A 144,179-nucleotide genomic window follows, 5' to 3' on the forward strand; every position below is an offset into this window, starting at 1 on the left:
TCCTAAGATGAATAATTAAGCTATTGGATGCAGCACCTCAAAAAACTAAATCTTATTTGGTGCTTGAAGTAACAAGTCCTGAGCCATGAGTTAATCAAGAAAACTATACATAGGTCTTCATTAACATACCAAGAATCAGCCCACCAATAGCAAAATCACTGAACATGCACATTTAATGGTGCAAAATTCAATCATACTTAGCTCAGTCTGAAAATATCAGTATCTTAATAATTCCTGTGTTTATATAGACTAGAGCTTTTCCTGCAGAAAAAGCAAATTTCTTTTGCATATCTTCTTTGATTAACCACATTTAAGAACAGATGCCATTATCCACACTTGGCAAAATATCGAAAAGGCAAAGTAACTCAACTAAGGTCACACTGTCAGAGAGGAGCTCCATCAGCCATAGACATCTTGGCTGCAATTAGCACCTCTCCTGAATTCAGAAAAACACAGGACAAAACATATTTCTGTACTTGGCCACTTCTGAGTTATTGCAAAGTCCCAAATGGCACTGCCACCAACCTTTGCTTCTCTCTTAGTGCTGTATGCAACGAATGAGGACAGGTGGAAAGTGGTGGTGTAGGCACCTGACAGGAGTTTTGAGACCTTGATTCTGAAAGAGGCTACAGATAGAAACCTGAGATTCATCTATGTGTCCAACTGTTGTGGCTGTGAGTTGGTCATAAACATCCCATATTTTGGTTCAAGAGTTGCTGTAAAATGATCATTCTCAGCCATGGAACCAGTCTCAAAGTTTCCAGTAGTGATGCGGGTCTCTTTGGAAATTCTGGTGGGCAAAGGTTGCCATGGATATGGTTCTGGGAAGCACCAGGTGCTGGTTTCAAGGGCTTTTTCTCTTTTCTTTGTCAGTGACTGAACAAGAAGTAGAAGTTTAAGGGTGAGGTGAAATTGATAGAGTTATCCTAGGCTCTTGGTATGACACTAACTCTTCCTCAGAGGCAATTTTGGGGCCTGGCTGATACTGGTATCTAGGGAGAGGGTGTCAGATAATGGGAAAAAAGCTTAGACTTGTTTTTTAGAAGTTAGGGTTGGTACTAGATCTGGATTGGAAGATAAAGGGGCATATCTGCCTACATTCCTCCATCCTGTAGCAATAGAAATGAAACCCATTTGTCATCCTGGACTAGACGTTCTTTACAATTCCTTTTAGTTATAACATTTATTTTATCCTTCTTAAATAAAAGAGCTTTAGAATATTACAGGACAATATGATTTATTTCCGGAACACTATATTTTAGTTCTCCCTCTCTAAATGTATGGAAGTGTGGTTGGCTTTCAGAATAGATAATTTAAGACAAGTGATGTAGTTTAAGATCATCTCAACGGCAATAGGTAAAAGAGCAAGATACCCTCTAATTAGATATGTAAACAACAAAGCTCACAGAGAACATGAACTGACTGATTCAACTCATGTCCAGAAGATGAAGGTATATTAGAGTCCTGAAGAAAATAAGACTGAGGAAACTTTGCCTATAGATCAGCAATTACTGGTAGTTAGTCAATATCATAGGTTTGATAAAGTGCCAGAATCCACTAATGGTATGAGAACATTAAGTCTTTGGTCACAAAGTCATAGCAAGTCCTTGCTCAGATTTACTTTGGAGCTGTCTAGGCTTGGAGCTGTTGCTGTGAATAACAAATTGGATGTTTTTCTTATGCCCTCATTTCAGTGGCATTGTGCTGCACCTGCAGTTGGAGAAAATAAAGACAGATCGGAGCAGAATATCAGCTGGTGATATGACAATGCTGGTTTAGAACTTGGACATATAGAAAGTTAAACTGGTTAAGTGTATGCATTATTGGCACATGCCAAAATTCTATCACCCCAAATTCTTCTAACATTTTTGCTTCTGGGATCCTAAATTACCATGCAAGATGGGCTAGCTATAGTATTTTTTTTTTTTCACGTTCTAAGACATGAGCTTTTTATAGGGCTTACCTACAGGGTGGGGAAGTCAAGCTACGTTGCCCTGAAATCAGGAGCTGCTCTGAATGGTAGCCAGTTCAGAGCACAACATGGAAATAGTCTGCCCTATAGTCTTTTGAGACTGAAGGGATTCCACTTGTACCATCACCTAATAGGTTTTTATCTTGCACATGCCTTTTCACTAAAATGAAAATAGAATATGGATTACCTTCCCCCGTTTCCAAAGAAATCTAAAACTGTCTAAAGGAATCAACACAAACACTTAACAAGAGCCTATCCATTTGTCTTACTTGGGTCTCCAGTTAAAGTTCAGGTATTGCTTTGTAATATTTAATCCTTACAATAACCCTTTGAATTATCTGCCCTATTATGGTAGGTTGAATTCTGTACTCTTGGGGTGGGGGGTCTGTAAGTGTGAACCCACTGTAAATATAACCTTTTAAAGATGTTAATTTTAGTTAAGGCATAGCCCATCTGAATAAGGTCGGGTCTTAATCCTATTACTGGAGGCTTTATGAAGAGAAAGTCACCTGGAGTGACAGAAGCAGGAATCAGCGGAACATGGAAGAGAAAGGAGAGGATATCATCAGGTGATGGAAAAGCCAAGGAACCCAAGGATTGCTGGCTAGCCAGAATGCTACTGACCCCAGGAGAAAGCCAGCCTTCCAGCCCTCAAAACTGTGAGCCAATAAATTCCTGTTGTTAAGCCAACGCATTGCATGGTATTTGTCTCAGCAGCCAGGAAACCAAGACAGTACCTGTTATGGTAAGTCTTCATTGTATAGGTACAATATTCTGCAACTGAAATGGCCTGAAGCTTTCTACTCAAGTGTAGTCTAGGGTTCAGCAGCATTCATATGACCTGCGGGCTTGTTAGCGAGGTCACTCTAGACCTACAGAATCAGAATCTGCATTTTGACCAGATCCCCAAGAGGCTCATATGCATATTAAAATTTGAGAAGTGTTGGCCTTATACTATTTTTATGGTAAATGGTATTTTTCAGTCATTCATGGAAAAGAATGCCTGCTTAGTTTCCTGTCCATAGTTGGAGGCACAGATAAAATTGGAATAGAGAGACCACCAAACACAATTTGTATGAGATCTAACACTCAGTCTAAGTGAACATAAATTCTTTTAGTGGAAGAATAAAATACTGATTTTATACTTACAAAAAGATGACCCCTCAATCATCAAAATACGACCTTCAAAGAAAGTAGCTCAATAATCCATTCTTTTGAATTTCAAATACTTGTATTGGTTGCCTAAAGAGGTACTTTTGAATGATTACATTAATGTTGCATTCTAGCTGCAATAAAGGCTATGCGAAAATATTAGTAGGGAAATAGGGCATGCAAATATGAAATTCACTTAAGACCTCACATCCTATAAAGTAGCCCAATACTTTATGAATGGCAATCTACTTAGTAAATAGTAAATAAAGTGCCCAGTTCCATAACAGATCAATCCCAGCTGACCATTGTTAAATCTTGTCTGGCCTATCTCCAAGCTGTCTGTGCTGCTCTGGCAGGCACGGGCTTCTCAGGGGTCAGGAGACCAGGAGGCAGGCGGAAGGGGGAATGTTGCCAGCCACCCGTACTGGCCTCCCACCCTCCTCTTAGTGGCTTGCTTTGTGAGTCACTTGATGTGGGTGAAAAGACCCCTACACTAAAGCAATCTAATCTCTACCATTAAAGACTGAAATGATAAGCAAGAAAAAAAAAATAGCAAGAAAATAGTGTGTAACAAAGAGTTTTATCCTTGGTAATATTTTGATATGCCCATAAATGAGGCAAAATCAATTCTTCCTCAAAAATCTGGAAACTTTCTACTGATAGATAACCAGAAAAAAAAAAAGAAAGCCTATATTTAAATTTGTTTTCCACATTTCTTTTTAAATGACTTAGAAATGGAGGAGCTTTTCCCAACAAGTCACTAAAGAATCTAACTAAGATAATGCAATCATGACAGGCTCAAAAAGGATGATACTTAAAAATGCACTTTTAGGGAGTTTCTGGCCAGATTACCTTCATTCTTTCACAAACTACCCATGAGAAATACAGATAAAGGATATGCATCATTGATGGGTACTGGGTTTGGGGAAAGCTTTATAATAAAGCTTCATCATTTATTGTGAGGATTTCATTTTGAATTACATTTAATAGATTATTCTTGACTCATTTGTTTTATTATATGTTATATTAGTTATATGAACTAGTTGGTGAACATATTTATGGCTTAATAACAAGAACAGGATGCATTTCCTTATGTTTCATAGGATATGGATAACCCTGAAAATCATATCTTTCAGTTTTTGTTTTAAATACAGAGGTTGTGTTAAAATAGGGAAAAGACATTCACAGCTGGCCAAGGATACAGATAAATGGGTACATACTTAGAGTTAATCTTGCTAATCCAGCCTCTCAAATTTTCCATTAAGGACAAAATAATTGTGGGGGGGGGGTTGAAGACCTTGAATTATATGGAATATAGAAACCTTCAGATACTCACTTATCACTTTGCTTTATCTGTACGGATAAAAATCTTTGCCTTTTCTATCAATTACCACATCACTTTGTGAATAGACCTCAAGGGCCTGCCTACTGTAAACACATAGGAACTCTTTAAAAATCATCTCAGGGTGGAAGAAGATGGTGGCATACAGGGGAGTGGAAACCAGTAAGTCCACCTGGGACAACTAATAAACAACCAGGAACAACTAGTAAATAATCTTGAATAACTGTGGGGGACAAACATGACTGTCCACTCATCATACACCAACCTGAAATTGGAAGGAATGCCTGAGATTGCAGCATAAAATTTGTAAGTAAAAACTGCAGATCCAAGCTGAGAGCCCCCTCCCCTCACTGGCAGCCCAAAGTGCAAAGCCTCACTGTGCTAGAGAGCAGCACTCTCCCAGCAAGCGAATATAGCTCAGCCCAGCTCCGGCTGAGTTTTTAATTAACAAATGTTGACTGCTCAATACAAACTATGAATCCCCAACAAGCAGACAGAGGCTATTGGTGACAACTGACCTTGGAGAGTCAGAGGACCTCTCTGGGAGGAAGGGTGTGCTGGTTTGTATATATTATGTCCCCCTGAAAAAGCCATATTCTTTAATGCAATTTTATGGGGGCAGACATATTAGGGCAACCTATTGGTTCAGTATTTCCATGGAGGTGTGGCCATGCCCATTCAGTGTGGGCCTTGATTAGTTTACTAGAGCCTTATATAAGCTCAGACAGAAGGAGCAAGCTTGCTACAGCCAAGAGGGACACTTTGAAGAGTACACAGGAGCTGAGAGAGGGATGTCCTGGGAAAAAGCTCTTTTGAAACCAGAACTCAGGAACAGACGCCAGCCACGTGCCTTCCCAGCTAACAGAGGTTTTCCGGACACCATTGGCCATCCTCCAGTGAAGGGACCCGGTTGTTGATGCATTACCTTGGACCCTTTATGGCCTTAAGACTGTAACTGTGTAACCAAATAAACCCACTTTTATAAAAGCTAATCCATTTCTGGTGTTTTGCAAAAAGGCAGCATCAGCAAACCAGAACAGATTTTGGTACCAGAGAAGTGGGGTACTGCTGAGAATGCAAATACCAAACATGTTGGAATGGCTTTTCAAATGGATAAGAGGAAGATTCTGGAAGAATTGTGAGAAGTTTGACAGAAAAGGCCTAGATTGATTTGTAGAGACTGTTAGTAGAAATGTGGACTCTAAAGATACTTCTGACAAGTCTTGAACAGAAGTGATGAATGTGTTGTTGCAAACTGGAAGAAAGGTGTCCTTGTTTTAAAGTGGCAGAGAATTTGGCAAAATTCAGTCCTGGTGACAGATGAAAGGAAGAATTTGAGAGCGATGAGCTGGGATACTTGGCTGATGAGATTTCAAAACTAAAAGTCATGGATACAGCATGGCTTCTCCTTGCAGCTTATAGTAAAATGCAAGCGGAGAGGGATAAACTTAGAACTGAACTCTTGGGTTCAAAGAAACCAGAAAGTGATGGTTTGGAAATTCTGGGCTTCCAGGGGGTGGAACCCCAGAAGCTACAGCCCAATGTGAGGATTTAACCAAACATGGAACCCAGCCTCCATTTCAGTACAAGCCAGGATTGGAGATGGAGTTATCCACAAAGGATTTGTGGAAAGTCCTACTGTCTGATGACATTGATTCCTGTGTGCTTCATGGAAGCCAACAGAATTTTTGTGACACCTTTACAGAAGGAGCTCACTGCTGTAGCTGAGACAGACATTTTGAAGAAGGCCGTTGGAAGCTGATGCAGACGTTTTGGAGAACGCCATTTTGAAACACAACCTGGGAGCTAGCAGATGCCAGCCACATGCCTTCCTAGCTAAGAGAGGTTTTCTGGATGCCATTGGCCATCCTCCAGTGAAGGTACCCAATTGTCTATGCATTACCTTGGAAGCTTTATGGCCTTAAGACTGTAACTGTGTAACCAAATAAACCCCCTTTTATAAAAGCCAATCCATTTCTGTTTTTTTGAATTCTGGCAGTATTAGCAAACTGGAACAGAGGGGTAGCCCAGAGGACCAGGTGCTATCTCTGGCTGATGGGTGAAACTGAGGGTGGCCATGGACTGGCCCTGAAGGGGGGCTTTCTGTCTCTTTTTTGGCACAGTGGAGAAAGCCTCAGCCATTTTCAGTTCCAAACACTCTGATCCAGACAATGGTGGAGACAGCAGAGTCAGAGAGACTATTCAAATGCAAATGACATCTTCCCAAGGGGTGTTATCTTCCCTAAGAGGAAAGAGATGGGGCCCAGCTCTATTACCCATCTTCCATTCAGAACCAGAACCAAGAGCCTGGGGGAAAACAACCATGGGCTACACCTCCTTATACCAGTCTGGAGTGACAGGCTGACAGGCACCACCTGCTGAGCAGAAAAGCACAGTTACTTGAGGCCTCACAGGGTGTATCAATCTTCTAACACACCCTCAGGGAAACCAGATACTATTGTCTCCTTCCAAGACCTGAGCCCATTCTGGTCTGGGAAAACTTTATTGGGGTAAACAAGGAAACCAGATGCTTAGACAACAGAAAACTACAACCTACACTAAGAAAAACAAACTTACACTTCAACTGAGATACAGGAATTTAAACAACTAATGCTGAACCAATTCAAAAACTTTAGGGAAGATATGGCAAAAGAGATGAATTGTATAATGAAAACACTGGGTGTGCATAAGGTAGAAATTGAAACTTCGAAAAAATAACTGGCAGAATCTATGGAAATGAAAAGCACAACACAAGAGATGAAAGACACAATGGAGACATACGACAGTAGATCTCAAGAGGCAGAAGAAAACACTCAGAACTGGAGAACAAGACATCTGAAAGCCTACACACAGAAGAACAGATAGAGAAAAGAATGGAAAAATATGAGCAACATCTCTGGGAATTGAATGACAACATGAAATATAGGAATGTATGTGTCATGGATGTCCCAGAAGGAGAAAAGAAGGGAAAAGGGCAGAAGCAATAATAGAGGAAATAATCCCTGAAAGTTTCCCATCTCTTATGAAAGACATAAAATTACAGATCCAAGAAGCACAGCATACCCCAAACAGAATAGATATAAATAGGCCTACGCCAAGACACTTAATAATAAAATTATCAAACATCAGAGAAAAAGAGAGAATCCTAAAGCAGCAAGAGAAAAGCAATCCATCACATACAAAGGAAGCTTGATAGGACTATGTGTGGATTTCTCAATAGAAACCATGGAGGCAAGAAGGAAGTGGGGTGATATATTTAAGATACTGAAAGAGAAAAAACACCAACCAAGAATCCTATATCCAGCAAAACTGTCATTCAAACATGAGGGAGAGCTTCAAATATTCTCTGACAAACAGACAATGACAGAGTTTGTGAACAAGATAATTGCTCTACAGGAAACACTAAAGGGAGCCCTGCAGATGGAAAGGAAAAGACAGGAGTGAGAGGTTTGGAACACAATTTTGGGAAATAGTAGCACAGCAAGGTAAGTACACTGAATAAATATGACTGTGAGTACGGTTTTGAAAGAGGAAGGTTAGGACCATGTGGGACACCAGAAGGAAAGAGGAAAGATAAAGACTGGGACTGTATAACCCAATGAAACCTAGGGTGCTCAACGATAGTGATATAAGGTACAAATATGTTTTTCATGAGGTAGAAAAAAATGAATGTCAACATTGCAAGGTGTTAAAAATAGGGTGGGATTGGGGGGAAAAACAATCAATTCAAACTAGAGACTACAATTAACAGAAACATTGTATTACGCTTCCTTTAATATAACAAAGGCAATATACCAAAGCTAAAAGCCTATGGGGGGGGGTGATGGGGGAGGGTATGGGAATCTTGGATTGGTGATGTTGTCTGACTCTTTATTCTACTTTAGTTTAATGCTATCCTTCCTTTTGTTGCTTCCTAGCTGTGATGTTTTATTTTGTTTTGTTTATTTTTTCTCTCTCTCTTTTCTTTTTCTTTTGTTTCTCTACCTTCTTTGACTCTTCCTCCTTCTTTGTGGAAGAAATGGAGATGTCCTTATATAGATACAGGTGATGGTGGTGAATACATAAATACATGACTATACAGGGAACCATCGACTATTTGCTTAGGACACAATATATGGTGTGTGAACAAAACTGTCTTAAAAAAGTGAGTTGATGAAAACTTAGGGCACTATATTGAGTGAAGTAAGGCAGACACATAAGGACAAATATTGCAGGGTCTCACTAGTATGAAATAATTATAATATGTAAACTCAGACATGAAATATAAGTTACCAGGATATAGAACAAGGCTAAAGAATGGGGAGTAGTTGAGTATTATGAGCAGAATGTTCAACTAGGGTGAACTTAAACATTTGGAAATGGACAGAGGTGATGGTAGCACATTGTGAGAATAACTAACAGTGCTGAATGGTGTATGAATGTGGTGGGAAGGGTAAGCTCAGTCATGTATGTTACCAGAAGGAAAGTTGGAGGTTAAAAGATGGGACTGTATAAAACAGTGAATCTTGTGGTGGACAATGTCCATGATTAACTACAAATATTAGAAATCTCACTCATGAACTAGAACAAATGTATGACACTATAACTAGAAGTTAATAATGGAGGAGCATATAGGAAAAAAAATACCTATTGCAAACTATATACTACAGTTAGTAGTAGTTTAACACTCTTTCATCAACAGTAACAAATGTACTATACCAAAACTATCAATCAATAATGGAATGGGTTGTTAGGGGTATGGGAGGATTTTAGTTTCCTTTTCTTTTCTTTATTTCTTTTCTGGAGTAATGAAAATGTTCTAAAAATTGAAAAAAAATTAATTGTGGTGATGGATGCACAGCTGCATGAAGGTACCATGGGCAACTGATTGTACAGTTTGGATCTTTGGATAATTGTATGGTATACGAACAATCTCAATTTAAAAAAAATAAAATCATGTCTACTTTTTAATAAGAGGAGAAATTATAGCCTCAACTGGGCTTCCCTGAGGCCCTGGCCACAGGCTTCCTTTTTTTTTTTTTTTTTTTTTTTCATGACTGTATGTTTCACCCATCATAAAAACACAGGCATGAAGTTACCTCAGGAAGAGATCTAGTTGATCGGCTGTCATCAGGTAGCATTTCTCCTACATTATTCCCCAACCCTGACAATCTTTCATTAATGCTGAGTTGTTAAGTAAATGATCCACGCTATAGAAAAAGGAATAGTACAAGTCAAAACAGCACAGCGGTATGTTAGGTACATTTTTATTTTGAAAATATATTTGTAAAATATTTTGAAAATATATCAAAATATACTTTCTAGGCCTGTGTAAATTCAGTATAAAGTTTTATAAGATTTTTAAAACAATCTTACTGACTTATAATCGGTATTCACTTATTAAAGATATTAAAAGTTGTTCACTAGAAGCTGCCAGTTAGCAGACCTACATTCAAGTCTTGGCTTTGCCAGCAACTGGCCATAAATCTTTGGGTATTCACCCAGACTTCCTAGGCTTTGCTTTCCTTTGGTGAAGGGAAAGGGTTAGACTAGAACGAACATGGAGGTACCATTCTGGCATTTTGTGCTGGAAACGCTCAATTACTGATCTTTAACACCTTTTGATAAATATTAATACGAAAAATATTAATATATTTGCATACTACTTTATCACTCACAAAATGCTTTCACATATGTGATCTCTTTTAAATCTCTTCCATGCTGGTGAGTTAGGCACATTTCACAGAAGTGAGAAAATGTTTAGAGAACTTATAATTTACCCAAGAACCCCAATTAGTTACATGGCAGAGCTAGAGAGACAGATCTTTCAACTCCCAAATTCAATTTTCCTTTTACTATACTCAGCTACTTTAATGTTTAAGGTAACATAGGGCATGATTAATTAAGTTTTTATTGAATCCTAAAGTAATGAAGTATCATTAAAAAAATTCTCTGGATTTAAAGGCAGAGAACTAGGTTTAATTGACAGCTGTGACAATGAAGAAGTCATTTAACCTCTCTTGGCCTCAGTTTCCTCATCTGTAAAGCAAGGAGTTTGGACTACATGAGTTTTGGGCTTCCTTATTGCTTAAAATTCTAGTTTTCTTTTTAGTAGCTGTGACTATTTCTAGATTAACAGTGTGACAAATTAATATTAAAATGAATCATTTTTAAGGACTGTAAGAGGTTAAAAGAGGATAGATCAGAAGATAACTGCAACTGGATATTCATGTTCTTTGGCCACTGGCATATTAAAAACATTGGATTAATATAACTGACTGAACTCCAGATCCACTTTCCAACAAACAAGTTAACTTGAGATTTCGCAGAGGGGGATGCTATTTTGACTGAGTCATGTAGAAAATGTATGAGTGGCATTTTCTGAGCGGTCTTGACTTGAGAGAAGACCTTACTTGAGAACCAATGGCAGAAAACCAAAGGAGCTCATTGTGAAGACATTTTTGACTCTCTCTGCAGTGTCTCTACCTCTCTGATATAGTATCTTATTGTCTTGCATACACATAGTTCTGAAATTTTATAATTGGTAGATATTTCATTTTAAGATTTAAAAAATCACTTGAAAATAGTGGAGGGTATGATAGTGATATTGTTTCAAGAGTCAGGGACAAAGAAGAGTGTTTGAACCTGCTGCTTCTTTGCCTGCCTCCTGTTTGAGTAGAACACTGTAACTTTTGAAGCTAACATAGGAAGGGTCATAATCAGCTTGCTGTGCTGGTGACTTTACGCACAATTAAGCCTTGTTGGGACTTCCTTTATTTGTAGTAGTACTGTTACAGCGTGGGATGCTATTCAGTTCCAAACAACATTCCATTTAATAACTAAGCATTAGTTCACCATTAAATCAGGGCCATCACTAACTGATAAGCATCTCCATTTTCTTTTGTCTCTCTCGATCTCCAGTTCAGCAAGCAAAATGCGTCAGTGGCATGGCCATTTAGACAAGAAGGTTGGAAGGAGGGTAGATTGAACAAGGATGACCAAAATTCAGTCTAGTCACAGAGTTGGAACTTTTCCTTAGTCTTTTCCTTTTCTTAAAAATAAATTTACATACTTGTCAAGAGGCACTTTAAGTGCCATTAAAAACAAAACTAAATAAAACAACTGTTAAGCAAATAACTGCACCAACAACTACACCTCTGAGACGCTGAGGAAATGAAGATGTATGGGGTGGCATACAAAAGATACACATTAAAAGATATGAACAAGAATGTTCGCAGCAGTATTGTTTACAGTAATCAGCACTAAAAATAACTCAATGTCCATCAAGAGTGGAGTAGATAAATTACTGTATATATTTATATAATAGAAATTACCACTCTGCAAAACAGCTTGATTAACTTTCACAAAACTAATGTTGAGAGAAAGAAGCCATACTCAAAAGAAATGCATAATGTAAATAAAGTTTAAAACTCGGCAAAGTCAAACAACGATGTCAGAAATCAGGATAATGGTCACTTTTGGGGAGGAGTAAGGAGTAGCCATTGAGAGCATGAAGAAAGTTTCTGGGTGCTAGTAATGATTTATTTATTTTTTTGTCTAATGTGTTCACTTTTCATCAAACTGTACACTCATATTTTGGGTCCTTTTCTGAATATTTTTTATACTTCAAAGAAGAGTTTATCTTAAAATTGTGTTAGGAATGAGGAACTGTTTCAGACTGGGTCTGAGTACCCTACAGGCATCAAGTCAAGTCTCACCGCGACTACAGGGGTCAGTTTTATTTACTTATTAATAAATAAATTATTTTAAATCCACTTTCTATTTTAGAGTAGATTAAGATTTATAGAAAAATTGCAAAGACAGTAAAGAAAATTCTGGTTTTCCACTCACCCGGTTTCCCCTATTGTTAACATCTAACATTACAATGGTACATTTGTCACAATCAAGAAACTGCCATTGGTATATTTCTATTACAAAAATTCCACACTTTATTCAGATTTCACTGTTTTTTTTCACTAATGGCTTTTTCTGTTCCAAGATGCCATGCAAGATATCACATTGCATTTCGTCATCTTGTCTTCTAAGTCCCCTCTGCTTTGTGACAATTTCTCAATTTTTCCTTGTTGTTCATCACCTTGACAATTTTGTGGGGAACTGATCAGGTATTTTGTAGAATATCTGGGTTTGTCTGATGTATTCATCACACGATAAAGAGCAACTGGCTTATCACAGAGCTGCTAACCTTCACCTGGCCAAGGTAGTGTTTACTGGGTTTTTCCACAGTAAAGCTCTGTCCTCCCCTTTATGTATTCTATTCTTTGGAAGCAAGTCACTACACGCTGCCCATCCTGAGGGGGGAAGAGGGAGTTAAGCTTCAACTCCTATTTTAAATTTCCATTTTTGTCTGTTTTATACTGCACATCATGTACTAGCTCAGTTCACGCATATAATTATAAGTAAATATCCTTGCTATTTTGCCCCTATAGGAGCAATTAGCAAGTAATGTATGGCTCAACATCTGATTATAAAAGGTTTCTCCATCTTAATGGAAACCTTGTTTAACGGGATAATTATGATGCAAACTAAAGAAAGGACGTACCTACTGAAAATAAATATAAATGCCTGAATAAGGGAGACCTGTGAGCATCTTCTTTATCAGAGATAACCACGGGCTTCAGCGTCGGCAAGGAAATGGGCTTGCAGAAAAGGTTTGTATCGGGGGCAGGAAAGGTCTGCAAACTTTATGTGCTATGCAGAATGTCTATAGAACCTATAAATTTTCCTCTTAAGTTTTTTTTTTCTTTTTTTTTTAACCATTCGTAATCCCTATGCATCACTTAAGCAGCAATTCCGGGCTGAAAAAATCCTAACAGGACAAGACCACAGATGCTAGCCTGGTGCGAGGAAGCGAATCTTTCCGGCAGAGGATTTGTAACCACTACCGTAGCGTAGTTCACTGAGCAGTGTGTAGTACCAACTACAGCAGGCAGCAGGCACGAAGCTCCTCCCTCCGGCCCAGGAGTCGGCGGGGCAGACGCACCGAGTGCCTCCAGCTACGGTAGTGCGGGCCTCCCTCCCGGTCCCGTCCAGCCCCGCCCCGCCCCGCCCCGCCCCGTCGGCCCCGCCCCGCCCCGTCGGCCCCGCCCCTTGGCGGACTCCGCGTCTTACTTCCGGGTCGCGCTGGGCCTTCCTTGCCGCGGTCCAGCCGTGGCGCGGGAGTCTGGGGACCGCCCCCGCGCTTCGGCGCGCCGCCTGGTCGCTGGTGAACCTCGCGGCTTGCGCCAGCAGGGTACGGCCCTTCCTTTACTTCTCTCTCCTGTGGGTCCCCGTCTTCCTTCTTCGGCGCTGGGGCGGGGCCGGGGCCGAGGCCGGGCGCCGCGCTGGGGGAGCCTGGGCGCCCGGCCGATCACCCCATCAGCCCTCCGCGCCATGCTTGCGGGGCTTGCTGGGGGCCCTGAAAACAGCTTATGTGTATGGAGGCCTGCTTCTCTGCACCAGTCTCTTCGTGTGCGGGCGGCGCAGGGCTGTTTACACCTCGGGGTCTGCTGGCTGCCCAGACCCGAGCGCGGTGTCGGCCACCTGCCCTGCTGTGTACTTGTTGCTCATGTGCCTGCTGCTTTGATTTACCGTTGACATCGATGGTTTCTGTCTAACCAGGCCCATGTCTTCTTTCCTTAAGATTGCCACACAGTACCCGGCAACAGCCTTGTTTCTCTGATTAGGGGTGTCCTTAGAGTGTGACCATCCACTTGGCCTGCTTGTCCAGTTGTTTGCGGCGGAAGTGGTTTTGCATTTTATTGATAGTTTCCCAAATGCTCATTGCCACCAGGCCTCTAGGTACATTTACTAATTGAAATATACAAATAATTACAAAGTCAGGACGATATAAACCAGGGGTATGAAATTACCTTGGCAGGATCCCTGGCTGGCCTTAAGCTCTGGAAGACTCACTAACGCCAAGAACTGGAATCTCTGCTTGTTCAAGTCAATTGGAGGAAATTAGCTGTTTTTGCTTCCTGGCTTGCACTCCTCAGTTTCTTAAAGGCAGAATATAGGCAGATTTTTTTCCTTCAAGCTCACTTCATGCCTCTATGGTGCTATAATATGTGTTGTACGTGTTGATTGAGTAGAGGAAGATTTTCCAGACACATGAGGCTCCTGTAGTCCTTTTTAGATGCTGCATTCTTGGGGGAAAGAAACAATGTACTTGTCTTTCTAGTCACAATGTTTATTACTCTATAATAGGCAATCTCTAATTGTTTACTGAACTGGATTCTTCTTTTCACACTTTCTTTCTGAGTACTTTGTAATTTTTCTTTTTTTTAATGCTTACCAAATTTTGGCTTAATTCTGCACCCGGACTTTCACACTTTTCCCTTCTGTTATTGATTTGAAAATCAGAGAGGTCAGCTGGATGTGAGGTGACTATTTCTTTTTACTAAAGCCATCATGCAGTAATGCAATTACTGTTCTGTGTATAAAGGCATCTTAAAATGTTGTTGACAGTTACTTCCACATACAGTCAGTTAACAAAAACTGCCCCTTCTTTTTCTGTGTTAGTCTCATTGATTCGTCCTCTTATTTTTCCTGTGGTCAGCATTCTCTATCTTAACTTTATGGATCTAACTTTGGTGTCTTATTAGAAAGGCCTTGGACACAGGAATTATATATAAAAATTCACCTCTCTTTTCTTCTAATACTTTTTTTGGGGGAGAACCTTCTTTGATTAAAAGAACATTTTTAAGAGAAGTAGTAGGTTTACAGAAAAAATGCAGAAAATACCGAGATCCTATTTATAATCAGATTATTCCTCCTCTCCAATTTTCTCTGTTATTAGCGTTTTGCATTAGTGTGATACTTTGTTATAATTGATGAAACAATATTATAATTACACTATTAACTATACTCCATAATTTGCGTAAGGGTTCACTATTTGTTTTGTACAGGCCTATGGTTTTTTGTTTTTTAGTTTTTAGTAACATATATACAACATAAAATGTCCCCTTATAACCACATTCAAATATGTAATTCAGTCAGTGGTATTAATTGCATTAACAGTGTTGTGCTACCATCATCACCATCCTTTACTAAAATTTTTCCATCACCCAAAACAGAACCTCTGTACCAATTAAACATTAACTTCTCATTCCCTACTTCTACTCCGGCTCCTGGTAACCTGTATTCTAGTTTCATATCAGTGAGAGCATATAATAATTATCCTTTTGTGTCTGGCTTATTTCAATCATCATGATGTCTTCGAGGTTCATCCATGTTACATGAATCTGAACTACTCTTTTTACACCTGAATAATATTCCATTGTATGTATATGCCACAGTGTGTTGGTATCTGTTCATCTGTTGATGGGCACTTGAGTTCCTTCCATCTTTTCACAATTGTGAATAGTGCTGCAGTGAACATTAGTGTGAAATTATCTGTTTGAGTTCCTACTTTCATTTTTTAAAGTATATACATAGAAGAGGGATTGCTGGGTTACATGGTAATTCTCTACTTTCTAAGGAACCGCCAAACTTTTTTTTTTTTTTTAATTAGAGAAATTGTGACTTTATGGAACAATCATGCATAAGATACAGGATTCCCATATACCACCCCACCACTAACATTCTGCATTGATGTGGATTATTTATTACAATTGATGATAGCACAGTTTTACAACTCTACTATTAATTAAAGTCCATGTTTAACTTAGGGCTCATTGGTTTTTTTTTTTAAGTTTATTCTGTTACCATATATACAATCTAACATTTCCTCCTTTAATCATATCCAGATATATATTTCAGTGCTGTTAGTTGCATTCACAGTGTGGTGCTACCATCACCACTATGTATTACCAAAACATTTCCATCATTCCAAATGGGAACTCTGTACATTTTAAGCCTTAACTTCCCATTCCCTATCCCCACCCTGTCCCCTGGGACCCTGTGTTCTGTTTTGACTCTCTAAGTTTGCTTATTCTAATGGTTTCAGATACTGAGATCCTACAATATTTGTCCTTTTCTGTCTGGCTTATTTCACTCAACATGATGTCTTCATGGTTCAAGTCACTACTTTCAATTCTTTTGGGTATATACCCAGTAGGATTGTTGGGTCGTATGGTAGTTTATACCTAGCTTTCTGAGGGACTGCCAGACTGTTTTCCAGAGCAGCTGTATCATTTTATAGTGCTACCAGCAATTAATGAATGTTCCCATTTCTTTCTGCACTTGTTATTTTCCATTTTTTTCCAATAACAAATGACATTTTCATATTCAAATTATCTTACATCATACTAATGTGAATAAAAATATGTAATAGGCTGAATGTATAAATGGTATAATCAATTGGAATTCACTTGAAGGTTCCCACCTGTCAAAATAATCATTTCATAGATAAGTGAAAATCCTATATTTTGAGGAATTTTGATCTTTACCTGTTGAAAGCTGGGACAAGGTCATGGCAAAGGCATCTCTACTAGCAGGTACAAGAAAAGCAGACATGGAGCAGGTGGGACACTGTACACATCACATGTACTATGAGCATCTTTCTACTCCTGTACGATTCAAAATTTGGGGCTTCAACATTCTTCGGGATTTAACAAGTCAAAATAAAAGCATGATTAAAATAAGACAGATTAAAAGACTTCAGTTTCCACTTAAAGTTGGTGTTTTTCCTCTTCATAGTATTCACAATTTAAGGAAAGAAATTAATTCTGTCTACTAAGTTTTTTAAATGTTAATATTGTGGGTTCCTTTCATATTGAATTTTAAGCGATACTGCATTGCTCTCTTTATTTCCAGGCTGTTAGGTGCCACAAAGCTTAAACTAAATGAATCCGTACAGGGTGGTATCATGGTTACCCTTTAAAAGCAAAGACATACAAAAAGCATTGTTTTTCAAAGAATATTTTAACAAATAGGGGCTTGCTTTGTATATACATGCCATAGTTAAAGCCACAATTAGTATCTTAAGGGAATAGCTATTTATTTTAATTAGGCTTTTATTTATGTGTAGTTCTGTATGTGTGTGTGTGTGTGTGTGTGTGTGTGTGAGAGAGAGAGAGAGAGAGAGAGATTGATTGAGATTGTTTTTCAGTTTAATTTAGACTATGTAACTTTCTGAGAACTAATTAGCTACAATACTGGTTGAGATATTCAGTCTTTTACCAGGAATTATAAGAAAAGCATACTTTGTACATTCATGAGACACTGAAGTAGATTATTGCTTAATAAACTAATGGGACATCTATTTAAACAGGAGTTTTAGTTGAGAGAAGTGTAAACATAATTCTATATTACAAATATACTGGTTATTCCTTGCCTAGGAGGTTGAGCTAAAGTTTAAGCAGATTAGAGGAAAGTCTTGAGTCTGGAAAAATTCAAAGCATTACATAAATGGAGATAAAGTAATACAGTAAAGTCAATGGGTAATTTTAATAATTATTTACAGAGTCTCCCATTGCTTTACCTCCCTGCTCACATGCTGGTGACATGAGTTATTCCATACTCTTGATCAAACTGTCCATCATCTAATTCCCATAGGATACTGTCACTACTGCTGAAAAGCTGCTGCACTGTGTTGGCCTCCCCTCCTTTGTCCAACATTCTCTCAAAGGAGAGAGGAGGCACTCCTCAGGAGGATGTCTGCTCTCTATAGGTTGTGACGTGGCAGTGTCTAATCCAACGCTTCTGCCGGTCACTTTGTTCTTAACTTCACCTTTTATATGCTAGCTGGCTTTCCTAAATTTACAGTTCTGAGGCTGCGAAATGTCCAAATCAAGGCATCAACAGGCGATGCTTTCTCCCAAAGACTGCCTATCAGCGATCTGGAACTCCTCTGTCACATGGCAAGGCACATGGCTGGCGTCTGCTGGTCTCTCCCTTCTTTCCCAGGTTTCGTTGCTTCCGGTTTCTGGCTTCAGTGATTTCCTCTCTGTTTCTGTGGTTTCTCTCTGTTTTCTGTGTCTCCTCTCTCGGATTCTCTGACTTTCCTTTCTGAGCTTCTTTGGCTTTTTTCTGTTCCATTTGTTTAATAGAAGTTATTCTAATGGGTGTGAAATGGTGTCTCATTGTGACTTTGATTTGCATTTCCCTGGTGGCTAATGATGTTGATGTTTTCATGTGCTTTCTGACAATTTCTGTATCTTCTTTGGAGAATACCTATTCAAGTCTTTTGCCCATTTTTTAAATTGGGTTGCTTATCTTTTTGTTAAGTGGAAGCATTTCTTTATACATCTTGGATATAAATCCTTTTTTGGATATATGGTTTGCAAATATTTTCTCCCATTGTATAGGTTGTTGTTTTACTTTCATGATAAAGTTCTTTGAGGCACAAAAGTTTTAATTTTGGTGAGGTCCCGTTTTTCTGTTTTTTCTCTTGTTGCTTGTCTTTGGGTATGAAGTCTAAGATCCCATTGCCTAATACAGAGTACTGAAGGTGCTTCCCTATGTTTTCTTTTAGGAGTTTCATGGTGCTAGCTCTCTGATATTAAGGTCTTTGATCCATTTTGAGTTGTTTTTTTGTATATGGTGTGAGATATTCAGTTTACCTAGCCCCATTTGTTGAAGAGACTGTTCTTTCCCAGTTGAGTGGTCTTTGTCCCCTTGTCAAAAATCAGTTGGCAGTAAGTTTGAATGTTGATTTCTGAGCTCTCAGTTCTGTTCCACTGGTCTATATGTCATCCTTGTGCCAGTAGCATGGCCGTATTGACTATTGTGGCTTTGTAAGATGTTTATATATATATTTTATTGAGATTGTTCACATACCATACAACTACCCAAAGATCCAAAGTTTACAATCAATTGCCCATGGTACCATCATACAGACGTTCGTCCATCACCACAATTAATTTTTTTTTCAATTTTTAGAACATTTTCATTACTCCAGAAAAGAAATAAAGTCAAAAAAAGGAAACTCAAATCCTCCCATACCCCTAACCAACCCCCCCTCCATTGTTGATTCATAGTTTTGGTATAGTACATTTGTTACTGTTGATGAAAGAATGTTAAAGTAATACTAACTGTAGTATATAGTTTGCAATAGGTATATATATTTTTTCCTATATGCCTCTCTATTATTAACTTCTAGTTCTAGTGTCATACATTTGTTCTAGTTTGTGAGAGAGATTTGTAATATTTGTATAGTTAATCACGGACATTGTCCACCACAAAATTCACTGTTTTATACATTCCCATCTTTTAACCTCCAACTTTCCTTCTGGTGACATATTTGACTTTGAGCTTACCCTTTCCACCACCTTCACACACCCTTCAGCACTGTTAGTTATTCTCACAACGTGCTACCTTCACCCCATCCATTTCTAAAAGTTTAGGTTCACCCTAGTTGAATATTCTGCTTATAATACGCAACCACTCCCCATTCTTTAGCCCTCATTCTATATCCTGGTAACTTATATTTCATGTCTATGAGTTTGCATATTAAAATTAGTTCTTATCTTTGAGATCCTGCAATATTTGTCTTTATGTGTCTGTCTTATTTCACTCAGTATAGTGCCCTCAAGATTTCTTCATCAACCCATTTCTTTTAAGATGGTTTTGTTCACACACCATACATTCTGTCCTAAGTAAACAATCGTTGGTTCCCTGTATAGTCATGTATTTATGTATTCAGCACCATCGCCACTATCTATATAAGGACATCTCTATGTCTTCCACGAAGAAGGAGGAAGAGTCAAAGAATGCAGAGAGGCAAAAGAAAAAGAAGAGAGAAAGAGAGAGAGAGAAAAAAAAACAAACAAAATGTGACAGCTAGAAAGCAACAAAAGGAAAGATAGCATTAACCTAAAGTAGAATAAAGATTCAGACAACATCACCAATGCCAGGAGTCCCATACCCTTCCCCTACCACCCCCCCCATATGCATTTAGCTTTGGTATTGCTTTCCTTATGTTAAAGGAAGCATAATACAATGTGTCTGTTAATTATAAACTCTAGTTTGCATTGATTGTATTTCCCCCCCAATCCCACCTTATTTTCCCACCCTATTTTTAACACCTTTCAGTGTTGACGTTCATTTGTTCTACCTCAAGTAAAAACATATTTGTACCTTTTATTACAATCGTTGCGCACCTTAGGTTTCCCTGAGTTATACGGTCCCAGTCTTTATCCTTCGTCTTTTGTTCTGGTGTCCCACATGGTCCCAGCCTTCCTCTTTCAACCATACTCACAGTCATCTTTGTTCAATGTACTTACATTGCTGTACTACTATCTCCCAAAATTGTTTTCCAAACTTCTCACTCCTGTCTTTTCCTTTCTGTCTGCAGTGCTTCCTTTAGTGTTTCCTGTCAAGCAGGTATCTTATTCATAAACTCTGTCATTGTCTGTTTGTCAAAGAATATTTTAAGCTCTCCCTCGTATGTGAAGGACAGTTTTGCTGAATATTGGATTCTTGGTTGGTGGTTTTTCTCTTTCAGTATCCTAAAAATATCACCCCACTTCCTTCTTGCCTCCATGGTTTCTATTGAGAAATCCTCACAGTCTTATCAAGCTTCCTTTGTATGTGATGAATCACTTTTCTCTTGCTGCTTTCAGGATTCTCTCTTTATCTTTGACATCTGATAATCTCATTATTAAGTGTCTTGGCATAGGCCTATTCACATCTATTCTGTTTGGGGTATGCTGCGCTTCTTGGATCCGTAATTTTATGTCTTTCATGAGAGATGGTAAACTTTCAGTGATTATTTCCTCTATTATTGCTTCTGCCCCCTTTCCCTTCTTTTCTCCTTCTGGGACACCAATGACACGTACATTCCTCCTGCTTTTTGTTTTGTCCTTAAGTTTCTGGAGATGTTGCTCGTATTTTTCCATTCTCTTCTCTATCTGTTCTTTTGTGTTTAGGCTTTCAGGTGTCTTATTCTGCAGTTCCTGAGTGTTTTCTTCTGCCTCTTGAGATCTGCTGTTGTATGTTTCCTTTGGTCTTTCATCTCTTATATTGTGACTTTCATTTCCATAGATTCTGCCAGTTGTTTTTTTTTGAACTTTCAGTTGCTACCTTATGTATGCCCAGTGTTTTCATTAAACGGTTCATCTCTTTTGCCATATCTTCCCTAAACTTTTTGAATTGACTTAGTATTAGTTGTTTAAATTCCTGTATCTCAGTTGAGGTGTGTTTGTTCCTTTGACTGGGCCATAACTTTGTTTTTCTTAGTTAAGGTTGTAGTTCGCTGTTGTCTAGGCATGATTTCCTTGGTTCCCCCAATCAGGTTTTCCCAGACCAAAACAGACTCTGGTCCCGGAAGGAAGAACTACTCAGTGTTCGGTTTCCCTGCGGGTGTCTTGGAAAATTGGTACACCCTGTGAGGCCTCAGATCACTGTGCTTTTCTGCCCAGCAGGTGGTGCCTGTCAGCCTATAACTCCAGAGTGGTGTAAGGTGTGGCCCATGGCTGTTTTCCCCCAGGCTCTGGGTTCTGATTCTGAATGGAAGGTGGTTAGTAGGGCTGGGCCCCACCTCTTTCCTCTTAGGGAAGATAGACCCCCTAGGGAGAGGTCATTAGCATTTGAATGGTCTCTCTCTGCCTATGCTATCTCCATCCTTGTCTGTGTCAGAGCGCTGGGAACTGAAAATGGCTGAGGCTTTCTCTACTGAGCCGAATCAGGGACAGATAGCCCCCTCAGGGCCAATCCGTGGCTGCCGTCCAGCTCTCCAAGATCAGTCGTCACCTAAAGCCTCTGTCTGCTTGTTGCAGATTCGTAGCTTGTATTGAGCAGTCGTTTCTTAACTAAAACCCCAGTTGGAGCTCAGCTGAGCTATATTCACTTGCTTGGAGAGAGCTGCTCTCTAGCACCACGATGCTTTGCAGCTTGGGCTGTGTGTATGTGTGTGTGGGGGGGTGGGGGGAGTGGGGCTCCTACCTTGGATCTGCAGTTTTTACTTACAGATTTTATGCTACAATCTCAGGCATTCCTCCCAACTCAGGTAGATGTGTGATGAGTGGACAATCATGTTTGTCCCTCCATAGTTATTCCAGATTATTTACTAGTTGTTCCTGGTTGTTTATTAGTTGTTCCAGGGGGACCAACTAGCTTCCACTCCTCTCTATGCTACCATCTTAGATCCAATACCTGTAATATGTTTTAAGACTGGGAATTGTGAGCCTTCCAACTTCATTCTTCTTTTTCAAGATGGCTTTAGCTCTTTGGGACCCCTTACCCTTCCATATAAATTTGATGATTGGATTTTCAAGTTCTGCAAAGAAGGTTGTTGAAGTTTTGATTGGGATTGCATTGAGTCTATAAATTGCTTTGGGTAGTATTGATATCTTAACGATAATCTTCCAATGAATGAATGTGGACTATCCTTCCATTTATTTAGGTCTTTTAAAATTTCTTTTAGCAATGTTTTGTAGTTTTCTGTGTACAGGTCCTTTACATCTTTGGTTAGATTTATTCCTAGATATTTGATTCTTTTAGTTGCTTTTGTGAATAGAATTTTTTTCATGATTTCTTCTTCCAGTTGTACATTGCTTGTGTATAGGAAAACTGCTGATTTTGGGATGTTGATTTTGTACCCCACCATTTTGCTGAATTCATTTATTAGCTCTAGGAGCTTTGCTATGGATTTTTCAGGATTTTCTGTATATAGAATCATATCATCTGCAAATAGGGAAAGTTTTACTTCTTTCTTTCCTATTTGGATATCTTTTATTTCTTTTTCTTGCCTGATTGCTTTATCAAGAACTTCTAGTACATTGTTGAATAACAGTGGTGACAGTGGGCATCCTTGTTTTGTTCCTCATCTTAGGGAGAAAGCTTTCAGTCTTTTACCATTAAGTAGGATGTTAGCTGTGAGCTTTTCATATATGCCTTTTTATCATGTTTAGGAAGTTTCCTTCTATTGCTAGTGTTCTAAGTGTTTTTATCAAGAAAGGGTGCTATATTTTGTCAAATGCCTTGTCTGCATTGATTAAGATGGTCGAGTAGTTTTTTCTTTCATTCTGTTAATTTAGCATATTACTTGATTTTCTTATGTTGTGCCAATCTTGCATACCAGGGATGAATCTCACTTGATCATGGTGTATAATTCTTTTTAATATGCTGTTGGATTTACTTTGCTAGTATTTTGTTGAGGGTTTTTGCATCTATATTCATAGGAGATATTGGTCTGCAGTTTTCTTGTGGTACCTTTATCTGGCTTTGCTATGAGGGTGATGTTGGCTTCATAGAATGAGTTAGGGAGTATTCCCTACTCTTCACTTTTTTGGAAGAGTTTGAGCAGAATTGGAGTTGTCTTCTTGGAATGTTTGGTAGAATTCCCCTGTGGAGCTTTCTGGTTCTGGGCTTTTCTTCATTAGGAGATTTTGGATTACAGAGTCAATCTCTTTACTAGTAATAGGTTTGTTGACGTCTTCTATTTCTTCTTGAGTCAAAATAGGTAGTTTTTTTGTGTCTAAGAATTTGTCCATTTCGTCTAGTTTGTCTAACTTATTGGCATACAGTTCTTCATAGTATCCTCTTATAGTCTTTTTTTCAGCGGGGTCTGTAGTAATGTCCCCCTTTTCATTTCTGATTTTTGTTACTTGTATCCTCTCTTTTTCTTTATCAGTCTAACAAAAGGTTTGTTGATTTTATTGATCTTTTCAAAGAACCAACTTTTTATTTTTTGATTCCTTCCATTGTTTTATAATTTTCTATTTCTTTTGTCTCTGCTCTGATCTTTGTTATTTCCTTCCTTCTTCTCACTTTGGGTTCAGTTGTCCCTTCCTTTTCTAGTTCTTCCAGTTTTGAGGTTAGGTCTCTAATCTGAAATCTATCTTTCTTTCTTTCTTTCTTTCTTTCTTTCTTTTTTCCCAATGTAAACCTTTAGAGCTATAAATTTCCCTCTCCATATTGCCTTCATTGTATCCCATAACTTTTGGTATGTTGTATTTTCACTGTTATTCACTTCAGGATATTTCCTAATTTCACTTCTGATTTACTCTTTAACCCATTGGTTGATTAAGAGTATTTTGTTTAATTTCCATATATTTGTGAATTTTCCATTTCTGCGTCTGTTATTGGTTACTAGCTTCATTACATTGTGGTTGGAGAGTATACATTTTATGATTTCAGTATTTTTGAATTTATGAAGGCATGTTTTGTAACCCAAAATATGTTCTATTCTAGAGAATGACCTAGGTGCACTTGAGAAGAATGTGTCTTCTATTTTTGTTGGGCGCAGCCTGTTTCTGTATATGTCTGTTAGGTCTAGTTGGTTTAGTGTATCATTCAAGTCCTGTACTTCCTTGTTGATCTTCGGACTAGATGTTCTATCCATTATTGAAAAAGGTGTGTTAAAATCTTCTATTATTAATGTAGAACCATCAGTTTCTTCCTTCAAGTCTGTCAGTATTTGCTTCATATATTTTGAGGTTCTGCAGTTAGGTGCTTATGTATTTATAATTGTTACATCCTCCTCTTGAATTGTCCCCCTGATAAGTATATAATGACCATCTGTGTCCCTTTTAACAGTTTTTGACCTAAGATCTGTTTTATCTGGTATTAATATAGCCATCTCAGCTCTCTTTTGGTTCCTACTTGCATTGTATATTTTTTTCCATCCTTTCACCCTCAGCCTACTTGCCTCTTTGACTTTAAGGTGAATCTCTTGCAAACAGCATACAGTTGAGTCATGCTTTTTTATCCATTGTCTGCCTTTTGACTGGAGAGGTTAATCTATTTACATTTAAAGTCACTACTGCTAATATAGGACTTTCTTCTGCATTTTGCTATTTAGCCTTTGTAAGTCTTATACCTTTTTTGTCCCTCAGTTCCGTTAAAGCCTAATTTTATATTTATTTGCTTTTTTGTGTTGTACCGTATTGAATGCCTTCTCATTTCTATCTGTATATATTTTTCATGTTTTCCTTGTAGTTACCATGCAGTTAAAATTTAATATCCTTAATATATCACAATCATTATCTGGTTTGATATCAACTTAACTTTAATAGCATGCACGTATACTTTTCCTAAACCCTTCTGTCCCCCCAGAGTTTTTTTTTTGTTACCACTTACATCTTTGTATATTGTATATCCAAAAACCTAGATTTATCATTACTTTTTATGCCTTTGTGTTTTAGCACCTGTAGGAATTAAGAAGCACATGAAAAAGATGCTCCACATTAGTCAGTTGAGAAATGGTAGTGGTTACATGGGTGCATGTCTTTGTCAGAACTCATCGAACTGTACACTTCAAATGGGGTACATTTTTTTGGAATTAAGTTGTATCCCAAGGTTAATTTAACAATAATATAGCATTTTATTTAATTGTTCTTTCAGCCTCAGTAGATAGCAGTAACATACATATCTTAATGTACTTGAATTTATATTAAGAAGGCTAACTATGTATCTTATCTGTTTTTATTAGGTAAACTGTTCCTTGTTTTAATGTACAAAAATATATACTAGTATTTACCTAATGTAAAGTCACATAATTAGTATGGTCTTAGTAGCTAGAGGGATATATATTTTTCTTTCTTCATTTAGTCTACAAAAAATTTTCATATACCAGATAGCCTTAGTTTTTAATATTCCAGGTTTTGGTTAAAATGTACCTTGTATATCTGCTAAAGGTTTAGGGCTATTCTAAATTCATAATTGTTCCCATTTACATGGCTTATTCTTAGCCATCATTAAACAATGAAGAAAATAGGTAAAATATAGATGATACAGCATAATGTCATCTGTATCTGTGGTACCTTATATCACCTTACTTTGTGTAATTAGAAATATGTCCTTCCTTGTCACTTTGTAAGATAGTACCTTGAGCAGGAAGATGATTTCCGACTATATCAGAAAGTCATCATTCAGTCATCCTACAGATTTGTGTTTTTTAACATTGACTCTGATAGTTCCTTTTCCTGCTTATTAAATATTTCAGAAGGTTAGATACATTTGATAAAGATAGTTTAGGAAAGAAAGAGAAGAGAGAAGACATTCTTTATAACTACCCAGTATCAATTCCTAGTTTAAATTGGTTCTAAATCTTAACCCTTTTTCTCTGATAAATTCATTCCAATGACTTTTTTGAAACCTCCTGCTTAGTCCCTGCCATTTGTTTATTAACTAAGTAGAAGTTTTTGAAAAACCTGCTGTGTTCTGGACTTTCTGTATCAATTCCTTTACTTTTGAAGCCTATCTTGATTCCTGGAAGAGACAGAGATGTTACTTACATCTTTGTTTTTCAAGATTGTTCCTCTACCTTTCGGCCAGTGCTTTTTGGCTTTGCTAATCTTTTTCACCCTTTACTGGAGTATCTACCTATATCAATTTTGTTTTTTCTACTTTATTTTTCCCCTGGTCCAGGTATAGTATCCCTGTGCATTTTTGTACTTTGTTCTCTCACTTTTTTAAGGGCAGTTTTTGGTTTTTGAATGAGGTTAGTCTTCTAAGTGCATTGCTCTATTTTAGCGTCCAAGCCTCAGGATCCATACAGCCCATGTCGTTACTGTCTTATAGTCTGTCCTTAACTTCTTCTACTTATATCTGGGTTTTCCTTTCCAGGACACTGGGTTTTCTTCCTGGCTGGCTCCTCTGTTGTCTCCCTTCTGTTTCATTTGCCTAGATTTTCAAGAAGGTTTGAAACTGGACAGGGGCTCTATTCTCCCTGTGACCCACTTGTTCAGTTAAGAACTCTGCCCATTCATTCCACACTGGAGCTTTGTTTATTAAAAAGCGTAACTGTTCTGGTTTCCTAATGCTGCCTTATGCAAAATACCAGAAATGGATTGCTGCAAAGGAGAGGCTAGGCCTCCCTATAATTGTGCCTAAGAGCCTCCTTCCGATTGCCTCTTTGTTGCTCAGATGTGGCCCTCTCTATCTGGCTAAGCCAACTTGGCAGGTGAAATCACTGCCCTCCCTCCTATGTGGGATCTGACACCCAGGGGAGTGAATCTCCCTGGCAACGTGGAATATGACTCCCAGGGAGGAATCCAGACCCGGCATCGTGGGATGGAGAACATATTCTTGACCAAATGGGGGATATGAAAGGAAATGAAATAAGCTTCAGTGGCAGAGAGATTCCAAAAGGATCCGAGAGGTCACTCTGGTGGGCACTCTTATGCACAATATAGACAACCCTTTTTAGGTTCTAATGAATTGGAATAGCTAGCAGTAAATACCTGAAACTATCAAACTACAACCCAGAACCCATGAGTCTTGAAGGCGACTGTATAAAAATGTAGTTTATGAGGGGTGACAATGTGATTGGGAAAGCCATATGGACCATACTCCCCTTTGTTCAGTGTATAGATGGATGAGTAGAAAAATGGGGGCAAAAAAAAAAAGGCACCCAGTGTTCTTTTGTACTTTAATTGTTCTTTTTCACTTTAATTTTTATTCTTATTAATTTTGTGTGTGTGGTAATGAAAATGTTCAAAAATTAATTTTGGTGATGAATGAACAACTATGTAATGGTACCATGAACAATTGAAAGTACGCTTTGTATGACTGCATGGTATGTGAATATATCTCAATAAAAATGAATTAAAAAAAAAAAAGTGCAACTGTTCTGGTTTCCTAATACTACCATTATGCAAAATACCAGAAATGGATTCGCTTTTATAAAGGGGGTTTATTTGGTTACAAAATTATAGTCTTAAGGCCATAAAGTGTCCAAAGTAAGGAATCAACTACAGGGTACCTTCACTGAAGGATGGCCATTGGCGTCCAGAAAACCTGTTAGCTTGGAAGGCACATGGCTGGTGTCTGCTTCCTCCCATGTTGTGTTTCAAAGTGGTGTTCTCTAAAATGTTGCGATTAGGGCCTTTTGTCCTCTCTTAGCTGCAGCTCCTTTTCAAAATGGTCACTTGCAGTTGTTCTCCAAAATGTCACTCTTAGCTGCTCTGAGGTCCTTCTGTCTGTGAATTCCCTTTATACTTCTCCAGTTTCCAATTAACACCCACTCTGAATGGGTGGGGTAACACCTCCATGGAAATTATCCAATCCAGCATTTCACTCACAGTTGATTGAGTCACATCTCCATGGAAACACTCAAAGGATTCTAATCTAATCAACACTAGTATATCTGCCCCCACAAGGTTGCATCAAAGAATATGGCTTTTGGCAGGACATAGTATATCCAAACTAGCACAGTAACCATAATAAAAAATGTTTTAACTGGGGGAGAAGTTACTTAAAGAAAGAGAAAGACACATAAAGTGGTAAGATACTATACCAGTAGTCTCCTTTTAACACTGTTACATTATTACAATGTTAGTTTTAAGCATATAGTACAATTGGAATATAAATAATTATGGGGGGAAAATGGTATGCTTTTGCTAACACTTGGCCTCTGCTCCTCCCCACATATCTGATGCCAGAACTATTAGTCTGCATTTTCACCCTTGCTCTTATATTATCACCCTTATTATTAGTCTCTCTTCTCCCTTGCTCTCTTAGGTTATCCAGTTTTTTAAGGAATTTCTTGCTCTCCTATACTTTTTCCAGTTCTCCATAACCAACCAATGGTTTTAAATAGATTCAAAGTGTTTAAAAAAACCATTTTATTTGAGGAGCTAGCTTTATTTCTCCTCTCTAATCATCTCTTTCATGACTCTTTCTTTAATGTCAATCAGAGTTTCTTTGTGGCCAGAGTCAAGTCTCTTTTATTATTCAGGAACTTCTTTTGTACTGATAGAAGTTACCACATGTTTCCATTCTCTTTGAACAGTAAAATTTCAATATGTATATTATTCCTTTTTGGATGGCTTCAAAGAAGCCATATATTTGATTCTTACCTATTGTGTTTCAGATTTTATTATCCATTTTTTCCTCTTTTTCTATACATCAGAATATGGAACATTTTTTTTTGTTTTATTTTTTTTTGGTCTTCATGTGCCTTTTCTTCAAGAGTCACTGGTTTAATTTGTGTTTATTTTAATTCTCTCATGTTATTAACTGCCAATCTCGATAAAATAAAACAGCTGTTTATTGAGCATATATTGGCAATGTGCTAGACTCTTAAGGGTGTAGTTATGCTTAAGACATTCTCTGAACTTGAGGAATTCATAGGCTACGGGATAGAGAAATAGCTCAGCATATAACTGAAATGATACATAAAATATAAGAACAAGGAAAGTTAGGTGACAGATATGTTGCGAATTAAGGTCTGAACCTCACAGTGAAGGTTGAGTAAGAGTGTCAAGCAGAGAATGAGAGATCCACCCAGCCTTAGACGAAAACTTGCAGATTCTGTGGCATGAAAACCTAAGAGCTGTTGAGAGCAGAGATGTTGTGATGGGGCTACAGCAAGGGTTTGATGGATTTGTGGCGGTGGAAGGGAGAGGGAGAAGATGGTTGTGAAGGTAGGTGATGCTCCTTGTATATCATGTTATCAAAAAGATGCTTTCCTATAATGGTACCGTCTGTCTGTCTGTCTGTCTGTCTGTCTGTCTATCCGGCATGAGAAGGAAGGCAACCCAGGAAAGAGACCGAGAAGTTGTTAGCAGAGAGGTGGAAAGAGTAAGAGTATGTTGTGGTGTAAAAGCCTGGAGAGGGCAGGCCAGGGAAGAGGATTGATTATGACAGTCAAATGATGTTCCAAATTCAGATTCAAAAATGGTTCCATTCTTTTTTCATTCATATTTTCCTCCGTTCCCCCATGTGTTGATTTCTAGATTCAAACAGAAAAGTCCTTTCCTCAAAATATTGTTTTCTAAAAATTTTAGCAAGATTCAGAAGCTGTAAAGTTTAAGGTTTGGCCTTTTCCCCCCTGATTTGCATTTTGTTACTATTTTGCACTATCCTACAAAGCTGCCTAAACCTTCAGTTTTCAGTAACTTTATTTTTGAAAGTCAGTATTATGTCATTACTTGCCTTCAAAATACAACTGTGCTTTACTGCTTGTCATTTTTATCTTTTTCTATGTCTCTTTACTTTGAGAATCTTCTTTCGAGTTTAAAAATTGTTTTCCAGTTTCTTTTATCACACTCTATGAACTTAACCTTTCCCTTGTCCTGGATTTGTTCATTCTGATTACCTCCTTTTGTTTATTTCGTAAAAAGGCCTTTCCTTTCTCCCCTTACCTCTGCCGAAGCACAAGCCGTCTTCTCTGCAGTTCCTGCCATCCTGCTTCTCTCCGCCTCATCGACTCCCCATCTCACTTCAAATCTCAGTAGTAAACATATGTTCTCCCTTGTCTATACCTCTTAATTTCTCTTTTCCACTGTTACTGCTTTCTCTGTAATTGTATTATTTAACTTTGTTAAGCATTTTATAATATGAAGGATGCGGTTGAAAATGAGTTGTATTATAATAAAATCATGTCGTGTAAAGCAAATTGTTTCCCAAGGAGTATGAATATCTCATGATACGAATTAAAATAGCTGTTGTTTTGTATTCCTAGATTGTGCTAGTATAAAAGTTCAGTATATTGTGGAGAATTTCTCACCTCAGAATCATTGTTGAGTGGTGATTGGATTTATAAGTAACTAATAAAATAAAGACCACCCTATTTCTAATTCTGGCTTTTTATTCAGTAGGCAATGTTTGTTTTACATGTTAGAGTTACTTAAATTAAAGAATCTTTTTGTATGAACTGGAAAAGAAAATGTCTTCCAAAAGGTATATTTTATAAAATTACTCTTTTGGACAAATTTAGTGTTTCAGACTAATATTTATTTATTTTTACCAGCTGGCACAAATCATTTTGTCTTTGAATCCTGTTCTTCTCATAAAATAGAGTTATTGTATCTTTTGCATTTGGTTCATCACCCACAGGGATATTCATTGGTTATCACAAATTGCTCCCATGCCTTGGCTAAAGCCCAAACAGTACATGGACAATTTGGACTTCTGCATTGGTAGTTGCTGCCCACATGAGTCCTGAGACAATAGCTCTACTCCCCTTTTCAGCTTCATTTCACAAGGAAAAGTAGAGGGAGCTATCCTTTCTTCTCCATATGTTCTTACCTACCCCCCAAATGCTTTTATGTGTATTCATAGTAGATTAGAAAAGAGTTTTATACTTAGAATCTGTGAAGGATATTCACAATGGGTTTGCATGTTTCCCATTTTTATTTCTATGCCTTATTTATTTTCAAAAACAGATTTTAATTTCTATTGCATTTTCCAAATAGCATGACTGGGAAAAGAATAAATATATTTGCTTGGTCAGTGTACCATACACTGCCCTTCCTTCTTTCAAAAATTTCTTTTGTCATTTTTAGCTTTATCTCAAAGAGAGTTAACACTAAAAGTTATTGTTATCCATGGTTGGAAGAAACAAAACATTCATTTTGCATTTTTCTTCTGTGTTAAAGAAGTTTGAGTGTACAATACATATGTACATTTCTTTAGAGTTTATTTATAACTCATCTTTATATATGTTGCTTCAATGTAAAATTTTACTTAACCATAGCATAGCTTAAAAATGATATTGCCAATATGACAGTCTTGCTGCTTTTGTTATTTTCCTATACTCTTCAGTGGCAGAAACTATTTGGAAAACAGTTTAAAACTTCGTGACGTGGTATGTCAAACAGTATTTAATTTTCACAATTGTCTCAATCTTCTTTTTGCCAAAAATGGTTGTGAAAATTCACATGAATGATGATATCTTATTTTTTAGATTTTGTTTTGTTTTGTTTTATAAAACTGCTTTACTCTCTGATAAATGCAGTTTTATAAAGAAAGTGGAAGGAGTTCAGTTGAAACTATTTATGGACTATGGAGTGAGAATTGATGTCCAAATGCATCCATCCATCTTGACAGATGGTTTTCTGTCCTTTCCTTGAAGATCTCCAGTAATAAAACATGCACAGTTGTCCAGATTTGCTGATCTGTCAGTTAAGTTGGATACTCATTATAAATTGTTTTTTATTACCTAAATATCATTTTTACAGTTTCATGCTTTCATTGCTTCTTTTTCTTTTGAGAAAGAGAAGAACCAAGTAATTCTGGGGGGAAATCAACCCTTCTTAATTTACCTGAGGACCTATTTTTAAATAAATTATATATTGTAAAAGAAAACGCTGTCTCATCTCAAATTTTAGTGTTAAGGATTTGAAGTTTGTGTAGTTGTACATTTTTTTTTTATTTGACACATTCATACTTGTGAAAGGTAAAATGTTTGAATAAAGAAGTGATATAAACTAGATAATTATTCTTTCCCACATTTATAACATGACCTATATACTTCAGCACTTGGTGTTATGTGTCCTGTGGTGAATGTGGTTCATTGATTCGTAATACATCGGCAGTAGGAGCATGTCCTGCAGAAATGCCTTATATATTTTAATGAATGATCTATTGCCCTTCTCCAAAAAAAAAAATTGTTCAGATTGTTCTATTTCTTGTTCTTGGGGTGCAAATTCCTCCACTAGGCGAGTATATTGACTCTCCCTCATTGTGATTCATTTTTTCTATTGGTCTGCAGTTTTTTACTGTGACGCATCTTCAGTGAGGATTTTGTCTATCCTGGATTGTGGAAGCATCCCTTCAAAGAAGTTTCACATTTGCCTCCAACAGTTCTTAAAGTTTTACTAATCTGAGATTAGTTTTTCCTTAAGTTTTTTGCTTTGGGGGGAGGAGGGTTCTCAACCATGAAGGTAGTGTGAATTTAGCCCTGTACCATGCAATGTGCGTGCCTAAAAGGGTTCTGATTTCCCTATGGTGATTTTCCCCACATTGCCTTAGTTGATGTCGTGCCTCCTTGAGCTTCTTGGCCAGTGAATTTTCATAGTCCTGGTTTCATGGATAGGGTGATCCTTCCCAACCCTTAGCTTTATGAAGGTTCTTCTAAAAGTGATCTGTGTTTTGAAAACAACCTCTCTTGGGTGTTAGAAAGCCCACTTATAACCATCAAGGCCTGTAACTGGATCCATGAGTCATGCTAGCTTCAGCTCCTGCTTTCTGCTTTCCTCCTGTTTCTCACAGCTGTGAATTTTCCTCACTTGGGTCAAGCGCAGCTTTTTATTTGTTTCACTTGTTTGTTATATTTTATCAATGTGGATGGGGTTGAGAGGTGGAGAAATATTATGTAATTTAACATGTTTTAGTCTTTTATATATATATATATATTTTTTTTTTTTTTTTTTTTTTTTTTTTTTTTTGCCTTGGCTATTACCTTTTTATCAGTCAGCCAAACATTTTGTGCCTACTATTTACTGAATACTTTGAGAAATAAAGGTGTTTGGCTAGATTCCCTCCTTCAAGAAGCTTATTCCTAATGTGGACCCTTGTGGAGTTAGGACATATCTTGGTAAAAATGAAGTTTCAGTGGATACCTTACAGTAAGCCTTACTGGCCAGAAGAAGTGGTACTTAAGTGTAATAAAGGGTTGGAAAAGGAATGATGGAGGAGGTGAGACTTAAAGTAAAATATGAAGGATGGTTAGAACTTGACTGGATTAACAGGGTTAGACAGAAAAAGGTGGTCCAGCTTGAGGAAAGCCTTGAATGCCAAGCCAAGGAATTTAGGTTGTATTGTGTAGATAAGAAAAGCCATTGGAGATTTTTTTAAGTAAAAGAGACAATACTAGTAATGTTCTGTAATCGTAATGTTTAAAGTTTTGGAAGGCTAACATATGGCTTTATTAAAAAACGTTCATACATTCCCTTCCTATTACTTGGGAGAAGTTGAACTCAACTTTACAGGTGCAAAATAAGTATATTTGATTTCCTTGTTTGTATACACGAAGGTCATCTACTAAATGAGGATGGGACCAGACCGGTACCGTAAGTTAGTGTTGCTAGCTGGGAAAAATGGCAGCCACGGGAACAGCTAAGGTCTCTTCTAGCTGGGGTCAGTCCTCTCCATTGCTGAAGGTTGCAAACAAATCCAAATTTGGAAAAACACCATTTGGCTCCAGTAAAATGTTTGCAGGCATGGTTTGACCCATAAGCTATGGGTTTGCAACTTCTAGAAAGGAAGGATTCATTATTATATTTTATTATATTCTGTCATAATTTTATAAAATGTTACTTATTCAAAATTGTCCACAAAATCAGAAAAATATGACCTGTTCTATTTGAAAGTCTGTGCCTAATTAAATGGCTGTTTATCTATAATAGTAATATTTTAGGGATATTTGAGTGGCTGTTGGAAATAAAAGTATTTTCTAAAACTCTTGTCTTTCAGGTAAAAAAATGTCACATTTCAGCATTTGCACCTGAAATCAGCATGCAAAGTTCAGACCACATGGATGAGTGCCAACTTTTGCATTTCCTCTTTGTATCCTGTGGCCATTTTATCTGGGGTGAGTGATTTCTAAGAGTAGCTGGCAACAAACCAGATGCTAGTCAGCCATTGACTGCCCTAACAAATAATGCTAAGAGTTATAAATTAAACACTGGTGATCTGTGATGTGTAAGGCAGTTAATTTAGTTGGTCTGGATTAACTGTCAGCTCCAGAAAACTATATTCCCATAACATGAAATCTGTACTTAGTATGTTTGGAAGAAAGTAGTAATTAGCAATAGGGAATCATTTGTTAAAATGTGAAATTACAGCAATAGCAAGATTCTTTTGGATTTATTGAAATATTCTAGTGGTTCATCATATAATTTTAATTTTAAAAGTTGAAGAACTTTGTATTTCTTGAATGATAGTTATAATTTTGTATAGAGTATAGCTTTTTGGATCATACATCTTCCGTTGCCTTATAGTATCAGTTTTTGTTTCCCATATAGTATGAAATTGTATACATTTACAGTGTTTGGGTTTCTTAATAATGTATTGCATAAATCACTTATAACAGAGATTCACATTTGCAGTTTAAAAATTGCTTTTGCAAAGTTTCATTCTGGGAAATTACATTGGGGAAAAGCCTGTTTGTTACCTTATCCGTGCATTTTTCTGATTATTTAAATTATTTTACTTCACCAAGCTGTTCATTTTTTAGAACATCCTTCAAAGAGTTCATACATCTTACTGAGGACACCTGACCTTTTGAAGCGTCATAATTCACATCTAGATGTCACCAGTCTTTCCCATGTTAACAGTTTTGACTATGTTTTATTATATATGCCTTCGGCGCCGAGCCAGGACGGCTACAAGAGGAGAGATGATGAACAGCCATAGAACCATAGAATCAAACAGCCGAACTTCCCCTCTTAATGCAGAGGTGGTCCAGTATGCCAAAGAAGTAGTGGATTTCAGTTCCCATTATGGAAGTGAGAATAGTATGTCCTATACCATGTGGAATTTGGCAGGTGTACCAAATGTTTTCCCAAGTTCTGGTGATTTTACTCAGACAGCTGTGTTTCGAACATATGGAACATGGTGGGATCAGTGTCCTAGTGCTTCCTTGCCATTCAAGAGGACGCCGCCTAATTTTCAGAGCCAGGACTATGTAGAACTTACTTTTGAACAACAGGTGTATCCTACAGCTGTTCATGTTCTGGAAACCTATCATCCTGGAGCAGTCATTAGAATTCTGGCTTGTTCTGCAAATCCGTATTCCCCAAGTCCACCAGCTGAAGTAAGGTAAGACTCATTTTTTTAATGACCTAAAGTATAAGATATATAGCTGAAAGACTTTGGTTGTCTTAATATTGTAGGTCTTTTTTTTTTTTTTTAAGCATTCTCTTAAGTAATTTAAATAAAGTTGATTTTTAAAATTTACCCTAGTTTCCTGATATATAATTAGGGGACGAAATATCACACATATGAAGATTTAATACATTCCTCATTCCTATAACATCTCACACAGTAATATTCACATATTGTGAGATTTATATGTTATAGAATGTACCATAACAAAAAGCAGGATTTGAACTAATTAGGATGTGGGTCAGTTTCAGTAGTAAGAAATATAACTTCTAAAATATCTTCAAACAGGCATTTATGCTATTACTTCAAAATATTTTGAGTAAAAGGCCTATACAATGATACTCAGAGGAGGTCGTTAGAGCCTTAGTGCTAATATTAGGTGGATGTTTTGTAACAAGCATATTCATTAAAAAATAAATTTTGCTTTAAGTCATTTATGCATTCTCCCTAAAAGCCTGTTTACATCATTAATTTGATAGCAGGTCCTCCCTCTCTCTCTCTTTGTAGTTCAACCCCCTGATTAAAAAAAATTATTTGAATAGGTAATATATTCACAAGTCAGAAGTCTTAGAAGTACATAATGCAGTCTCTCATGTACCCTATTCCCCATGTACCTAGTACCCATCTCTCTCCCAAAGAAATCACTTTTACCAGTTTCCTTTGTATCTTTCCAGAGTTTCTTTATGCAGATGCAAACAAATACAGATATGTTTTTATTTCCTTTTTACTCAGAAATAAGCATACATTCACAGTGTTCTGGACCTTCATTTCACTTAGTAGTATATATTTACTTTCCATATGAGTACAAAGAGAGTTTCCTCATTCTTTTCTACAGTTGCAAGTAATGCACAGTGTATATTTACCCCAACATATTAACCATTCCCCCATTGATGGGCACTTAGTTGTTTCTAGTCTTTTGCTACTGCTAATATTAATGTAGTGAATAATCTATCATAAGTCATTCTGCATGTGTGCAAGCATGTCTGTGGAATAAATTCCCAAAAGAATTGCTGGTCAAGGGTATATGCATTTGTAATTTTAACATATAGTGCCAACTTTGCCATCTAAAGGGGCTGTACCTATTTATATTCTCACCAGTAATGTAGTACATGTCTGTTTTGCCAAAGCCTTACCCACAGAGTGTGTTAGTGTTTCAATAGTTTTGTCAGTTTGGTAGGTGAAAAAATGAATATCTCATTTTTACTTGAAGTTAAATTTCTTCTATTATCTGTGAGGTTGAACATTTTTTCATGTGTATAAGAACTATTTATATCTCTGTTGCCCATTTTTCTATTATTAATTTTCTTATCAGGTTTTAGAGATGTTTATATATACTCATTCATTAAATACTTGAGTGTCTGCCATATGCTAGGCCTTTTCTAGGTGTTGGGGATACATCAATGAACAATGAACAAAGCCCTTATGAGCTTATTCTAGTGTGAAAAGATAAATAAATGAAGTAAGTATATTATGTGGTGTATCAGTAAGTGGTAGGTACTGTGGTGAAAATAAAGCATGGAAAGGGAGTTACCATTTTAAAAAGGGTGGTCAGTGAAGGGCTTACTGAGGAAGTCATATCTGAATAAAATATGAAGTTTGATGGGAGCCAGGCCCGAGATGGGAATGTACATTGCATGTTCAGGGAACAATAAGAAGGCTGGTGTGTCTGAAGCTGACAGACAGAGAGAAGGGGGTATAAATAAGGGCAGAGAAGTAATGAGAGGGAGGAAGATGGGTTAAGGCTCTGTTGGCCTTTATAAGGACATGAATTTTACGTTGAATGAAAGTGGGAAGCCATTGGAGAATTTTGTGCACATGAGTGACATTGTCTGACTTACATTCTAATAGGATCACTTTGGCTTCAGTGTTGAGAATTGACTGAAGGGAGGCAATAAGGGAAGCAATTGAGAGGTGACAGTGGTTTGAGCCAGGAATATAGCCACAGAAGTGGTGAGGAGTGATTGGATTTTGTATATATGTAATACAGAGGATTGGCTATACAGAGAGTGGGAGAGAGAGAGGAGAGACAGAGAGAAAGGAGTCAAGGATAACTCCCATAATTTGTTCCTGAATAACAAGAGGATTGAATTGCCGGTTAACGAGGTGGGAAGATTATGGCCAGCACAGGGTTTTTCTCGTAGGTGGGGGAAGAGACATTTTTAAGTTTGAGTTTCCTGTTAGAAATATCCATGGAGATATTTAAGAGATAATTAGATATACTAGTTTGGAGTTCAAAGGAGAGGTATGGCCTAGAGATATAAATTTAAGTCTCCAGCATAAAGAAGATATTTACAGCTGAGATTAACAAATGAGAAGAGGTAAAGATGAAGAATAAAGCTCTGGAATACTTCAGGTTATAGAAATTAGGAAGGTGAGGAGGAAATAGCATAAGAGATTGAGAAGGAGAGGTGAATAAGGTAGAAGAAAACCCAGAAGATATGGTGTCCTGGAAGCCAAATGAAGCATATGTTCCCAGGGAGGAGGAGTGATGTTACTGTGTGGTTTAGGAAGATGAGAACTAAGAATTGACCATTGGATTCAGCTATGTGGAAGTGGCTGTGCTATTGACCAAAGTAGTTTTAGAGTAATGGTAGGGGCAAATACCTGATTAGAGCGGATCTAAGAGAATCCGAGGAGAGGAACTGGAAACAAGAATTGGCTCCTCTTTCTAGGGGTTCTGATGTGAATGGGAGCTGAAAAATGAGCTCCTAGCTGGGGAGGGAGGGGCAAGAGAGGGTTTCTTAAGATGGGAGAAAGTATAGCGCATTTATATATTAAATAGGGAGAATGTAGGGAGAAAAATTAGTGATGTGATAAAAATGGGAAAAAAGCACTGGAATGATGCTATTGAATATGTAAAGAAGATGGATTCTCATGCACCAGTGGAGGAAATGACCTTAGCCAGGAGTGTGGACATTAATTAAATTAACAGAAAAGGACAGAAGCTGTTGGATGGGTAGATGTGAAGTAGGTGTATGGACGTTGTCTTCTGATTGCTTCTGTTTTCTCAGCGAGGCCAGGCTCATTAGCTGAAAATGGGAATGGGAAAAGAGATATTCGAAGTTTGAAGGGAAGGTAAAGGTATGAAATAGTCATCTAGGAGAGTGAATGGATTAGGGAAATGGTGTATAATTACCAGAGAGTGTTATGACCCATTTAAAGTTACAGAACTTTGTATAATAAGGAGATTAGCCCTTTGACTGGGATCTGGGATGCAGTTTTAGTTTCCTAGGCTGCTTAAAGCAGATACATGAAATGGTTTGGCTTGAACAATGGGAATTTATTAGCTTACTGTTTTGAGGCTGAGAAAATGTCCAAATTCAAAGGCATCATCAAGGTGATGCTTTCTTCCTGGAGATAGGCTGCTGGCTATCCTTGGTTCCTCTGCCATATGGCAAGGGACATGGCAGCATCTGCTGGTCTCTCCCTTCTCTTCTGAGTTTCAGTGCTTTCAGCTTCTTGCTTCTGTGATGCATGCATGCACTGTCTCTCCTCCCCACACCCCCTTCCTTTGTATTCATTCCATTTAAAAAAGACTCCAGTAAAAGGATTAAGACCCATTCTGAATGAGATGGGTCACACCTCAACTGAAGTAGCCTCATCTAAAGGTGTACTTACAGTGGTTCCACACCCACAGGAATGGATTAGCTTTAAGAACATGATTTTCTGGGGTACATACAGTTCCAAACCACCACTGATGCAAGTATTTTTCTTAGATTGTCATTGTCTTTTGACTTTTTTCTTTTTGTCTTGTACAAGCATTAGATTTCTTTTATGGCTTCTGAATTTTTTTCAAAGTTAGAAAATATTTCCCCATTCCTAGATTATAAGGAATTCTCTATTTTCTTCCTGGGCTTTTATGGATTCATTTTTTTACACTTAAATCTTTGATTTCTTACAATAGGGCTTCACCTGTAAATCTCTTATTATTATACTCTTACTCTGTCGGATAAAATAGTACGGTGCATGCCAGAAACACACGCCACACTCCAGTATGAATGAGTATCTCAAACAAGTGGCCATGGGAGCGTCTTCCCTCTGGGAGTTTCGAATCCTCTTTCCTTGGTACTATAGACACTGCCACTGCTTCCTTGAAGTCCCTTCCTGGCCCTTCACCTCTGAAGGAGCATCTCCCCCAGCCTGTCAGGAAACAAATGCAGAGTACAACATGACTTAAATTGAAGACTGCTGGTGTGATATTTACTTGTTCTTTCAGAACTGTCTTGATAATGCATTTGAACAACATTATTAATGAATTGTTTTTTTTTAAACACAGAAAACCAGCATCCTTTAATGTAAATTTTTTTTTTTCCTGAGAGGTAAAAATAGTACTTTAGGCAGGATCCTTTCATATGTGAGGATTGCTAGGTCTCTCTTCATTCTTTTCCTCTTTCTTACAAAGTTATCCCCCTTTTTTCTGAGAATCTGAACAAATTTGGGAATGTAATCTGTGAAACATGTAATGTCTTTCCTGCAGTCACTTAACCATTAAAACTTAATGGCTGCACAACTGATTTCAAGTACAAATCATACTCTTGGGTTCCTAGTTCAAAGTTACAGTGTGTGTGGTTGTGATTAAAGTTATCACTTGATTTACAAATATATCTCTAATTTACTTTGCTGATTTTTAGCTTTATTCCCAAAATACCGTTACATTTTAAAGGGAAAAAGAATCTCTGACTGATATGTATTATGGCAGTGTAAGAAAGGGCCCTTTTGTTTTTCTGATTATGACATCAATCTGTTTCATTGTAAAAAAAAAAATTGGAAAACACAGAAAAAGAAAATATGCAGGAGAAAATTATTCACAGTTCTTCTATACAGATTCAGTGACTATTAACATTTTGATGAATTTCTTTAGACAGAAATAGTTATTGAACACCCTCTCTGCCATTTCATTACTGGGAACAAAACAGTGGGCCAGACAAATGTGGCTCTTGCTGTTTAAACTTACAGGCTGGAAGAGTACCATGTGATGCCATGGAGATGTGTGGATGGAGGAGAGAACCTAACATATGGGTTCAGAATGCCTCCCTGAGGATGTGATTTAACTGAGACTGAGAGTTGAGTGAAGCCTTAGTTTGGATAGGAAAGGTAGAGAAGAATAGCACATACAAAGGTGAGGTCATGGTGTTTGAAGAAGTGAGAAATGTCCACAGAGTAGAGAGAACAAGCTATTGAAGGATTGTAAGCATAGGAGTTGGCATTCTTATCTAGATTAACGGTCTGTAGACTTCGGGATTTCATAGATATCTTGGATCTGGTTTCCAGAAGCAGACCCTGAATGAATATTCCTGGGCAGATGATTTACTATGGAAGTAATTTATTCCACCAGAAACCAATAAGGGAGTGAGGAAAGCGTGGTAGGGAAGGGGAAGAAGCGAAGCAGGATGCAGTTTCACCTGAAGTCCTGGTCTACTTGGAGGAAAAGAGTTTGAAAGTTAGGCTTTAGCTATGGACTGGGGTGGTAAAGGAGAGGTACTAAAAATCTTCCAGGTTTTTGCCAGTCTCTAGGTGAAGAGGCTCCAGGAGCCCAAAGTAGTTCTCTGAAGATGGTTGCAGACACTAGTGCTTTGATGCAGAGCAAGAAGATGCTGGAGGATGGGTATGCAGAACTGACCTGGGAGTCTGGGTGAGGCACTGACTGGAGAGTATCAGCAACAATGAACTAGCAAAAATAATAATTATAATAAAATTTAGGAAACTGAATAGGGTTATAAGATTATTTATTTTGCTAAGTAAACACATTAATAGACTAGATGAAATACCAACATTGTTTATCATCACCATCATTTCATAAAAGAAATCTCAGTTTATCCTAGAAATTAGGATGGTCAGAATCTCAGAATAAAGAACTGTTAATTTTACAGCATGCTTGTGTATGGTTTTGTATGCACCAATATGCATTTCTTTATTTTTCACATTTAGTCATGGAAAACTCCAGCTCTATTGTTTAGGAACCACTGGACTATATTGCCTGTTATTTTAATTGAGCACATGGTTTTATGCCCATGTGAGGAATTAGCAAACAAAAAAGAGTACAATTGGAGTAGCACAGGAATTTGTTTGTTGAAATGAACTTGTAGCCCTAGAACATTTGAAATTTAAAAGCAATGTTTTCCCATTTCATCTAGCTACATATCCTTTGTTCAGTGAGTATAGTAGAAAAGTTACAGATAGTTCTACAGTTTTGAAAAATCTTTTGGCTTCTTTCCTGTGCCCTATTAAGAGGAAAAGAAAAAAGGCATTAGAATATCCTGGTCCTGAGGTTAAGACTTAAATGGCTGCTTGTGTAAGAGTCAGAAAATAGGCTAACTAGGGGTTACACTTTGTAAAAGAGAGAAGGGAAGAAGAAAATGACAATTTGAGATCAGATTAAAGAAACAGATTGGGGAAAAAGTTATTTGGGGATCATATTTAGTGGTGTGGATTTTTTTGTTTTATATGTTAAAAGCATTTTAACTATAGTGTTGAGGTTAAGAAAGCAGGGAGGAAGAGTAAGGCCGTCACAGAGAGGATTTGCTGCCAAAGGGAGTTGCTTAAGCAACGATTTTGCAAATTTGTCATGGTCTGGTCTCCTTGACTTTGGGGCCAGGAAACATGGTTTTGTCATTTAAGCCAGAATTGACCACCAGGCCCTTGACTGGCTGATTTTTTTTAAAGCAGAATGGCAGTTTATTAATTTCCAATTAAAGATAGGTTGGGAGGTAGAGAGTGAGGAGGTACACCAATCATAGTACTTGTCTATTTTATTCCTTTGTTTTCCTATTCTATCCCTTTGCTTTCAGATGGAACAGAGTCAGCAAGACAACTTCCTTTGTGCTGGTTACTGCATATGCTTGTTAAGCAAGGGAAGTTTTAATAACAGGGAAGCTTTCTGCACCCAAGTGCCTGACTTCAAACCTGATACAAGTCAGAATACTTGCTCTCTGTGATTTCCATGAATTGAAACAGCTCTCTTCCTCTCTTGCCTACCTGCTGCTTTCTGGGAGCCCTTGAGAGCGCTTCCCAGTGGTGTAGCAGCAGGGCAGCAGTCACAGTAGAGAGAGTGGTTTGTTTATTTGTTTCCAGTGCTGGCCATATAGTAGGCATTCAGTACAACGGAAGCACTGGAGGGCGTAGAGCAACAGAAGTGGGCTAGTGAAGTGAGTGCTGTTGGCTACCACCCCAGATCTGAGTGCTCCAGCTGCCGACTGCAGCACAGCCTGAAAGGAATTCCAAGATGAATTTTATACATATGATACTCCACATTTAAAATACTTAAACAGGATGTTAAAGTTTTGTCAGATTGTCCAGATAAATACAAGGTGTGAGAATAAATAGTAAACACATAAATTGTAAACACTACCCAGGCCATGATTTAAAGGAGTTTAATCACGTCAACCCTGCTCTGGATCTAGTTAGAGTTGGGGTATTTCCCAGAGGTGGGGGTATTTCCCAGAAGCATGTGTAAGTATGTGTGTGTGTACATGTGTGCATGTATGTTTGTATTTGCTTGTTTTAACTGACTAGCTTTTAAGATTCTGGGCTTTTTTTAATCTATAAGAAAAATAAATTGGCATATTCTTTTCTTGGATGAAGTAGACACTTTTCTCTTTCTAACTTTGAAATGATATGTTCTAGTTCCATTAGGGAATTTTAAACAAAAATTCACTTTAATACAGATACCACAAAATCAATTTTTATTGGTCTCAAATTACCACAGACCTATCAAATAACTTTTTCTGTCTTTTTATCATTTTTCCTGTTACTTGTTAGGTTATCAAGAAAAATAAAAATAAAATCCAAATAAACCAATGTTTACTTGGAGGTCTTTACTATTTATATATATTTTTAAATCTTTCTAAAAACTGATATCCTGATATTGCTCTACTTTAAATGCACTATCATATTTACAATTTCTGATATATGTATAATCAAATGTTCTTGCTATATGGAAGTCAGAAGTAGAAATTATGCCCAAATTATGCCCAAATAGCATTAAATTTCTTCACTTCAGCACAGTTTGTTTCTGTTTCCTTTATTCCTTGCCATTGTTAAACAGTATTTGCTTAGGTCCCAGTAGGTCAGTGGGCCAGGAAATGAACCAGTAATTTACTGGGTGGATAGACCCTCATATGATTTATGGGTATATGAAAACATATTAAATGTTATTAGTAATCAATAATAAGCAATGAATTATGAATTAAATCATAAGGACATATAGTTCAGTATAAAATGAGAGATTATTTTAAAAAATAAATAATGCTTTCAGTGGTCATTCTTATACACTCTAGGCATAATCTTTTTTGAAAGCAGTTTGTAATATGTATAATGAGACTTAAAATATTCTTATTCTTTGACATAAAAGCTCTATTAAGAAAATTTTGCTGTCAAAGTAAATAATTAGAAATAGAGGAAAGATGTTTATTGACATTTCTGTCTGCTTTTCCATCTTTCTGTGATATATGAGACAATACTAGCAAAATGTTTATGACATACATTTATATGTATATGTGAGAGTATTATATCCCTGATGATACTCTGCTGTGAAGAGTTTTTAAGTAATTTGAGAAAATAAGTTTTGTAAGAAGACTTATATAAAGAGATAGAATGTGAGTTAGGCCTCAAAGGATAGACAGGCAGATAATTGTATGTTGAGCATTTCATTAGGGAAAGACGACATGAGCAAAGATACCAAGGTGGAAATATTGTATGGAAGGTAGTGATTAGTCTAGCCGGAGAGTAGTGTGTTCATTTGCTGGGAGGAATAATAGAAAATGTTATTCACCTATCATGTGTGAGATACTGGCTAGGTTCTAGGAATACAAGGATGACTAAAAGATGACCATAATGAAAATTCAGAAGGAAGGGCATAAGTAAGAGGAAATTTTATGAAAAACTTGACAGAACTTAATGACTAGATAAAAGAAAGGGAAACTCAAGATAAAAATGAAAGGTTTGACTTTGCATGGGGCCAGTAACAGAAATAGAAAAGTTGGGAAAGAGGACCTTTGTGAAACATCATAATCAGTTTAGTTTCCCCAGTGGGTTTAGGACATGCACACAGGAGAGCTTCATCTTATTTCAGAGTTTCTTACTCTGTAAAAGTGAATATTGTTCTTTAGGTACCTCTAACTACCTGTTCCACTTTTAAAACCAAGCAATATGAAATCCGCATAAAAGGACAAGGGAGATAGAAACTTATAAGGCCTATGACATTTAGTTTTTTTTTTTTTATTTAATTTTTCTTATTTTGGAAACAGTACTTGTGTTTTGATTCCAGGTTCCTTATTTAATACCTTTCCTTTACATTGTATTGCATTGGGCATGGAGTCATAACTTTAAGGTAACAGTAGATCTCATTCTATACTTTATTATAGGGAAATTTCTTTCTTTGGCAGATGGGAGATTCTTTGGTCAGAGAGACCTACGAAGGTGAATGCTTCCCAGGCTCGCCAGTTTAAACCTTGTATTAAGCAGATAAATTTTCCCACAAATCTTATACGGCTGGAAATAAATAGTTCTCTTCTGGATTATTACACTGAATTAGATGCAGTTGTGCTACATGGTATGAAGGACAAGCCACTGCTTTCTCTAAAGACTTCACTTATTGATATGGACGATCTAGAAGAAGATGACTATGAAGAAAATGATGACTGTGTAATGGATAATCTTAACAAAAAGTTTAGCAATGCTACCCTCAGAGAAGGGCCAAATAATGGATATTTTGATAAACTACCTTATGAGGTAAGCCAGCAATATTTAGTAGCAATATTGGACATAACATAGAGGTTTCAAAATATTTAAATATTCATGATTATTTTGCTAGATATTAGAGAAATGGAAGCATTAGTAAGGTGCACATAATCTGATGTATTGTATATTTTGATTTTGGGATAACTAGGTAAATTCTTAATTATATAATGTAAATATGGTCAATATGTGCTTAATTTCATACCATTTATGTTAAAGATGCTTTAATAATAAAATCAAGAGTATTAATGAGTTTGTGAGGGGAATGCTTATTACGTTAATAGTCCATAGTTTCTCTTCTCCCTCCAAAAGAATTTATTTATGCATAACTATCTGTTACTTTTGGTGAAGTTGGTTCATAGCGTCTTGACCTGGAAATACTGTTCTTGTGTGCCTAGTTAAAGTCTTGTTTTCTGTAAATATATTTTAGACAGTTTATTGAATTTTATTCAAACCTGAAAAAAGGCTTGACATGTTACATTCAAATGAATATTTGGTAAATGACTGAGGGGAACTTCAGGCAGAGGGAAGAGAATGTATAAAGGCGAGAAGGAGTGAAACCGTGGGATTTGTTTGGGAACTTTGGTATTTCGGTATGGTGGAAACAGGATTTGATAAGGGAAGCTGCGAGAGATGAAATTAGATGGAGGCTTGGGGCTGCCTCAGTGCGTAACTCCATGGGATGCCAGTGACATAGATGACAATGATTGGGTTGCCCTAGCATTGACAGTGCACAGCCTACTCAGCTGAGTCATGGAGGACTCTGAGAATTTTACCAAGAGATTTGCATTTTATCCCTTCAGCCAGTGGTTCTCAGGGTGCTGTGTTCTTCCCCTATACAACAAAATCAGTTGAGGTGAGTCATGAATAATGTAGACTTTTTAAATAATTTACTTTTGTCAAAAAATTAGAGCAGATTCAAGATTATATCCGTAATAATTTTACACTCACTTTCTTGTATTTTCTTCTGTTCTTCATATGTTTAATGATAGCTAATATTACAGGAATAACAATAATATGCAGGCATTTTTGCAAATGTTTTGGCCCACGATTAGAATAATAACACAGGTGTTTGGCCTCTTGTGAATTTTCTTTCCTTTGAACATGGTATTAAAAAAAAGATGATGATCCTTTTCTGTAAGCAGTAGGGGAAACATAGAAGGTTTTATTTAATTTCATTATTTTTTTTTACTTTAAGAAGGAGAATAAAATGAGATTTCTGTCTTAAGACTACTCTGGTGGTAAATGGAGACTAGACCATTGAATGGAGTTCAGGGTGAGAAGCAAGGACATTAGTTAGAGAGCTGCTTCAACAATTTAAGTAAAAAATGATGAAGCCCTAGAAATTGGAAGGTTTGTGGAGGAGATGATGTGGGAAGAACATTCAGAGAAGGAGAAGGTGAAAATCAAAATGAACTAGGAAATGTGGAGATGAAGCAGAATGTTAGAGAGATTTTTATGTTTCTTGTTGGAATGACTTGGTGGATGAACATGCCATTAATCGTAAAACAGGAGTTATGTTTAGGTTGGAAAGGACCCATTGGCTTTGAGGAGCCTGTGATTTATCAAAGCAGACTTGAATGGCTGAGGACAATAGGCAGTTGCTCTTTGAGTTTAAAATTCAGGAGGAAGGTCTAGGTTTACATTTGAGTGAGTCTACTCAAAAGAAGGGGAAGGGAGGACCATGGTAAATGAAATTCACCAGTGAAACTCTGTAAAGTGAGAATAAAGGACCAAAAGCAGAATTCTGGGAACACTTAAGAGTCTCATAGAAGAATATAAATGAGAGAAGGCACTTGGTACAAAAATGGGAGACTCATAAGAGCAAAGCAGTAGGAAGCTGAAGAGATACAAAAAAAAAAAAAAAACATAAAAAGGATGTCGTCAGCAGCATTGCTTGCTGTGGAGAGCTGAGTTAGAGGTGCCCACTGGATTTGGTCATTGAGCGATCTTTGATGACCGTACTTTACCATTATCAATACAGTGAGTGGAACCATGACCACAGGGTGAGGGATGAAAAATCCCAACCATATTTGATTAAGGCATCAAGAGGAGGAAAGGAAGCAGGAACAAATGTTTTTTTCTGTCTGAATAAAGGCAGAAAAATACTTCTATTAATGTACTCCAATTATTGGCTGTAATATGGATAAGACTGTCCACCAGTAATGAATACCATTCTGGCTAAACATTCCATCCCTTTGTGTCATATTCAAAAATGATCATATTAAAATAAGAGAGAGTATGAAATTATTATAGGTATGGTCTGCTCTAATTTACTTTTTAAAGGGAAAGAGACAATGAGTAGTGGAGAATGCATCAGACTAGGGAGGTTTCTGTTTGTGATGCAAGTTGGGAGAGATGGCAGCATGTTTAAAGGGTGAAGGAAAGGAACCAGTAGAGAGAGAAAGCTTGAAATACGTGCAAGGGGTTTAATTAGTACAACGAATCCTGTAGAAGAAACCAGGAGATAAAATCACTAGTCCTAGAGAGACATTAATTAGCCTCTATGAAAGAACAGTACTGTGTAAAGAGTTAATGCTGCAAAACATGTGATCACACAATAAGTAAAAAGAGAAAGTAAAGAAAACAAAACAAAACAAAAACTAACTTGGAAAGTAAACCAAATTATTTAAAGAGGAAAAACACATGTAAATATGTCAAATGATATAGTGTTTCTACAGTTTGTATTATAAGTAGAATAATTTTGAAGGCAGATAGAGCAACTGTTTTGAAAGTCCTTCCTAACATAGCACTTCCTATATTCATTATAGTACCAAATGGTACTTTATGCTATGATATCACTCATATAAAAGCATGTTTTCACAGGCACTACATGCTAAATGAGTAATGATTAATGGGTATTGTCTAGTAGGCTTGAAACCTGTTACCTTTTGTTTAACCAAAATCCAAAAATACTTTTCATATATCAATGTCATAGTCTCAGTGATTTTTCATTATTCTTTTTGTATTTTGATATTTGCTAAAAATGAAATATTAAGTATACTAGAATGTTTTCACATCATATACATCTTTTAATATGGTGACTTTTATTTGGAACCATGCCAGAAATTGCTAGGAGTTATTTAAATTACAAATCATCTGGAAAAAGTGAATTATTTATCCTCTGATATGGGAATACATTTAACTTTCAGTGACTCTTTGCACTGACTGCTTAAAAATTCTACTGAGATAACTTTTACTATTATTGTTTAAACAACATATTTTTAATTCATTCTACAAATATTTAAGGTCCTGTTGTTGCCAAGCCAGATGGTTCATAGGTTCTTTCAAACATTTAAGGAACAAATAATTCCTGTATTATTTAAACTGTCTGATAGCATAAAGAAAAAGGAAGGTTTTCAGATTTTTTTATGAGGCCAATATAACACTGATTAAGATAGCACACAAAAGAAAACTACAGACCAGTTTCACTTATGAATATTAATACAAACATCTTAAATAAAATAACAGCAAATAGAATTATTTTTAAATAGTAATACAACAAAGTAATTCAGGAATTATCCCTGGAATTCAAGAGCGTTTTCATATTAGGGAGTCTATTTATATAATAATACTATATTACTAGGTTGAGGGAGAAAAATTCTATGCATCTCAATAGATGTACAAAATGGATTGATAAATGGCAGCTAGGCAGCTATCCAAATTTTTATCTATTTGTGATAACAAATTAATATGCTATTACCATTTCTGCTAGTTGTCTGCTACCAAGTATCATATACCAAAAGCTAACATCATATTAAATTATCTAACACTAGGACTAACCACATTATCCAATATGGTAACTATTAAGCACTTGCAGCATGGCTAGTCTGAATTGAGATGTTCTATATTTGTAAAATACACACACAGGATTTTGGAGATTTAGAACAAAAAAATAATGTAAGACATCTCATTAATTTTTATATTGATTACATTGAAGATAATTTGTGGATAGGTTGCATTAATAAGATATTACACTTAATTTCACTTTTTTTAACTTTTAATGTAGCTACTAAAATTTTAAATTCCAACTCTAACTTACATTTGTGACTCATATTTTATTTCTGTTGGATAGTGCTGCTGTAGAACACTTGAATTAAACCCAGGAAGAAGACAACAATGTCACTTAACATTGTTCTGGAAATACTAGCCCATGTTTTTAGACATGAGAAAGAAATAAAAGGCATAAGTTTTGGAAAGGAGGGTGCAAAATCATTATCATTTTCAGACAATATGATTATTTAGTAGAACACTCAGGAGAATACTCCAGGAACCATTAGGAACAGTAAGTTGGTTACAGAATTAATATACAAAAATCAATAGCATTAGGAACAAAGAAGATCATTAAATGATAAATCATACCATGCCTTTGAATAAGAAGATACAATAAAGGTATCAATTTTCCTTAAAGAAATCTATGTATTCAATAAAGTCCCAGTTAAAATGCCAACATGTTTTTCTTTTTAACTTGAAAAATTCATCTAAAAATATTTTGAAAATACCCAGGAAAATTCTGGGGCACTCGTCCTGCCAGATATTGAAACATACTATGAAGCTACCGTATTTATATTTGTGGTTGACAGTGAAAATAGATTCTCGTTTGCAACCAGACAATCCAGTATATTCCAACACATAAACTTCTAAAAATTTAGAACAAAACATATTTTTGACCTAGAGGGCTGTTGGTGTTGGAGAAGTAATGGATAGATAAATGTAACAGAACAGAGTCCAGAAAGAAAACAACAGGAAAGACTTAAACATGCTTGCAACTCACTTAGCAAAAGGCTTATTTCTGTACATAAAAAGAAAAAAACAAAGAATGGCAAATAAAAATGACAGTGCCATACTTTTTTTTTTTTTTTTTTTTAACCTTTCAGAATAACAAAATTGAAAGGCTTGATGCCAGTGCTATCTAGGATGTAGGTGAATGGGTACTTTTTACACTGTGGATGTATAAATTGGTGCGAACATTCTGAAGGGCAAATTTGTACTTGTATCAAAAGTCTTAAATGCATTGATACTACAATATCATTTGCAGTAGGTAAAAAAGCAGGAAATGCATCAATGAGAAATTTGTTGAATAAAGTATGTCATGTATATAAAATGGAATTTGGTGGATCTGTATGTGCAGATATAGAATGGTCTACAGGATGTATCATTAAATGAGAAAAACAAGATGCTGAAGAGTGTATATAGTCATTCTTTTAGTGTAAGTCCAAGAATCGTATTTCGTAGAGATGTGTCTAGAAGGGATCAGAAATGCTGTTAAGAGTGGTTATCTCTGGGTTGAGGAATTGGTAGAATTGAGAATAGAGAGGTAGAAACTTATCATTGTGTAACTTTCTTCATGTTTGGGTTTTCTAATTTTTTACCTGCATTTAATCTTTTTTATTTGTATAATATTTTACATGTCAACAGGGTTATCTGGATGATGAGATTATGGGCTAATTTTAAATTTTCTTCCTGATATTTCCCTGTTTGTAAAGTGTGTGCTTACACACACACACACACACACACACACACACACACACAAACACCCTACCATTTTTGAAAAGCCTGCTTCACATATTAAAAATAAAGTGAAAGCACTGCAAACCTTATTGTATTCAAGATACTTTATTAGTCATCTGACGCTCATGTTTTATAAACACTATTTAAATTTATTTTAAAGGTTATATATGTTGTCACTCTGTGTTCTGTAATATTTTGGCCTAAAACAGTGAAATTCTGACCTGAAATTAATACTGAGATTAGATAATCAAATAAATTAAAGAAGTGCCTTTAGGTTACAGGACATATTTACAAAACAGTAAGAGTAGCTGGATAAGTACACTCCATTAAATAAAAACTCAACCTCTTTTCTCATCTAAATTTTTTTTTAACATTTAGCAAGTATTTGATCTTTTTTTTCCTTTGTGTTTCTGGGTTCAGAATGAACTATTTAGCAATAGTTTTTTTTTTTTAATGCAGTTTTTTATTGTGAACTTTAACATATACACATAACAGTGATAACTTTCAAAGTACAATTTAACAAGTATTTAGAGAGCAAATTTCAAAGAATGTCATAGGTCACAGTTCCACAACTTCAGCCATTTCCAATATTATAAAATATACCTACAGAAAGGTGTTACCTTTCGATATACAGCTCAACAAGCAGTTATATAGGTAATTTCAAAAATTGTTATGGGTTGCAGTTCCACAGTCTCAGTTCTTTCCTTATGCAATATAGGATATATACAGAAAAGCGCTAACTTTCAAAGCACAATTCAATGAATATTTATAGAGCAAATTTCAAAGGATGTTATAGGTTACAGTTCTACCATGTCATTTACCTCCTTCCAGCTATTCTAACACCCCACCATCTAAAATATGTATATATATTTATATAAAGTTTCATTATTCATAAGCCTTTGTTAAATCTTATCTTGATTTGTTGCTACCCCTTCCTCTCACTTAATCTCTTTCTCCATCTTCAGGGGTGTCTAGGCAGTGAGCACCCTAACTTGTTCATATTGAAAGGGGGTATTGACAATATAGGGAAGGGGGCTGCATCTGGTTGCTGTTCTTAAAGAGGCTATTGCCTCTGGGTTTTAGAGCTTGTCTGGCATAGGAAAACTGGTGGATTTAAGTTTCTGAGAGATAAAACTTAGTGGGTGAGTCTTTTATAGAATCTCAGGAAGGACCTAGATATTTGGGAACTACTTTTGGTAAGGGCATGGCATACTGTGGCCATTTGGGATGCAGCTGGAGCTTGCATAAGAGAAACCTCCAGGATAGACTCTTAACTCTATTTGGGATCTCTCAGCCACTGTGACCTCAGCTTGTTACCTTTCTTTTTTCTCCCTTTAGGTCAAGTAGGCATTTTTAATCCCTCACTGCCAGGGTCAGACTTATTCCTGGGAACCATGTCCTATGTCACCAAGGAGATTCATTCTCTTGGGAGTAATGTCTCCTGCGGGGGTGGGGTGGGGGAGTTGGTTAATGAATTTATTTGCTGAGTTGGGCTTATAGAGAGAAAGGCCACATCTGAGCAACAAAAGAGGTTCTCCGGAGCCCAGCCTCCCATTTACAACACTAAATTTCACAAAAGCAAGCCTTAAGTCGGGGGCTTGATTTATTAAGTAGTGGGTTCCTAATTTCACTTAATATGTGTTCTATCCCAAGATAAATGGTCAGTTTCTTACATTATCTTCACTTAGTTGTACAATCATCATCACTCTCAACTTTAAACAATTATCATAACATAATACATCCCATAGCTCTTATCGGTTGCTAATTATTCATCCCTAGTATTAGTGTAGCTAAGATATTCCTGTTAAATATAGTCTGTAATATATACTGGGTAGTTTTTCCATACCACTCTGTTGTTGTTAACTCTCTGCATCAGTGTCATACCTCGTAAGTGTATCATGCTAACACTTATTTAGGTTTATTGGGCTGCTGTGTGGGTTCTATGCCTTTAAACAACCATTTATGAATATGTTCACATTTAACACGTCACTGATACTTATAATCCTATTAATAAACCATAGTCACACCTGACCATTCCCATACCATTAAGTTCACCCTCACTATCATATCAGTACAAATTAGATTATCATTCCCCCTTCAGCCTCTGTCTATCTCTAGGTTGCCCTATATTCTATATTGTAAGACATTTATTTTACATTTTTCACGGAGTTCACAATAGTGGTAACATACAGTATCTCTCCTTTTGTGTATGGCTTATTTCACTCAGTATTAAGACTTCAAGGTTCATCCATGTTGTCATATGTTTCACAACCTCAATCCTTACTATTGTGTAGTATTCCTTCATGTGTTATACTACATTTTGTTTATCAACTTGTCTGTTGAAGGGCATTTGGATTGTTTCCATCTCTTGGCAATTGTGAACCATGCCACTGTGAACATCAGTATGCAAATATCTGTTCCCATTACTGTTTTCAGATCTTCTGGGTATATACCAAGAAGTGAAATTCCGCGTTGTAGAGTAACTTGATATCTAGTTTTCTGAGGAACCGCCAAACTGTCATCCACAGTGGTTGTACCATTATACATTCTCACCAGCAATGAGTAAGAGTTCCAATTTCTCCACATCCTCTCCAGCGTTAGTATTTTCCTGTTTGTTTAGTGGCAGCCATTCTTATTGGTGTGAGATGGTATCTCATTGTGGTCTTGATTTTCATCTCCCTAATAGCTAGTGAAGATGAACCTTTTTTTCATGTGTTTTTTAGCCATTTGTATTTCCTCTTTGGAGAAATGTCTTCTCATATCTTTTGCCCATTTTTTAATTGGGCTGTTTGTACTATTTTCGTTGGGTTGTAGGGTTTCTTTATATAGGCAAGATATCAGTCTCTGATCAGATACATGGTTTCCAAATATTTTCTCCTGTTGCGTTGTCTGCCTCTTCACCTTTTTGACAAATTCTTTTGAGGTACAGAAGTTTTTGATTTTGAAGAGTTCCTATTTATCTGTTTTTTCTTTTGTTGCTTGTGCTTTGGGTGTAAGGTCCAAGAAGCGATCTTCTAATACTAGGTTTTGAAGATGATTTCCTACATTGTCTTCTAGGAGTTTTTTGGTATTGTATCTTATATTGAGGTCTTCGATCCACTTTGAGTTAATTTTTCTATAGGGTGTGAGGTAGGGGTCCTCTTTCATTCTTTTGGATATGGATATCCAGTTCTCCCAGCCCCATTTGTTGAAGAGACTGTTCTGTCCCGGTTCAGTGGATTTGGGGGCCTTATCAAAAATTAGTCAACCTAGGGGTCTATTTCCAAATTCTCAGTTTGATTCCATTGATCAGTGTGTCTATCTTTGTGCCAAATTATTCAAAGCACATTCTCTGACCACAATGGAATTCAACTAGAAGTCAATAACCATCGAAGAACCAGAACATTCATAAATATATGGAGGTTAAATAACACATTTTTTCTTTTTTAGAATGTTTTTAGCAACTTAAGGCCCCTTTCCCTTCAAAATAAATTTGATAACTAGCATTTCCATGTCTGCAAAGTAGGTTGTTGGAATTTTGATTGGAATTGCATTGAATCTGTAGATCAGTTTGGGTAGGATTGACACTTAATGATGTTTAGCTTTCCTATCCATGAACACAGAATATCTTTCCATCTCTTTAGGCCCCCTTTTATTTCTTTTTGTAAAGTTATGTAATTTCCTGTGTAAAGGTCTTTTATATCCTTGGTTAAGTTTATTCCTAGGTATTTGACTTTTTTAGTTGCTATTGAGAATGGAATCTTTTTTTAAGTGTCTCTTCAGTTAGGTCATTTCTAGTGTATTTTATGTGCATTAATCTTGTATCCTGCCACTTTGATGAATTTGTTTATTAGCTCAGATAGCTTTATCATTGATTTCTCAGAGTTTTCCAAATATGAGATCATATCATCTGCAAATAATGACAGTTTTATTTCTTCATTTCTAATTTTGATGCCTTTTATTTCTTTGTCTTGCTGGATTGCTCTGGCTAGAACTTCTAGCACAATGTTGAATAATAGTGGTGACAGTGTGCATCCTTGTCTTGTTCCTGATCTTAGAGGAAAGGCTTTCAGTCTCTCACCATTGAGTACTATGCTGGCTGTGCCTTTTTCATATATGCCCTTTATCATATTGAGGAAGTTTCCTTCAGTTCCTACCGTTTGAAGTGTTTTTATCAAAAAGGATGCTGAATTTTGTTCAATGCTTTTTCAGCATCTCTTCCAGTTTGCTAATGCTGCTGGGATGCAAAATACCAGAAATGGATTGGCTTTTATAAAAGGGGGTTTATTTGGTTACACAGTTACAGTCTTAAGGCCATAAAATGTCCAAGGTAATGCATCAACAATCGGGTACCTTCACTAGAGGATGGCTAATCACATCCAGAAAACCTCTGTTAGCTGGGAAAGCACGTGGCTGGCATCTGCTCCAGAATTCTGGTTTCAAAATGGTTTCTCCCAGGTTTCTCCTAGGTTTCTCTCTAGGTTGCAGCTTCTCTTCATAATGTCACTCTCAGTTGCTCTTGGGGTGTTTCTCCTCTCTTAGCTTCTCCAGAGCAAAAGTCTGCTTTCAAAGGCCATCTCCAAAATGTCTTTGTAAGTCTCCTCTCTCAGCTCATGTGTGTTCTTCAAAGTGTTCCTCTTGGCTATAGCAAGCTCACTCCTTCTGTCTGAGCTTTATATAGTGCTCTAGTAAACTAATCAAGGCCCACATTGAATGGCTGGGGCCACGCCTCCATGGAAATTATCTAATCAGAGTTATCACCTACAGTTGGGTGGGTCACATCTCCATGGACACAACCTAATCCAAAGGTTCCAACTTAACTAACACTAACATGTCTGCCCCTACAAGAATGCATTAAAGAATATGGCTTTTTCTGGGGGACATAATGTATACAAACTGGCACAGCATCTATTGAGATGATCATTTGACTTTTCCCTTTTGATTTGTTAATATGTTGTAGTACATTGATTTTCTTAAGTTAAACCACCCTTGCATGCTTGGGATGAACCCCACTTTGTCATGGTGTATGATTTTTTTTATTTGTCTTTGGATGTGATTTGCAGCTATTTTGTGGAGAGTTTTTGCATCTATATTCATGAGGGAGATTGGCCTGTAAGTTTCCTTTCTTGTAGCATCTTTCTCTGGTTTTGGTATTAGAGTGATGTTGGCTTCATAAAATGAGTTAGGTAGTGTTCCATTTTCTTCAGTTTTTTGAAAGAGTTTGAGTAGGAGTGGTGGTGTCAGTTCTTTTTGGAAAGTTTGGTAGAATTTCCCTGTGAAGCCATCTGGTCCTGTGCTTTTATTTGTAGGAAACTTTTTGATGACTGATTGGATCTCTTTACTTGTAATTGGTTTGTTGAGGTCTTTTATTTCTTCTCTAGTCAGTCTAGGTTGTTCATGTGTTTCCAGAAAATTATGCATTTCCTCTAAATTGTCTAGTTTGTTGGCATATAGTTGTTCATAGTATCCTTTTATGGTTTTTTAAATTTCTTCAGGATCTGCATTAATGTTGCCCCTCTTATTTATTATTTTGTTTATTTGGATCTTCTCTCTTTTTGACTTTGTCTGTCTAGCTAGGGTCTTGTCAATCTTGTTGATCTTCTCAAAGAGTCAACTTTTGGTTTTATTCTATTGTTTTATTTTATTTTGTTTTTGTTCTCCATATCATTTATTTCTCCTTTAATCCTTGTCATTTCTTTTCTTCTACTTGCTTTATGATTCATTTGCTGATCATTTTCTAACTTCTTCAGTTGTTCCATTAGTTCTTTGATTTTTAGCTCTTTCTTCCTTTTTAACGTGTGCATTTAGAGCTATAAATTTCCCCTTCAGTACCACTTTTGCTGCATCCCATAGGTTTTGATATGTTTGTTCTCATTTTCATTTGTCACTAGATATTTGGCAATTTCTCCTGCAATTTCTTCTTTGACCCAGTGATTGTTTAGAAATGTGTTATTTAACCTCCATATATTTATGAATGTTCTGGTTCTTTGATGGTTATTGACTTCTAGTTGAATTCCAATGTGGTCAGAGAATGTGCTTTGAATAATTTCAGTCTTTTTAAACTTATTGAGGCTTGTTTTATGCCCCAACATATGACCTATCTTAGAGAAAGTTCCATGAGCACTAGAGAAGAATGTATATCCTGGTAATTTGAGGTGTAATGCTCTCTAAATGACTGTTAAGTCTAATTCTTTTATCACATTTTTTAGGTTTTCAGTTTTCTTATTGGTCCTTTGTCTGGTTGATCTAGCTATAGGATAGAGTGGTATATTGAAGTCTCCCACAATTATTGTGGAAACATCTGTTGCTTCCTTCAGTTTTGCAAATGTTTGTCTCATGTACTTTGGAGCACCTTGATTGGGTGCATAAACATTTATGATTGTTATTTCTTTTCAGTGAATTGTCCCTTTTGGTAGTATATAGTGTTCTTATTTGTCTCTTATGACATTCTTACATTTAAAGTCTATTTTATCTGAAATTAGTGTTGCTACCCCTGCTTTCTTTTGGCTGTAGCTTCCAGGGAATATTTTTTTCCATCCTTATACTTTCAATTTCTTTATGTCTCTGGGTCTAAGATGAGTCTCTTGTAAACAGCTTATTGATGGTTCATGTTTTTTAATCCACTCTTGGCTGACAATTTTTCTCTTTGAGAACTTTAAATATGTCATACCACTGCCTTCTTGCCTCCATGGTGCCTGCTGAGTAGTCAGTGCTTAGTCTTTTGCTGGTTCCCTTGTATGTGGTAAATCACTTCTCCCTTGCTGCTTTCAGAACTTTCTTCTTCTGTTCAGCATTTGACAATCTGATCAGAATATGTCTTGGAGTGGGTTTATTTGCATTTATTCTATTTGGAGTTTGTTGGCCATCTTTAATTTGCATATTTATGTCATTTAGAAGGGTTGGGAAGTTTTCCCCAACAATGTCTTTGAGTACTCTTCATAGCCCTTTACTCTTCTCTTCCCCTTCTGGAACACCAGTGATTCTTATATTTGTGTGCTTCATGTTATCTATCTTTTCCTTGAGATCCGTTTCAAATTTTTCAGTTTTTTCCACCATTTGTTCTTTTGTGCTTTCACATTCCATTGTCTGTTCTCAAGTTCACTAATTGGTTCCTCTACCTCTTCAAATCTGCTATTATGTGTCTCAAGAATATTTTTAATTTGATCAAAGGTATCTTTTATTTCCATAAGATCTGCTATTTTTATTTACTCTTGCAAATTCTTCTTTATGTTCTTCTAGGGTCTTCTTCATGTCCTTTATATCCTGAGCCATAATATTGATGTTTGTGAGTATTTCTTTGATTAATTGCTCCAAGTTCTGTGTTTCCTCTGGCTTTTTAATTTGGATGTTTGGGTTATCCATATCTTCTGGTTTCTTCATATGTTGTATAATTTTCTGTTGTTTTTGACTCTGGGCATTTACTTATCTTGATAGGGTTCTTTTAGGATATGCAGGATTATTTGATCATTTATCTGTAATTTGGCAGAACTACAGGTTGTTAGAGTGCACTTTCCCTGACCTAGCAGCTGATGGCGCTCCTGAGTCACCTCTTACCTTCAAGCCAGTTCTCCCCAGCTTCATCTGTGCACTGAGTGGAGGTCCAAACCATATGAAAGTTGAATCAGTGCACCAATTTTCCATGTGCACTGGGGACTGCAAGCCCTGTGGTTATGGGGCATGCCTTGTGCAGTTTGGCAATGAGTCCACTCTAGGACACAGTGGTCCCGGCTGTTCCCGGGGCTGCTGGTGGAGCACTCTGGGGTTGCAGTGCTGTATGGCTCACCTTCCAGCTCAGATGACCCACAGTCCCTATTTGCCATGTGCCCATGAGTCCCTGGGATTGGGGGAGGGCTCCTGGCACTTCTGTGCAGTGTCCTTGGCTCTAGGCAGTCCACACCATGGACTTCCATGGAAGAAGTGTGGATGTTATCACAAGCCCGCCAAATCCTGAATTCCCTCAAGGAAGCTCCCAGCCATGGGGCTGTGAAGGGTTATCTCCCAGCCAGCTGCAAAGATGACTGCACAAGGTGTGGAAGCCTGCCCTGTCTGTGCTCATCCCCCTTCTCTAACTGACAGTCACTGGCACAGGGGCTTTTGGCTGCGGGTCTGCCAAGGGTTAATCACCCAAGCCAAGTGCTGAGGCGGGTGCTCAGGCCATGGAAGACTGCTCCCCTCCGCTGTCTCAGCAGGCTCCAACCGCCCATTCCCTGGAGGCATTCTGGACCAAACACTCATGGGTCTTACACACTGTTTCTCGGATTCTTCAAATACACACTCATTGTGGGTGCAGAAGTCCCTGCCCAACCGGTGGAACCCTGGAAGCACTGTTCATGAGCACTTTCTGTCCATTATCTAGTGTTTTTCATGGAGGAGAATTTTGCTCTGTCTCTCCTAATCTGCCATCTTCCTGGAACTCCCCTAGCAATAATTCTTTGAAAACTAATTTAGTAGTTTCCAACTTTTTTGCCCATTATGAAAAAAAAAATCTTGGACTAGTTCAAGGAGACAATTTAATTAAAGATTAAAATTTAATTAACCCAATTTTTAACCCAATCCTTCACAACCAGTCTCACCTTTCACCTAGTTTACCCCTCATACTTTAAAGCTGAGCCTTTCAGGTACAACTACAATTCACTTTGGGATTACTCTGTGTCTTGTGTGGGGCTCCAGTAGCATTCTGTGCTGCTTCTCTCTAGCAAAGCTATTAAAACATATCATTGTCATTACCACTGGCTGTGAGCATTCTGAGTGTAAGAACTCTCATTTTTTGCTATCACCAGTGTTTGGTGTGTAGTAGATATTCAGTAAATGTTGTCTATAAAAAATTTTATTATTGAACTGATTATCTACCAAAATGTATCTTTGCACACTAGGAAAATGATTAGTCAACATGAAGTGAGTATACTTGGAACAATTTTGTGATGCAATGTAGTCTCTTATACTTATGTTTTCTTCCCATTTGAGACAATTCTGTTGAATGTTGATTTATTTACTATGTGAAAATATTGTTATAAATATATATAATACTATTGTTTTTTATTTGACCATGTTATATGCTTAATAACAAGATAGAGATACTGTTTTTCCATCTTGATAATCTTGGTTTCTGTGTTTTATGTAGCTCATTCAGCTGATTCTGAATCATCTTACGCTACCAGACCTGTGTAGATTAGCACAGACTTGCAAACTACTGAACCAGCATTGCTGTGATCCTCTACAATACATCCACCTCAATTTGCAACCATATTGGGCAAAACTAAATGACACTTCTCTGGAATTTCTACAGGCTCGTTGTACTCTCGTTCAGTGGCTTAATTTATCTTGGACTGGCAATAGGGGCTTCATCTCTGTTGCCGGATTTAGCAGGTTAGTGCAAAGCATCATTGAAGTTATTTCACTAGTAGGCTATTCTTACTATGTAGTGGTTTTCATAATAAAAGTATAAAATTACATACCACATGCTTTACAGAAATAAAAAAGAAAGACATTTTCTATATCATCATGCTCAGAATGCTGCCGCTTATAATAGTGAATGAGTTTTACCATCTTCATCAGCTGAACTTCATAATGATGTGAGGGGAAATATTCCCTTTACTTCATATTTTTAAAATCCCAAGTAACTTTCAACAGAACTCCTTTCTTCCTTTCTCATATTTTCAGTACAGATGATTAACACATTTTAAAAACTATTTCCAAATCAAAATCTACCTCTCTAATGTGATTTGTCAGAAATGGAAAACAATTTATTATAGAACAGTTTTAATTTAATCTTAATTACATGTGCAATACATAACCCAAATTTAGAAGCGCATTTAAACTAATTATGTTGAAAATGCAATTGCATGCTAAATAGGCGACCACACTTGCAGACCTGCCCAGGTGTTTCTGCTCCTTTCTATTTAAGCATTTAGTTTCCTTACTATTAAATGTCACCTGTTAAACATTTCAAAGCTTGCACAAGTGCATATTCATTTAGTAATGCTGTAGTAATTTTTCTTATGATATGAACGGTATTTTTCTCTTACCCTTGATGATGGTTGTTCTCATTGTATGTTATAATGTAATCCCCTAATTTTCATTAAGTTAAATAATGAAGGAGTAGAAACTTAATAACAAGATACGAGATACTGTTTTTCCATCTTGAAATTACCTGTTGTTTTTGATTAATGAATAATCTTTAATCCTGTATGAACTAAAGCTCTCCCTGCACACATCCCCAGTGGATACATTCTTGGACAGTGGCTTATGAGTTAGAAATTTGTATATTGAGCCTTGACTTATATGATGAAAATAAAGATGCAGTTCCAGAAAAAAATAGTTTGTATCATTAGGTTTAGGTAAAGTAATAATGTTTGAAATAGTGACAATGTGTTCAAAATGCTAACACTAATGGTTTATGCATCAAAGTAAAAAATAAGACACAAACACTAATGGCCTACAGCACACGTTGAAACCATGGATGCACTGGGTTCCTTTGTTTTATGCCAGAAATAGAGCCAGGATAAAGGATTCTTAAAGATGATATTGTGGGTTAGAGGGTCTAAAGATTTTATAACATGTTATTTATACAAAGATAAATTTTTGTATTACGTTATGTTTTTGATTATGTAAATTTGCTTCAGAAGGGCTATCTGTAGTAGGAAAATGAGGCATTTCTTTTTAGCAGTGTGATTTTGGTGAATTTGTATAGAATGCACATTTTTAAAACTGCTAGGCATTTGACAACTATGTCCAGTAGAACACAGCTTAATTCTTTCTGTTTTCCCCTATTCAAACACAAATGCTTCCTTTGCAAATTTTCTTCCCTGCTAATAAGACAAGGAAGAATGGAAGTTAATGACCACTGTGGATATTTACAGCATAAAGTGTCGATCATAAACCAAGACTAACTGAATATGAGAGCAGGTAGAATGCTTTGTGTCAATAAGCATTATTTTAGGTTATAAAAATCTTTAGGGTATTTTAATTACCCTCGTACCTTTTTGCACAATGTTTTCCACTATTAGGAATTTATTAAGTGTTCGTTTTCACCTTTTGTGTGAAATACCCTGGGTATTGTTGACCATGTAAACAGGTACAGAGATATATAATCTAGTTCCTGCCGTCAGGCAACAGAGAAGATAAAGGTATAAAGATAAAAATGTAGACATATCCTTTGTATATTTACATAAATATAGCAGAGTGGCAACTAATGAATATAGCCATTAAAGTGTTGCATATGGCCCTTGTATAATAAGTAAAATGTAAAGGAAATATTAAATCGATTTTTAAACTCTTTTTATGTAGCCTGTTCTGGTGCATGAGAAGAAACATCAGTTAATGTTCTTTTGCAAGGTTAGAGCTCCAATCTACTTTCTCGCCAGCAATTTCTCTTCCATTTTCAATTAACCCAGGTTAGTTGCTGAGGGGCTGTTTGAATAATCACAAAAGTGCTTACATAAATTTAAGTTCTCCATATGTTACTGTAGTATTTCAGCCTGTAAAACCAGAAATTTTGATAGCATTCCTTTAAGCATAGTCACTGTTCCCATTAAAAAAGGAAAAAGTTTCAATAACAGTGAGAGAATCTTTCTTTGGGAGGGTGGAGATTGGAGTTTCGCCTGCTGATCACTGTTGGCCTCCTTGACTTGACTGCTGAATTGATAGTCATTATGGCTTGTAGGCAGCATTCCCAGAATAAACAATAAATATTCATGGCTTGATTATTAATGAATAATCTATGAATAAATTTGGTCTATTTATGCTCATTACTATGAAGAAGACTTATTTATAACGCTTTAAAAGAAAAAAGTACATTTTTAAAACTAGAGACCATTGATGAGCAAGTCTCGGGGAAAAGTTTGATGTAGTTTATTTTTGTTGCCGAAAAAACTTACCCTTGGAAGTTAGAACTGGCTACCTGGATTTTAAATAACTTTTTAGGAATTTGTATTATTCACAGTAACAGGAAAATAGGTTAAATGAAAAAATGACAATTTAAAACTTTTAATCAGTTTTTTAAATCCTGTGCTATCTGCAGATTTGTGATTTGCAACTCCGAGTACTGCTTGTGCATGTCATTAGTCATTAAAATCACATCTATTATAATTCCACCTTTCATTTCTAATACCGTTCCCTAAAGTCTTGGATATTTCTTTTCCTCCCTGCCTGTTTGTGCTTTGAGGCTTAATTATATCATTTTGATATTCAAAAAGCCTTAGGTACATTTTTCCACTACCATTTTTCTTCAGATAATTGCCCAAACTCATCCACTTGCTCTTTACCTTGGTTATGTCTGGGGTTTTATCTTTAACTCCATTATTTGTTCTAAGTAGGATGTATTCATTTCTTCAGGAAGCATTCTTGGATGCCTTCTAGATATAAGAACTTTATTAGATGTTTTGGCACAGAGCTTATGGTATAAATAACTTATTGCCCATTTATATATTTGTCTGTCCAATGTTGAATAAACAAATGCCTATGTTTTATACACCTATATTTTATATAGTTGTGTCTGCTGTCTCTCTTACATTGTCAGTAGAGATCATTTTAAGACTTTTTTTTTCCCTTGCCTCCTTTATTCTACCATCATTGGATAGTACCACTGTAGGTAGTTTTGTCTTTAGTAGCTTTATTTTGTGTGAGATGTATTAAATAATGTCCTAAATTATTTGGATTAAAATTATCTTAAATATACTATAAAATATATTCTATAAAACTCATTGAGAGTCAGCTAACAAAACATAGGATTAGGAATCAGAATCCATGGATCTGGTACCTAATTTTCCCCTTACATTTATACTCCAGGCAGGTTGTGAGGATTAGTGCCTTTTATTTTCTGATGAGTAAACTAAGATTAAATCATTCATTCATGTGATGTTAATTATTTTAGGATGCAGGTTACCATTTAGTAAATTACTTCTTATGTACTTGTATTACTCTGGACAAATTAATTCACCTCATAAGGATAAGCAATTTATTTCTCTCTCCAGAGACTCCTTTTCTCATAGCAGGAGACCTAGTTTGGGATTGTTTATCTGAACTTAGGTCTTCTCATAAACCCTCAATATCAAATACTTTATGAGAATTCAGGACATGGAATGAATAGGCTGCAGGAAATAAAGAAGCTGTAGTTCTCCATTCAAGTGACTGGTATCACAGTTGAGATGAATATATAGCTGACCAAGACCAAAACACACACACACACACACACACACACATATACACATACACACTATGCATTAAAAAAAAAAACTGATATGAAAGCATTTAAGAAAGAAGCAAGAATTGAGTCCAGCTAATTGACTTTGCTGCTACTTCAACTGTCTTGGGATGGAGATATTTTGAAAAGGTAGGTAGTATAGATGTTGTAAGTTTAGGTAGAGATAATATGGAAATATGACCAAATAATTTGTTCAGAGTAGAAATATTCAGTATAAGAATGCTGAAAGAGAGTCAGAGAGATAATATAGGCATGATCATTGTCTTAATTGTGCTTTCAAATTCTAATATTCATTACATCAACTTGGGAAGTTTTCTACTGTCTATTAACAGTTGGCTTTCTGGTGACTGACTTGCTGTCACTCCATAAACCCTTTGGCAGGGAGAAGTTCAATAAAGAGATCAAAAGAAAAAAGGGATGACAAGCAAGGCATTATTAAATCAAAAAATATGGAAAAGAAATGTAGAACAAAGTGTTTTGCCATATAATAAAGGCCTTAAAGAGATAAGGCCTAGAGATGTTAATTCTAAGAGAGTTGATATACTTATTTAACTTTTATAATATGCAAATTATTTTAGAATTAGCAAACCAAAATAGAATAGTCTTTTAATTATCTAAAACCCTATGTCCATTTCTGTATTGCCAGCTTATGAATAATGAAGAACTTCCTACTGCTTAAACCTACTTACTGTGTATACTCAAATTAAGGTAAAAATGTGAATTTTGTCATATTTCTTGGGAATAGTTGACCTTCTCGGGGGAGTAATATCCTGGATCACTGGAATTTAGTCTGTTCAAGAATAAAGGAAAATTAAATTCATCAAGTAAATTTTAGTAATTGGAAGGTTCATTCAACAAATTCGCATCAAATGTTTGTTGTGTGTCTGACATTGTGCTAAGTATTGGATACAAGAATGTTTCAGTTGCCAAATGATTTGAGACAGCTTATAAAACCATTATAAAAAATTAGTCAAGAAGGAAAACGTGGTTAAGAGAAAAATAATGGTTGGAAAATAGATGATGCCAGAGTTCAGTTCATTTTATGGAAGATGTATCATAAGCGTGCATACGCTTGCCTGCCTTGGAAATAGATCCAGAGTCTGCTTATCTTCACATCCGCTGGTACCATCTGGATCCACTGCTCCATCCTCTCTTCCCTAATTATTGCAGTGGCGTCTTCATGGACCCCGTTTTCACCCCTGTTCCTCTTCAGTTTATTTTCCACCCAGAAACCAGAGTGATCGTGTTAAACCACAAGCTAGGTACTGTCACTTCTTGCTCAAATCCCTCTGGTGATTGGGAATAACATGTCCCTCAAAGATAAAAACCAAATTTTGACACACACTGTATGAATTGTCCCCCTCACATCTCTGATTTTCTCATCTCCCCCTCACTTTGTACCTCCTGCTTTGGCCTCCTTACTGTCCTCTCTTGACCTGTTATCCTGTCCTAGAGCCCTTGCACTTACCCTTCCCTTTGCCTGGAACGTTCTTCCTCTAGAAGTCTGCTTCACTGACCTCTCACTTCCTTCACACTCTTCACTCATCTGCTGAGTGATACTTTTCTGACCACATTGTCCACTCTCACCACTTACTGTTCCCCTTCCCTGCTTTTTTTTTTTCTCCTTGGCACTTTTTACGCTCTAACATACTGTTTATTTTACTCATTTATTTGTTTATCTTTTCTATCAGAATGTAAGCAGGCTCCATGAGAGCAGGGATTTTGTCTGTTTTTTCCGCTGCTGTCTCCCTAGAGTAATGCCCAGATTATAGTCAGAGCTCAGTGATGATTTGCTGAATGAATGAGTGAATGAGTGACTGAGTAAACTTGTTTGATGTGGACTCCAATTTTGCTCATACGTCCAGCAAAGGAAACAATAGTGAGACAGGTAGAAAGAGATCCAAGAGAGAGTCCAGTGGTGGGAAGGTGTGAAATGCCGCAAGTAAGTCAAGTAGTAGAAGCACTGAGAAAAGTGACTATTGAGTTTGACATTTAAAAGGAAATAGTGAATTTAAGGAGAGCAGAACAAATTGCAGTAGGTTAAGAATGAATGGGTGTTGTGTAAATGAGATGTGTGGGCTACCAGATTATTTGCAATATTTAAAATACAATAGGTAGCAACTGAATTTTGTTGTTGTGTGAATGTGAGTCTTCAAAGATTTAACTTTTATTTTAATGTTTATGGAATGCTTTAACCTTTACATCCTTCTTTCACATCTTATTTGATATTCAAAACCACAGAGAGATGTGGTAAAGGCTGTTATATACAAGAAGTCTACTTTTTATAGCCGAGGAAACACTGAGTCTTGGGTAAATGCCTTTTCTAAGGTCACATGCTAGGAAGTAATGGAAAAGGAGTAAATATGTATCTTTAGACTACTAGTATTACTTCCTTTATTTATATAAGGGATCTGGTTTAGTCGATTTTATCTTATATGTGGATTTGTAAGCTCATTAAATCATTTAGGAAAAAGATGTGGCATAAACAAACTAATAATACATTACTAATGTGCACTGGTAGGTCAGAAAATGTCAGGAGAGAACTGGACAGGGATAATTGGTTCACTGCTTAAGAGTTCAGTCTGCTCAGTCGATAAAGTTTCATGGGCTCAAATACTCCTAGACTCAGGTTTACTTTTAGATTATTTTCCAGGTGATGATTATGGGCCGGAATGTTTTTATCCTCATCTGTAATATAACACAAATCAATATTGTGATCCCTAATCTGATAAGGATTTTTGTGTGCTCAGCCTTGGATTATTTCTATGTATTTCATGTGAGCTGTAATTGAATATCTTGTAATAATTTCAACAGCAGGCAGTCCAAGCTGCTAAATAGTAACAGTTACAAGGAATATATCACAACAGTGCAGTTAAACCAACAGAGAAGTTTTCTGAGTGAAGCATGGTCTGATTTGTTTTGGGGTTGCTTAATTTAAAGCTGTCAATTGTGTGTAATGTTCAAAATAGATTATCCAGTACTGGATGGATACTGTTAAAGGGGGGGGAATATCTTCCATGACTTTAGAATTTTGTTTTGTTTTTTTGGCTTTACCAATTCAGATGTGAGTTACAGGTAAGTAGGAGAAATACACCCTCTGCTTTCTTAAATTTCCATTTAGTATTAGTTGACTACGTAAAATATGTAAATCCACTTAGTTTTTCTTGTCAGGTTAATTTATTTTAGCCTAACCATGCATATTTCACTACGCAATGAATGAGAATTTACGCAAAGCAAGTTTAACATTTTCCCTAATGGAAATCCATTCTTCTAAGAGTGTCTGCTTAGAATTGATATAATCCCAAAGTTCTTGCAAAAATATCTTTTAACTTTAAATAAATTCACACAGAACATTTGTTTTTTACAGATTCCTGAAGGTTTGTGGATCTGAGTTAGTACGCCTTGAATTATCTTGCAGCCACTTCCTTAATGAAACTTGCCTGGAGGTTATATCTGAAATGTGTCCAGATCTGCAGGACTTAAATCTCTCATCCTGTGATAAACTACCACCTCAAGCTTTCAACCACATTGCCAAATTATGTGGCCTTAAACGACTAGTTCTCTATCGAACAAAAGTAGAGGTAGGAATAACTAATTTACATCTTTGCTAATACAATAGCCAACTAAAAACTTTGTTGTCTTTAATTGCTCATTGTGTGATTTCTGATTTTTAAATAGATTAAGTTTCTGATGCCATCTGAATACTCTAAAAGCATTCGAGCTGACTCAGTCATTTCAAAGTTATTTAGTGTATATTATATTTGTTTTTTCAAAATATAAGAAAGTGTTTTTCTGTGTCCTCTTAAAATTTTTTTTGATGCTGTTCATGTTCCCAGGTAAAGAAACAAGCAGTGAGCTGAGGTGAGCAGAAATCCTGACAGGGACTGAATTAGAGAAAGAGGTAGGAAGGTAGTATACAAGAAGACATTTGGTTGGAGGGGGAGGAAGCAGAGTGGAATTTATCTAGGACCAGAATTAAGCATTAAAATTTCTAATCTCATACCATAGTTCAGGGAGTCTTATTATGGAAAAATGGACTCATGCCATATACTTTTATACTGGTCTACTTGTATTTTCCACATGGTATCTCTAGCACATCTTTCCAGGTCAGTACATATAGTACCTGACTCATTTCCGTGGTTATGTAGTATACTTTCATATGTTATGCCATAATCCATTGAACCATTCCCCAAATAATCAACATTTAGGTTTTTCTAGTAATTTTCCTTTTACAAACTACCTAGCAATAATTCTTCTGCTTATAGCTTTACATATACATGTTGTTATTGCTGTAGGAGAGAGTCTCCCAGAAGTGGTGTTGTTGGGTCAAAGGATATATATATGCTTTTTTTTGGCGGGGGGGGGGGGCGGTAGTAGATCATTTGTGCTGGGGCCGTTGTAATAAGTACCCACTTTCTGTCATACACTTGCTCTTTTACTCCAAGAATGTTTATCTTCTTTTTAATCCTTGAACATTCTGATTTGGAACCAACTCAAGGCTTTTGCACTTGTTCTGCCTGGCTGGAATAGGTAATTGTACTATCCTCGTCTCAATATTCAGCTAACTTAAAATTTTTTTTTCAGAGATGGCTTCTTGAACTGGATAAAAAGTTGTCCCCCTTCTAGTTTGTTTCTTTTCACATCACCCAAATTTGCTTCCTTTTTAACATCCTTATCATTCTCTGAAATTATCTTGCCTGTTTGTTTCCTTGCTTATTGTCTGTCACCCCACACTAGAATGTAAGTTTCACAATGGTAGGAGCCTTGTATGTCTTTTTCAATGCCATGTTCCCAGCATCTAAAGATAGTATTTGCTAAAGATTGGCCATTCAATAAATACTTGTTAATGGATGAATAAAGTTAAGCAAATTATTTTTCCAAAGTTATATACCAGTTACTTTCCTGCTCTAGTGAAACTTTGCCAATTTTGTTTATTACCTTGGTCAAGGTTCTCCACCTCTTAGTATCTCAATTTACTCATCTCTAAAATGGAGATAATGAAAATACAGATCTCATAGGGTTACCGTAAGGATTAAATTACATGTAAAGTGTTTAGAAAGTGCCTGGAACATAAACTCTCAATAAATGTCAGGTGCTATATAATAATAGTAATAGTAGAATTAGTGGCAATGATAGCATCATTATCATCATCATGGCAGTTTTGTAGTATGTTTTACTATCTGATAGGAGAAGTCTTCCTTCACTATTTATTCTTTTAAGTATTTCTTGTAAATCTTGTATGTTTATTCTTCCAGATGTGTCTTTCAACACAGTGTCCAGTTTCTCAAAATTATACCATTGGGATTTTATTAGAAGCAAATTCATTATTTTTCATTTTGCTGTCTAAGTAAATGTCCCCATCTGTTCATGTAGGTCTTGTTTTACATCCAAGAAAATGTTATAGTTTTCTTCATATAGGTCTTACAGCTTACTGGTTAAATTTATTCCTTGTATTTTAGTCTCACTGTTTTCTCTTCCATTAAATTTTAACAGGTTATTTTTAGTATAAAGGAAAATTTGGTTGTTTTGTATATATTTATCTTGTACCTACTAACCTTACTAAATTCTTATAATTCTAATGCTTCTTTGCTTATATCTATTGGAATTTCATAAAGTAATCATACAATTATATACTCTGGATATTAATCTATTTTTTCTTTCTTTTCCAATATTTATAGTGTTACTGCATTAGGAAGAACTTCAATAATGTGGAAAAACAGAGGCATAGCAGGCATACTAGTTTTGTTCCTAATATAGTGGGAAAGCTTTAATGTTTTATTTTTACTTTTTTAATATTTTTGTGAATATTTGAGTATTTATTTTGCCATGCTCTTTTGTAGGCACTGGAACTTCAGTAGTGAACTAAACAGATAGTTCTTCATGAAGCTTATAATTTTAATGTAATGTTTGCTGTTGCTTTCTGATAAGTAATCTTTTGTTTATTTGATTAAGAATGTTTTATCCAAAATGTGCATTATCTTTTATTGTTTTAAAGTCTCTACACTCACCTTTTTTCCTTCTATTTATGAATATAATGACTTATGTTGAACAGTCTTTGCATTCCTGGGACAATCCCTACTTTATCATGACATGTTTTTAATTTAATACATAGCTAGGTTTGATAACCTAGTATTTTGGGACAAAATTGCCTGAGTTTGAAGTCTAGCTATACCACTTACCATTTGTGTTACCTTGAGGAAGTTTCTTAATGCCCCTGTGCTTCAGTTTTCCAGTCTATAAGATGGGAATAATAAAAGTATGTATTTCAAATTATTGTTTTGAAGATTAAATGTAAAGTGTCTACAGTACTTCCTGGTACATATTAAGTACTGTATAAGGGTTCATGCTTATAAATATTTTTACATCCATTTCTTAAGCAAGATTGAGCTACAGTTTTCATTTGCACGCTACTTGATCAGGTTTGGGGCTATGGTTATGACAGCTTAGCAAAATGAATTGGGGAACTTTCCATCTTTTTCTTCAGGTGGAATAATTGGAATAAATAGAGATTATCTTTTAGGTAGACTTTATCTATAACCACTTGAGCCCATACTTTTTTTTTTTTTTTTTTTTTTTTTGGTAGGAAAGAGTAGACACCTTTTTCTAGCATGTATCTTTTTTTCTAATCTATAGAAGCCTGAAAGTATATGAACATAAAAGTGTCTATTTAATGCAGTAGTCCTGCTTTGGGGTGAAATATCTAGCTAGAGTTTAACAGGTGACCTGGTGTGTTGTAAAGAAGACTTTGATTCTAGTTCTGGGATTCCAATGATAAGCTTAGGGATATAAGGTAAGACACGTAATGTCTCAAATTCCTAGTTTATTTGTAAAATGAGTTGGCCATTGTCTCAGAGTGCCAGTTTGAAGATAGTGTTTAGTCCATGTTTTCATTGACCTATAGTGAAATGACCCACCTTTTGTGAGGGTGTAAGATTATCAGCAGCTTTTCTTGGTAAGGATTGTCCATTTTGAAATTTTACCATACTGGATTTTTACTGGTATGTTTACTATTTTATTGGCCCATATACCATAAAGTCTGAGACCCTCTGATCAAGATTATGGCTTACTTCAAAATTATCTGATTAAGTTTAAATGCAGGAAGAAATATAGCATGCTTAGTTATTAAAAGAGCCTTTGGGAAGAAAAATAGGATAAAGACCAAGAAATTATATTAACTTACTGGTATCTTACTTCTGGGAAGATTTGTGAAAATATGTTCCAGAGGGTGCTTTTGAAATGTTACATATTAACATGATATGAGTATTAGAAAATCATTAAGTAGTCTACAGTTTTCTTCAATTCACCTCAAGAGACTGATAGAATACGACTATATTCAAAAAAGCATGATTTATAAAGATTGAGAAGATTTTGTATCTCAAGAGTAGAGATCTGTACATATGTATTTAAGTCTAGATACTAACTTCCCTCAGTTACATAAATATAGATGTAAAATCATTATACACACACAAACACATTAAATAAAAATTAGATTTTAACCTATGTTACTTTCTATTAAAGTTTGTTTTTATTAACCTGTCTGTTAAAATACCATAAAAACCTCTTATAAATTTATTCCATACAATTTTTCTGACATTGAATATGTAGAAAAATTTATAAAATAGATTTTCATTGATCTTTCCTGAACATAATAAAATAAAAGTGATGTCATTTTAGTGATGTAAATGGCAAAATTCAAACTGAGAAAATTTACCCAGGCAATTTTTGCTTTTAATACTTCCTAGCTCTGTGTATTCAGTGCCCTCCACCTGTATATTACTTACTTCAATTACCTCCTCTTTCTTGGTATTTACATCAGACCTCCACTTGGCTAGTAAGTAACTCAGAGAGAAAAAAGGGAGAAAGCAACACAATCAGCTGGTGTTTTTGTTTCTGTTTAAATAAGCAGAAGCTATAGCACTGGTATTCATATCAGTCTTGAAAAGACTTCCCTTGTCACTTAAAGCATTATGCCGTTCCCTTCCTCCCTCTCCCTCCCATACACACATCCTTTCAGTCTTGCACTTGATGTTGGGAGATGACAGCAAAAAAAAAAAAAAAAAAAAAGAATAAGAGTAAGGTTAAGTAAGATTTAGCAGCCTAGCCTGTCTTTAAACCTTCCAACTAATCATTGACAGTACGTTCAAATCTTATACACTCTGCCTGATTTGAAAAGAATGAGCAGCAATTGACTTCAACTGCCTCTGCTTGTTCTAAGGAAATACATAAGAAAGAAGATACAGATTTGAACTTCCTAGGAGAGTTTTTTTTTTTTTTAATTTTAAAAGGAATACAGATTTTCCAATGCCATTTACCCTACTTATCTAAACCCTACAAAATACTAAAGCAAGCAGAAAAATTAGTACTACAAGATATTTACTCTGTTATTACATAGTAACTTCAGATAGGTCAAATTTATGGTATAATAGAGTTATATTTTATATGCCTTATATAATTTACATTAATAAACATAGCACATTTATGTCACTTTAAAGGACTGTTTACATCTGTGTGCATAGTTAATAAAACTTTAGAGGATACTGGAAACCTGGTTTCAGTACCAAAATTGGGGAAAACTTAATGAAAAAGCAAACCTAGGAAAATGAAACTGTGGCAGAACCAGAATTGCCTTATACATTGACACATTTTTGGTAATTTAAAAACTGGGAAGCTAATTAGTTTGTTAATTAGTCTGTATCATATACCCCAATTCCATTGCTTTAACTAATATTATGGTAAACATCCTAGAGTAAGAAAATGCGACATAGCATCTTGTTGAGTGGCAGGTAGTCTTTAGCTATGATTAAAACTACTTAGCAGAAACAAGGAAACCATGCCTAGACAACAGAAAATTACAACCTACACTAAGAAAAACAAAGTTATGGTCCAGTCAAAGGAACAAACGTACACTTCAACTGAGATACAGGAATTTAAACAACTAATGCTAAATCAATTCAAAAAGTTTAGAGAAGATATTGCAAAAGAGATAGAGGCTGTAAAGGAAGCACTGGACATGTATACGGCAGAAATCAAAAGTTCAAAAAAACAACTAGTAGAATCTATGGAAATGAAAGGCATAACACAAGAGATGAAAGACACAATGGAAACATACAACAGCAGATCTCAAGAGGCAGAAGAAAACACTCAGGAACTGGCGAACAAAACACCTGAAAGCCTACACGCAAAGGAGCAGATGGAGAAAAGAATGAAAAAATATGAGCAACGTCTCTGGGAACTCAAGGATGAAACAAAGTACAATAATGTACATATCATTGGTGTCCCAGAAGGAGAAGAGAAGGGAAAAGGGGCAGAAGCAATAATAGAGGAAATAATTCATGAAAATTTTCCATCTCTTATGAAAGACATAAAATTACAGATTCAAGAAGCGCAGCGTACTCCAAACAGAAGAGATCTGAATAGGCCTACGCCAAGACACTTAATAGTCAGATTATGAAATGTCAAAGACAGAGAGAGAATCCTGAAAGCAGCAAGAGAAAAGCAATCCATTACATACAAAGGAAGCTTAATAAGACTATGTGTGGCTCTCTCAGCAGAAACCATGGAGGCAAGAAGGAAGTGGTATGATATATTTAAGAAACTGAAAGAGAAAAACTGCCAACCAAGAATCCTATATCCAGCACGGCTGTCCTTCAAATATGAGGGAGAGCTCAAAATATTTTCTGACAAACAGACAATGAAAGACTTTGTGAACAAGACACCCGCCCTACAGGAAATACTAAAGGGGGCACTACAGAGTGATAGAAGACAGGAGTGTGTGGTTTGGAACACAGTTTTGGGAGATGGTAGCACAGCAATGAAAGTACACTGAACAAAGATAACTATGAATACTGTTGAGCGAGGAAGGTTGGGAGCATGTGAGACACCAGAAGAAAGGAGGAAGGATAAAGACTGGGACTTTGTAACTTGGTGAAATCTAGAGTGTTTAACAATTGTGATAAAATGTACAAATATGTTATTTTACAAGGAAGAACAAGCAAATGTTAACCTTTCAAGGTGTTAAAAATGGGGAGGCATTGGGGGAGGGATGCAATCAACATAAACTAGAGACTGTAACTAATAGAATCATTGTATTATGCTTCCTTTAATGTAACAAAAGTGATATACCAAGGTAAAAAAAAAAAACACAAAAAACTACTTAGCAGTAAGCTTAGAGTGTCTGTTTGATATATTTTTTGGCAATTTAAAAATTGGGAAGATAATTAGTTTGTTAATTAGTCTGCATCATATACCCAAGTAATAAATAGCCAATCCTTATCCTAGCTTTGCCACTGAAAAGCCTATGTGTTTGGGTAAGTCACTTGTACTACTTGGAAGGTTTATCTGTCTATTAAAGGAATTTACGCTATCACAGATGTCCTTGAGGGGACCAAATTAGGTCATAAATGTAAAACAAACAAAAACAAAAAACCCACACACACTTTAGAAAATCGATTAGGCTTATGTAAATGTGGATGCTGTAGTGTAGATTTACTAGCAAGTCCTCTAGAATTGCTCCCATCTTTATGAAGTATTCTTACAGATCTTCCTAAATAGAAGACATTTTCCACATGTGCTGAGAGAGATTTAGGCTGAATTATCTCTTTCACCCTTATAGTTTGTTTTTGGTAAAAGAAGTATTCATTCCTAAATTGTGTGTTCCATAATGGCAGTAACTGTTTGCCAGTTTACTTCTTTACAGCTAGTGTACTGAGCACAGGGTCTGCTACTTAGTAGGTATTCAGTACATTTGTTCTGGATGAATGAACAAAAGCTACTTCTTACCAATTCAGTTTCTCATTTTTAGAAATGTAAGAAAGCGTGAGATAAGTTTGTCTCTATACAAAATAATCACATTTACTAAGTAGATGGATGGGTGGATCTGCAACTTGAAAAGCTTGTAAGAAAATACTTGTACTATACTTGATCAGGATTTTTAGCCACAAAAGATAGTAAAATAAACTATAGTAAATTTATTTATTAATTTATTTTATGAGTTCTTTTTCTTACATTATATGAGTTTAGAATTGCAATAAAAAATTGTTTCATCAGAGAAATTACAAAATGTATTCTTATTACATCAGCCAAAAGTAAATAAATCAGCAAATAAGCTAATTGTTATTTGCAAGAGCCCATGGTCTATATTTGTTGAATTTCAGTAAGGTGCAGAGCAGTAAATATAAGCAGAATGAAGAACAAAATACTACAGTAAAAGAGAGACTATGTGGATGCATATAGAATAAGCCCAAATTTATGCTGATAATGTCACAGGTTTGACATTGGTTGGAGGATGGTTTCTATTGGGAAACTTTTTTAAAAGAAATGACCCTGGAACTGAGATGTTGGCTCAGTTAACTGCATGATTCCAGAATAACTAATGAAGTATGTTGGTTAATAGGCTAATATTTTTTTCACTTTAATTTGGTGGACATTTTAGGCTTGCATAAATAACACTTCAGGCATAAGATGAGAATTTAGAATAGATAGGAAAGAATACTTTAGTTGTACTTGGTTTCTAAGTTGTACTTAGTTGCCACCATCTGTGGCAAGGAAGTAATTACAGTAGAGTTAGACACTGATTGGAAGGACCTTGGTTCAATGCCTTTGGTGTTTTCTCTATTTACAAGGTTCTTATGTATGATAAACATTGGTTACAAGCACTTTTTTAGCCATACATGAGGGTAGAGCTATGAAATTTTATCTCATTGAATAGATTTTTAAAATACTTTTAAAAACCCTTTTATTTTGAAATAATTTTCAAGCTTACAGAAAAGAATTCTTGCAAAAGAATTCCCATATACTTTCTTACAAATTTCTCTACTATATGCATAATTTTTTCCGAACAATTTGAAAATAAGTTGAACGCATTGTGCCCCTTTACCCCTAAAGAGGCATATCTCTGTAACAGATGGAATAAGAATAACTTCTTAACATTTTGCATGAGGAATATTTAAGATAAGTCCTGGGCATTTACTAAAACAGTCTGGATTTGTGTTATAAGTTTTAGCTTGTTTACCTTTTCTTTGTTTGGAAAAAAATATATTGGTGAGGGGGGAATGGGGCATGATAGGTAGCTCAGTAAGAATGTCATTCTGTTGCTTAGCAGCAGACAAGAAAACCAAGAGTGTTTTTTTAAAGTTGGAGTTATAAATGGAACACCTGCATCCAGTTTTGATTGCCTCACTTCAAGAATGATAGAGCATAAATTGAAAGAATCTGAAGAAGTGAAAAAACTGATTTTAGGTATTGTGGGGAACTAGTATATGACAGTAATCTGTAAGTATGGTTCAGTAACTGTTTACTTAGCCTACTAGGCTGTGTTGACAGTTTCAAGAACCCCACTGCCTTCATCTTCATGAACTAGAAGACAACAAAAGTAGTTGATCTTTGTTTCTGTTGGATGTCAACATTCTCCTCCCGTTTCATTTTTGTGCCACTTTATTTGGCAGAGTGAATATTTAAGTAAAAAGGCATACCACCTTGTCTGTTGATGAATGTATCTGGCTTTCCTTTAAAAGATTATATAAACTGTCTTGAAAAGAGCATAATTTGATTTAGTGCCATGAATTTGCCTTCTGACATGCAGATATGTTAGTGGTCTCCTTACTGCTTTCTTATTTAAGAAATACATCATTGTGTATTGGTAAATAGAAGGCAGGGATGGCTTTTTTTTTTTTTTTTTTTGGTCTTGTTAGACTGTAAGTCCAAACTGTCTGGCAATGAAGGAGATGGCTTCTCACTTAATAGAGCTAGTGCTGATAAATTAAGACCAAGAAGAGAAATTGAAATAGGAAGAACCCACTTTGGTTACCTAAATTGATTATTGCAGACTGTCATTAACTAACTGTCATCTAAAGTGCAGGCTATTTCACACAGATTAATTTAGCTAAATAATATATAAAACATGAGATACTAGTAATTACTTTTGTTCATAAACAAAATCAAGAATTAAGATTTTTAGTCATTATATAACAAAGCAAAGAAGCTTTTGTAAAATTCTTGATATAGGTCTCTAGACAAGGATATGTCTATACTCCTCTATCCTGGTTAGCCTTGTAGAAGTTGCAATGGGAAAATGAGGCTTTGGGAGGGTGTTGGCTGAGGGATGGGGGGTTTGACCTGAGTGATTGGGCTGTGATTCAGGGCGTCAAGGAGTCTGACTTGTCAGGTCAGAGGGGGTGTTCATCTCTTGGGAGCAGACTCATGTAAATCATATTCATGTAACTAGTGGTAACCACATCCTGGTAACTAGTAAACCAGGTCTAAGAAATAGGCTTGGAAAAGACATTCCTCAAAGATGGTTTATTAGCACAGTGTTGCACTGTTGGTAAAGCACAAGGGAGGCCAAATTATAAACAATTATAAGACTTGTCTGGTTTGTTTAGAATTAGAACACTGAGAAGTAGTTCTGAGGCTTAAATGCTAAGGTATGAATGGAACAGGTTGACACCCCCATCTTCGCAGAAAGGAGAGATGTGTTTTAGAGCGAGTTAGACAAAGTCCTTGGGCAAGAACACTGTCTTAGGTGGACATCATTTAGATGAACAGTGGCAACCACTATATGCCTCTGTCTCCTCTTACATGTTTTTATGCCGGTCCAACATTTACCTCTTTCTGATTGAAACATTCTTCCTTTAGGTATTCAATAAATATCTGTCAAGTCTAGCTGGTATATAAACTGCCATGTTTTTGTAACTGCAGATCTCTGGTATCTTTCATCAAGAATTGTTATGGAAAATGGTAGTTTAGTCATACATGAACAAAGGTGTATTCAACTGTATTGTCGAAAATATCCACTACAATGGTAAGAACAGAACAGATTCTAAAATAAGACTGCAAGGCAAGTCAAATGTATGTAAATATTTAGGCTTAGATTTTGTGGCATCACGCATGACATGCGTTATTGGAATTCAGCAAATTATCTGGGTCTTCTACTAAAACTTGTATCATATCAATAAAATTCTGAGTTTGTGGTCTAGGGTAGCTATAAAACATCTACAGTTAAGGTTTCTTTCCTTCGAGATATGTGTGAAGAGCTTTATTATCCCTATGATCTTTAACCTTTTCATTTTAGAGTTCAGTCAGAATTCTTAACTTTTCTATCACAATGTTGATCTTAAAATTTAACTTTTAGAAGACAATCATATTTCCAAGTTGTGATTATGTATCAGTATATAACATGCCATATTGTATATTTGAACTGTATAAAAGAGAACAATTTTCACTAGATAATTCATACCAGATCTCCTTGAAGTATTGAATACAAGTATTCCTGAATGAGGATTGCTTAATTTCTCAATAGTTAGTTTCAAGTACTTTAAATAGTTATCAAAATACTTTAACTTTTTGTTCTGTACTCCCCTTCCACAATTTTATTTAGACTGGAACACTGGAGCAAAAAAAGAAAAGAAAAGAAAAGAAAAACATTAAAATTAGGGAAAGAAAGATTCACACATACAGTATGCATATTTTAAATTCTAATAATTGAATGATTGTGTTCTTAGGATATCTGTGGTGGTATTTGCTATGCAAATGTGTGTATTTTCATGTAGCAAATATAATTTTATAAGACCCCATCTTATTACTTATAGATATTGCTGTGATGTGTTTGAAATGGAAGTGTATCTGTTTGTGTTGGTGTCACTAGTCTCCGTATATTAACTTTAGTAGTCTGTTTCTCTAATATATAAACTTGTTTTATATGTGGCTTTATCAATATGCTCTCTAGGAATCATGTTTAGAGAGAATTCTAAATTGGAATCCTATATTCTGTATTAAAATAGAGTGTTATAATTAAGGGTTGCATTCCTTATTAAAGATAAGCAGCAATTTTTAACACTAGCCAAAAAAATCGTAAAGTAGTTATAATGACTATAAACCTATATTAATATAAAATAGTGAACATAGGTACTGCAAATATTGATTTTACAGAGTCTCAATGTATTGAACAATATATGTACAAATATATATAAATACAGCTCCACTGAGCCATAAATCTGGACAATCTAAAAAGTTAGATCAGAGTATAATAAACATCACTTATCATACTTATTAAGTATTCTGCTTACCATTGTAGAAGTTTGGAGGATGGGAGGTTATGATGTTCAGGGCTAGCATCTCTTTAAAAAGAAGCCATCACTGAAAATTTGAATTCATGCCTTCCTTTACCTCTTTATAAATTTCCTTGTAATAAGTAGAGACGTTAATAATAATTCTTTATAACTGCCTGGCACATCGTATCTACTTACACCAAACTTTCACATCTATTATCCTTCATTTCACTAACTAAAATTGTATTTGAAGTTGTAATCATTCTTTTTAGAAGTAGTCATTGTAGCTTCTGAATATTCAGAGACTTTGGTAAGGACACTTGTGAGAATAAGATCACTAAACAGGAGAATAGTTGTGAAAGGAAGGAGGAGCAGAACATAGTGTTTATGGACTAGTCCATTAAAATCCTCTTCTGAGTTATAATGGATAGTCACGAGACCCTGATCCTATAAGCATATTTTGAATTATTTTTGCCTAATTCCATTAAGTAAAACCATTCACACTGAGCTTTTCTCTTGCTTTTCTCTTTATTCATAACCTGTTATAAAATTTTGTTGTTTACTCCCTTGTGTTTGTATTTTATCTGAAATGGCTGGATCTACTTGAACATTTAATTATGTATTCACTCTCCCAGTTTGGTTCCAGGCCCTAGAAGTTATTTATGCTTCTTAACTGAATCTAAGATGCTGTTCAGTTTATTACTAGTAAGTATTCGTTGGGTTTTAAAGCTGATAAACAGGGTTAGTAGGTAGATTTTAGGTGGAATATAAAAAGGATTCTTTCTTTATGAACATAGACAATACCAGATGCCAGCATTAACCTAGAGTATGTTTGATAATTTTGTAGACAAAATTAGCATGGATTCAGTAACTCCTTGGTGAATTCTTTTATACAGTGATTAAATAAGGTTGGCCTTTGTTTGAAAATTACAAACTCATTTGAAAATGAATCTGATGCCTTGCATTATTAAAGCTGCTAACATTTAAGTCCTATTTTAATTTTATAGAACTACTATTGGGCTTCTATTGAATGAGTTTTACAGAACTAACCACTAAAATTTGTGGATTTGGGAACCTAAAAGATATCTTAAGTTAGAGGTTCATAAAAATTTTCATTTTTATTTCTGAATTTCTTTTTTTTTTTTCATTTTTATTGAGATTGTTCAGATACCATACAATTATCCAAAGATCCAAAGTGTACAATCACTTGCCCCTGGGTACCCTCATACAGCTGTGCATCCATCACACTTAATTTTTGTTCAATTTTAGAAACTTTTCATTACTCCAGACAAGAAATAAAGTGAAAGATGAAAAAAGAAAAAAAAGAAAAGGAAACTCTAATCCTCCCCTATCCCTAACCAACCCCCCTCAATTGTTGACTCCCAGTATTGATATAGTACATTTGTTACTGTTTATGAAAAAATGTTGAAATACTACTAACTGTAGTATATAGTTTGTAATAGGTATATAGTTCTTCCCTATATGCCCCTCTATTATGAACTTCTAATTGTATTGTCATACATTTGTTCTGGTTCATGAAGTGATTTCTAGTATTTGTACAGTTGATCATGGACATTGCCCACCATAGGATTCAGTTTTATACATTTCCATCTTTTGACTTCCAACTTTCCTTCTGGTGACATATATGACTCTGAGCTTCCCCTTTCCACCTCATTCACACACCATTCGGCGCTGTTAGTTATTCTCACATCTTGCTACCAACACCCCTGTTCATTTCCAAACATTTAAGTTCATCCTAATTGAACATTCTGCTATACTAAGCAACCACTCCCCATTCTTAAGCCTCGTCCTATATCTTGGTACCTTATATTTCATGTCTATGAGTTTACATATTGTAATTAGTTCCTATCAGTGAGACCCTGCAATAATTGTCCTAATGTGTCTGGCTTATTTCACTCAGTATATTGCCCTCGAGGTTTTGTCATCAACCCATTTTTTTTTAATATGGTTTTGTTCACTCACCATACATTCCATCCCAAGTAAATAATAGATGGTTTTCTGCATGGTCATACATTTATGTGTTCACCACCTTCACCACTATCTATATAAGAGCATCTATATTTCTTCCACAAGGCAGGAGGGAGAGTCAAAGAAGGTAGAGAGGCAAAAGAAAGAGGAAAAAAAAAGACAGCTAGGAAGCAGCAAAAGGAAAAATAACCTTAAATCAAAGTAGAATAAAGAATCAGACAATACCACCAATGTCAAGTGTCTAACATGCCTCCCCTATCCCCCCCTCTTATCTGCATTCACCTTGGTATATCACCTTTGTTACATTAAAGGAAGCATAATACAATGATTCTATTAGTTACAGTCTCTAGTTTATGCTGATTGCATCCCTCCCCCAATGCCTCCCCATTTTTAACAACTTGCAAGGTTGACATTTGCTTGTTCTCCCTCGTAAAAGAACATATTTGTACATTTTATCACAATTGTTGAATACTCTAGATTTCACCAAGTTACACAGTCCCAGTCGTTATCTTTCCTCCTTTCTTGTGGTGTCTCACATGCTCCCCACCTTCCTCTCTCAACCGTATTCATAGTTACCTTTGTTCAGTGTACTTACATTGTTGTGCTACCATCTCCCATAATTGTGTTCCAAACCATGCACTCCTGTCCTCTATCACCCTGTAGTGCTCCCTTTAGTATTTCCTGAGTTTAGGGTTCAGTTCTATCATTTACCTACTAAAAGAATCCCAACTAAGGAAGGAAATCAGAGTATGCCTTGTTACTTGATGGGAGGCTGGAAACAAACTGTGTCACACCTCCACCATGGACCATGAATTTTAGAAAGCTTGACTCTTTGAAAAGTGGCATGACCCAGCCTGATGGCCAGAACTAAGCCGAGTCTCCTGGTTCTGCAATATCCAGTATGATTGCAGAGCAAGACCTCTGCACCTTTAATAGAAATCTTGGTTCTAGTTTGGAGGTAATATGCAAGACCACGTTAGGCAGAGAATACTGAAAAAGGGAGAGATGAGAGGGCATAGAGCATTCAAGGAGGTACGTGAAGGCATCTTTTTGAAAAGAACAAGAAATTTTAGAACATATATATTCTAAAATAAAACAAGAACAAGTAGGTGTGAAAAAAGACTGATTCGGAATCTAGGAAATAAATTATAGTTATTGGAATTTTAAAAACTCAATAAATGGATAAATGCTAAATTTTACACAAAGAGAATTAGTAAATTGGAAGAGAGTTCTGAGGAATTTATTCAAATTTGTAAAAGCTACAACTGTCAGGCATTGCTGTAATTCTCTGTATAATTCTATTATATATGTATGTTAACTCATTTAATCCTCACAACAACCCTGTTCATTCATTTATATATATTTATAGAGTATCGTGTCAGGTATCATATTACTTATCTATTGTTGCATAACAAATACCCCAAAACTTAGTGGCTTGAAACAACCTGCACTGATTTTCTCATACAGTTTCTGCAGGTCAGGAATCCAGGAGTAGCTTAGCTGGATGGTTTGGGTCATATTTCTCATGAGGTCCAGTTACATTGTCAACTGGAGCTCCTGTCATCTCAGGGCTCCAGTTTCAGGAGATCTGCTTTCAAACTCACTTACATGACTTGGCAGAGTTCATCTCTAGCTATTGGCCAGAAGCCTCATTTTCTTGCTACACGGACCTCTTCATTTGCTACCTGAGCCTGAGTGTCTTCATGACATGACAGCTGTTTTACCCCCAGTGAGTGATCCAAGAGAGAAAGTACCCAAGATGGAAGCCACAGACGTTATAGCCTGATATCAGAAGTGGCATGTCATCACTTTTACTGACTAGAAGCAACTCACTAGTCTAATTCATGGGGAGGTGAATCAAACACCACCTCTGGAAGGGAGGAGTCTAAAATAATTTGTGGACATATTTTTTTAACAACCACAGGTTCTAAAAACTTGGGAAGCTCCAGCATCGTTTAAAGCTGTTCCAGAAGAAGAAAATGAAAGCAATGATAGAGAAGCAATATTTAATAAGAGAATTGTTAAGAATTTTCCAGAATTGAAGGAAGACGTGAGTCTTCAAATCAAATGTACACTCAGGATACCAAACAGAATAAATAAAAATAAATCTTCATCTAGACATATGGTGACTCCATTACAGAACATCAAGATAAAGAGACAAGATAAAGAGAACACGATTAGACTGGCAATAGACTTATTATCAAAACAGTAGAGGCTGGTAGGCAGTGAAGTATTATCTTCAAAGTGTTAAGAGAAAATCACTGTCAACCTAAAGCTGTATGCCTGGCTAAACTTTCATTCAAGATTGAGTATATATACAAAGATTAAATAAGTCATTTTTACTCTCTGGGACTCAGTTTCCTCACCTATAAATGAGAACCTTATATGTTTGTTATTAAGATCTTACCATACACAGAAATTCACTAAAATAACTATTAAAAAATATTCTTCAACAAGTACAAAAAAATCAGTTAGATGGTTTCAGATGTAAGAAAGAATTATGACACAGAATTTGATTGAATGCCAGTAAATTAATAATTACAAAAAAAGACTAATCTTTTTGTATATTTAAATATATATTTATATAACTAAAATCTTTAATATGATCCTAAAATTCATATGAAGGTGCAAAGGGCTAAGAAAAGCTAAGACAATTTTGAAGAAAAAGGAAGAGGAACTGACCTTACCAGATATTAAGACTAATTATAAACTAATAATTAAGACTGAAGTATTGGTACAGGGAATGGCAAATACACCAGTGATACAAAATTGACCCAGAGACTTTACTTATATGGAAACTTGATATAGGGAAAAAAAATCACAAATCAGCAGATGAGATGCAGTCTTCAATACATTGAAATGGGACAAGTGGTTGTCCCTATGGAAAAATGAAATTTGGTATCCTACCATATATAAAATCAATTCCAGTTGAGTTAAAAACTTAAGTGCAAAAAAAAAAAAAAAAAAAAAAAAACCTTTAATACTGTCATTAAAAAGAAAAGTAAGAGAATATTATATTACTTGGACAAAGGACTTTTAAGAAAATGCAACAGTACAAAAAGGAAGGAAAAATGTTCAGTGTGACTGTATTAAAATTTAAAGTGTTCACATCTCAGAAGATCCTGTAAAAAAAAAAGTGAAAAGACAAGTCTCAGATTGCAAGAAGATATTTGTAATGGGTATAACTGATAAAAATTGATATCCAGCATTAATAAAGAAGAAGCTAACCCAGTGGAAAAATCAGCAAAGAAGATAATCAGGCAGTTCACAGAGCAGAAGATATGAGTGGTCAATAAACACATGAAAATTTTCTCAACCTTACTAATAATAATCATGTTACTGCAAATGATACCATTCCATACCCATAAGATAGGCAGATGTTAAAAAGGCTGAAAAAACTGTAGATTGGCAAAAATAAGGGGACCCAAGCACTCTTACACTACTGGTAGGAGAATAAATTGATATAACTACTCAGGAGAGCTGTTTTGCAAAATCTAATAAAGTTGAGAATGAGTATACTCAAAACACTTGGAAATTCTTCCTCTGGTATGTGCTCTAGAGAAATACTATTCTATAAATGTTCAAGGAAGCATGTATAGAATGCTTATTTCAATACCGTTTGTGATGGTGAAAACTAAGCAATCTAAATATCCATCAAATGAGAGTGCACATTGTGGAATAATGCAGTTGAGTATTACACAGTTAAAATCAGTGAACTAGAGCTATATAGATCAATGTGGAAAAGTACCTTACAAACACTGTTGAGGAAGATTCAGAAGTATATGCATATTTAATACCCTTTATACAAACACCATGTGAAACAATATTCTATTCTATTTTTGGATTCAAACTGTGTAATAAACATATAATTTTCAGGCATGTTTTAAAATACTGAGTCAATGATAATGGCTTCCTCTGAGAAAGTCTGTGAATGGATGGGTGGATACACAAATTGTGAGGGATAAACAAAGAGAACAGAATGTTAAGACTTGATAAAGCTGAATGGCAGGTACATGGGTGTTCATTTTACTGGACCGTATACTTGGCTGCATATTTGAGATACTTCATAGTAAATAACTTAAAAATAAATTATCAAACAAGTTCCATGCAAGTTTTACGAATAGGTATTTTTATTTAGTTTGTTATCCAAAAGGATATATGGTATTCTCTCTAAAAATCCTCTCTAATATATTCTAGATCTTGTTCATGGGGGAATCTTATATAACAACCTTATAAGAATCTGGTACTTCAGTAAAAAATATCCTAATGTCATTTCCCCATGTTATGTCAGAATGGTTAAGTATTATGGAGAACTTCAAAATTATCTTCATAAATCCTTTCTAATGTTAATATTATGAGGACTACATGGGATTGTCTCATAAATGTTATAAGTTATGTTGAAACTTAAGCATAAAATCAATATAAATATTTTTGGCTTAAATTTTAAAGAAATGCTTAACAGTAAAACCATAAAACTTAGACTTAAGTCTAGTACCCCTCTAGGGCCTGTTATAACTATTATTTTATTTATGCTTTAAGTAAGCTTATTTTATCTGAAATACTTTATTACTTTGCCTTCATGAGAATCATTCCTCTATGGGGTTTGACTAAATATTTTGTATTGTAATTGACATTCTTAACCCCCACAATGATATTTTTTAGTTTCTGAAAACTTAAAACAGGTTGAACAGAGGCTGTATAATTATCTCAATTTTGTTAGATGTTATTTAGTTCAGATGTTTAGAAAGTAATTTTGTCACAGAAGTTTGAATATTATTTTCCTTAATTTACAAAGGAGAAACTAATGTTTTACCTTTTTTTTTTTTTTTTTTTTTTTTTTTTTGCTTTTACAGTTTTTTCATGGCAGCTACTTCACCAAATAAGGCTATGCCTCAAGATATTTTAGGTGCCATGATTATGTAGCAATCGAGCATATTTTTGGGTTTCTTTAGTGGTGAGACCATTTCCATTGCCCATGATAGATGATCTTAAATGACAGGAACATGACTAGAAAATACATGTTATGTATGTTTCAGTCAGCATGTTGCTAGTGACAGGTGGTTAATGGTTGTTGGTATCCTTGTCAGCAAAGAGAATCCTTTGACATTAAAGTCACCAGCTCAGTCCTGATTTGGGGAGACTCTATTGGCAGTTCCATCAGGCCGCAGCTGACCAGTGAATGTCAGTGCTGCCACTGTTCTTCAGGAGTGTCATCTCTGTGGGTTTTTTTTTGTTGTTGTTGTTTGTTTGTTTTTTTGTTTTTTTGGTTGGGGAGTGGGATTGGGGAATGAAGCTAGCCTAGCTTATTGTTCAGTCTTAGCCAGACTCTTGAATTATCTTTGGAAAATGATCTGAGAGGTCATAGGAAATATGGGTATCTTCTGGGCATGCAAAAACCATATACAAAGTGACAACTTACATAGAGACCAGTAATGATTACCTTGACTCCAAGCCAATCAATGGTTGGAGCACCCGGGGACTCATTAAATGGCATTTGTGTTGTCTGTAACCTGGATTTGCGCTGAATTTCAGGAAAAGCAGTGACAGCCTTTAATGTCTAATTGACCCCTTCTCTTTGTCTCACTTCCTTTCACTTTCCATATTTGTCTCTGATGTGGTCCCTGATGGCAGCAAACAGCACTGCTCAGCATTTTGAACTTCTGTGCAGAGCTTCAGCACCTCAGTTTGGGTAGTTGTGTAATGGTGAGTATTTGAAAATTTTCTATATAGACACAATCTCTTGTTCTCTCTCTTCCCTTGTGTGAATTTTATGTTCCCTTCTCTTTCCAGTCCCATTCACCCTCACCCATGCTTTTTTCAGATTTATGGTTAACTACTCTGTATCCCACTTTTGGACATTTTTCTTACATTGGAGAGTATGTCTTTGAAGCACTGGCATTTATCTCCAAGAATAAGGAAAGAAGTATAGTCTGGTGGAAAGAATTTGGTTCTGCCTCAAGCCAGATGTTATCTCAAACCAAGTTATTTATGTCTCTGAGTTTCTTTACCCAAATGCCAATAGTTGAGTAAATTTTTCATAAAGCTAAACAGTTTTTAACTCTGAGATTACTTCCTAGAAGTGATGACAGCAGATACGTTTATTTTGTTTATGTCTTTTAATGTTTGTTTTACTGTCCTTACTGGGAAAAATAAAAAGATGGCCAACCTATATTGGAACTCAGAATTTTTTTTTTTTTTTTGAAATTTTACTCATCTGTGAAATTCAGAAACCTCGGGACTGTTGGATTAGATCATATCTAAAGTCCCTTCAAAATTTCAAATTATGATTTTATATGCCCCTGAAAGATTTAATGGATAGAGTTAAATCCTTTTCATCTAAATTGTGTAGGTTATAAACAATACAAGACTTTAAGAGACAGTAGAACTCTTGATGTAAGTGTGACTGTGTGTGTGTGTGTGTCTGTCTGTCTGTGGGGGTGAGGACGGGGAAGGGGTGCTCCCCCAAAATGCTTCTCCAGTATAAGTGACTGTGAAGCTATTCATTCTTCACTTCCCTACCCACAAGGCACATTTAGGAGGTCCTCGAGAAGTTCCAGTTTTGCAGCCACTTAGTTGGAGGACCTGAATAAGCAGAATGTTTGCAAGATTCCAAAGCATTTGTCCTGGTGTCCTAAGCTTAGAATGAACAAGCAGGATCCTTAACCTAGAAAAGATACTATTTGAACATCTTTGGAGCTCAGCAATAACCTTACAGCTGCTCCAAGATTGAGCAATGTAGGCTGCAAAGGTCTCTTATAATGACTTATTTGTCTCCATGTCCCCATCATCTTTAATCCTGGTGGTTGGACCTTTTTAAACCCCAGGTATAGGCTTGTGCCCATCCCAGACTCTGGAACCAGTCTTGAGAGCCCGCTGACTCAGCATTAGTTTCTCCTTACTGCTGGTCAAATTCTAACCTTGATAAGCCATTTCACAGGTTTCTGTGGTTTCCTCTAATGGCTTTTCTGGGTTGGAGAATTGACATTTGATGGCATATCATGTGACAACACTCCAGCCAGTTACTGCCACTTGGATCACTGCTTATTGTTAGACTGTCCTCTTTAGATTGTTAAGGACTAAGTTTAGATTTTGGCAGGTGGCACCTTATTCTGCCTGTTATTTATTGCACTTAAAGTGGAGCAACATGCCCTAGAAAAGCAGGCTTCTGACCATGACACTTTGTAGTTAGAATTATTTCTATGTTTATAGTTGGAATTATGTAGTTTGACTTAGTTAACATTTTCTTCAGTTGATCAATGAAACATTAGTCCTGAAGTACATTCAGTTAAAGGAGTGGGGGAGAGATTCCTAATCAAAATTAGGAAATGATACTACTATATCCTTCTCTTGGTATTTTACAGTGTTATCTTCTACAACAAAAAAAGCTATTTACCTTTGCTTAAACCAATGTTTTCCAACCTTACCTATACTGAAACCCACTTTTCCTATATTAAATGTCTACTGCTATGTAATATACTATGGGAAATGCAACTTTAAGTAAATATGCTATTTTTAAATTGAAGTAAGTAGTTATTAGTAAGATATTGTTACCATTGATAATTTGTTTCCCAGAAATGTGCTCCAGTAAAAATCAGAATAAGAGCAAGTAACTTGAGTTAATTGAGCTTTATATTTCTTTTCTACCCAATTAGTCCTAGGAAGAGGAAGAAAAACAATGAAATGACACATTGGTAGGCTAAAAAAAAGAGAAGTAAAGAGCATATATAATTATCAAGGCTAACAATTTTTTAGCCTTCAAGTATGTACTATCCAGTATGGAAACTGCTAGCCACAAGTGGCTATTGAGAACCTGAAATGTGGCTCTTCCAGATTGAGATGTAATGCAAGTGTGAACTATACACCATATTTTGAAAGCTTAGTTCCAAAAAAAAAAAAAAAGAAGTAAGATATCTCAGTATTTTTTTATGTGAAATACATGTTGAAATGATATTGTTATGGATGGGTTTGGTTAAATAAAATATATTATTAAAACTAATTTTATCTTCCCTTTTACTTTTTTTAATATGACTAAGAAAATTTAAAATTACATGTGTTATTTGCATTATATTTCCTTTAAATAGTGCTGCTCGAAGTATTTTAAAGTTGGCAAAGTTAAAGAATTATAAGACCTAGCTTACATCTTCTTAGGTTTCCTACTAATTGTGTGATCCTAGTCAGTCACCTAACTTCTTGGTGACATTCCTCTGTGATAATTGTCATATTTTTTAATTAGTGATAATGAATAAGAAATTAAATGGAAAAAATGTCTAATCTCTTAGGGAAAAAAAAGGGTTCTGTGTAGCTGCCTAATATAATTCAGAAGGGGGTTGCAATTAGTGAGGGAGGGATACGTTGTATTCAATCCAGTAAAAAGTTTTAGTTTATTATTTTCCCAGCCCTAAACTTCTTTGTGCCTGGTGTGTTTAAATAATGCCATGAACATTTTACAGTAAAAAACTCTTTTTCACACTGTATAGTATGCTGATAGAGAATTAGTCCACATGCCACTGAGATTGCCCTGGTACAAATTAAGTATCAGAATCGTGGGTTTCGTAAGTTTATTATGATTGCTTCTTTCTAAAGAAGCTAATTGGCTGAACTAATTATCAAAGCTACAGTTTTGTGTTATTCAGGTATATTAACTTAAGGGGATAGTTATATTCCCCCAAACCTGCTTGTTGTAGTCTTCCACATGGTTCCACCACACACACACACAGTTGCTGAACACCAAAAACTTGGAAATCATCATTGATTTCCCCCTTTCCATCACCGGTATGTCTAATCCATAAGCTTTTTGTTCTGACTTAAAAATATATCCCCAATTCTGTTCATTTCTCCGTTTCCACTGCTACCACCCTAATCCAGACCCCCTTCATTTCTCCTCTGAACTATGGCAAGCCTTTTGACTGGGCTTCCTCCTCCATTCTCACCCACCTAAGTTCCCCCTCCAGATAGCAGCCAGAATTTTGTTTTTGTTTTCATGTTCATCATAGTATGTCACCCCTCTGCTTAAAGCTCTCCATTGACTTCCTTTAGTACTTAAAATAAAACTCCAACCTCCTTCCATGGCATAAATGGCCTGGTCCTTGCGTAACTCTGCCCTGGGAGCCTCTCCCTCTCCCACTCAACCCTTGGACCATACCAGTCATTTTTTGCTCCTTCAGTGCACCAAGCTCATTCCTTCCTCTGGGGCCTTTGCATTTGCTCTTCCTCTGCCTTCATATCTTCTCATGGCTGACCCTGACTTTATTCAGTTCTCAGTTTAAAATGTCATTTCCTCATAGAATCCTTCCCTGGAGATCCCAACCACTACCACCCCTCAACTCCTGACACTCTGGCTGCTCTCACATCACTCTATTTTATTACTTTCACACCCCTTCCCACTCTATGAGTTTATTTTGTTCATTTATTTGTTTGTATGTCTTTCTCCAAAATATGTGAACAAAGTCTGTGTTTTTTTGTCCACTGCTATTCCCGGAATCTGGAGAGGTGCTGGCTTACAGTAGGTGTGTAAATATTTGTTGAGCAAATGAATGAACAAATGAACAAAAGAAAAGAAATAATCAATGGAAATGTTTGCTATTTTTTTCCCTTTGACTTCTGGTGATAAATTTGACATCTGATTATAACAAAATCAAATGAACCTCTTAAAAGAACCTATTTAAAGAAACATTATTAAAGTACATAAAGCTCAAGGACTGAAATGTTTAATCCTTGATTAGTAGAGGCTTATCCTGAGAGTATAAGTTATTGAACCCCACCAATAACTGACAATGATTAACATATTATAATCTAAATTATTTTAATGTTGCATACGCAGTCCCCAAATGTTTCATTTAACCTTAAACTGGTATTATTAGCGTCTCCATGTAGTGTTTTAGAGCCTACCAACGTGTACATTTTTATCAGGGAGATTTTATGTACCTACGAAAATGTACTAATCATGTATAAAATAGGCCCTGTCTACAAGTAGCAGTAACAAGGTCAAAATGGTAGGCATTAAAGAGCAACACATAATCCTTAAATTCTTCACAAGAGGCTGAGTATTTCAGACTGCTATGGCATTTAATTCATTAACATCCTCTATCTGGAGTTCTGTTAAATGGATTTTTGAGTAAGTGATTACTCTTGCTGTTTTACGAAACAATGGCAGATCTATAAGCATGTGTGGGCAGATCTGTATTAATGAGAAAGTAGATATTGTTTACATGTAAGCAAACAATAGGAGATGATTAAAAATGTCCTAACTGGCTATAAACAAGTTTGAATTTCTGAGATCAAATGTAAAAGATTGGAATTGTTTGATTTTCAGATTGAAGACTATGATGTGATAGCTAGCATGATAGGAGCCAAGTGTAAAAAACTCCAGACCCTGGATCTGTGGAGATGTAAGAATATTACTGAGAATGGGATAGCAGAACTAGCTTCTGGGTGTCAGCTTCTGGAGGAGCTCGACCTTGGCTGGTGCCCCACTCTGCAAAGCAGCACCGGATGCTTCACCAGACTTGCACGCCAGCTTCCGAACTTGCAGAAACTCTTTCTTACAGCTAACAGGTCTGTGTGTGACACAGACATTGAAGAACTGGCATGCAATTGTACCAGATTACGGCAACTGGACATATTAGGTAAGGATACAATATCAACATTGGTTTTAAATCTCATTTCCTTGGCACATAAGCTGATCTTAGACATTATGCAAGGGCAAAAAAAAAATTCCTGGACACAATAAAAATTTTGTTCTCGGAAGACCACTTGGTTTGATAGGAATTTCAAGATAGATAGATAAGTAGACAGACAGATAGAGAAGGGAGGGAAGGAGGAAGGGAGGGAGGGAGGAAGAAAGGACAGAAGGAAGAAGGATGGAAGGAAGGAAGGAAGGAAATTATATATGCACTTAAGTAAAATAGGACTTGAAACACTGCTCACACTAATTTTCAGTGGTGAATGTAATGTTAGTCAATTGAAAATGACTAAGCTTGTTTGCAGCAGTAAGCACAGTAACAGAATATTATAGTTGAGCCTGTCAGGAAGCTTTAAGCATAATTCTTGACCTGGTGAAAAGAATGAGAATTTATATGAGCTGTGTTCTTTATGTTTATTAGGGACAGAAAAGGAGAAGTTAGTTCATATGTATAATAAATTCAAGTTTGATAAGAGAAGGCTTGTTGGTGTTAAACTCTTGATTAAGGAATATTGTGAAATCTCCATCCCTGATAATCCTAGTTTTTAGGAATAATTCCACCCCAAGGCATATCTTTTGAAAATCCTTGCCAGTTCTGGGATTCCTTGTGTCCTTAGTATTTTCATCAGCAAGAAACCCTATGAGATTTTGTGACTTTTGACATTAGTCTGAGGTATTTGCCTTGCCACAGTTATAATTGCCCACAACTCAGTACTGTGTGAACCCACATAGCACTTGCACTGTGTCCTCTGGTAATCTATTAGTACTAATAGACTGGTGAATGAAGTGCTAATAATTAGTATATACAGTGTTTGTACATCCTTTCCTGCTTTTTAAACATTTAATACCTGTGAATGTGGTTTCAGTTAAAAATCTCTCCATCATCCAAATTTATGATAATTTGTGGATACTGCTTATAAATTGTGTATTACTTAGTGTACTTTTAGGCATAAATCCTTGAGCATCTATTATATGCACACTTGGGATAGATATTTCATCTGTTATATTTTAGTTATCACAGCTCTGGGAGTTAGATATTATTACCCTTTCATAGACGAGGGCACTGAGATTCAGAAATACACCACACCAGGATCACAAGAGTTAGTGGCAGAGCTATGTTTCAAGCCAAGGTTTCTGGGCTCCATGGTCAGTACTCTTTTTCACTACACCACAACCATTTATCTCGCTTATTTCTTTTCCTTCCTACCCATCCTTCCCCCTTGAATTATCCTAGATCTCTCATAAGGAAGGATTTTGAAAAGTTCAAGAAAAAATCATGAATTCACAGGGAGAATGAAGAAATGTGGCAAGGGCCCTTTCAAATGGATCACACTAATAGCCACAGGCTTCAGTTCAGAGGATGGTGCTATTGGTTAAAATCTATTTGACAACCCTCACCCCCAGTCCCCAAAAAGCCTCATATACTAGGTATGAAGAGAGTAACCTGTGTCTGAAAGAGATGTTTCAGAACCAGAAAGAAGGCACACTGATACTAAAACTAATGCAAATTTGTGATGAACAGTGAGGTCGTTTGTCAAGTGGCCTAATTTGGAGTATTAAATATACAATTTAATTTTAGAGACATAAAAGAAATAAGTATAATGGCTTCTTTTTTAAAACATTTGTAACTTTCATAAGCATCAGAGCAAGAAAATTTCATTATCTACTAAAACTATGACTAATTATAGATGAAAGACATCATGCAAATACATGTGAACTTCATATTTCAAATATAAAGAGCATGGTAAGCAATAATATCAGTAATATTTATTAATAATAGTATTAAAAATTAAATAGTATTAAATATTAAATAGTACTAAAAGCAAACATACTACGTGACATATACTTGTTCTAAGACTATATTGATTGATTTAATCCTCACAAAAACCTACTGAGGTAGTTAGAGGTAAGTTACTCTTATTAATCACAGAGCCACAAAGAGGAAACTGATGCTGAAGGAAGTGAAGTGATGTGCAGTTAGTAATGGTGAAATCCAGACTTGAACAAGAGTCTGTGCTCCTAACAACTATGCTATATTGCCATTATTTATTTAATATTTTTGTTGGGGCTTTTTGTTTCCTTTGTCTTTAAGTGTTAGAATCCTATTTTTCTAAGGATGTTTATTTAGCCAGGATGACAATCATTATTTTATTTGTCATTTTGTGACTATAACTTATGAGTAATTAAGTGGCATACCTTCTTCATGCTGAAAACACATGTTGATCCTCAGTATAAAGTTGATTAAGATCCCTGCTTCCAAAGAGTTTAAAACCTAGCAAGAAGGAGTGAAATAAGTATACAGATAGCTTAATGGGAGCTAGAGGCAAGTCCATTTTGATGGGGCTCAAAGAAAAGAGAGAGCATATATGGTTTAGAAATAAAGTAAGAGCATTATTTTAAAAGGTCAGTAGATAATTGAAAGAGATCCTTGAAAGGTGAATAAGAAACAAGAGGAGAGGAATAAAAACAAAAGCGCAGACATTGAAAATATAGAATATCTTCAGAGAATAGGGACTCTTATTTGACTTAGAACAGCAAGGTAATGAAGGCTTTCATGAAGAGTTTTGAACATCAAGATGAGGAATCGGCACAAAATTAAATAAGAAAGTGTTGGTATAAGGTTTTAATTAGGGATGTAATATATTCAGAGCCCTGTTTTAGGGAGATTAATCTGGAAACATGTAACAAGTGAATTGGAGAAGGGAGAACTCAAAATCAAAGAGATTTGCTGTAATAATTCATGTAATAAGGGTCCAAACCAGGGTGATGGTAGTGGAAAATTAACTATCGCTCCTGTAAGTCTTTCATTCATTACACATTTATTGAGCATATAGTACGTCTGGCATTGTTTTAAGCACTGGAGTTACAACAGTAAACAAGATAGATATGGCCCTGTCCTATAGGAACAGTATACTCTGATGAGTGGGTAAGTGCTATTAACAGAAGTGCAAAGTACTCTGGAAGCATAGGATAGGGGACCCTAGCCTTGTTACATTTTAAATCTCCTACTTCCTTTCCTGGCAATCTCTTGGGCCTTAGGGAACTCCTAGTTTATCAGGAAACTCAGAATTGAATGGGCAAGACTGGTGAATGGAAAACAGACAGTCACAACCCTAGGTGAAAAACACCACCATAGCTAAGTGTCGTCTTAGTTGGGGTTCTCTGCTTGCATATAATAGAAGCCCACTTGAAATAAATTGAACAGAAGAAAAAAATTATTATGAAGATACAGGTATATCTCTCAGCCCCTGGAAAAGATCTATGACCAGTCCTCCAGGAGAGACTGGAAAACCATCAAAAAACAAGGAAGCAAAACACAAAAAGCACAAAACAAACAAACAAGGAAGCTATTTTTTTTCTTTGTTCTTCCTTTCCCTACTCTTCATGTTTAATAACTCCCCTTCTTCCTACCCCCACACTGCTCACACTCAAAAATACTCTTATGTTGTCTTCTCTTTTTGAGTTTGCCTTTTTCTTTTTCTCATTTTTCTGGCCATCTCTGCTTCTCTGGGCACACGTGGCCAAATATAACAACCCCAACCCAGCTTTGCATGTCTTTAGTTCAAGGGAACTGTGGATGTGGAAGGCTTTGATGAATCCCAATTCTAAAATCCCAGGAATCTGGATTGATTAGGCTTGGGTCCAATCACAGCTACAGGTTCTGGAGCCCATGGCAGGAAGGGGAGTAGAAAGGATTTCTCAGAGAAGAAGCCATAGGTTAACATTTCAGAACTCTTAATGCCCCTCCAAGTAGATGTGTATATGTAACATGATTGTGATTGTTTCTTCCCAGAAGAGCAGTAATTAAAGTAAGGTATGTTTTACAACAGCCAACTTCTTAGAATCAAGAAATATTTGGTATTTGTTGAGTGTCTGCCATGTATCAAGTGCTTTCCATAACTTTATATAATTTAGTTTCCAACTGAATATCCCATAATCGCTTCAAATTGAACACAGGCTAAATAGAACACATCATCTATTTTATACCTGCCATTTGCAGTAACTTGCTGTAACACTTATCAAATTGTGTTGTAGTTATTTGTTGTCAACTCTGGTAAATGAGTTCCTTAAGACAGGGAAGTGTCTTATTCATCTTTGCATCCCCAGTGCCTAACGCTGAATCTGTACAGAGGTAGTTGCTCAGTAACTGCATTGCATGGAATTAAAGCTTGAATTGTTGTTAAGCAGTGCTGCCTGATTTGACCTATGGCTGAGGAAAATGAGATGTGAAGACAGTTTTGAATTGGGGTGACAGAAATAGACAAGTCTGAAGGAGCTGATTTAAAGGGATAGGAGGAGGAATGAAGATAGTGGGTAGAGTGTTGTCAAGACTCAGGTCCCAGATGCCAGACTGCTGGACATACTCCGGTTTTTATATTTTACAGAACCATTTCAATAGAAAATCTTTAATTAAAATTTAAAAAAATTTTTAAGTATAATTTAAACGTATTTCAAACAATAAATAATAAGGAACTTATTATTAGGACATTGTATAAATGTTATAGTTAAGGTGTTTGCTTTTGTGTTTCAAACAGGAACAAGAATGGTAAGTCCTGCATCTTTAAGAAAACTCCTGGAATCTTGTAAAGATCTTTCCTTACTTGATGTGTCCTTCTGTTCACAGATTGATAACAGAGCTGTGCTAGAACTGAATGCTAGCTTTCCAAAAGTGTTCATAAAAAAGAGCTTTACTCAGTGACTTAATACATGTTGTATAATAAAATTAATGTGCTTTTGTGGGGTTTTATTTTGGGAACAGTTTTGTTTCTTGATTTGTTTAGTTTTTATAATAGTAGGGATTAAGACCTTTATAGATTGTAAAGAAAAAATATGAAATTGTCTACTAAATCAAGTAAAAATGTAAACACATGTTTTCACAAAATATGGCAATCACTGGTATTCAAGAATATGTAAGAAAATGGTATTATTTTTATCTTACATTAATCAATGACATTAGTCTTTAGTCAGTAATTACATATTTAATAAAAGAGTAACATGGAAACATTATAACTTACTTTTAAAGGAATGCTTTGAATAATGAAGTACCATGATATTTATCCAAAAATAAAGTTAGTTTTCCACATCTCCATTTTAAAAATATTGAATGTGTCATTTATGACATGGTCAGTATTTTCTTTGTTATGTATACAATTGTCAGCTAGTTGGAGAAAGATTATTTTTAAGCTGATGCAGTTTTGGAAAGATGTGTTTTTTTTTTCTTTTTTAATTAAAGTAGTGTGCTGTCTTAGAGTATATCTTTAATACTATATTAGGTACATCAAGAAACTCTATGTGAATTTCTGGCAGAAACAAAGAAAAGGGAATTACCTGATTTTTCCATAGTGGTATTGGTGTCAAAGGCTTTTTGTCATATAGCTTAAAATGAATAAGAGAACCAACCACTCAAAACAGGCTTCTGTGCGCTGAATTATGTCATATTGTGCTATGTCAGCTTATCCTCCAAAACCTACCAAAACAAAAGAACTTACAATACAGAAAAATGTGTCTGTGATTCCTCCTTAGATTGATGATTTAACCGATAAAAAAGATGGAGCACTTATTTTTGTAGAATATATCCATCATGAATTAATTTACAATAACTATTCAAACTGAAAATTTTTAGTTTTTTTCACATTCCTCTATTTCACTATTGAATAATACTAATATAAATATATGGACACAATCAAGAACAAGAGATAAACTACTAAATGAAATAGCTTTTCAGTTGCTAAGCAGATGCCTTAAAAATTTGCCACAGGTTTAAGACTTCTGAATTCTACATGAATTTTATTTATATTTTTTCCTGTCCTCCAGCAACTTAAATAAGTAGAACTCAACTACAGTGAGAAAAACAAAAAGGAAGCTAACATTGTTAAAAAGTGAATTGATTTAGTTTTGCTCCTAACAAACTAGACAGAGAACATTTTGTTGTAGAAAAAGGTAGTGCTATTTGGACTAACGAACTAATATTAAGTGTGTTGTGTAACAAAATTCATTTTGCCACTCAAGGCAAACCTCTACATGTTCCAGAATTGTTCTGTCTAATAAGGTAACCACTGACCACAGGGATGTGGCTATTTTATTTAATTTTAATTCACTTAAATTTAATTAAAAAATCAGTTCCTCAGTTGCAGTAGCCACTGTGTTCAGTAGTCACGTGTTGCATTAGCAAGGGTAGTTACCTGAGCCATAAATATTCATTAGTCCCATGTGGCTAGTGATTAACATACTAGACAGTGAAGATTGAGAACATGTTCATCATTGCAGAAGTTCTGTTGTATAGCAAGCACTACTCTAGAATTTCCTTTATAAGATGTGTGCATATCTTTTAAAAGCACATTGAATTTAGAAATTAGCACAGTTAATATATATCTTCATGGTATTTTCAACAGCACATTAATGAAAGCTTTTTTCTCCAAAAGTTCTTAAGCTGGTGAACTTGTAAGTATGACAAATAGTAGGCATTCAGTACGTATTTATTCAATGAATAAGAACGTATTATTGACTCAAACGATATAAAATGTCAATTTTTAAAAAAGTGTTGTAAATTATTAGTAGTACTGCATCAATTCTTTTAGAGTATGGTGAATGTAATATTGTAACTCTAAAAAATTAAAAACTAATACAATCTCTGCTCCACATACAAAACTATATGAGAGGAAGAACCTAAGATGGCGGCTAGGTGAGATGGCAAAAAAAACACCTCTGTGAAAAATACTTGATAAAAACCAGAAAGTGACCCAGAACACCACTTCCAGAGTAGCACCAGCCAGACAAGGTCTGCTAAATCTACAGAGACTGTGCATTTGGTGAAACCAGGAGTCTGCATTCTGAAACGAGTGAGTGAGTCGGCTGAAAGTCCCTCGGCCATGCTGCGGTGTGAGGAAATGGTGGGTTGGCATTTGGAGACGGACTAGTTCTTTAAAAAAAAAAAAAGCCCAAGAGCAGCTGCAGATACAACAGGAGTGGGCTGGGCTAATGCCTTGGTGTCTGGCGTGGAGGATACCCCTTCCCACACCCACTGCTGATTGTCTTGGGCCCAGGGGAGCAAAGGGGAGCCGAAAGGAGAAAAAAACGAACGACTTTCAGCCATCTCCCCGGCGGGCGGGGGCACTCCTGCCCGGGGCCAAACCCACAGCACAGAGCCGCACCAAGAAACCCAGTGTGACAGGGAGTCTTTCCCCCAGCACCACACACATGCCACAATATCCACTGTGGACAGTGGCCTTTAATACACCCATGGCTGATTGTCCCGGAGCTGGGAGGGCGGAGCTGTGCAGAAAGGGGGAAGTTAACGCATCCCATTCAGCCATGTTTGAAGCAGGCTGGGAACACCCCTGCACGGCCCGGAGTCCCAGGGCTTCCCTGGAGGCTGGCGCGCACATGTGATGTGGCGCGGCCCTCCCTCCCTCAACAGAGGTCCTGGAAGAACACAGCAGGGAAGGGGGAACCACTCAGAAATCCAGGGAACCTATGCCAGTACCAAGGACTTTTGGATCAATGGCAGAGAACAGCCTTAAATCTCTGGGAACACCTGGGAGGTTTGATTATTAAAGCTGCCCTTCCTCCCTAACCGCTCAGACACATGCCCCTATTCAGGACGGACAGCACCGACAACACACCCAAATTAAGTGCACCAATTGGACCCCACAAGAATCAGATCCCCACACACCACAAAGACAAAGTTGGGGAGAACTGACTTGAGGGGAATAGGTGACTCACAGACTCCATCTACTGGTCAGTTAGAGAAAGTGTACGCTACCAAGCTGCAATTCTGACAAATTAAAGATCAAGTAAAGCAAATGCCAAGAGGCCAAAAACAACAGAAAATCTTAAAGCATATGATAAAATCAGATGATATGGAGAACCCAAACCCAAACACCCAAATTGAAAGATCAGAAGACACAGTACTTGGTGCAATTAATCAAAGAACTACAGACAGGCAACGAGAGCATGGCACAGGATATAAAGGACATGAAGAAGAGCATGGCACAGAATATAAAAGGCATAAAGAAGACCCTAGAAGAGCATAAAGAAGATACTGCAAGAGTAAATAAAAAAATAGAAGATCTTATGGAAATTAAAGAAACTGTAGGCCAAATTAAAAAGACTTTGTATACTCATAATACAAGATTAGAGGAAGTTGAACAACAACTCAGCCTCCTTGAGGAACCACAGAACAGAAAATGAAAAAACAAAAGAAAGAATGGGGGAAAAAATGGAAAAAATCGAAATGGATCTCAGGGATATGACAGATAAAATAAAACGTCCAAATTTAAGACTCATTGGTGTCCAGAAGGGGAAGAGAAGGGTAAAGGTCTAGAAAGAGTATTCAAAGAAATTGGGGAAAACTTCCCAAACCTTCTACACAATATAAATACACAAAGCATAAATGCCCAGCGAACTCCAAATAGAATAAATCCAAATAAACCCACTCCAAGACATATTCTGATCAGACTGTCAAATACTGAAGAGAAGGAGCAAGTTCTGAAAGCAGCAAGAGAAAAGCAATTCACCATATACAAAGGAAAGAACATAAGACTAAGTAGTGACTACTCAGCGGCCACCATGGAGGTGAGAAGGCAGTGGCATGACATATTTAAAATTCTGAGAGAGAAAAATTTCCAACCAAGAATACTTTATCCAGCAAAACTCTCCTTCAAATTTGAGGGACAGCTTCAGTGTTTCACAGAAAAACAAATGCTGAGAGATTTTGCTAATAAAAGACCTGCCCTACTTCAGATACTAAAGGGAGCCCTACTGACAAAGAAGCAAAGAAAGGAGAGAGAGATATAGAGAACTTTTACAGACATATATAGAATATTTCATCCCAGGTCACCGGGACACAACATTCTTCTCTAGTGATCACGGATCTTTCTCCAGAATGGACCGTATGCTGGGACATAAAAACAAGCCTCAATAAAATAAAATTAAAAAAAATGAATTTGTCCAAAGCACATTCTCTGACCACAGTGGAATACAAATAGAAGTCAATAACTGTCAGAGACTTGGAGAATTCACAAATACCTGGAGGATAAAAATGAGGGGGAGATGAAAAATTCATGGATAATCAAAAGCTGAGGAACTTCATCACCAGTAATCAGTCCTATAAGAAATGCTAAAGGGAGTTGAGCAGACTGAAAGGAAGGGACACTGAACAATTGACTGAAACTACATGAAGAAATAAAGATTTCCAGTAAAGATCACATGGTAAATATAAATACCAATACTACTGTGTTCTTGACTTATAACTCCACTATTTACTTCCTACAGGATCTAAAATACATAAACTGTAATGATAAAAAAAAATAACTATGAGAAATTTTTTCCTGGTCATACCCATGGTATGCCCCACCTTCTCTGTAATGAAGGAAGAAAGGGTCATCCGAAGAAGGGTTCATTTGTCCTCTGTCATCATCTTCATGCTCTTGGATTTTCGTTTCATACACAAATGTATGTAAATATTTTAAATACTGTTCCATTCAAGGGACTTTTAGGGTGATGAGATGCATAAATTGACCACCAATACTTTGGAGCAGTACTTTAAATTTTAAATTTGTGGCTAACACTGAGTTAATGTTTACTTTGTGTCAAGTATTGTTTCTGAAGCTTTGCATTTATTTACTGACTCAATCCTCACAATGACCTTGTGAGACAGGAACCATTATTTCCCCCATTTACAGATGGGGAAACTAAGACAAAGAAAGTTGAGGAACTTACTCATTATCATGCAGCTGCTAGTGACAGAGCCAGGATACAAACCCAGGTCATCTGGCTTTTGGAGAAGTGTATTCAACCTATGCTTTAAGTAGCTGGGGGTGTTTTTTTGTTCTAGAGCAGAGATCCACAAACTTTCTGTAAAGAGCCAGATGGTAAATAATTTAGGCTTTCCAGCCTAAGAGGCAAAATTGAGGATATTATATAGTACTTATAAAACAAGAAAAAAGCAAATTATTGACAAAATGCAAAATACAATAATTGATAGAATTCTATTAGATTCTTCTCTTTATTCTTGCTTTTTAGTAGGTGATTACATTGCAGATTAATCACTTCCAATTAAATGTTAGGGGGAAGCTCCTCAATTGCACAGTTAAGTGGATTTTAAAAATTGGAAATTTCCTTTACATTTGCATCAAGGTCCAAAAAATGCTCCTGGAACTGCAGTTTGAGCTCAGAAAGTATTCATGTGAGAACAGAAATCTTGCTTCTTGTTTTAAAGCAGCTTGTTACTTATGATTCAAACAATGTTAGTTGTTATGGAAATGACTTTACTTTAAAATGTTTCATATATAAACACTCTTTGGCCTTGTAATTTTTGGTTGAATTCATTACCCACATTTTGATGTCTGCATCAAAAACTAGTTTCCAAAGTCATTCAGTGCTTGATTTTTGAGGTTTTCTTCTTGCTTAGAAAAATTTTAGTATCAGCCCTGAGCTCAAAACCTTGCAATAAAACAACTATTGTTAATTCAGTGAACTTCTGTTTGGTAGAGCAAACTGCATATTCAGCTTCTATATAAAAATCATGGAACTGAGGAAAGTTAAATCTGTGAGAGCAAATGAAATTTACCATTGACACTACTGGTTCAGTAACACAAGGTAAAATCAGATATGTTCCACAAAGTACCTGCTGATGAATAATACAGTAAATAACCACAGGCTTTAAAAAACTTAGCTTATTTTCACAAGCTTTTAAAATTTGACCAATTTAGCCTTTTTCTGCTCCACCTTTGGTTTTACCACTATTAGTTGTCACACATCTTAGCAGATTCTACTTCAGGTTGTACTGAATTTGTGTTTTCTCAACTTCTTAGAAAATAATCTCACACGTAATTGTTCTACACAGACTATGCATAGAGGCTAACTCTTCAGTCACTTCAAACTTGACATTGACTCCACAAACAACAAGTGAGCAGTATCAGTAACATCTGTTGACTCATTAAGAGCCAAGGAAAGCCACTCAAATCATTTGACTTGTATTTTTATTGACTATGGATATTTTTTCCAATGTTCTCACTTCTTCGAGCAACTGTTCTTACCAAAAGCTAACAGTTTTAAACAAGTTTATTTACTCTGGACACAATCCTTCAGCTGCTACAATCAAACAATGTTTAATTACCTAACCATTGGTAAAGACTCCTTGCTTGGCAGACAAATGAGACTTGTTTTCATTTTTGTAAAGAAATTCTACTGTAATAGGCTATTCTGTTTTAAATTTTCTAATTTTTCTGGCCACTGCATTACTTTGAATTGAGAATATTGTGATGAGCACTTAAGTCTGGTAATTTTGACATGTATATTATTCTTTTAGAATGGCTATAGTGCTGTTACATGCTAAACCCAATGCTTTGTCATCTAATTCGATAACAAAATCATCCCCGCCCCCTTGTGCCTTGAAAGTACATTTGAACTCCACTTGTCTTTTTCTATTTTTTTTTAATTGTTTTGAAATTATAGGTATACACTGGTAATGAAAAATAAAAAAACATTGCAACATTACGATATGTGCAGCACTCAAAATGCTGTTGAGTTATTACTGTATCGCTGTGATTTGTAGTGTGCCAAGAGCAGTGCAAAATGATGAGAGCACCGCATAGGTCTTTTCACAACTGTTCAACTCTGCCACTGTATTGTGAAAGCAGCCTCAGACGAAAATGAGTGAGTGTGGCTGTGTTCCAATAAAACTTTATTTATAGACACTGAAAAGTTGAATTTTACATATTTAATTTTCATGTGTCATGAAATAGTCTTTTGATTTTATTTTTTTTAAACCATTAAAAAATGTAAAAACTGTTCTTAGCTCATAGGCCATACTAAAACAAGGGGCTGGCTAGATTTGGTTTGTGAACCATGGTTGAATACCCTTTCTAAGGTATTCTCAAATCAGTCAGTAAACCCATATTTGCCATTCCTAATTTTGTAAATCACACTCAGATCTTCTCTCAGCCTTAACCATTCTCATTTTACCTTTTAGATATTAAAATGAAGAGCAGTATTTTATTTTATTTTATTGAGGAAATGAAGTTTTTCCCATAAGAAGAGGGAACATATATAGACAAACTGTATCTGTTCATTAAAATTTGAAGCCAAATTACCCATTGTTATTAACATTATCAACTGAAATTTTGATATAAGTATTTATCTTAGCAATTTTCTAAGGTAAATTATTTTTCCCATGACATGTAATAGATACGTCCCTGACTTTGTTCGAGAGCATAATTAAATGATACTCTCAGTTTAAATTGCTCTGAAATAAGATCCTAAAGATATACAACATATAGCAAAACATTTAAATAGTTAATGTTCTTCCTTCCTGTGGAGTGATTAGCTTTGAGCCCATATGTAGCAAAGAAAAACTGAGTTCTTTGTGGAAGTATTTTTATTTTATGATGTTTCCCAGAAACTAACTAAAGACTGAAAACTCATATTTGCAATTGTGATAATATTAACCAAGGAGTGTCAGTAAAAATTGGATTTCATTACCATGTATATTAATAACTAATGTTTGGCTTCTCAATTTGTACTTTAAAGTATTAAAGGATGCCTATTACTGATAGTAATTTTCATCATCAAACCCATGTATCAAACATTTATCAGTGTTGCATCTGTTTTTCCCCTTATAGCACATTTAATAGTAATACTTCAGAAGAACTTTTCTTTTTAACCACCCTGAAAATCTTGTCAATGACCCTTAACAGAATGTTTAACTATCGCCAGAAAACAATTCTAGCATCTCTCATTTTGTACTTGCAGCCTAATTCTGTAGCAGTATATTAACATTAATAAGCAAATGAGGTGATGATTGGCAGGAATACCTACAAGTCAAAAGGGTAAAGATAAATTACTCTAATCATAAATCATGATTTAGTATGTTTTTTATAAATATGGATAGAGGCCAAGATTTCTCCTTTGACACAGCAGAAAGTGTACTCAAGATTTTTTGCCTATAACTCTGAATTTGGGGCTTAAATGTTCATGTGTATGAAAGCTCTAAGAGGTTTATTTGACTATTTTTTGAAAGGAAAAAGATAATTGTGTCCAAGTTGACATTTTCAGAGAAGGGAAGATTTTTATCAATGTGTTTGGTAAAGTAATGTGAACCAATATAGTCTTCTTACAGCTAGAAAATTTTTAAGGAAAAATTTAAAAGCAGTATAGTCATATGATTTGATAAGTTGAGTAGATTATACCAAAGATAAAACAACTCTGTTACAAATGAGGAGCTATACAGATAACTTACTATGAGATGATTTAAATTTTGTTTGTATAAAAATGCTACCCAATGTCTACTGATTCCTATTGTTTGAATTATTTTGTACTGTAGAATTATTAGATAAGCGTGAGTATTTTATTAGCCCACTTGCAAAAGTGATCATTTCAAGATACTGAAAATATAATGGAGGGTTTGGGTAAATAGGTTTGTGTCACAGCCCCTATGAAATAAGACAAAAGGGTAAGCCTGGGAGATGAGCCATCATTTTCCATGTCCTGAACACTAACAATCCATCCTCATGCTATGATATGAGAGCAGCTCAGAATGCATTTTGAATTATAAAATTGCATCAGTCTGCAATTAAATAAACTTTAAACTTAGTTCACACTCTTGTTTTCTTCTTTCTTCCTTCTCAGTAATTCCCCTAAATTAAGATTTGTTTACTTAAAAGTCAACCAAAGTTCCATACAGTGTCTTCTTCCTTTTACCTATAAAAGTAGCATGTACTGCTTTGTGTGGAAGCCAATCCCTTCATTACGAATTAGCTCTTAAATTGTTCCAGAGTTCTTAGTCATTCCCAAAATACTTTTAGTGAAGCTGGGATGAAATGAACAGCACAAGGTAAAATACCTTCATCCATCCATTTACTCAACACAGAAATATTGACAAATGTGTGTGTCAGACACAGTATGGGATAGGGAGAGAGGGTCATTTAGAGAATGCATATAAATATCCACAAAGCAATTTTTCAAAAACTATGTGCCAAGAAAAAAATTCCATGGTGAAATAAGCATGGGATTTAGTGGGTTAAAGAAAGGTAAGCAAGTTTCTGAACTGCTGGACTTCAGAGCCTTTAATATACTAATGGTCACTGTGAATCCTCAAAGTGCAGTAAGGTGAGTTAAATTATATGTGTTAAGTGTTTCCAGTCTTCTGTGGAATACCTATCAAAATCTCTTGGAAATTTTAGTTTCTCAGCACAATTTGGAAAATGCTACTAAGCAACATTATAGAGTGTATTATAAAAGGTTTTCACTTGGGTAACCTTTTTTTTAATGCATTGTAATTAAACAATACTTTGTAATTTGTTTCTAATAAAAGTGCATGTGTATTTATTTCAGAAGATTAGGAAGCTGTTTAATACTTTGGCAGTATGATTTAAAAATATTTATTTCTGAGCATGGTTACTTTTTCTTTGACCCATAATTTCTACATTCAATTTCTATTCATATATTAGGTTTTTAGAGTATGTCTTTACTTTTGGTATCCTCAAATTTTTTGAAATATAAATCATAGTCCTGTAATTGGGAATGCCTAAAGGAACTACTGTACCATCTGATGATTTTTAATATTTGTATGTAGGATTTTACTATCAAGTTGCTTTATATTTATATTTTGGGCTACTCCATGAACTTTTAATAATCAATGTTTTTTAATAGAAAATAGAAATTTTAGATTAACTTCTGATCAGTGGTGATTAAAAAAAAAGTTTAAGAGATGATATGTTTAAAGAAGCAAAATGTATAGTAGCAACAATTCAATACTAGTATCATCTTTATGAAGTCTGTGAATGAAGGAAGAGTAATTTATTACAAGAATCATTTATTCCCCAATATATACTTTGTGTGAGCCCTGTTGTATGTGCTTAATTTGTTTTGTTAAAACATTTTTTAGGGAGTTCTATTTCTATACTGCTTTCTGTAGAATATTTATAACTTGCTGCTAAGATCACAAGAGCCAAAGAATTGTTAATACTAACACAAATTCTGGCACACTGTTGTCTTAGTTGAGGTACTTTTGCTGGCAGATACCCAAAATAAAGAATTGATATGTTGAAGTCCTGTTAATCTTGCTTGTTTAAAAGTCCTAAAAATAACTGCACCCTGTAAAACCTAAAATAAATGGCCCTGATAAATCCTTATTATTAGAAATATTTATAAAATATTTCAGTATAAAATTGAAAGACCTTAAAATGTGTACCTAGCATGTGCCATCATCACTCTTTGTCAGCAGTGTGTGTCTGACTGTGTGCATATACTGAAAAGAGAAACAGACTAGTAGAGGATTGTTCTGCCTTGTCTTTCAAAATATCTTCTGATTTCTGCTCTACACTCCTTGCCGTAATCAAGGTTCTCATTTCCTACTCTGGCTACGTTAGCTTTACCAGGGCCTAGAGTGTCAGTAGAACAGTATTCCCTGGCTATCATTAGGCCTTATTCCTCTAAACCTCTTTAGAAGTGCTTTCATTCTTTCTAACCTCTGTAACAAGCCACTAGTTGCAGTTTAACTCTGTAGCCTTAAATTTTCCCTCAGACCAAATTGGGCCATCTATTTTTTAATGTTTTAAACATTAAAGTACCAAATGTTAAAGAAGGTGAATTTATCAGTCTTAGTGCTATGGTTTGGGGGAGGTGGGACAGGAGGCTCTGATTTGTAGTGTTTGCCAATTTCTGTGGTGTAAATATTCCTGCCATGACTGATTTTAAGCAATTAATGTTAAGTCACCCAATGATGAGTTGGGAAGATGTACACACTTAGTCCTTGTGAGTCAGTGCAAACCATCTGCAGCTCACCACTGCCAGATGAAGTTACCAAACACTGATCTCATAATTACTGAAAATTAGGCATCATAAGCTGTAAATGGCTTTCTCGCAAAGGTGGTTTTATATGTAGTTAAGTATTGTCTTCAAAATCTTTGAAAACTCTCCTTACCATTAAATGCATTAAAAGAAATTTTCCTAAACTAGTATCCAGTAATCATTAGAATCATTAGTAGGAGAATTAAGAATGTTAAGAAAAATCTTGAAAAAATTTTAAGGAGAAACCAAAGTGTTTTTGCTGATGTACATCTGACATGGGTTATGTAAATTGATGCAATATTGTATGTTTGTAGGATTATAATAAACAACAACATTCCCCTATATTTCCCTGGACCTAAGAAATTATATCCCCAGATAAATTGTGACATTTACTTTCTGCATGTTGGTGCAATTTTATATTACGAAATTGTCATATAGATTCATTATACCTATTTTCCAAACACAAATGACCATAATTCAAATATGTATCCGAACTAAACTGCATAAAAACATTCCATCACTATATATGCAGGCACATTGATAAGATATTTAAACTTCTTTATAACAAAGATTCTTGGTTTGGGAACCTCCGAATTTTTACTTTTGAAATCATTCTGCTTCAAGTACCAGATTTTTAAGGCAGATTTGGGAGTACTAACATATTTAGCTTTTATTAGGCTGTAATGAATAACAAACATTTCAATGACTTTCAACAACTTGTATTTCTTACTCATCTGGCATCTTGGCTACTGTGGGTTGGTTGCTGCAGCTGCACTCCAGGATGCAGTTCAGGTTCACGTCTACTCCATCCAGGACCCACCCCAAAAAAGCAGGCCCTAGCTGGGACGTGCCTTTCTCTTTCTCATGGTGGAGGGCACTGAAGCAAGAGAACTGGTTAGACCGTCTAAAAGCACCTACTTGGATACAATGCCCAATTCCACTCACATTGTATTGGCCAAAGCAAGTCATGTGGCCAAGCCTACAGGTGATGGACAGCAACACTACTCCTTCCCAGGTTGTGGTAATAAATAATTTTGAAAAATACTGCTGTCTACCACAGTGTACTACAAATATTTGAGCCTTCAATAAGTAGCTAAAATATGTCAAATAATATGTAAGGAAATATTTTAAATTAATATATGTATGTGTGTGTGTGTGTGTGTGTGTGTGTGTGTGTGTGTGTATATTACTGATTATATTAGTTTAGGTTCTGAAGTTTTGGAAGTCTGTATTTTATTTTTTGGAAACTAAAAAGATATTCCCAAATGTCACTATTGCTGAATATTGTAGGAAATAAAATATATGAAAAACTAATAGAAATGTGCTTAGGTCATTGATGGGAGAGTAGTAAAAACAAGAGAGGGGAAAAGGAGTCATAAGATCCAAGTTATAATCTGGATTGTGCTAGTTTGGTCTGTTATTTAACTTTTCTGGTTCTTAATTTCCTATCAGTAAACTAAGAAAGTTGTTCCACAAACTTTCTAGGGACATTCTTTCTCTAAGGATCTCACTCTAATGCTTTTTCATTGTCATCTAATTAACAAGGCATATCATTCTATAATTTTTACTCATTATTTTCCTTGAAATTATGGCAGAGCAATGGAATTTTAATTTTATTTTATTCCTATGCCACTTTATTCAAAACTTAATTCACATTAAAGTAATGGAATAAGACCCTCCTTGTATTTAATCTTAATATTCAGACTGACCAGGCTTTAAAATATTCAAACCACTAAAATACTGTTCCATTACTCTGATATTTTCTGGTCTAAACATCATTATATGTAAGAATCACTTGGGAGCTTGTTTAAAACATGAGTTTCCAGTCCCTAATCCCTTGGAGAGTCTGATACCAGATCCCAGAAAACTGCATTTCAAACAAGTAGTCAAGTGTCCAAACTAGTCTAAGCAGTACAAAACCTGTAAATTATTTTGTTAATTGTGGGGAGAAAACACATACTGGAATACTATATACTCAGTACAATAATTTAAAGGTAGTTGTTAATGCCATGCTTCTCAATTGTACATTCTTCATTTGGTGTTTTCCTCATGAATTTAATTTTAGGCATCACATTTAGCATACTAGACCTCTGTAAGTGATGGAATTATGTTTATATATAAATTTTAGGAATCAGGAAACCAAAATATTATCTTAATATTCTTTTGAAGTGAAAGTGTTTTGATTATTATTGGCATTCTCCAAGTGTACACAAGGTAGATCAATCTCAGAATGAAATACACCAAAATTAGAACTACAGTTGAATTACTGCATCTAATCTCCCTGCTCCTCCCTGTGTCTCCTTACAATCTCCACAGCCATAATGTTCCTTTTAAAACAGCCTGATCTTGTCACTTCTTTGCTTAAAACTTTCCAGAAGAAAAACCAAAGCTCTTCCCCTGGCTACTTTTAGTACCTTATCTCCCTCACTATCCCCTTCACTCTCTGCGCTATCTCCTTTGCTGACATGCTCTGCTTGGAATGTTCTACCCCCATATATCCACGTAACTCCATCACTTTCTTCAGGTCTCTGCTCAAATATTGTCTACACAGGGAGGCCTTTACTGACCATTCAAAACAAAACAGCATCCATCAATTGCTCCACCCATCAGTGACTAGTCCTTGTACCTTATGTTTTAACATGACTCTTTGACATATTATGTATTTGTTTGTATCAACCGCTCTAAAATTTTAAGCTGTATAAGCACAAAGACTTCGTTTTATTCACTGCTGTGTCTCTAGGGCTTAGAGCACTACTTGGCACATAGTAGGTACTCAATAAATATTTGTTGGGTGAATTTTGGAGATTATCCACAGTTTGGCCTATCTTCAGTTTTAGGTAAGTCAACTGAGAATTCAAGATGTATAGAATAGGCAATTTTGTTTTTAAAGTTTTTTATTTTTTCTTAATTTCCCATGTATTTTGAAACCCATTTAAGTCATTACTTTCAGATTTATCATCCCTTTTGCAAACTCTGTCTTTTCCTTCCTTTTCTAGACTATTTTTAAATTGTGTATGATACTTTATTTTGAATTATGGCAATTTGAAGTTGATATTTCATTTCAACAAATTTTAATTACTTAATTGAAATCTGAAACTCTGGTGAAAGGCACCAGATTTACATTCCCATAAAACTGAGCACTTACCTTCATGGGATACATTTATGGCATTGGTATATCAATGGGTAATAGCATTCAGTATTTTCTCTGAGAATGAGACATATTCTTGATTAAAAAAAAAACTAGGATATTTGTTTTTCCTATTGCTTTACTTTGTTGTGTTTGGAAATGTTTTTTATTTGATAAACAAAGTATTTTTTTTTTAAAAAAAGCTAACAGGATAATTGATTCATTAGCATCCTTTGATACTTATCCTCTAAAACCAACATATGTACTGGTATGCCATAGAAGTATGCCTGCATGGAACAGAACTGTTAGACAGTAGGTTCCAAACCCTTTGAAAATGGAGGGAAAAAAGTAGCTGTTTGCAAAAGAAGACTGAGTCACATTAAAAGTCCTATTATTTGGATATTTCCCCCTCCCTGGCCTACACCTCCCTTTTGTTACTTACTGCATGGTCTGGTGTCTGGAAACGCCCTGTCAGTTTGCTGTCAGATGGCCTACAGCTCTGATTGGGATAACTCTCAGGTAATACCTGTCCTACAAACTGAAGCTCCACGTCAAACACTTAAGTTCGGTAATGGACTCAAAAGTTTCTGCAAGTGATGTATATAAAACTTATTCAGAGTTAAGTGAATCCAGGCTATGAATTTGCTATGTTTATTGCATAAAAAATTTAATTCCCAAAATCTGATTGGTTCCTGTACACCATTTGACTGCCATTAAACATATATTACGTTATCATGTACAATCACAGCTTTTAATATTATTATTAGTGGCTTCCCAAGAAGACTGAAAAACCTTGTGACCAAAAATTAAAAACATGAAAATCAAGGCATCTTATTAACTGAATTTAAAATATTTTACATGCCCATGATATATTATCACCCAAAGTTAGCAGAAGTTTGCATTATATAAAGGTTCAACCCCCTTTCCCATCTTAGATATACTTTATCTGAAAGGTCTAGTATCATGGGGCTTTAAGTGTATAGACTTTTCTGTCCCCATGCTCTTGCCTACCTTATAAACATCTTGAATTTTAAATAAGTGTTCTATTTTTAGGGCATTTGCTTTTTCATGAACTTGAGACCCATAATATTTTTTAGTTAAATACTTTAGCACCACAGTTATGTTTTTAATTCTGTAAGTTAACATAACACTGACGCAAATTAAATATTTTCAACTTCTATGCATTACCAATATAACTGTAACTTTATTTTTTTGTAAAACAGTATCAAAAATATTTTTGTTGCATACATTGCAGTGCTGATTTTAGTGATATCTAGTATCTGTAGGCTGAATACAAACTAAGGAGAAAAATAAATATCAGATTGAAATAGCTTGGCTTCTAATTCATTAAATCAATTAAATATAAAATTGGGCCACTGGAAAAGGTACAAAATTATGGGGTATATATTTAGAATTATTTCAGAAACTTTGGGGAGATACTGAGGCTTTTAGAACAGTTTACAAAACAATACAAGAAATTAGAGTATAGCATAATAGGCTTCCTACAAGAAAAAGAAAAAGCAATTTTTGAGGTTCCTTCAAGGACAAACGATAATGGATGTTTTTATAGTTTGCATCTGGACTAACTGTATTAGCATCATTAGTGGTAATGTGTTCCATAAGCCATTTAATGTAATTATGCAGATAATATTTTTTCATTAAGAATGCTGTGGAATTTCAAATAAGTACATTTTTTAGATGAAATCTTTTAATCTTCTGAGAGTAGTTTCCTAGAAAGGTCCATTACCTCTAAAGTAAGAAATAGGTAAAATAGTAGCTTAAGAAAGTAATAATCTTCATTTTGAACTCACTTAAATATTGCACACCTATTTCTTTAAGTTGCTAAGTTAAGATAGAAAAATAAAGAGCTCTCCAAATGCCTTTACTTTTAAATCTTAGCCTAGACATGTTTAAAATACAAGCATTTCTACATTAAAAGCACATTAATTATAGTTTCTCTCCCAATATGTATCCCTCTCTCTCTCTCTCTCTCTCTCTCTCTCTCTCTCTCTCTCTCTCTCTCTCTCCACCCTGCCCCGTCATCCACTTAACTATATCTTGAATTATTTTCCTGATTTTCTTTGAGGAAACACCCCCTCTTAGACTGTCAGGATGCATGGTTTGGGTGGGGCTACTTCCTAGGTTTTAGAGATTTGGCATATGACCCAGGACTGACCAATCAAAGCATTGCAACCCCCTGCCCACACACACACACACACACACACACACACACACACACACACACACACACACACTAAATTCTGGACTCCTGTGGAACTCCTGAAGGTAAGGCTCCTAGAGGACAGAATGGAAGCCTAACATGTCATCAAGCCACTCACAGGAGGGGTTCCCCTGCCAGGAGATGGAGAGAAGCAGACTCAGTCCTGATGACCCTGTTTGTCCCCCTGGACCCAAACATTTCACAAGTTTTATGTTGTATAATCCAATAAATTCTGTTTATTTGTTTATTAAGCCTGTTTGATTTGGTTTCAGATACATGGAAATGAAAGAATCCTAATATTTATATCTATTATTTTGAACAAAATGATCTTAAAGCAACTGTCTCCTCCCATCCCTTTCCTATAAAGGAGAAGTTCCCTTTGTCTTCTATAGTTGTTCTCTATGTAAAGGACCATCTGCTTCTTTCTACCAGATCTTGTCTTCTCATTTTTAAAAAACACTGTTAAATCATTTTTCTATATTATTTCTAGCCTTGAATTTTCCTTCAACTAGGGATTCTGATTGACTCAGGATAATATATACTTTTCTTCTGTAAATTAGGTAGGTATTTGTGTACTTGGGTTATAAACTCCTTGTGGCAATTATTAATAATATTGAGATCAGAATAGTTCAGGCTTCCCCACACACTCGACAATAAGTACAGTTGTCATTTGGACTGGAATATTTGGCTTTTTCTATAAAGGAGAGAAAATTCTAGTGTCAAGTCCTTCACTCACATTGGGTATACATACACTGGAGGACTGTGAGATGGGTGGAAGTGGCACCCTGAGAGCCTGTATATCTTGAGTTTTAATATGACTGCTAACACCTCTGTATGTCAAAGTTCTCCAGAGAAACATAACCACTAGAAACATAACACATATATTGTGTTAGTGTAAGGGCTGGCAAGTCCAAACACTGTAGGGCAGGCCTGCAGGCTGGAAACTCTCAAGGTTTATGGCAGCGGTTTTCATGATTTGTAATGGATGCAGGTGGTCTAAGGGTACATCAGCTGATGAATGGAATGGTGAACTGTGTGGTGTATTCATACAATGGAATATTGAGTGGCTGCAAGAAGGAATGAAGTTGTGAGGCATGCAACTAAGTGAATGGACCTTGAGAACAGTATGTTGAGTGAAATAAGCCAAAAATGAAAAGACAGACATTATAATGCCTCACTAATATGGACTAACTATAATGAGCATAGGTTAGCACAGGAAGACTTATTGTAAATGTTTCTAGATTGTAACTTCTTACAGGAGTGACATCTATTCCTAAATTGTAATGGTTATTTCTAAATTCTGAGACACTGACCTCTTTGTTTATAACCTGGTTGGGCCCTGGAACTTTGGGTATCTGTGTGACACCTAAGCCTCAGAGCCCAAGTTTGCTAGTTATGAATGTCAGCATTACGCTATACAGCAAAAGTTAAAGAAGCTGAAAAAGAGATCAGATTTCAATTAGACATATGAATGAAATAGACTTGGTTAGGACTAAGATAAATCAGACTAAAGGGTAAAGGAAGATATTGACTGTGTTTTAAAACTTTGACTTCTGTGTGAGACCAAAGGGAGAGATGTTTATTTGGTGCAAAATCTATATTTTCTGTAGCACACTATATAATTTAACTTGTATGGTTAGTTTATTCAAACACCATAATTACGTGCAACCTTGAATAGGGAGTGAGATCTTGTTGGTTTGTAAGGTTAGTGTGAAGCCCCAGTGCATCCCAGAGTAATTTCGGCAGAGAAAAAAAAAGTATTTGCAAAGCTTCCGTGAGGGTCTGGGGGAAAATGTGGAAATATTAAAGTTCCCCACCTGGGGAATTCCTGATATTTTTGCAAGTATTGGGGACTACCAATTTAGAAGGCCAAGCCCTCGATCTCAGGGCTTGCCCTTATGAAGCTTGTTACTGCAAAGGAGAGGCTAAGTCTACTTTTAATTGTGCCTAAGAGTCACCCCCAGAAAACCTCTTTTGTTGTTCAGATGTGGGCTTTCTCTCTAAGCCACCTCAGCAGGTAAACTCACTGCCCTCCCCCCTAAATGGGACATGACTACCAGGAGTATAAATTTCCCTGGCAATGTGGGACATGACTCCCAGTGATGAGCCTAAGTTGGCATTGTGGGATTGAGAAAGCCTTCCTGACCAAAAGGGGGAAGAGAAATGTAACAAAGTTTCAGTGGCTGAGAGATTTCAAATGGAGTTGAGAGGTCAGTCTGGAGGCTATCCTTATGCATTATATGATATTCCTTTATAGTTTTTAGTATATTAGAATAGTTAGAAGGAAATACCTGAAACTGTTGAACTGTGACCCAGTAGCCTGGATTCTTGAAGATGATTGTATAACTAAATAGCTTATATGGTGTGAACTTGTGGCTGATACTCCCTTTATCCAGTGTATGGACAGATGAGTAGAAAAATGAGAAAAAGTAAATGAAAAATAGGGGAGATGGGAGTTGGGGAAGTTTGGGGTGTTCTTTTTTACTTTTATTTTTATTTTTGATTTATTTTTCTGGAGTAATGAATGTTCAATGATTGTAGTTATAAATGCACACTATATGATGATACTGTGAACAATTTATTTTACACTTTGGATGATTGCAGTTATGTGAATATATTTCAATAAAATTGCATTTTTTAAAAAAAGAGCCCATGTTACAGTCTTTCAGCAGAATTTCTACTTCCTCAGGAAAACTTCAGTTTTGCTCTTAAGGTCCTTTTCAGCTTATTGATGAGGCCCTCCCATGTTACTGAGGATAATCTCCTTTACTTAAAGCCAACTAACTGACTGTAGATATCATACCCACATCTACAAATACCTTCACAGCAACACCTAGATTTGTGTTAATTAAATAACTGGGTGTGATAGGCTAGCCAGGTTGACACATAAAAGTGACCTTCACAACTTCCTTTTGTGGAAATTTTCTTATGATTTCACCTCACAGTGCAAACATGGCAGACTTACAGCACAAACCCCTTCTCCCTGTTACACTTCCTTTCACTTATTTCTTGCTGCATTGTAAACAGTCTCACAATTTATGGCTTTATACAATAATGATTTATCATTTCTCACATTTCTGTGGATCAGCTGGGCAATTCTTCTGTTCTCTGTGCTCACTTGTGGTCGCATTCAACTAGCTGATTGGCTAGGCGTGGACTCAGTTGGGTTATTGGTTGGGGCACTTTGGTTCTCCTCTCCTCTCCAAGATCTCAAGGCATTGTTCCAAGATGCAAAAATGGAAGTTACAAGGTTATGTTTCTTAAAGCTTAGCCTTACAAGTCACAGAGGCATTTCTCCTGCATTCTCTTGGTCAAAGCAAGTTGCAGGAACAGCTCCAGATCCCACAGGAGTGAAGGGATGGGGGTAGGGATAACACACTTCATGAGAAGATTAGCAAACTCTCCTTGCAGAAACATGCAGGATGGCCCAGAGCTACTGTTGTGACCACCTCTGGAAACAATCCACCACATTGTTGTTTTTATTCATAACTGGAGAAAGAAACTAGTACACCACTCTATTTCCAAATTCCCTCGATGCATACAGTAGAATGCTTCTTGAACCATTTCATGGCCATAAAAGTAATCAAAAACAAAAATAATGCTTTTCAATGGAAGTAAATATTTCTGAAGTAGCAACTCTTGGGACATGTAGTTATTTATAAGTACACACATATGCTAGTGTATTTTCTTTGGCTTATGTATACAACTAAGCTGATAACTGGTAAAAATATATAGGTTTTGCTCTTATTCAAAAAGACAAAATACAAGTATTGTAATTATCCATTCTGCCTTTTACTCTGTTGTGTAGATTTTCAATTTTTGAAAACATAAATGGTTTAGAAGAGCTACACAGGCCTTTGAACCAAAACATTGCCTTATGTAAGCCTGAAAAGTGTGGCAGTGTATGAAAGATGCCTGTCTTTTGCATTTGCGATTTATAAAGTTTTTCTATAAGCTGTGGTTTATTCAAAAGTTTTATATCATTTACATAAAGTTTTAAAAGATGAAAAACTTTTAAGAATAAACTATGTGTCTAAAAATATGAATAAATTCATATGGAAATGATAAATGCCAAATTCAGGATGGCAACTACCTCTAGTAGGAAAGGGAAGACAATTGAGGAAACATAGCTAAGAGGGCAATGACATGTTGGCAATGTTTTATTTCTTAAACTGTGGGATAGGTATGCAGGTATTTTTTTATATTTTTCTATATAAAATACCAAAAAATTATAAAGAGAATTTCATTTTTTTAAAATTTATCTTTGGATTAAGATACCACTAAAATCCATGCTACCTGAAACTCTTTCAGAAATAAGTTTTTTTATTGGTTTCTAAAATATTACCTGTCTATACAGGTAATTCAGCACCCATACAGTACCATGTCATAATATCCTTTTCTCTTCTTTCCAAATTAAGAGATTGTGGTAATAACAAGCAGAGAGGCAGGCAGCATCTGCTTGCCCTACCGCTTCACATACACACCTCCTAACTCCAAGCAACAGTTCCTCCAATCCATTTAGTTGTACCTGAGATGCTTTTTTTATATGGTGCATTTTGGAAAATGTGGCAGTGGCAGGGGAAGTGGGCATAGAATGTCTGCTTCTGAAAAAAAAAAATGCTTACAATATCACTCCTGAAAATTTTAGTTCCCTTAACAAATTAAAGATAAATCTTACTCTGACAAATACTGTGAAAAAAGTTTCACATTTTTCCCCCATTATCCTACAAATATTAATTTCTAACAAACATTTGCAAGTAAAAAGGTTTTGTTTTTTTTTCTGAATACTACTTAGGGAGCCTCCAAGAAAAAAAAAATCAGGATCCTCCAGTGAGCTTGATTTTCAGTGGAAAGTAGAAAATAGAACCAACTTAGGACGACTATATGTGGCACACAGAAGAGGAAGAGGAATTATATGGATGTGAATTCATGCTCTTCTTTAAAACCAAGACGGTTCAGTCACTTTATTCCATATTCAAGAGAATATCGACATACCTTTGTTCCAGTGGCCTCTATTCAAATTGCCTTCTTTTCTTCTCAACTCAAAGTAATCCAGTATACCATTCCTTATCTTTTGAAGACTAGGAAATCTTGGAAAGGGGTTTTATGCTTTAATTGGGAAGTAGTATTAAATATATGAAACAAATTATTCTCCCCAAATCTAACTCTTTAAAATTTTAGTTGACTTGATATGTTAAATAGGGATTGTTTAACATATCTCTAATTTTCTTTAAAATGGACTCTCTTCTTTAACCCCGTGAGAAGCCAATAAAGATGTGATATGGCTTAAGCAGACCTCCTTCTGGGAAGTTACCAGAAGCTTGGCTGTGGTCCTTCTCTAAAGGCTTCCGGACACCATAGATGGGACCTACTACTTATGAAAAATGTGTGACATCTGATTTATGTTCATTTTATCTTTCTTCATATTCTTTCTAGTCTCAGATAGAGAGACACCATTTAGGACAGGGGCAAGCATATGGTAGACACTTAATAAAAATTTCCTGAATTGAAATTAAGTTGGTTTTACTACAGTCAGCCTTAGAGGTAGCTTCAATAAACAGATAAACGTTGCTGAGAAAACCTGCTATCCTGATGGTTTCCTGATACTGTGTGTGTGCTATAAACTAGTAAAACTAGCACATCTAAAACTGAACACATTTTCTACAATTCTCATTTGTTCCCATCTTTCTATCCTTGTCCATCTGGTTCCCCAAGAATGTAATCATAGTCTTACTGTTCTTTATTTCTTCTTCTCAGCCCCCACAGCCATTCAGGCACCATCATCTGCCTATCTTTTTCAGACTTCCCTGACCATGTCGAGTTGGGACTACTCCAACAACCTCCTAGCTAACCTCCCAGCTTTGATCCTCACCTCTTTCCAACCCATTGATGCACTGCGCCAACTCTCTTCCTTGGTGAAGCATTATTTTGATCCAATCTCTCCTCTACAACGGCTCTTAATTGCCTTTTGAATCTAATTAAAACTTCTTCAGGACCCTCTACCAATTAACTCCATATGCAGGCTCCCTTAGCAGCCTTGTCATATGGTGCCAGCCTCAGTTCTTCGGCCCAGCTGGCCAAACCTGCTCACCCTCTGTCTTTTCTTGCTTTCCTGCCTCCCATTATTCCAGCTGCCTCCTACCCAGAGTGCCTGCTCCATTTCTTTCTCCCAAGCACTCTTTATCCCTACCTTCTTTTTAAAGATTGCTAAATTACCTTTCCCTCCTAGCTTTGATTACTCCAAGAATCCCAATCACCTGAATTTAGGTCTATCCTTTTGGAAATGCAGCTGTGTTCACGTTATCTTTGGTTCATTATCTTTGGTTGTTTCAGGGAACAGTGCCCATATACCTGGTTCAGGGGCCCCTGGAAATTGGCAGTAAGACCTGCTGCCCTTCTGGTTAGTGGTTGGGCCTCTCCTGTAACAGGGTGGAGATGCTTCTACTGCCAAATCCTTGGCTCATGCCCGACCTGCTCTCTGAGAATGGCTTGGTGCCTGTCTCGACCTCCCTATCAGACCCGCCCGGATAGCTTCCTTCAGGGGCCTTCAGCAGCCTCGGACGCCCCTCGCACCGATCCCGGGATCCGAGACAGGGAAGGCCTCTAGGCGTTCAGACGGAAACTTTTAGGCCAAGAACTGTCTTGTCGTGGACCGCCAGGGGCGGGGGCCGTAGCCGCTGGTCCCTTCCCGTCCTGGACGCCTCCTCGTCTTCGCTTGGCGGCTTTGCCGGAGCCCCGGAGGCGCCGCGGTGCTGAGCCGCCCGGCTTGGGGTGGTGGCCCCGGCCTCCTTCTCCCCTTCCTAGGTGTGAGGCAACGTGTTAATAAAATTTGGCCCCAAGTAGCCAACAAAGAGAACAGGGAGGCCGAGGCAGCTCCTTGAGAGACCGAGAATTTAGCCCTTTCTCTGCCTGCGCTTCAAGGCGCTGGGAGCCTGTCCGCGCCCTGTGGGCGCCAGCACAGGGATTAGCGCGTAGACACCGCTGCGCCAGTGCCGGGGCACACAGACAAGCTGCGCCGCATGCGCTCGGGGACCGTCGGCTTCCGCGCCAGCGTGGAAACGAGGAGAACCTACCCCCAGGCCCGGCTGGGCACCCCAAAGGGGCCTCCCCACGCGAGCAAAGGGAGGGACAGACCTGGGTGGCATCCTACCCCACCCCGGGGCGGCGACAGGTCCGCGTGGTGGTAGATAGGACCCCCAAAGTGGTCGAGGGTCCCCGGAAAGGAGACCCGCTTCCGCCACAGCGCCCCTCCCGGCTGCTCGGGGGTGTCGCGGAATGCCTAGCGGAACCAGTCTTTATTTCCATGCCCTGTGTCTGGATGTGGCGCTTGACCGCCCTGGCTCTCCACAGGTGGGAGGTCTGTACCGATTCGTGATAAGCTGCTGGTGGGTGGTAGTAGTTGCTGCTGCTGCTTTACGTATGTGTGGTTAGTTTTAAGTGTTTGATCTCAATATTCTCTTCTTGACTAAGGCAGGCTGCTATAAATGACACCCAGAGAAGGACGCTATAAACGTCGAGAGGTCGTAAGATGTTAAAAGAAATGGAGTGGTTTGCAGGAGGCCTGGGCTAGCCCTCGCGTCACCGCGGAGCTACAATCGTTGCGACTAGAGGTGTGTGGCGGTGTGTCTCTGGAGGCCCGATAGGTAGTTTTAGCTGCAAGCCAAAGCCTGGACCTACTAAACACAAAAACCCGGTGCAGTGGCAGGCCTGATTTAAATAAAGCTAATCAGAATTGGTGGTGCCTTGCCTGGATAAATGCACTTGATATGGCTGTCCTTGCACTTCTCTTTCCTCACACGGATAGACAAAGGCTGCCTTGTTTTTAAGTTAAAAACATTTCTTGGTGGACAGTAATCAACAGAGGCCTTCACTGGAGTTGGCAACAACAGCACCTGACCTTGAGCACCTACTTTTTATAGTACTTTCATATACGTTATTTCATTCCAGCCTTACTTTAACCCTGTTGGAAAGATAAAGAAGTGGTTATCAACATTCTGCACAAGAAGAAATTGAGATTTGGAAATGTCTTGTGACTTACCCCAGGCTGCTTGCTAGTAAGTACAGAGCTGGTACACAAAACCAGGTATTCTGCCTGCATGCCCATTGGTGGTCTATTATCACTTCTGGACCCTGCCTCTGGTCCTTGTCTTCCCTCTTTCCCTTCCTTGTCAAGTTACTTGGGATGAAGGCAGAGGCAGAAATCACCATTCATGGCAAAAGTGGCCCATAGTATGGGAGAAGGACTAATTCAGTGTCACATGCTCCTTTGGTAAGAGTTTCTGGGGATGTTTTCCCTATTCTGGAAAATTCTTCTATGAGTTGGTCCTTGCCAAGAAACAGCTAGAAACTTTTTTTTCTTTTAGAAAAGTTGTAGGTTTACAGAAAGATCATGCATTAAAAAAAAAAAAAAATCCCCATTTATGCATCCCCAAACTGAACAAACCTACTAAATAGAAAGAAGTCACAGGTGAAACCTGGGCTGGGTTAAAACAGCATTCGCTGGGCCCCCTTTTTCCTGCCTGAAGAATTCTACCTGTTATTAAACGTTACTTCTCACTTGGTGTTCTGGTCTTGATGGCCCTGAAAAGCTGGGGCTTCTCTGAGAAGACTGAAAACTAGTTTACTACAGTACCAAAACATGTAGGAAGGGAGAGGGATTCTTTCTTCCTATCTTCCTTTGGAAACTTTACTATTATAGAATATATGGTCTTTCCAGGCAAAGCTTTTCAAATCTCTATTCAGGAACTATCTATGACTGAATGTTTAGAAAACATTACCTTCGTAATTTTTGGCTGGAAGAGCTTAGGGGAAAGAATATAGAGTGAAAAGGGAGAAGAAAAGGAGAGGAAAATTTTACATTTGAAACCAAACATTTGAACCGAGTTGAAGGCTGTAAAATCAAAGCGTAGTTCCGAGCGGGTACCACTATGAGGCGCCAAAGTTCTACTCGGCTAAGGCCTGCTGCCGTCTTGGGTGCTAGGGCTGAAGTCCTGGAGAACAGATGCTCTTGGGGAAAGGGGAGGGGGTGGTGGAAGAGGAAGGAGGGAAGGGAACGGAAAAGAGGGGTGGGGCTGGGGTGTCCTTTATTCTCCAGTTAAATTCGCCTGGGAGACTTTGTTACATAACAAATCTGTGCGTGGGGAAGAAGACTTTATTAGAGGGGAAAAGGGAGGGGTAAGCTCTTAGAAAAGAAGAAAATCTCGGACCACTGAGCTGACCCGGGAGCACAGACGCTTCTCTTCGCTTCAGAAATTCTTGGGCTTCTTCTCAAACCGGGGCCACGACCTCTTTTAAAGGAGGTGTTCAAGGAAAGGAGATAACGTTGGCTAGGGTCCACGCTCCACCACCAGCTATCCCTCTCCAACCTTCCCCTCCCCCCTCTTCCCTCCTGCCCCAGGCCTGGGGGCTGCTGCCTTAGGGAAGCCGAGCTCTTTCTGCTCCCGGGGGCGCCGCGGGGTTGCCCAACTCCATCTGCAGCCCCCGAGGACTCCTCAGCCGGAATAAAGGGCGGCCTCCACCAGCCTGGGAGCGCCCCTGATGCTCAATCGTCAGCTGTCGGGAGGCGTTGATTTCCTTTCGGCGGGGCTTTCGCTGCAGGCGGCGAGGGGCGGAGGGGCTGGGGCCCGCGGGGCGGGGCAGGGGGCGTTGGCCGCGGCCAGGGGAGGCTGAGCGCTCTGGCCTGGCCAGGATTTATTACATCCAGCCACCGGCAAAGGTTAGGAATGCGCATTTAGAGACGGGATAATCCGAGTTTAAATATTAAAAGTAAAAGCAGAACGGACCGAATATTTACCTAGAGACTCAGCAGATCTCTCTTTGGGAGGGGAGAGGAGCGCGGAAGAGGCCCGGCTCCTAGGCTTGGGGCTCTGGCGCTGAACTTCCTCGGTGGCATTGCCCGGGACGGGCAGGACCCATCTCAGGGCCACAGGAGTTTCCTCAGTTTGTTGGGGGGGGGGGGGGCAGGGATGCACCCTCGTTTGCCCAAGTCGATCGGAGTCTGCGGGGCTCCGTCCAAATCGTCTGCTTTGTCGTATTCTTCTTTTTAAGGGCCTCACCAGCCAACACAAAAGGAGATAGAAAGTACGTTGGATCAATAGCAAAGATTGTTATTTAGATAACGAATTAATCTCCCTGTTATAATACTTTTTATAGTGAACTTTGCACCCCTTCCATAAGAAAAAGGAATTTAAAGGAAAAAAGTCTCAAACAGGATTAAGGTTTTAATTACAATTCCCTATCGAAATAGTATGTTTGATGAGCTGATCTTATCAATTAATAGTAACATTAAAACTCAAGAAACAGATTCACGGAAACTATGCTTAAGGGCCTCTTTTAAAAGTAATCACAACCAGGGAAGTAGACAGGCGGGCGATGCCGCGTCGGAGCAGGTGTGGGATCTGCGTCTGCTTGGACGCGGCCAGAGCCGGGAGCGCATCTGGGGCGCAGGATGGGGCAGGGGCGGCGGGCCCTGCTCTGGGAGACGCGGCTGCGCGGGCGGGAGGAAAATAATAAATAACAGACGCCTCTTCCAAGCCGAGGCCCACATCAAAGTTGGGACCCCACGAGGGCCGTGCAGTTCACTGCGTTTGGGTCAGCGTTATATTCCAGGGGCAAATAAAGTAATTTGAACATGCACCAACAGTTTTCCATAAAATACGAGTTAAAAGAAGTAATAGAACTAATCACTGTCTCCTCAAATCAAGTAGAAAACATTTCAATGCACTAATTAGAGTAATTAGAATAATAAGCCTCTGCCTATATGTGGTAAGACAATGTGTACAAACAACTTTATTTAATGTATACTGGTAATCAGCGATGCGTGCCTGCTTGAATGCTTAGCGCAATAAAACTACCCTCCGTCCGCCCAAACAATCAAATACAAATTAGTTTAATGATTGTGCCTGCTGAATGTCTTAGAAATCCACAGGCAGAGGCGAGTAAATAGAAGCATCCTTGTTTGCGTGCGTCCCCGCCCGGGCTGGCCACGAGGCCCGGTGAGTGGCCGCGGGCGGGCGCGGCGGGAGCGAGCAGGAGGCTCCGGCGGTCCCGGCGGAAGCCAGGCCGGGCGCCAGCACAGACCTGTGCCCCGCGGGAGACCCTGCTTCTACATCTGGCCGCCTTCCCACCCCTCCTCCGCCAGCTTCCTGCTTCCGCGGCCTCGCCGCACACTGCGGCCCCTTGCGCCCCTGCCCCCGCCTGGCCTCGCCTCCTCTGGTAGGCGAAAGGCCGCGTTAGGACTCCCAGCGCCGGTCTGCGAGCTTTTTAAGCGCTGTGTGATTTCCTCCCGCCGGGCGAACTCCTCCCAGGGGCCTCGGAGGGCTGAGAGGCGCGTCCGCCAGCCTGGCAGGTACCCAGCCCGCGGAGAAGGACGCCAGGCCTCGTGTCCTGCGGAGCAGACCCTCCTTAGTCGCGGCCCGCAGCTCTGGAGAGGGGTGACAGGGAGGCCAGACAGGCTCCCAGGTTCCCTTCGCTGGAGAACTGACTTTTCTCCTGTACAGCCATAAGAGCGACTTCAGGCCCAGATGGGAATAGTAGCTTTCCGGGGATTTGGAGTTTCGTTTTCCCCGTGCTCCAGCACTTGGAAAGTGGTTCCTCTCCATTGGAGGCCAGGAGCCGAGGTCAAGCGCAGCCAAGAAGTTTGAGGGGTGGGAGCTGATGAGCACAAGCTTCAGAACTTCGCCTGTCAGCTCTCGGCTCTTCTCTCCACAACCCGTCCCACACCCCAACAGGAAAACCCCAAATCATTCTACTTCACAGGCAGCAGTTCCCTTTCTCCTCCCCAATTTTCCTGCAGTTGCCTCCTCTACCCTCTTCTCTTGGGGCACCGTCTCCACGATTCCCTCACCCATGCAGGAACAACTTCCTGGGCCCGACTTTGCAGAGCTCGGAGGAAAAGTCGCGCGGGCAGAAAGCTAGGAGATTCACTCGCTCCTGGGCCCTCCACCCCCCAGCCACCCCCGCACCCCACTGCACCTCTGCCCCAGCCACGGGCGCCCCCAGAGAGGCGCTGCCAAGTCGTCGCGTCTACGTCCAAATTCCCTGAGGACGGCGACCCCAAAGCATTTGCCTTTCTCCTCACCACATCTAGCCTCAGCTTGGGGTGAGTGAATCTAGCGATTGTCGCCCCCGCCCCGCCCCTATACGGATTTCCCTGGAGAAGGAGAAACATATAATGGCCCGCGACGTCTGGGCTGCGCCCGCCCCTCTCCTGAGATCCGGGCGTCGGAGCCCGGGGAGACGCAGAGAAGCCTGGATTTCCAGGCAAACACACAGGGGTTGTTTGCAGCGTCCCAGAGCGAAGGCCAGGCTGGGCAGAAGCGGGGTGCATATAAGAATGCCCGGCTCCTTCACTTCTCTCTGCTCTCTGGGCGGACGAGCCAGGCCGTCTGGGCCTTCCTTTCCTGAGGTGGGGGGCGCGCTGCGAGACCCAGGCTCCTGCTTTCCGTCCCAGATGCTGGCGGGCGGCACGCTTGCCAGCCTGGCCCAGTCAAAGGCTCTGCAAAGGCACTAAAACAACTTTGAACGGATATTTTGTTAGGGGGACAACAACAAAAAGTTACCAATGTCAAATAATTCTCTTCAGAATCATGTGCTGTGGAATATAAAAATTCCTCTAACGGAAAGAGATTTAACAGGGGGAAGGGAATGAGCTCCTAACATTACCCATATGGATTTGCCTGAACCTTATAAAAGCCCAGTGATTTACAATGACTAATTTGTATTAGAAACCCACAAAAACTTTTTCCCCACTCGTCTGTCAAATTCTATGGCCATATTTTTTGGTGTGTCGATTTTATTTTCTTTTCAAACAACGAACCCAGAGGACTCACGAGTGGGAGGAAAATTACATACTCCAAATCAAGAGGATGCTGATTCAAATTACTCGACAGCGAGGTTTCCTCCTGCTGTCGTTCGGCACACGGAGAGTTAATCATATACAATGTATAACAATTAAAGTCCCCTCCATATTGCTCAGATGGGGTCCTAACACTCCTCTGTCTTTCGAAAATCAGTGGCAAGTGCGTCCTTGTGGGGCATTTATTTCCTTCTCTCTTCTAGGCGACAGCTCCCCATTCTGAGAGCAGAGAGCTGTTTGCCGCCAGCTACAAGCCACTCCAAGAGTCCAGGCTCCTCATGCACACCGCACATGGAAGTTTCTCCCCCCACCCACAAATCCCAGACAAAGAGCTATAAAAACTCAGAAAGACGTGGAAGGAATAAACTTTAAGATATAGATGCACTTTTACTGGTGTATTAAATAACATTGCAGACATTTTTTTAAAAGTACTAACACATCTTAATGTTATCAACAACCAGAATTCTAGGAACAATAAGAGAAGCCAGGGTTGTTTTGATGGATTATGATGTTTCTAAAATCTCTAACAGCTAAGCCAAGCAGAGTTGTTATTAGGGTAAAGGGAAGGTACTACATGAAAAATTTAATTACCTTTTGAAAAAAATAAAGGAGGGAAGAAATTTCCTAGCTTCCCACCAAACATCAGAATGTGAAAATATTGTGGTTGCTTTTTTATCTCTATAACCAAGCAAAGCCTTAAAGAAGGCTAAAGAGCCATTTTTTGGGGGTGCTCCCTTAGCCCACCTATGGATAAGGGGGCATTGAAATAACACTGGCCTGAGTTCTGCAAATGTGAGTCAGTAGATTCCATGATTTGCTAGCTGGGTGGCAGGCCCCTGCCACTTTTGTATTGTTTCCCATCCTGAATAAAGTGGTGGGAATAGGTATCTGGAACCCTGGTTCTCTCCTATCATCATTCTTCCTGTTCAAAAGTTTAAAAAGTAAACTTTCCTGAAAAGGGAAACTATTTATATAAAACTTAGCTGTACATTCCATTAAGTCGTATTTCAAGATGCATAGTACTTCATGGTACTTCAAGATGCATCTTTTTCTTTTAATTTAAATAAGCACAGTTCCCTTTGCCTTACTCACTGAAATATACAAGCAGACCCAAGAAAACACTTTTACCTTTGACCCTCCCTTCACCATCCTTTCATTTTCTGGATAAGTTGTTCTTTACCTCATTCTTTAACAGACATGTCCAAGAATTCAGTAGAATCTAGAACAGAGTTCTATGAATTGATGAGAAATCAACAAATACATATCACAGAGACCAGTGATAAAAAGATAATTTCTCTCACCCAGCTCCCTGGGACTACTCAAACTGCTTTCAAAACAAGGCAAATGAAAGGCAACGAACACAACACATAGACCTACATGCACAGGTACCAATGCACCCAAAAGCCAGTTTTTTCCATTGTTGCTGTTACATCTCTTTCATGTTGCTTTTGGAGAAATAAAAAAGATAGAAAGATGAGTGCCTTTATCAGAGCCATTTCAGGAGAAAATTTGCCAACCAGTACGCGGTCTGGTAGGAGGAGGAGGGGAAGGAGAAGAGAAGATTGCTTTTGTTGCTGCCATCTGAAATATAAAGGGGGTTACTTCATGGGAACGAGAGTGTTTAGAAGTAAAGTGCCATGCATTCTATTATTTGTGGCCATTCCCTTCATCTGACCTCAACATAACTCTTTTACACATTCCCATTTCTCCCCCATCTCACACCATCAATTTAAAAAGGATATATTTTGAGGAAATTTGGGGGCTCTTTCAGGGTGGCCATATTTTTGTATTATTGTCTTTAGGGGAAAGAAAGAGGTTGTCATTGTGGCTACCCAACATCTTACAGAAGACTGCCGCACAATTTTTTTGCGGTGGCAGTGATGGGGTTTTTCACCTTAGTGTGTAGTAGTTTCCGCAAACCGGCAACGAAACTGCCTGAGTAGCCCTAGGATCTGAATGGCAAGCATGGATCCCAAACCACAGTCTGTCCGCTTAACACGTGATGGTTTCCAGTCAGTAGCCCCTGTGGCTAAGAACAAAAAAGCCTTCACAAGGTCCACTAAAATGCCCTGCAGAGGGCAGATGCTGCTTGTTTTCTGCCTACAATGGAGGACGGTATTGACCCAGAACTCAAATCTATACCCAGCTTAAACATTTTACCCATCAGCATGTCTGCGGTCACAAAACACTTCTTCTTTCTGTCACTTCTCATCCAGACTATTGATAAGATCATTTGGCCGAATCTGTTTGGGACCCGTGTAGTATTGACTAGGAGTTAGAAAAGATGATCAGATGTAATAAGCCCAGAAAATACCTTTCAAAATAGACCTTTATACTTATTAAGCCACTGTACCAAGGAAGACTTTAAATATATCACCAAACTTGTAAATGAATCCAACACTGCTTCGATTTCTCACTAACCTTAGAACTGATTTTGGTAAGTGTAGTGTTCCATCTAAGAGGGCCTGAAATAATTTGTTATTAGCATCACGGCTTGGCTATCTCCCATACGTCCCTTTTTTTCTTGTTTTAGAGCCTATTTGTCTGATGAGAAATAAACAGTATTGTATAAACCATTGCTCAATCCATCCTTTTCTGGAAACCTAACAGGAATAATATGTAGGACCTATTTCTGACCACTTGGTAAACAAACATATTGCATATTGTAATGGTTATTCTTTTGTTGAAAGGTATTTGTTCATTATTAAAAAAAAATAATCCCCTTAACTAAACCTTGCCTTTCTGTACATCCCAAATTATGGGAGGACATGCAATTAGAAATTAAAACCCACCAGTTCCATTGATGCTTCTCCCCAAAAATCACATTTGGATAAATTAAAACTAATCTGGAAAGAATATGCAGAGATACTTGCATATATTTAAAGTGAACAAACATCCCTTTGTCAGACCATCAAATGGCAAATTGAAGCTCAAATCCAATGACCATTTCGATTACTGCTACACATGTAAGACTGAAAGATTTGGGGCTGATAGTTTTTGCAAAGAAAAGTGAATCAGAACAGTAGTCTCAATTTTAAAAAGCTCTGAAAGTTATAAACATGAAACCTGGCAGTATATGCATAAAATTTATTCCAAAACTTCATGAAGTATAAAGGAAGGGAAGTGCGTTACACACAACTCAAACTCAGTCAGTATAAGATCTAGGTTTTTTTCCCCCTTTAAAAGTTGGCACTATCTTTAAAAATAAAATAAAGATATTTCAATAATTAGAACAAACTATGAAGGTATTGTGCATTTCTGTTTTATGTAGATAATAAAATATTACTTTAACATAAATATATAAGGATCTCTGCGTTTTTATTTTTCCCCACAAGCACAACCAAATGTACCAAAACAAATTATTTTTAAAGAGACTGAACCAAAAAAAAAATTACATCCCATATAGATTTTGCTCACCTACTTATTTAAAGCTACAGAAAAACAGTTTCCAGAACCTTTTTGCTTTAAAAGAAATAAATATACATTGAGGCAGGCCACTTAAAAATGATATGAAAATATTTCCCTGGGTAGCATTAAAAAAAAAAAAAAGAAAAATAGACAAAGAAACATTTAAACTATTTCTGCATTTCAAAAGACAGATATTAAACATATATACATAGTGGTAAGGTTCAGTGGTAACTTTCTTCTTAGTAAACCTATGAGAGTTAGAGGAGTTATACACACATCCCCTGAACTCCAGCTTTTGACCTTACCCACTTGGTAATAAGTATCTGAAAATTCATTTCCTCCCTTTACCATTGGCTATTTGCCCTGCTCTGGATTGCTTCACTAAGGGCCAATCCCCACACTTCAGGAACAAGCAGCGTGATGCACCTTCAAGCAGCTCGGTGCCCATCTCCTTGTGACATTCGTTGGGGGAAATGAAATAAAGGCAAATAAATATGCCCATTATAAGTCACCATTTATCTTGCAAAAACATTGAAAATGAAACAATCACAGGTGTTTGAAAAGACAATATAAAACGTATTTCCTAAAACCTTAACTACAGAGTGCAGCGCTAATCTGAAGCAGAACTGTAATTTTATGGTAGTGAGAGTTTAATTTTTTAAAATAAAAATTTGTCAAATACCTAATCAGAAAATAAAACCCCCAAACTTTTAAGATTAATAAAAAGTGTTTTCCCTTCTAGTGCCCTTTTGTGCTGATGATTTAAAAAATTTTTTTTAACTGATCACAGTTTAATGGTATTTATTTTCAATACAGTTACAAGGTTTTGTTTTTTTCTCTCCTAGATTTCCCAGTAGTCTTTTGTTTTGGGAGTTAACCATTTTCCATCAAAATAAGGTCAAAAACACACTTAAAACTATTAACAAAGGGGAGAAAAGGAAGGATTGAAAATATCAATTTTTTCACTTCATTTGGCTTCCTAGTGAAAGAGGGAAGAAAAAAAGCCATTCAAGTCATACTAGTATTTTCTGCAATAAATTGTGGAAGAAGAGGGTGTGGGAATCTAAATATGATTTGAAAAACAAATGAGCCAGTGAAGACAAAACCTGTCTACTCAGTGGAGATATTCTATGTATGCATGTGGGTATTTGTGTCCTAAGAAACACAGTCTGTGCATACACCATTAAGTTTCTGGGTTATTTTCTTTATGTTTTTTTTTTTTTTTTAAAGGCTATTTGAGGAACAAAATTTAACAGCTGCTGTCAGCACTTAATTCCTCATAATTAAGTTATTAGAACTGAAGGCAGAGAACTATAAAGGAGTGTCTGAAGATTTATATTTCTCTAGTTCTCTTCAAAGTGCCACTTTCTGTTGGACAACTCTGGAAATATATTTAACCTCCACATTTCCTTTGAGCTGGTTCACAATGGGCCTGCCTGATAAAATGAAGCAATCAGTCACTCACTATTGATTTTTCTTTTTCTCTCCTGCATAACCTCCCCCCAAAACACTGCATGAAAATGAAGTTTACTTTGTGGCTGGTAGTATAACCAATACTTGGTTCTCATTTTTATATATTCCCAACTGTATTCCTGCCTCAGATAAAGCGGGTAGATCATGCACATTTCTTGAAAGCAGAAATATATTTCTTTTCCATGAAGCCAATCGTTTTGCTTTGGTAAAATGAACAAATAAACGTTACACCAATGTGAGGGGGTCTAAGGGTAACCAAAGTTCACCAACAGTAGGAAGAAAAGGGACAACGCAAGAGCATTTGGAAAGGAGAGCGGCCAAGAGCTGGCTTCAACTCCGCTGAATGAAACGAAACAAAACAAAAACAAAAAATTTCAAAGTTAACGGTGGGGAGAAAGAAAAAAGCATTTTTCATGAATTTGTTGTAAACTCCAATTTTCTTGCAGTGCAAATTTATGTGGTTAAATTTTGCCTACATCAAAGAATGTGTGTATTTTTTCCTCTCTGCTGATGGGGATCCACATTAAATAAACACAGCAGCATGTGCCAACTCCGAGCATCAGGAAGCTGCGTTTTGTGTTTATCACGGTTTACGGATTTTTTTTTCTTTTTGGTAATTTATTTAGTTTTGCCAGTTATTTATCTCAGTGCTTATCATCTCTCTTTCTCTCTCTCTATCATACACTCCTCACTCTCTCTATGAGACATTCCACTCCATTGCCTGGGTACTCGCCTGTAAAGGTCAAAACACATCATTACACCTGCTACCGTTTAAAGGATAGTCCAGTGCCTTAGTTGCTTTCCTTGATCACTTTTTTTTCTTTATAAGGGACGGGGAAATAATTAAAAATAAAAGAACAATCAGAAGTTAGAAGGAACAGGGGGGCTGGAAAGGGGCCACGGACGGAAGGGGAGGGGGAGCCCCGCGCTCTGCCCCTCCCCCCGCTCGAGTTCACTGGACGGGCGTCTGCACCCCGTGGTGTGGTGGCGTGTCCCTACTACCCCCGTACACATCCTCGGCGCCCGGCAGAGTCCCTCCGGGAGGGGTCATCCTTTTCTCTTTCTGTCTCCTGTTACAAAACCAAACTCTCACCACCTCCTTCTCCAGCTGTAAGCTGTCCGCGAGGGAGGTGATCTCCTGGGCCGAGGGCTTGGGGCATTTGAGGAAATGGCTCTCCAGAGCCCCCTTGACGCTCACCTCGATGGAGGTCCTCTTTTTCCGCTTGCGCCCCTGCGCTGCGATCTTGTCTATGCTCGTGGGGCTGCCCGAGGACGAGTCCGCCTCCTCCAACCACTTGTTCAACAAAGGCTTCAGCTTGCACATGTTCTTGAAGCTCAGCTGCAGGGCCTCAAACCTGCAGATGGTGGTCTGCGAGAACACGTTGCCGTACAGGGTGCCCAGAGCCAGCCCCACGTCCGCTTGGGTAAATCCCAGTTTGATACGCCGCTGTTTGAACTGCTTTGCGAACTGCTCCAGATCGTCCGAGGTCGGCGTGTCCTCGTCTGAATGCGGGTCGTGGTGCGCGCCGGGGTGGCCCGGCGGGCCCTGCGGGGGAGGCGGGGGCGGCGGCGGCTGCTGGTGCGGATGCGAGTGCGGGTGCGGGTGATGGTCGGCGTGGTGCTGCTCGTCGTGCGCGTCCCGCAGGCCGTGGTGGTGCAGCCCCGCCGGCTGCCCGCCTGCGCCCAGCATGCCGTTCACGGTGAAGCTGGGCTGCGAGTAGAGCAAGCCGCCGTTGGACGCTCCCATGGAGGGCGGGAGGTGAGCTGCGGCCGCCGCGCTCCGCCATGCCCCGGGCCCCGGGTGGTGGTTGGCGGCGTGGTGCACCAGATGCGGCGGCCGCTGCTGCTGTTGCTGCTGCTGCTGCTGCTGTTGCTGCTGTTGCTGCTGTTGCTGGTGCTGCTGCTGCAGGGCGCCTTGCCCGTGCAGCTCGTCGCCGCGACCGCCCTGCTGCACCACCACCGAGGGCTTGATGTCCGGCTGGCCCAGAGGGCTGGTGGACCACGGGGAGCCGTCGCCGCCGCCCCCGCCGCCGCCCCCGCCCCCGCCGCCACCTCCCCCGCCGCCGCCGCCGTGGGACAGCGCGGTGATCCACTGGTGAGCGTGGCTGAGCGGATGCCCGTTGCTCTGCAGAGCGCCGTAGTCGCCCTGCACCAGGCTCTGCGCCTCGCGGTAGCCCCCCGCGCCCTGCTGCATGCCGCCCGGCGGCTCGGCGTGCACGATGGAGGCGCTGGAGGTGAGCAGGCTGTAGTGGTTAGACGCTGCGGTCGCCATGACTCTCGGAGCCGGACTGAGCGCGCCGGTTAAAGGAGCCGCGCATTTGACAGTTACTTTTTCGCCTCGGGCTCCCTTGCCTCGCTCGCTCTCTTTCTCTCTCCTTTCTCTTTCTATCCCAGCGGGCAGCTCCGACGCCCGCTCCAACGCCTTCTGTTGCTGCTTCTGCTATTGCTGCCGCCTCCCGCCTCCCGCCTGCCCGCCCGCTCTCGCTCTGTTTCTCCTTCTCTCCCTCCTTCTCGCTCTCGCTCACTCTCAGACTCGCTCCGCGCTCCCCCCTCTCCCTGCTCTCTCCAGCTCTCTCCCGCTCTCTTGGCAGAACCCGCTCGCAGCGGCACGCGCCTGGGCCCCGCCTCCTCCGCCCCCTCCCATTGGCTCTGCGCCCTTTGATTTACGTGGATACCGCTAGCAACCTCCTAGGCCGGCGCCACTGATTGGTGCAGGGCTGTCCCCTCCCTCTCCTCTGGGCGCCTAGTCCTCCTTGCCCTCCTCCTCTGGGTCCCCCCCACCCCTCGCCTCGCGATTCAGCTTCTCTCCATCCTTACTCCTCCCTCTTCTCCCCCCGACCCGGCCTCCTCCGCCCCTCTCGGACGGGCTCCGCCCCCTTCTGTCTCCCAGGCAAAAAAAGCGGGTAGGGGGGCGGCCGCGGCGCTGTTATCGACCATTGCCACTTGGAGGATTTGGATTGGGGGGTGGGGTCCACCTTCTTCTCTCAATAGGATGTGGGGGGAGGGGGTGGGAGCAGGAGAAAGACTGGGTCGCAATGAGCCAGCGGGAGTCGGATTTTTATTCACTTCAGGACACATAAACACACACCAGCGTCTCTTAAACCTAGCTCCAGGAACCAGACTTGTCCCCAGTTGCAGTCTCCTTTTTCCCCACGGTTAGAATTCAGTGCCCAGTTGCCTCTTGCTCCAGGGTGTGGGCACTCTTTTGACCAGAATGAAGATCCTCCCCTCCCACCCCACCCCGCCGCTAACGCAGGCGATCTCTTTTTTAGGTTCCGGGCCCAACTTTTCCCCAGTCCCTCGGCTAAAAGACCATGCGAGAGGCAGACTTCGCTCGCGTCATGGCTGGTGAGCCGCTCCGGTTAAGGCGCGGACTTGTCTGCTCAGACTGTGCAGCGGTCTGGACTGAAAACAAAACTTAGTCTCTCTGTTAGATTCACACACTTGGGTGCGCGTACAGTTTGGTTTTAGAAAACTAGGAACCTTCGTGAGCAGATATTTGCCTCTTGCGAGTCTGCAGGAGCGCTGGCGACGGGCGCGGCCACTGGGTGCGGCCCACGGTCACTCCGTCAAGGCGGGCGGCGGGGGACTCCGTGCGCGTTTTCCTCCGCTCCTGGAGCTTTTCAGCGCGACTTTCCCGTTAACTGCCTCGAAAGAGAGGACGAGTGTGAGAGATGCATTGATGCTAAGAGAACCTTACTAACCAGTAACTTCTGTGGGCGCCAGCGAGTGGTTAAATTGGTCTAACCCAGCTCTCAGCCACTCAGTGGGCAAACTCCCTGCTCAGCCTTTAGCCGTCACCTCCAGAGGCAAGATCGCGGGACTGTGTACCCAGCCCTAAGCGCTCTGTGCCAAGCGTGAGCGCGTCGCGCCTTCAGTTCCCTCGCCACCGGGAGCAAGTGCCCGCCACAGGTTTCGGAGCCTGCGATCCCTGTAGGAGGGACTCGGGCGCTAACGGTGGCTGGAGCTGTGGGACCGCCATTTAGGCCGGCTGTGCGGCACGGACTCTGCAAAGCTAATCAAAAAGTCGCTGCTGGGTAGCAAAGACCCTGGAGAAAGTGAATCGCGCTCCAATCTCCCACCCCCGGCCCCACGCGTTGTGAGCTTGTGAGAGAAGCCAAATCAACGCTCAGGGGGAGCACTTTGGGGCCTCCAATCGCCTTAATCGAGACAGCAGAGTGAAGCGGGCCAGAGAATTCATCATGACTAACAAGGAGCGGAGCTCTCTGGGGAGTGGCTGAGCTGTTTACAAATCACCACGTTGAGCACCCGCCCGGGCAAGGCACTTTGGCTGAGAATTTCCACGTGTTCTGTGTTTATGAGCGTGTGTGGGAGAGAGAAATGCTTAGGGGAGGGGCGAGCCCTAGACCGCCAGCAGGAAGAACCTGCACCCCCCCCCCCCACGCGCGCACCCGCGCGGCAAGGCTAGCACACAGCGTGGCGCCGGGTTCCAGCGCAAGCGCCGAGCCTCTCCGGCCTCGCGCCCGGGAGCTGAATTCTGTAACTTTGCCCGGCTAGTGGGGAGGGGAGAGTGTTGGGCGGGGGTGGAGGTTGGTTGAGTCCGAGCCTCGGAGCGCGCAGACTCTGCGGCTGGCACCCGTGTCTCTCCCGGAGGGAGTGGAGGGGCCGGGCGGCTGGCAGGACCGCCTTCTCTGTACCGCCCCGTGTCGCGCGCGCGTTTTAGGCACTCGGCTCTCCCGTCCAGGCTCAGCGCTCCTTCGGATGGAAGGATCAGGGCTGCCGGGAACCGCAGCATCCGAGTGCTCAGCAGCTCGCCCCAACTCTTCCTGGGGCAGGTGTCTTTTTTTTTTTCCTGGATTTGATTTCACATTTCTCGAGGGACAAGGCCCTTTGCAGCCCGTGGGGTGATAAATTTCGGGGGAAGAAAGAGGTTTCCAGACGCATCTCCAAGGAAGCAAAGCGGCCGGGCTCCCACTGTCCGGTCTCCTTAGCTCGAAGAGTCCCCTTTTATCACCCCTCTCAATCCCGGGCATGGGGCGCTGGGCGGTAGGGTGCGAACATAGGCTGCAGGTGGACACCAAAACTTCCTGTCTGGGATGGGATTTCACTGACGATTACTGTTCGGAGATCCAACCACGTTGACGTCCCAGATGTCCACTCCAGACCCCCACCTTACCCCCCCCCCCCCCCATCCCGGCCTCATTTCTCAGGCGGACGACGGAGCCGAGAAGTTCCCAACAGAGTAAGCCCGGGTAGTTGTACCAGGTTAACACGCCCAATAAATCCCAGGGGAAACACAAAGCATTGCCCTTCCCCGAGGGCCTTGGTCTTTGCACCCTACCCCCACCCTCGGAACAGGCCCAGTCAAGCAACCCGCGGAGCAGGGCGCGCACAGCAGCTCCGGGCACCATCTCCCTCCTCCCTCCCCCGCCTCCGGGCTCGGCTGCTGGGGGCCGGGTTGGCGCGGACGCCGAGTCCAGAGCGGCCTCGGGTTCCCAGTCTGCCTGCCGGCGCGGCGCCTCCCTGGGGCTTCCGGAACCTGGGCTCTTGCAGGTTTTAGCTCCAGATGGAGGCCTCTCCGCCCTCCCTCTTTCTCCCTCCCTTCTCTCCCACCACCCCCCTCCTCCGGCGCGGGCCCCTTTCTTTGGGGTTGACCCCTCCTCTGCAGAGTCCGCCTGTCTGCCCTGCCTTTCTCCGTCCGCATAAAAGCACACTGAAGGTGTCTCCGGCAGACACCTTCAGGTTTTGATTCAGCTCATTCCTTTTCACTGTTCAAAGCAGCTGTTCAAATACAGAGGCTGCTTACATTGACGTGAAGAGGATTTCAAACAACCCTAAAATGCTTTGAACTGACAAGGCGTCTTGATATGTCCCTCACGCCAGCACAGTTCCGGGAGATCACTAGTGAGGACAACGGTTGAGCCCGCGGTTCATGCAGGCCTCGCCGCCCGGGTCCCCGGGACCCTGCCTCAAGGTCAGGCTCGAGGCCCTCTTTGAGGAGATTCTGCCGCTGGCACCAGCCCAGCTCCTTCCCCTAGGTTCCGAGGAAGGGATCTGCTCCGTCGATATCCTTAGCTGGAAGGCTGGTCTGAAGCAATGGTGCATACTCCCTCCTGCCGGGCTGTGCTGAGCCAACCGGAAACAACCCCACGTATCCGGGCTAAACCCGCACACTTTCACATTCCTCTAGAGAGTAAACCCGACCTGGGTCTCGGCAGCCTCCAGCCTCATAATCCAAGTCCCAAACAGAAATGAAATCAGTCTGCGTACACTCTTAACTTGAACTCTAACGTATTAACTCATTCGTCTAATAAACACACCCATTATCTGTGAAATATTATCTATGTATTTGTATGAACCAGGAATTAGAAAAAAAAAAACCGCTCTGTAATCACTCCCATACATTGAGCTGGAAGTACACAATTATTAAACCAGAGAGGAAGTGGTATTTATTTGATGGGTCTTAATTTAGTTCTTAATTATGTAGTACAAAGATAATAGAAATCAGGAAGAAAAGGGAACTCTCTTAGGAGGTGGGGGAAGTGAAGGCAGGAACTGGTTTAAACTTAGGGTAAATCTGCCCACTGGTGTTTCTTTTTTAATGTCTCCATCTTGGCAAAGAATTGTTTGAATCTCTGTTCCCTTGTTGTCCCAGTCATTCACTCCCATGCTTTCTGCTCTCCTGCTCTCTCCCACCGGTTATTTGATTTGGTGGAGAGACCCCCCCCCCCCCACACACACACACACTTTTGCAAGGAACTTTTTGCTGTGGGCCTACAGGATGACAAAACTGAGGCCCCGACTTCAGATTTCAGCTTTAAACAGCCAAGTCACAGAATGAGACAGCTTTAATGAAAGCTGCCTTAAAGTTAAGAACTGCAGCCTCAGGGATGCACTTATAAGGGAGCATGGAAAATAGCACTTCCAAGTTGCCAGTTTTGGGAAGAGATGTAGTAAACAGTTACCTAAAATAATGGAGAAAAATTAATATCTTTAATTATGTGGAAACATACTGTCTCCTGAATAAAAACATCTCATATAGATTCATTTAAATTACTATCCACACATACATTTTCCAAGTTCCTAAATGTGCATCTGTCTCCATGTCATATCACTGTCTCGAAGAAGGGGAAGTTTCCTAACAATTGCATCACCCCTTCTTCATATGCTTAGTAACTCTGTGTTTGTCCACTCCTCACATAACACTATTCTATTTTATCTTCACTACTGTTTAAAACAGTGAGATGTAATGTTCCAAGTTCAGTATTTGAAATGAAACTGTTTGAATTCATGGATATTAATCTCCACTTTTCTTTCAGTTCTGAATCTCATCATTAAAAATGATCCCCCCTTTGTAGTCGACAAGTGAATATTTTATAGACAGGCACGGCTTGAAGACTTCTAACACCACCTCACCCAGGCAGCCTAGCTGTTTCAGGGATTACTTTGAGTAATTTATCAAAGGAAGCCTGCTAAAATTTGAGTGGTGAATATGAGGCCTTAGGGGGAGAAAGCATATAGGACACATTCCATCAATGTGCAAGATAAATTCTATTTGGAGTTAATACAGCTTGTTTATATTGAAATCTCAGGAAGAGAACACGATGCGATTGGCGGCTCAGAGTTCGCCTTCCTGCAATTTCGTTTTCAAAGGACTAACAGCTAAATGACCTCCTACCAATGAAGCCAAAAGGGGTATTTTTTTTTTTTTCTCGCCTTAAAGCAGGTGGATTGCTGGCCGCCAGAAGGAGATGACAACGCTTTGATAAATTAAAGTGATTTCAACAGATATCTCCTTAGCTCTAAAGCGTTTGGAGATGTACTGAGATGAAGCCCTTACCGCAGCCCTTTCGCTCTCTCATCCTCTTGAGCCAATCTCTGAGACGCGGAAGGAAAGGGACCAGTACTCCAGCACACACCTGCGCATAGGCACCGGGTGGGGGTGGGGGCGTGCTCAGCTATTTCACCGCGGCGGTGTCCAAGGGCGGAGGCTGGGTCTGCATCGCTGGGGAAAACAAGGCTGCATTTAGTTCATTTGGGACTTTGATTCGCTTATACTGGTTGCACAGGACACGAATGCAAATCCCTTCTAAAGTGTAGGAGTGCACTTAACAATTGTGTTCTTTAGTGTCCGAGGGACTGCAGCCAGGGGGTGGCGGGGTGGGGTGGGGAATAGGGGGGTTGGAAAGCTGCACTGAAGAGAGATTTTTCTTGTGAGCAGTTAAATAACCACAGCAATAGTAACTGTGGACCTGGATTCTGCGGGCCCCTGCTGGGACTCTGAGTTTCAGATCTAGAATTTTAGGTACCTTTAGACAGCATAAAGTTAAGGGTGACTATTTTGTTTTAAAGACACTTTTCCAGAATGTGGGCCCTGAGAATATGGAGGCTGGCATAGGCCTGAAGAAGACTCAGAAAGAGGGAGCCTTGGACGGGTTGAAGTGGTGACCCCCTCGCTCCTCCTGTCTTTCCTGCGAGTTTTCGATAGTAATCCAGGGCAGCCGGGTCCCAGCATTAAATGCAAAATAGGAAAACAGGACGTAGCCCAGTAACAGGCCTGATCATATTAACGCCCTAGGTCAGAGGGAGAGAATAATGAATAGGCACCGAGCTCCCTTCGTGGAAGGGAACTTAATTAACCTTGGGAAAGCGAAAGAAAGCCAGAGATCATGCCTAGGACCGTGGTCTGAGGTGCTTATATTTACGTGTGGGGTTACATGTAGGCTGTAATCTGCTTTGTGCATTATACTAATGTTTTTTCTTTTCTTTCTTCTTTTTTTTTTTTAATCCACAGAAAAGTCGAGGTTTTTCCTCCTGAGGCACTTCCAACCACCCACACAAACCCGCAGAGGATTCTGCGGGAGCCGGGAAGCTTGGCCGGGAGGTTGTGTCCTGGCTTCAGCCTTCGTGGCGGATCAGCGGAGTTAGGGAGAAGAGACTGCGACGTCCCTGAGCCCTGGCCGGACCGTGGGAGGGCCCGCTACAGGCGGGAGTGGAGTGGGGGGTGGGGGGTGGGGGAAAGAGGGAACGTTCTACGGCTGCAGAGCGCCCAAGCCCGTCCTGGCTGCGATCCGGGGAGGAAGACGAGGGCGAGAAGCGGGAGGCCGGGCCATTGTCCAGGGAGGACGCATTTTTGTCCGGATGCTGCTGGTTGCTATAGAGAGGAGGAAAATCCAAACAGAAGGGCTCAGTTCGCCTCCCTCGGGCCTGGGAGCAATGCTCCCTCCTCTCAGCCAAAATAAAAGTGCCGCCTGGGGCCTGGCACCCCTTCCCGGAGAACTGACTGAGGGCTCGAGGAGAGGGACCCGGAGCACCCTTGCATTCAGCAAGGGGAAGGGGTGTCCTGTCCCGCAGGGAACGGCCAAGCAGTTTACTTCTGGCGCGGGCGGAATGCACCAGCCACAACTGACGCTCCCTTTCCGCCCCCCACCCCCACCCCCCTACCCGCTCTTTTCCCGTCCGTATTTATTTAGGAAAAATTCCACAACTTTCTCAAACTCGCTAGACTCTTCCGGTGGATGAAGCCCCTTCCTCGCCCTGGGCGACAGCAGCGTTTCAGTGTTGGAGGCGCCGTCGGAGGAGAGGGACCCTAGCGCGGCGCTGACGCAGTCAGGGGAAGGAGCAATGACAATACCAACAGCGGAATGGCCTGTTAAGAGTTTAAAGATCACTCAAAGGGAAGCTTTGCTAGAAAGGCGTGTAGATGCAAATGTGTCACATTTAAAAGAGACTCTTATTTTGCAGTAGTTTTTTTTTTTTTAATGTCTTGCTATTCAACTTTGTGCGTGAAGGGAAGGTTATAATGAAGGCTCTTTAGGACTTATAATTTCTTCAGCAGTATTTCAGAATCGCGAGGAGGAAACAACAATGTTAGTTAATTGTGAGCTATTAGCTTCAGAAAATTTTGAGCTTGTAATTATAAAAGGGGGAAATAGTAAAAAAAAGAAAAAAAGGGATTTTATTTGTGGGGATAAGTTATCTACACCAGAAGGTGACAAGGTGACAGGACAGTGGGAACTTTAAAAATTTAATTCCCTCCTACTCTTCTGTGCCTTTTAGTCTCCCTCTCTCTCTCTCTCTCTCTCTCTCTCTCTCTGTCTGTCTGTCTCTCTCTCTTCTTCTTCTTCTTCTTCAGAAGCTTCATGAAAGTAGCCAAGCAAAAAACTTTCAGTTGACCGGAGGAAGCCAATCGAATGACATTTAAAATACATTCTTTCCTTCTCAGTGACAAGTTCCTTAAAAAAAAAAAGTTCACGCAACTTTGTAAGAAGTCCCTTAATTCATAATGATATTCACATTTTAAAAATGCTTGAAAGAAATCATTTTAATGAAGAGAACATTTGCAGTAATTTGGTGATAATTATCAGAATCGCCACACATTCGCAGGGGCTTGAACAATACGTGTTCCGAGGGAAGCAAAACACATTATTTTAATAGTCTGATATGCAAACTATGGACCGTTCAATTATGTAGCTTAATAATGCATACATGATGTGAGCTTGTTATTGGGATAGGAAGGTCTGCGGTGAGTCACTCCTAAGACCAAGTGTGCTCTCACATCCAGTAAAATCTATTGCCATGGATCAGGGGCCCCTGCCAAATTGCATTTAAGAGAATAAAAATTAATGACTGAGAATTTGAGCGTTAAATTAACATTAATTATATGACCTGCACGCTGAAAGGATTAAATTTCTTACACCCTAATTAGATAACGTCTCCTCATACATCAAACAATTTCCATTTTCATTTCCAGGTTTCAGGAATACAATGCAAGGTGGGGAGAGGCAGCAGTTGAGGGTTTTCCTCTCTGAAGTCAGAATTTGGGGGTGTTCAGCCATCGTCTCCGCTGCTTTCCTTTCCTTCTTCCCATGGCTGCGCTACGAAGAGTCCTAACCTTGAAGGTCATTTTGCAGAGAAGTAAGCGTGTTGCATTGGTAGTTGGTAGCTGGAAGCAGACAGCCTGGTGGACGGTCCCCCGGGTAGACCTGGAGTCTCAAAGAGGCCCGCTGCAGCTGCCCTGGGACTAGGCTGGCCAGCGATCACCGTCTCAGGCCAAGAACACCAGGCAGCAAAATCCCTGTAGGGACGCGGAGGAGAGGAAAGTGGAGCCAAAACGTTCCACGGACCCATTTATAGTAGAAACTTCTAATCCAGAAATTCAAGGACTCACAACTTAATCCTCAACGTTGTGCTTGGAATAGAAAAGCGGTTTCCTTGGGGGGAAATAACCAAAAGCCAAGATAACAGTACTCATTTCCTTGGTGAAGAAGAGGTTTATAAGACCTTTGTCGGCCATCTCCCCCAACTCCCCTGACATTTCCTCATACTCGGCTGGCCACAGACGCCCAGTCCGCGCGCCTAGGTCGTCTTCTGCCAGTGGCGTCAGCCGCGGGATGGGGAGGGGTTCGAGTTCTGGGGTGGGGGTGTGCCCCGCGTTTGCAAACCTGTTGCTGACCGGGGGTAGGATGGTGGTGGGGGTCAGAGGAAGGGCAGAATTAGGGCGAGCAGCACTCCCCGCAGGACAGGTGCTCTGTAGTGGCACGCCTGTTCCCTTGGTTCTAAGAAGCGACTCGGGGGTCCGAGGGACCCGAAGAAAAACTGTCATGTGGATTTGTTTGGGAATAATGCTTAGGGACTTAAATTCCGGGATTAGGCTTCAGAATTTCCTCCTATATCGTGCTGCCCCAGATTCTCAATTTTCCCTCTCCCCTCTCTTCCTCCTCTTCTTCCTCGCCTCACCTTCCCTAGGGACAGTGGAGAACGCGGGGACCTTTCGGACAGCTGCCCAGAGCCGAGGCGGGACCAGCGGAGGAAGATTAAAACCTCAAGGCGGCCGATTCTAAGTCACTCAGAATAGAGTTTTCACGTGTCAGCGTTCCCATTCAGCCACTTTTAGGGTTCTTGAGAAAAGGGCGGGCGGGCGTGAGCGCGAGTCTACGCAGTCGTGAATAGCGACTTTGGTGGCGGAGAAGGGAGGTAAAGTTAGAAAAGTTAGAAGATGCGGCAGAGAATGGGGCTCTGCCTGCCGATTTCTCATCCCGGAAGCCGTCCGGGCTCAACGGTGGCGGGGGATCTCCGGAGGGTCGGCACATAGCGGGGTCGCGATGAGAGGGGCCGCTCCCCGCACCCCCCTCCCCCAGCTCCTTTTTCCCCAGGCCCAGGGCGGGCCCCAAGCGGCTGGGTCCCAGAGCGCTGCTGAACGAGCGCTCAGACTTGGCTGTTACCTAGGGAGCTCGGAGGCTCTGGTCAATTGCAACTCAGAATTGGAAAAGACCTGAAAGTTAGTCTACCCTACATTTGATGCTTGAAAATTTCCGCCTCAGCACCCGCGGAGATACACAGATCCCGGGATTGTGGGGCCGGGGAGGCGGGGCTGGGCTCTGAGGTACCAGGTCCTGCGACGTTAGGGCTAGGGGCTTCTGGAAACCTTGACGTTTGACACACCTCTCTCGTTCTCTCTCTCCTCCCACCCTACTTCCTCTGTCTCACCACCACCACCACCCCCGTTCACACTTTTCCTCCTCCCTCCCCCCGATGTCACTCTCTGATGGGGTTCTGCGGAGAGGACTGAAAGATAGGGGGCGGATAATAAAGATGACGTACGAGTGGGGACCGACAGACGGTGGTCTTGAGAAGCCTGCCTCTTTCGGCAGAGAGAAACGCCTCTCTTGGCAGGTCCACAGAATCAGAACGTCGCAGCTGTTGTGGCAAGAACTTTGCAGCCCTGCTACTTGGGCAAAAAGAAGCCAAGCCGCCGCTCGCTCACCACAGCTCCATCTTTCCCTATCCAAAACACTTTCGGTTTGAAGAGTGTTCCTCCCTTACGCTGACCCCTGAGAGACGCCTTTGCTAGAAATGGTTACTCTTTTTAGAAATTGGTAAATCAATACTAAGTTAACTTCTCCGTGAGATGATGCACTGTTTAACCTCACAGGGAGGGAAACGGCGCAGTCTGAATCTTGGGCCGGCCGAAGGCATTGCTCTGCCCCTGGAGAATTTTACCTAGCAATTTACACTGAGTAGTACCCATTGAGCGCTCCGGAAAATATGCGTTGGTTAGTAGCATTTTTAGAAGCCCCGAAACAGAACTCTAACGCATTCTCTGTTTGGTCCTGCTTGAAGTTTGCTTTGAAGATTGGTCAGAAGTTTGCACCGTAAACTTTACTCCTCTTTTTTTTTTTCCCACCACGTCTTGGATAGTTTCCTGTCAGTTTTCAGATGCCATTTGCAGCAGACACATTTCATACGACTATTGCAGATTGTCTTCAAAGTTCTAGTTTAAAGACCATTATGTAAGCCTCTCTGTATTTACATAA

At 38.3% G+C, this 144,179-nt stretch overlaps 2 protein-coding genes across 4 annotated transcripts; one reads left to right on the forward strand and one right to left on the reverse strand.

Moving 5' to 3' along the window:
- The first annotated feature begins 13,575 nt into the window (after positions 1-13,575).
- FBXL4 (F-box and leucine rich repeat protein 4) lies at positions 13,576-98,674 on the forward strand. Of its 3 annotated transcripts, none has more exons than XM_037843998.1 (9): positions 13,576-13,695; positions 34,473-34,590; positions 35,710-35,819; positions 45,248-45,614; positions 60,232-60,476; positions 67,679-67,892; positions 86,976-87,047; positions 91,657-91,969; positions 96,561-98,674. In XM_037843998.1, exons 2-9 carry the CDS (start codon positions 34,537-34,539, stop codon positions 96,722-96,724), a joined length of 1,539 nt encoding a protein of 512 aa, XP_037699926.1. In that variant the 5' UTR covers positions 13,576-13,695; positions 34,473-34,536; the 3' UTR covers positions 96,725-98,674. The 3 variants fall into 3 exon arrangements, with proteins under 3 accessions (XP_037699926.1, XP_037699924.1, XP_037699925.1); XM_037843996.1 differs by having other exon boundaries at positions 13,671-13,695; positions 35,236-35,819; XM_037843997.1 differs by having other exon boundaries at positions 13,671-13,695; positions 35,236-35,819; positions 45,269-45,614.
- A 27,764-nt stretch (positions 98,675-126,438) lies between these two features.
- POU3F2 (POU class 3 homeobox 2) lies at positions 126,439-133,389 on the reverse strand. Its single transcript, XM_037844543.1, has one exon. The coding sequence runs from the start codon at positions 133,172-133,174 to the stop codon at positions 131,855-131,857; it is 1,320 nt and encodes a 439-aa protein (XP_037700471.1). The 5' UTR covers positions 133,175-133,389; the 3' UTR covers positions 126,439-131,854.
- Between the last annotated feature and the right edge of the window lie 10,790 nt (positions 133,390-144,179).

This window comes from Choloepus didactylus, chromosome 7, assembly GCF_015220235.1.
Source record: "Choloepus didactylus isolate mChoDid1 chromosome 7, mChoDid1.pri, whole genome shotgun sequence".
Classification (NCBI taxonomy): Eukaryota; Metazoa; Chordata; class Mammalia; order Pilosa; family Megalonychidae; genus Choloepus; species Choloepus didactylus.

Bases quoted from the DNA above. Each gene is read 5' to 3' on its own strand.
- FBXL4 (XM_037843996.1), top strand. From the start codon at position 35,308: ATGTCACCAGTCTTTCCCATGTTAACAGTTTTGACTATGTTTTATTAT. The intron at 45,615-60,231 runs GTAAGCCAGCAA...TGTTTTATGTAG, and splicing joins TTGATAAACTACCTTATGAG to CTCATTCAGCTGATTCTGAA. The intron at 87,048-91,656 runs GTGAGTATTTGA...TTTGATTTTCAG, and splicing joins GTTTGGGTAGTTGTGTAATG to ATTGAAGACTATGATGTGAT.
- POU3F2 (XM_037844543.1), bottom strand. From the start codon at position 133,174: ATGGCGACCGCAGCGTCTAACCACTACAGCCTGCTCACCTCCAGCGCC.